At 43.1% G+C, this 129,373-nt stretch overlaps 3 protein-coding genes across 3 annotated transcripts; 1 reads left to right on the forward strand and 2 right to left on the reverse strand.

The window, feature by feature from the left end:
• The first annotated feature begins 6,230 nt into the window (after positions 1–6,230).
• POU2AF3 (POU class 2 homeobox associating factor 3) lies at positions 6,231–18,251 on the forward strand. Its single transcript, XM_065417053.1, has 6 exons — positions 6,231–6,237; positions 7,262–7,327; positions 10,434–10,537; positions 14,530–14,587; positions 16,342–16,571; positions 17,913–18,251. The coding sequence occupies exons 1-6, from the start codon at positions 6,231–6,233 to the stop codon at positions 18,249–18,251; spliced, it is 804 nt and encodes a 267-aa protein (XP_065273125.1).
• Positions 18,252–30,849: 12,598 nt separating this feature from the next.
• On the reverse strand, positions 30,850–48,425 carry LOC135889572 (NF-kappa-B inhibitor delta-like). The gene is made up of 7 exons (XM_065417436.1): positions 48,348–48,425; positions 47,765–47,911; positions 42,764–42,815; positions 41,258–41,427; positions 39,201–39,317; positions 32,030–32,194; positions 30,850–30,921 (listed from the first exon to the last, which is right to left on the reverse strand). The coding sequence occupies exons 1-7, from the start codon at positions 48,423–48,425 to the stop codon at positions 30,850–30,852; spliced, it is 801 nt and encodes a 266-aa protein (XP_065273508.1).
• A 4,067-nt stretch (positions 48,426–52,492) lies between these two features.
• Positions 52,493–95,703, reverse strand: POU2AF1 (POU class 2 homeobox associating factor 1). The gene is made up of 5 exons (XM_065417054.1): positions 95,571–95,703; positions 55,909–56,039; positions 54,767–54,809; positions 54,399–54,670; positions 52,493–52,804 (listed from the first exon to the last, which is right to left on the reverse strand). Exons 1-5 carry the CDS (start codon positions 95,701–95,703, stop codon positions 52,493–52,495), a joined length of 891 nt encoding a protein of 296 aa, XP_065273126.1.
• Positions 95,704–129,373: the final 33,670 nt, after the last annotated feature.

Here is a 129,373-nt window from a genome sequence, read left to right on the forward strand (position 1 = left end):
GAAGGCCCATAATTTTACACCCCAACCCTGTTTTTTTTTCTAATGGCAAGGTCCATTAAACTCAAAATATCCCTTTATTATTATTTGCATTGTGATACCACCTAACAGTCCCACCCAATATCAGAGCCCTGCTACGCTAGGTGCTGTACGAACACATAGTGAGAGATAATCCCTGTCCCAGAGATCTTAAAATCTAGACAAGGGATACAAACGGTGGGAGGAAAAACTAAGCACGGAGGGGAAAGCCTGTTGATTTCACTGGGAGTGAGGCATCTAAATACTGTTGAGGATCTGGGCCAAAATGACATCCCTAAGATCCCACAGCAGGATACAGGCAGAACCAGGAATAGAGCCCAGGTCTCCGTATTGCAGGCCAATGTCCTGTCCACTGGATCATACTACTCTTTTAGCCAAGAAGACACTTCATTACTATTTTTTTTTCTCATGTGATGAAATTCAACAGCCCAGATCTCACAAGCAGCCCTACAACAGCCAGCCAGGAAGGAGTGGGGCAGGGGAGCAACATGCAATGGATAAACAGTTGTAAGGAAACAAATTGTAGTTTCATGCTTCCAAAGAGATTATAGCAACAGAAGTGAAAAAATACATTTTAAAACTGATTACAAAGTACGTCAGCTGTGTCCCTTTAAAAAGCTTTTCAGAACTTTAAACAATGTGTGTTCATGTGTTCACACACCCCAAAGCCCACTATTCGCGCCCTTGCAAAGAGCCCTGTGAGGAGAAAAAGATATGTGCGCACCAGGAGCTCGGTGTGGCCACTAGAGGGAGCTGTTCACACACATATGGAACTAGGCCTGTCCCTTTTGTCTGCACAAAGCACATCCATTATGATGTTTCTAGTTAACTTCTTTGTGTTAGTAGCAATTTTGTTTCCAGAGCCGCTGCTGCTTTCTCCTTTGATGGGGAATGCTCCCTTAGTGTGGCAGCAGGAAAGACACAAAATCTTAGTTTAGGAGACATCGGGCATGGCATCATGGGCTAAATCCTCAGGTCTGTCTGAATTATGCTCAGCACAAGGCCTGAGGAGTGTGGGGGAGACAAGGTGGTTTAAAGTCATATTTGCACCCTCTCCCCTCACCGATTAGATCCTGGGGGCAGCCAGGGGCATCACGGCTGCGCTAATCTCCACCGGCTGGTAACAGCAATCCAAGGTTGTTACACAGTCAGTGGGATCCCAGGAGACAAAGGTACTCCAGCCACACCTTCTCTTGTCCCTACTATGCACTTAATCCAGAGGGGACAGGACCGTCAGGAGGTTGTGTAGAGACTATTTTACCAGCCAGGGATTCCTCTGCAATGGGGGACTATCCAGGTGGCAGCAATGCCAAAGGGTCCAAGATGGAACTGAGGATTTGGCGCACACAATCAGTGACCATTTCAGCGGCTTATTAGAAATCAGTTATGAGCACAGTTATGAGTTCCTCCCATTCTGACTACTCACACATTTCAATCAGGCACTGAGAAATCGTGGCCCCTAAAGGTGTGGAGAGCATTCTCAAGGATTTCTCCAAACCTCCTAAGGGAGGGAGGTCTCGTCCCTGACTGACCACAGGAACAGAGACCTCTCTGCCTTTTACAATTTGCTGCACAACCACAAATGGCTAGTTTAAAAATCCAAAGCCTCTGGTACTGTGTTCCAGTGCTGGGTCAGACCAAAGGTCCATCTAGCCCAGTATCCTGTCTTCTGACAGTGGCCAATGCCAGGTGCTCCAGAGAGAATGAACAGAACAGGGAATCATCAAGTGATCCATCCCCTGTCGCCCATTCCCAGCTTCTGGCAAACAGAGGCTAGGGCCACCATCCCTGCCCACCCTGGCTAATAGCCATTGGGAACTAAAATAAACCCTTAAGGGAGCCCAGCCCCAAGAATGCGGATATTACTCTAATTACTGGGAGCTGTTGGGCACTGCCCTCCTTTAAAATCTGGCCCCAATTACACATGCAGAGCATGTTAGAAAGTGTCCCCAATAATTAGGTATTTTGAAATGCTCAGTAGCTCTGTCAGGTCTCTACTCAAGCTACACATGACAATCCAGAACGCAAACTGGTGACCAATCACCTTCATGCCCAGCAATGCCCCTAATGCATGAGAGTTTATTAGGTACCCCTTTGCAGCCTTTAGGTGCCCCTATGATAATTGGAGCATCTTTCTTGGTACCATTCATTATTTTTAAGATTGGCTTGTTGTCATGGGGGGGGGAAAAAAAAAAAAAGGAAAAGCCACAAATTTAGATGGGGAAAAAAGGGGGTCTTGCTATGTGGAAGAAACTACCCTTTCATTTGCAGTAATCATTTAAACCCGTCTAATAATAAAACTCCAAGTTTTAGAAAAATCTCTGCTTTGGGCCAAGTCTTTCCTCTATGAAATCCCCTCCAAGCTGTGATGATGGTCATTGCCCTTCTCCAGGCAGGTTCTATTTCTGACCTTTCTTTGAGTGAAGGCTTGTTTTTGTACCTCTGTCACACCAATGACTCTGGTATCTGCCCTGTGGGAGTATCCCTTACACCACTTACACATGCATCCGAAGAAGTGGGTATTCACCCACGAAAGCTCATGCTCCAATACGTCTGTTAGTCTATAAGGTGCCACAGGACTCTTTACCACTTACACCAGCATCTGAGGACAGGTTTGGGCCGAGGCCCTGTATGCGGCTGCAGTATTTCTGAAGGCCACCCCTAGCACCAGCGCATATCCTGGCATTGCCTCACCTGGCCTTAGAAAGCCCCTGCTCCCTTCGCAATACCCACTTTTGTGACCCCCGTCCCACTTTGCAGCGCATCACCTGCCCGGGGGGCACCTGGCTGTCTGGGTTCGGCCTGAAGGCGGCGCTCTTTGTTCCAGGGCCAGAAGCTTGCACGTGGCTGGCGAAGTTTTATTTTACAAGCGGCCTTGGGCCTAGCCCGCCCTTCCCCTGTAGCCCAGACGGCAGATGGCCCCAGCCGGGCCAGGTTTCCCTCCCGCTCCTCTAACTTCTCCCCCAGCCCCACTGAGCTGTAACCCTGCAACCGGGCGGGGCCATCTCAAATTCCCTCCTGGAACTTCCTGATGCTCCAGCCCTGTTCAGACCTGTTTGGAACCAAACCCCCGTGTGAACTCCCCGCCCTGCCCCCCCTCCATTGGCCTCCGGGTTCCTTTGGGCTCTTGCCACTTTTCTCCTGGCCGGGCTCCTCTACTCCAGCGAGTCGGGCAGGGAGCACAGCGCCTGCCTCCCCCACCCCCAGTAAACCGGGCTGGGCAGCTGGGTTAACGCGCGGCGGGTTCCCACGAGCCCAGGGTAGGAAGGGGAAGCGGGGCGCAGATTCTGCTCACCCCTCTTGTCACTCACAACCTTTGCAGCCGCTGGGCTCCCGCTGCCTCCGGTGCTGCGGGGCAGAAAGCAAGGCACACCCGGGGTGGGGGGAACGCCCCGCACCGGTAAAGCCCCCAGCTCATGGGGCACGTGGGGGTGGTTTTGCGTCCCTGCCGTGCAATTGACTAGCTCCTACTCCAGCCATTTTATAACCCCCCATAAATATCTCGGTCCATCTCCCGTGCGAGGCAAGCGGACAACAGCCGGGAGCAGCAGCTGGGCCCCTTGCCACGAGCCCTGAGTTGTAAAACCCGGCTAGGTGCCAGGGGGAAGGTGGCCCAGCGCTAGCCAGCTGCAGGGCTTATGCCAACGCTGATTACAAGGCGCCACCCGGAGCGTGGGAAATCGCCAGTGATTTGGCTCGTGGCCACGGAGGGGGCTGGTGGAAACAGGGCAACAAAAGCAGCCTTCGCATCCCGCCAGCACTGAGCTGCCCCTGAAATCTTGTCACCCAGATTTCAGCCGCACGCGTCCCAGCGCCTTCACTTACTAGCAGCCAGGATGTGCCATCAATTCTCACACCCACCACAGCGTCACGGAGGGCAGCCCAGGCTGACCCTGACACACACTGTGGAACTGCCAGTGCCTGCAAGGTACACTCAAGCCGATATATCAGCTCGTCTTGCACCTTAAACTATGTGCCCGTGTTTCAGATCAATACACATTGAACTTCTATGTTGCTAAATCGCTATATTCGCCACCTATTTGGGCTGCAAGGCGAAATAATCAGTATTTGTATTTGATGTAGCGATGTGCTGTTTCAAAGGAATTCAAAATGACACCAAGGTTGCTTTGCATTAGCTGCACCCCTCTTACATGCGTCTGAAAAATCACCCGGTGATGCTACATTAGCAGCAACCACCTTAAATGCTTCGAAAAGAAAAGGAGGTACAGACCCTCTTTTACACTGCTCACTCCATTAAGTTTTAAAAGGATAGTGAGTATTTGATCAGCTGCCCTTTCATGGAAATCAGAGAATAGGAGTGTTTAACAGTGGAAGCCATTCTAAATCTGGACTCAAAAGGCTCAAATCCTCAAAGAAATCAACAGAAGTTAGGAGCCTAAATACCTTTAAGGATCTGGGCCATACAAACTAACACCCAAAACATTTGGTCTTCCTTGCTAGGATAAAGTTCTTTTTTCTTAAGACTCATAAACCAATTACGTATTATTTGATCTTGGCAGCTTTCATGAGCAGTTGCCTACATTTTCCAGTTGCAAAAGGTAAATCTAACTACAGACTTATTGGAGCATTTTCCAAGGTAAACCCCCTTGGAACATAAACAGGATTCTCCCATGCCTCTAGCTATCTACAATGTATATTTCAAGCCAAGTAGAAGCCAATGTCACAGCTGGAGGAAGAGAGATTTCCTAACTTTTAAAACTAAGTCCCATTAGTGGAAATCTGTCCATTTCTGCAGGAGGATTTATACTGGATATGAAAACATATCTAATTCAGGTGGTATCTAGTATTCCTTTAACAAAATACCCACCTTCAAGTTGTGTCTTAAAACAGAGCATGTTGTTGTTTTATTCACCAACAGCGAAATTGGTGAGTGTACATTATGGTGAAAAGCAGATATAAAACATAATTATTAATATGGAGACATTATTAGAGGAGGTCTGTTTTATACTCATAATGAAGTTAGGGGTTTTCTCTCCTGTTATTCTGCTCCAGTATTTGGCCCAACAAAAGTAATCACTTTTTGCATGAAAATGTTTCAGGGCTGGAATAAGGACATTTCTGAGACCACCTCTGTGCCACTCCCTAACACAAATCAAGTATATTTGTTGAACTTAAGAGAAAAAAAAGAGTAACAATAGCTAAATTAAACTGCTGGTAGATGATTAACAGCCTATCCTGCTTTTTGCTTTAAGCAGCTATTCCTGGTGGAGGGTATTAACTGCAGGGCATAGGGAATGTTTACATACAGTGTAAAAAAAATTGGGATTCTATACTGATTTCCAACGTTGGCCAAAAACATGGCAAGCCACCCTTGCTAGAGCTAAATTGGCTGTCCATGCAAGGACAGGTCAATTTGGGGGGAATCTAATCTGAAAGAGGCCACTTTATGGAATAGGTGTGAAGATCATGAACTGGGGAAAATACAAATAAAATCCAACAAAGGGCACAAACTGGGGATGAGGGAGGGGAACAGAATGAAATAAAAGCCCACTTTGGTCAGTGACAGTTACTTTGGTGCCCAAGACAGAGTCTCTATTATGCCACGCCCACCAACTGCCATTTTGCTCCAAAAATCCTCAAATTTACCCTTAAAATGTGAAAAATTGTGCAAAAATCACCCTGCTCCCTTGCAGAACGTCCTTTGCAGCTAGCAAGTGAAATATGAGAGAACTGGAGCCAAGTGTGTGTATCTGAGATGAAAATACTGAGCAGGTTTCGGGGCATCTGTTTTGTTTGTGGAAAGGTGGATAAAATGTTCAAAATGTCCCAAAATCAAGGAGTGGGGAAGGCCGCCCCACCAAATCTTATTCCCCAAGACCCTCTGCTACATGGGGATGTGCTGGGTTTCACAAAAAGATAGCCCATTTTGTTAAGCCTTTGAATATTCAAATTGAAAGTATCGCGCAATCATTGATTGTCAAATCATTGGTTTCTAGAGGTTTTAAATACTTGGCATTAGGGGAGAAAAACTCAAACTTATATCTGTAGGTATAAAACATTAATATTGTTGGTCTCCACCTGGAATTTTCACAGTGGTCTTGGGTATTCTTTTTTTAAATTTTAAAATTATTGTTTTTTTGTTCCCTTTCCCCCCAGCATCTAGGAGCCCAGGTGATTGATTCTTCTGCTGCAACATCAGCTGTTATAAAAGTTGCTTCTTCTTTCAGGTCAGAATGTCCGGTAAGTTCAGTTTAAACCTTTTCTTCATGAATTTGGGGGATGTTTAAATTATCCTCCATTTTTGGTCATTTTACCTTCAAAATGGGGAGGGGGGGAGAGAAAGAAAAAGTTAGTATTTGTATAATGCAAAGTGCAAGCAAATCAGTGTTTTTAAGTGGATAGAAGGGAAACTGATCATATGCAATACACATTATATGTAGAATAATACACACACCCAACGCAAGATACAGGGAAAAAGCAAACGTGATTTGTGCACAGGAATGCAGGGGCTCTAAATAACCATTGTTAAAGTATTTCAGCCTTTTAAAAAATGTTGCTAATCCCTAACGTGCTTTGCAAATTCGGTGCTTTTAGCCAGTGCTCCGGGGAGCGCTCGCGCTCAGGGGCTGCAGATTTCAGGGTTAACCTGCCCAATCGCGGGTGCAATTTAAGACTTCAGGCAACGTAACTCGGCGCTCCCAGGTGATTAGTTGTGGATTTTAATATTCAGGGACGATCTGACCCGAGTGGGACTCGGCAGGCCCAGGACTCCCCTGAGCCAGCCCCCGGGGGAGATACTGCACAGGCAGGGAGAGATCTCCCCTTTAGGGCTGTTGAAAAGGGGAAACGCGCCTCCTACACTAGATCCCCAATTGGGGATCCCCCCCGAAGTGACCTGGTGCCGCGTCCGCTATGACCAGAAGTGGCGCTGCCGGACAGCAAACTCCCCGCGGGCCATGAGGGTGTCTGGTGGGGCGGATTCCCCCCAGCTCCAGCCCCCTCCCCCGCGCAGTCCCCAAGCCCCCTCCCCAGATATCTGCGCCGAGCTCACACTGGCTCTGCGCCCGCCCCGGAGAGGCCAGCAGCTGGGGGGGGGGGTAAACCTGGGGAAACAGCCTCAGATCAACGGGGGCTAATCCTGGGGAGATGGGGGGCAGCCCGGCCCCGGGGGGTCCCAGACTGAGGAGGGGCGGGGGGGCAGCCCTTGTGTTCACTTCCGGCAGGTGTGGGGCCGGGCTCCCGCGCCAGGCTGCGGGGGAATGAGGGGAGCCGGGGTCCGTGCAGGACAGGGCGTGGGGCAGCCAGGCCGGGAATGCTGCGGGGGGCGCACGGGATACGGAGCTGCGAAGGGGCCCCCTCCCGGCCCGGGTGGTGGTGGGCGCAGGGCGCCCGGCGCAAAGGACGCGGAACCGGGCAGCCCGGGGGTGCGCAATGGGGCGGTGAGCCCGCGGGTGCGGGGCCTGCCCCCGTCCCCGATCAGAGCTACTCACAGAGCCGGGCTTTCCCGGCCAAGGTGTGTGTGTGGGGGGGATCCCAGATCCCGAGCGGGGACCCGCCGCCTCCGGAAGGTGCCCGGCTGCGCCACAGCGGCCTCCAGCTCCGCGCCGCGCCCAGGAGCTGCGCACGGAGCCCTGCGCATCCCAGTCCCGGGCTCGAGCTCCCACCCCGGGGCGCCGTGGGCGGCCGCTTGCCGCCCCCCATCTCCCCGGGGCGCCCTGCCTGCGGGGCTCCTTGCGCACCTCACCCCGGCCCCCCGCCTGGGGGAACTTGGGGTCCCTGGGCGACCCCCTGAGCCCGGCCGGGGTGCAGCCACGGGACCCGGCTAGCTTGCCGGAGGTGACCGAGCCAGCCCTTCGGCGGAGGGTGCCTGCAAAGCAGGCCTGTGGGAACCCCCACCCCCTGCCGCCCACGCTGTCACCTGCCTACTCAGCGCTCAGCCTGGCTTGAGGCTCGGACAGGCTCTGCCCCCTCCAGGCAAATGGATGCTGAGGTTTGCCAGGAAGGTTAAGTGAAGCAGGTGCAGACCGCAGGCAGTGTGGAGTGAGGGGTCAGTCCCAGGCTGCTGACCTGGGGACCTGTCACATCTCCACTTAGCCCAAGCAGGACTCTGCCTCTCTGTTGGCCTGACCCAGAGCCTGCTGAAGTGGGTTTTGGCCCAGACCATGTCCCTGGTGCTCTTTGCCACCGGTTGATGCGAATAGTCCCTATCTTTTTAGTTAGACTGGTCAGTGGAAGACCCTGCTCCAGAAAACCTTTGTGCAGGTGGATAATTGTGCTGTCTATGCTGGGAAGATGCAACATCCAAAAACATGGTCACTATCATGATGTTAAATATGTTTTTGACTTTAGTGTGGACAAGGCCAGTCCTGTTAGCTGGTTGGGAGTAACCATGACCAGCTAACATGTTAAACAGGGCAGGCCCCCAACTCTCCTAGCTGCCTTCTTGTTTAGCACATTTCCTAAGATGATACATTTTCCCAGTGTAGATAAGGCTAAGGAGACCGTTTGCATGCATAAATCAAAGCAGGTTTGCTGGATCAGGGCCTAAAATGTCAGCCCTCCTAACAGGAGAGGTTTGGAGCAGAGGGTGCCTGTTAAATGTTTCTCTCCCTCAGATTCAAGGAAACATCCTTTGCAGTTTTCAAAAATAAAATGGAACGAGTGGGATAAATAATCCCCAGAGAGCTGAGTTTGCAGCTCAATAGAACCCCCTCCTCTGGATTCCACACTGATTGGCCTGTAATGAGGGGCAAGGACAGTTAATAGCAGGCACCGCATTAAAGACAATGTGACTGTGTATGGCAGGCTGTCATTAAACAGGCCCGTGGCACTGAGCAGAGACACTGTCTGCACTAGGATAGGGACGGGCTCCACTGTCAATCTAGCACCCCTGGCAGAGCAGGAGTGAAAGGTGGCAAGTGCCAGTGGTGGATCAACGTATACACTCTGCCTATGTCACAGCAAAGGAGAGGCTGAAAGTTGCTGTTAGGGGATCAAACAGGCAATAGATGGGTATGTTATAAATACTTGTGCATAGCTAGGTAATTGCTCCCCATGGGACTGTCTTCCAAGCAAGGACCAGGTAACATTGCAGGGTCTCCAAAGGCAGAATATTAGCTGTGAACCTGATCCTGCAGGCCCTTACTCATAAGTATTCCCATTGCAGGCAATAGGAGTAGGAGCTGGATCCTGCAATCAGATCTGTGTGCAGAGCTTCTGATAGCAGGACTGGGGCCACGTGAATAACCATTTGCAAGATTCAATCCCAGGTTGACAATGTGTCTGTCTGTTTCAGAGAGAAATATACTGAGTGCAAAATGAAGCAATTCTAAAAACTGAACTAAACTGCAATGGGTGTTAAATATTTCTTCCAGCAATAGTGTCAGGGGTGGTTTCTTGTCAATAGGCAAATTCTTAACTACTCCAAATACAAAGTTCTGACTAAGCTAGTGAGTGGCAATTGTTTTTGCTCATTGATGGAGGCCCACATGCATGTCTGAAACAAACTGGAGTTGTAGAGAATGAACTCCTCTCATTAAAGAGAGAAAGAAAACTGGGTCTCACAGAGAGTGATTCTTGAAAGCGCAATCATTTTATTCATAGTATTGGTTAGTCCTATAAAAGAATAATCATCCACATATTTGCATTGTTTTTATTCCTGTTCTTAACATAGAGGATGAACGCAGTGCCCATGTCTGTTTCCTGGACTGAAAACTTCAGGATATTGTAGAGATTCAGATTAATTTGACAGTATGGTCCAGCAGACAAGGCTGGGAATTAGAGTACCTGGGGGTCTATTTTTAGATCTGCTACTGACTTACTATGTGATTTTATGCAAGTTGCTTAGGCCCTGATCCTGCAAACACTTACATACGTGCTTAACTTTGATGGAAATCAGTGGGACTATTCACAATATTAAAAGTTAAGCATGTGTGTAAGCGTTTGCAAGACTGGGGTCTTAATATCTCGCTGCCTTAGTCTTCCCATCAGTAAAGTGGAGATAATTGTACTTGTCTTCCTCTCTAAAGTGTTCTCTGAATTTCAGGTGAAGAGCTAAGTGATATTTATTTCTCCAGCCTTTGTTACTAAGAAAAAAGAAACTCTTAAGGAAGAAGAAAACTTGGTCACAATTATATTTATTATATATTAAGGGTACATTTGCAAATAGTCTACAAAGTGTTAGTAAATGTTACAAGCATATTACAATCATGAAATGGGTATAAGTCATGGTTACAAGGGACCTATGGCATTCTGTAATAACTGACTAATCATTTATTAAAACATCTATTCATAAACTCTTTACAAACTCTTTGTAAATATACCCTTTATATAAAGTGTGACCGAGAACACACTGAATTTACTTTTTAATATTTTAAATATCACCACTCAAGTGCCTGCTTTCCTGTTCTCATCCATGCAATCTTATTTTTAACTCACTCTTTCAGGAAAATCCAAGGTGTATCAAGGTGTTCGAGTAAAGATCACTGTGAAAGAGTTATTACAGCAGAGGAGAGCACGACAAGCAGCAACTGATGCCACTGTAAGGACAAAATACTAGCTTCTTCCATGTTGTAATTTAAGAATAAGAAACTATTTCTCTTAATCTCTCTTCCATCGATTTAATGAACTCAGAGCCATGGGAGCAGACACTGCTGATGCAGGCAAAACTGAGAGCTTGTCTTCAAGGGGAAATTGATCAATTTAGCTATTCCAGAATAACTCCCCCAAGTGGACGGTCTATTCTGGAATAAAAATTACTTTGTTCCGGACTAGTTACTCTGCTCACTTTTATTCCAGAAGACAGTGCCCCTGTCCCCACAAGAGAGTTATTCTGGAATAGCTCAATTATACTGGAACAGCAGCTCTGGAATAATGCTGCTGGTCAATTTCCCCTATGTAGACAAGGCTTGACAGATAGGCCTGCTCAGAATCTCTGTGCAGCAGCAGCAGGGGAAAATGTATGTTCTATCTGACTCAAACAAAACCCCTGTTGCCTGCTTTGAGGACCCTCCCATGTAAAGCTCTGTGTTGTACTAAGGCTCCCAACGTGTTCTCCCCTCCAAGAGGTAGCTCTCAGAGCCCAAAAGAACGTCATTCCTCCCCCCCCAAAAACTCCCTCAAAGGCCTTCCATTGTTCAGTGGCTCCTTCAGTCATCAGTCAGGGGATAAAGGCACTAGCTCTGCACAGCTTCCAGCTTCTGCTGGCCCCTGGGGAGGGTGCACAACCAAATCCTCCCAGGGCTGAATGTGCTGGCATCATACTGCTCCTAACCCCTGCTGGCCTAGGAAGGAGGGTCTTAGCTTGGATCCCCAAGGGCTAGAAGCTAGCTCCAAAACCAGTTGAAATCAATGCGAGTCTTTCCATTGACTTCAATGGACTTTGGATCAGGTCTCAAAAGCAGTGGTTCCATAGAACTCTCAGGCACCGGTGGCCTAAGAGCGAAAGGCCGAGCTCAGCTCTCGCCAGGTGTGCTGGATCCATGCCAAGGAATGAGCTCTGATCCCCAGCGTATTGTTCTGCCACTGCAGCAGCTATTATCCTGTGCAGAGGGAATTTCTCCATGAAATGAATTTTCCCAGGGGGCAAAACTCTAGAGTTTAATTTTCTTTCTTGATATGGAAACTTAAGAATGAAGAAGCTGCCCTGTCAGCAAGAATCTGTAGCCTCTCATTAGAATCAGCTACTGTACCAGGGAGCTGGAGGGGAGCAAATTTGTTACCACTCTTTAAAAAAGGCATGAGGGGTGATCCTGGCAATTAGCAGAGCAGTGCGCCTTACTTCATTATCAAGTGAAAACTAAACGATAATTAAATCTGAAATTACAAAACACGACACAGACACACCAGCCTGGCTTCTGTGAAGGAATATCACAGCTCTGTAATCTGTTGTAATTCTGAACGTGTTAGCAAAACTGTGCCTGCAGGAGATCATCATGTTCATATAATCCTTTCACAAAGTGCCTCACAAGAGATTAGTCACCCTGGGGTGAAAGGCAAAGTGCTGTCAGGGGTTAGAAACTGGCCAGTAGACATGAACAGGGAAAAACGGTCAATTTTCATCATGACCAAAGGTTAACATTGAGTGTCCAATGTTCTGTACCAGGACTGATGTTTATTGATGATCTAGACAAGGGGTGAACAGTGTGGTAGCCAAATTTGTAACTGACATAAAATTAGTTAGGTTATTGAACACTGGAGGTTACAGTGAGGAATTTCACAGGGACCTAGCCAAGCTTGGTGAATGAGCAACGGGCTGGCAGCTGAAGTTCAGTGTTGCCTGATACAGGGTAGTTTCTGGTGCCCTGTTTTAATGTGCATGCATCCCCTACCTTTGTTGTCTCAAGGGGATAATTTTCTCCTTTAACATTTTTCTTTTCAGTTTGTTAAGGCTGGTAACAATGGACATGTCGATTCTTATCTCTTAACCTGTACTAAAAAAACCTCTAGAAGGTGTTTGAAAAATTGGGATTTGTATAATGGGTAATGCAACTTTGTTAATGTTAAAAAACAAAACAAAACAAAGAAAACCCCAGAAGTGTATTTCCTTTTGTCTTGAAAGAAAGTTAGAAAGTGAGTATGAGCAAAGAGCCATTTAAATAGGGCTTGATCCCACTCCCATTTAAATAAATGAAAACACTTCACTGGTGCAGGATCAGGCCCTTAATGCAGGACACACTGGCTGCAATCCAGTAAAGCACTTAGGCATGTGAATAGGCCCACTGTGTGCTTGAAGTTATGCACGTGCTTAAGTGCTTTGCGGAATCAGGGCCTTTAATGCATTTCAGTACAACCAGGCCAAAACCATAACTATTTGGAGAGAAGGAAAGGGGTTCAGGAGACCTATATATTGATGCAGACTTGACACACACAGAACACTCCACTTTTCTTGTAAGTGAGCCCTCTAGCTCAGGCGCCCTGTGTTTTTGCATAAAGAGGTTGGTAAATCATTACTGCTTCCTGGTTCATGACATTACAGCCTGGATGGTTTTCAGATTTAATCTCCCACCTCCTGCTCTCTGCAGCGGTTGATTGCACAAGAAGCTGAGCAGACTGCAACCTGCAACCACAAATAAAGAGGCTTGGTGAATGGAGCCCTCTAGCACTGAAATGCTGCAGTATACTCCTCTCTTAAGTGTAAAGTCACCCCTTCCTTCTTCCTTTATACAATGGCTAAGTACTTACATACGCTATAAATGTTCCAGCTGGGTGTTAAGAGGCTGGACTGAACTAGTCTTAATTTGCTATTCGCTCAATGTTTACACTATGATTGTTCCATCCACTAAGGAGACTCAAAGCCGGTGGTGCAGGAGATTAGCTTTGTGCTTAACAGAATTTATACTGTTATTATTTATTTGCATCATGGGGGCCCTAAGGATCAGTGTCCCATTGTGTTAGGTGCTGTACACACATGTAATGCCAAGCTAGACTAAAGCGTTCTGCAGGACAGAACCTGCAAGTTAACTAAACGCACTCTACTGTTAGTGGTAAGGTTACAGAGGCTACATATTGTGTATGTATAGACAAAACAGAGAATATCAACCTTGCCAACTCTTCCAGAACTGCCAGGATTCAAATAATGTTTTTTTTCCTCCCATAGAGAATAATTACAGTTTAAGTGTTAAATAACTGAGCAAATGTTAGGAAGTTCTTGATAGGGAAACCAGCCACGCTCTAACTCAGGAACATTTTGAATGGAAGAAATGAAGCTCTGGTCAGCATAAGTTAAAACCATCTGATCAGAAGAAGCCCCAGTCTGAATAGCTAGAGTGAAGCCCCATTGAAGGGGATGGCAAACCTCACTTTGTTTTCAGTGCAGCCAGGATTTCACCCATAATGTCTGATGTGATTTTCTAATAGGCTTATTGATTTGTAAGTTTCAGTTCACAAATCCTCAGGGAAAACAACATCATCAGTTTTCTTATAAGTGTTGCAGTATTAGAGCAATCACACCTGTAGATTGCAAAGTGAAGTGTGCAATAGAACAATTCAGTCTGGTGCGCATGTGTGGTGCTACACAGGGTAAGCCACACTTGATTTTTTAGTTGTGTTTTAAACGCGTTAGCTAACACAGTTGTAAATTGTTCCTAGTTGTGTTCCTACTCCTAGAGATTTTTTTCTGTCATGTCCACACTAGGATTTACAATCCTGCTAATTAACAAATGTTAAAACATGACTAAAAATTCAAGTATAGACACACCTATGGTGAATTAACAGTAATGGAACAATGGAATGGAATGCACATCAGAGGAGCTACATATTTAATACTAGAACAATTCAGTGCAATGCACATCTATTGTTATCTGGGTGGCACTCTGGAACAATACAATGTTACACAGATTGAGAGTGCTCCATAAATAACAGAACTGAATGTAATACAGACACAGGTAATAAAAACAACAATCACTAATGTATGCATAAGTAAGTTTGAAAAGTAATTGTGACTCACCTCAATGTTCAGGAAAAAGATCTCCTGTGAGCTTTCAAAGCAGAAACACTTGCATTTGCTATTTTCCTTCTGTTCTGTTTTGTCAGGTTTCCCGAGGCAGCAGTAGTGTCCAGTTTCCAGAATCTGTTTCTTCTCCCTGCACAGGTTGGTACAAAGAGCATCCCCCTTCTCCCCTCCCCCCACCTATTCCTCCAGTCCAAGTCTTTTTAGCCCTCGATGCACGGCTTGAGGCAGGCACTACCATTTAATTAGAACTCCAACCAATCAGAATCTGAAAAGGGCTCACTAAATGCAGATGAGGATGCAGTAAGACAAGCAGGGTACATTTTGCCCTCACTCCAGCAGAAATTTTGTCTTCATATCCATGTAGTTTGCCTTTTCTACTGAGGATCAAGGCTCCAATTAATCGGTAACATTTATTACCAACAGAATAACACTGCCGTGGTGCCTTTATCAAGATTTCTATCTCTTGGTACTGCCTTTATCTGATTGTCAGATGGGACCAGAACGTCTTAAAGCATTACTTGTCTTTGCTGATCATTTAGCTTCCAGCAGAGTCAGTTACTCTCTCTCTTTCCCCTCCTCTCCCTGTAGAGTTCAGAAGGGGTGTCAGTCTTTTCAACAGAGCTGCATAAACAGCTCCTTCCTGGTTGACACCAATATCCAGGAATTGGGAGAAAAAAATATTAGTTTGGACTTTTCAGATCTTTGATTCTCTAGATGTTGGTAGCTAAGAGATCCAGAAAGTTTCCCCTTTCATTTGTAAATGTGTGCATGTATACATTGCGTGGACAAGGAAATGCTTAAATAATGAATATTTGGGGTTTAAATTTGCTTATGTTAATATAGAAACTTGAGACGCACATAACCTTTTTCAGGTTGATAAATCTCTCTCTCTTTTGGGTGCATGTTTTTTGCCCCACTGTCCAGTTAAACACTTTGCTCCCAGTCCTGCAAACACTTACGCATGAGAGTAATGTTACACATGCTAGCAATCCCATTGAGATCAACAGGACTACCTGCATGGGTAAGTGTTTGCAAGATCAGGGCTTCGTTATTAACTGTGTTTGCGAACAGATGAATTTAGCATGAAATGCAGTCAAGTCTAGAGGGCCAAATTCTTATTTACACCGCTCTGGTAACTGATGCCCAGTACCAGAGTACTGTGGTGCAAAGAGGCCTTGGTGTAAGTGAAAATCTGGCCCTTGAGCCTTTTCGACTCCTGCCCTCTTCCAAACGACACCAATTGAACCTAGCTCTGTCTCATCTACATACTTGCTAAATTTTTCAGAAGTAATGTAGGGACATGGTCTCTCTGCTGAGTGTTTTGCCTCTGGCCTTGCTTATGAAGACGAGAAGCTATTTTTTATTCTAATGGAGACGTGCATCCCTGGAACATGGAGTTTAGCAGAGGCTAAAGGCAAAACCCAACTGTTAAAATAGCAGCACCACACCCCTGCATTACATGCTCTCAGGATTGCTTTGGATTTACTTTCAGAGTCAGGCTGGGATTTTCAAAGGAGTCTAAGGGAGTTGGATCCCACAATTTTCAAAAGCACTATGTGACTTAGAGCCTAAGTCCCTATGGGAAACCAAGGGGACTTAAGCTCCCTAGTCATTCAGGCACTTCTGAAAAATTCCCCCCCAGCCCCTATTGACTTTCAATGGGAACTAGGCACCTAACTCATATAGAACCCTTTGGAAATCTCAGTCTAAACTTGAAGGGCCTTTCTCCATGTCTAGACTCACTGTGTTTCATGGGACTAGTTGCCGTGCAAGATGCTGCTCAGCACAGACAAGGCTATCACAGTCTGACCCAAAGGAAACATGCAACTAGCCTGGCCTCCCTTTGTAAGCACAAGTATTGAACAATCTCTTATCTCCTTTTTTCCTCCTAGCACCTTATTTTGATGCAGAACCTATCTCTTCTGCCCCCAACTATTTCCAGCCACGGCAGTTTCCAAATTGCATTTCCTGTGAAGAAAACCCAAGTTATTTGGAGCAACTTGTTGATACCTATCTTCAGACAGAGCCGCCCATGGACCCATCCCTGAGTGCTCTACAGACGTCTACCTACTATAACCCAGACACCTTCCAGTCAACCCCTCTCTGTTTTAACCAGAGCCTGGTAAGTTGGTTGCGTTCTTTACCGAGCTGGACTGGTGGTGTCTGTAGTTATAGCTTGCACCACCTTGAGAGAAATCACCTAAGCATGTCCAGCAAGGAAATCAAGAAGGGAAACGAAATGGGCAAAATAAAAATCCCCACTTCCTGAGGCTCTGGGCCAGTTTTGAAGACTTAACGGTTTCATGAGCATGATTCATTTCCAACAATTCCACAGCTGGAGGGGAGAGTCTGGGATTCTATGTATAATTGGGGCTCTCTCATGCCCTCTCCCACAGGAGGAGAGGATATCAGGAACCAGTTGATCCTGAACTGAGGTTGCAGAATTGAGGAGTGTCACTTCCAATACACTGTTCTCCCCTACCTGTATTCCATGGAACGTCTTTAGGGACGGGCCAGGAAACAACCCCAATCCACCCCCATGGATCCTAAGGGTTAAATTAATGCCACTGACATGTTCATGCTTAGCAAGCTAGGAACAGCCAGACCAGGTCAGACCATTGCTCCACCTGGTCCAGTATCCTGTTCTGATAGCTCCCGAGGTAGGTGCAAGAACCCCTGAAGTGGTCAATAATGGAATAACCTGCCCACTACAAAGTTCCTTCCTGATCCTCCTCAGGCAAAGGTTGGCTTATGCCATGAAGCAGGAGGGTTTAAAACTGCATGTAACTAGCAGTTTAGAAAACAGCTACGTTTATAACATGTCATTTAGTGACCTGCGTTCTACAGGCTCATGGCAGGAGATTTAAAGGACCAACACCAAACGTAGAGTGCAGTGTTCTCAAATATTCCAGTTAGTCATCAGAAAAAATTGTGGCAAGGCCAGTTACCCCAATCATGTCTTGGTAGGACTTGCTATTCTACACAAACGAGTATAGAACAGAACTTGGGCACAGCAGCCCCTGTTCAGGGCTATCATCTGGCGCATCTGGGACTTTTCTCTAGCATGCTCCCTTGTTGAGCACTAAGGCACCGATCCTGCAGTGACTTGTATCCAGATGGACCCTCTGTCAGCACAGAAATTCACCGAAGTCACTGGGACTCGGGGTGGGTGCAGAGGTCCTTCTGCACAGAGCTCACTGCGGGATCAGGGCAGTGCTTCCAGAAGAACCACACACACATTCTGACATCTTGATGAGTTCACAGCCGCTTTGTGAAGCCCATTGATTTCAAAACTCCGGCACTATCAATGGACCAGGGTAACTCCAGAATGGGGTGTGATGTGGTTGTGCATTCAGGGCCTTGTAATTACAGGTGTATTTTTTCTGGTCTGTGTAATTATTTGAATGCCCATTATTACTGACTTCATTTAACACCACATTTTCTTTTCTCTCCATTTTTATAGGTTCCTGGATCTCCTGCCTCGTCTGACCTGTCCAGCCCATTAGACTATAGCTACTCCCCACCTCAGCTGCCTCCTTTTCCTCCACTGAACTACAGCCCTCTTTCTCCTCTAGACACCACGAACTACGGCTATCCTCTAGAGGAGTGCTCACATCCGCAGTACAGCTGCTCCCCCTCGGCCTGTTACTGCTCATCCTGTGCCTCAGAGCACTTGGATACATTCAGAATATCAGAGTATTTCCCCTACCCAAGTGCAGACTGTATGGACTGTCCTGGCACCGTGACAATGGCAGATGACTTCTTTAGAAGGGATAGAAACTACGACATCTGCTACAGTTAATGGAGATGATGGTTTTATATATATGTACATACGTACAGGTATCCAAATCAGCTAACTGCCTATGAACTATGCAAAACATCATTGTCTAACACAAAGTTCAGTTTACTCTACACTACTTAGCCTGGTATGCTCCAGGTGTTAATTTAGTCCTCCTGGGTAACAATATTTTAAGACTCACCGCATTGCTACAGTTGTCCTTCTGTCTTGTATTTCATAAAAAAAAACAACAAACAAAAAAACAAACTAGCTTTCAGTGAATGCTTCACTAAACAAGTTTTTGTTATTACAAATAAATAATTTTATACAGATTCCTGGAGCACATTCCTTCCTGTTAAGTTTATAAAAGATTCTTTAGGTTATTCTGAGGAAATCTGATTTTTTTCCAGACACTGGGGGGGAGGGGTGTCGCTTCTGCTATAATCAAAGGTCTTGCTCTTGCAAATACATATTTATGTGAGTAAAGTGGGGCCTTTGCACATGAAGTCAATGGGCCTCCTGGGGTTTGAAAAGTTACTCAGTTGTGTAAGTGATTGCAGGATCAGAGCCAAAGTTTTCTTTTCCAATCCATTTCTTATATTTCCCATCTGCTGTGAAGGGTGAGACGATTAGTGAATAAACATCTGCTGTCCTTTTCACGGTACCTCTGTCACATGTCAGAATATACATGCATCCTTCCAACACTGAAGTACTCTCCTCCCAGTCTCACCAACTGTCATTGAAACAATTGTTCACTCCCCTTGGTCAGACTAATCAAAGACAGAACTTTTCCCAGGTGGTTGCTTTTATCTTAGCTACACCACAAGCAAAACGTTAGATTTTCTGCACCATTGAAAAATCATGGAATCTCTAACTATCACAATGGGGCTGGGCTCTCGGAAGGAGACATCCACCAGGAATCCTTACCACACAAAGGACACGTCTTCACTACCCGCCGGATCGGCAGGTAGCGATCAATCTATTGGGGATCGATTTATCGCGTCTAGTGTAGACGTGATAAAATCGATCCCCGATCGCTCTGTCGTCGACTCCGGAACTCCACCGCAGCGAGAGGCAGAAGTGGAGTTGACGGGGGAGCGGCAGCGGTCAACTCGCCGCCGTCCTCACAGCCAGGTATGTCGACCTAAAATACGCAACTTCAGCTACGCTATTCGCGTAGCTGAAGTTGCGTATCTTAGGTCGACACCCCCTCCTCCCCCCCGTAGTGTAGACCTAGCCAAAGTTAGTGCTCTTTCACCTTTGCGTAGAGGAAAACGTTTGGCTGGAATTTTCAAAACGAGCCTAAGGGAGTTTTATTGCAGGGTGCATCTACCCTGCAAGTGAAGGTGCAGTTGTGGAATGGGCAGGCATACCAGGGCTAGCTTTAATCTAGTTAGTCTAGTCCAGGTAACAATAGTGAAGACACGGTAGAGTGAACTAGCAACATTTCATCTTAGATCTATACTATACATTGGAGCAACACCTGGCGTTTGGGATTTGGACTGCACTAGGAGAAATGGGGACAGATTCTCAGCTGGTGTAAATCAGCAAATTGACTTCAAGAGATGTTGCATGCAGACCCTACCTCTCTGTCTGAATTCACTGGAGCCATGTTGATTTACACCTGAGGAGCTGGCCCATGGTGTTTTAACAAACTATAGGCTCCCTACCTCACCGTAGAAATGAAATCTCCTTAGGACAATGCATCTTCCTGAAACATCACAGGCTGCTCAGAACCATTCTTCTCTTTAAAGACGCAACAAAAAAGCAGCGCTTCAATGATGATTTAATCCATCCAAGTGCCAGGGTTTTAAATGAGAAAATTCTCACGTGGGAAGCCTCATTACCCCTATGTTCACACCACCTCAGCTCTTTCCTAGCCAGTGTCCTCGTGCTCTTTTGATAGAGTAGAAGGAGTAAGATTCACATTCAATTAATCCTCCAGCCACAAGTAGAATTTAGAAAGGAATAAGTATTTCCCCAAATGAAACCCAAACAACAACAACAAACCAATCTCCATGGACCATTCAACTACATCTTCTCAGGTAAGAAAAAACATGAGTACCAAGTATAACTCCCCACCCCAGGTTCAAGTTTAGCCCTCTTCTAAACCCAGCATCTTTTCCTTCACAAGCTGTGTATATTACCTCTTCTCCATCCATTCTATTTTCTGTAGCGCTATCAAATTCACGGTCCATTTTGGTCAATTTCACAGTCATAGGATTTTTAAAATCCTAAATTTCACGATTTCAGCGATTTAAATCTGAAATTTCACAGGGTTGTAATTGTAGGGCACTGACCCAAAAAGGAGTCATGTGGTGCTGCTGCTGGTGAGGCCCGGCCTTCAGAGCTGAGTGCCTGGCCAACAGCTGCTGCTCTCCGGCTGCCCAGCTACTACTTTACAGAAGTAAAGGTCGCAAGACCATGACCCCCCCTAAAATAACCTTGCGATCCCCCTGCAACTCCTTTCTCGGTCAGGACCCTCAATTTGAGAAACGCTGGTCTCCCCCATGAAATCTGTATAGTATAGGGGAAAAGCACACAAAAGACCAGATTTCACAGGGAGGGGGAGGCCAGATTTCACGGTCCATGATGCGTTTTTCATGGCCATGAATTTGGTAGGGCCCTACTTATCTCAAAGTCTGCCTGTTGTTCAGTCATCATCATCCCACTTCCCTTCTCTTCCATTTCCTTCCTTTGACCCTGCTCTCCTATGAATTCAATCTCCATTCACCTTGCAGCCTCCAGTTCACTCTGTAGGGTCTAATTCCACTCACTGGCTTACCTTCATTGAAGGGCAGGGGTCTTCAAGCGACCCATTCACTGGATGTTGATAGAACCCTCTCTTTGTGACTGGGGTGACAATTGCATGGAGCATAATGAATCACACAACAATAGGAGTCTGTAAGCATCAGAAGGCTAAGGGTGAGATTTTCCAACAGGAACATGGACCATCCTCAGGCTTTGTAAGTTGGGATAGCTCAATTGAGTGAAGTGAACTGACTCCAGTTTCCACCAGCTGAGGCTCCGGACCCATTTGTAGAACATCTGATTCTTCTGAAATTGCTGCCCCTCTCCCCCAAACTCAGTTCCTTGCATAGCAGGGAAGTGACGGCACATGCTGAAAGCCTCCTGCTGGGTCAACCTGTCCACTGCCTAATTCCTCCTTCCCTCCCACATCTCCATCCAGGGCATCTCCCCACTTTGAACCCCCTTCTGCATCAAATCCTCATTCTTGCCCTCCAGATTCTACCCCCTGCTTTTTTCTCATCTCCTGCCACTCTCACTCTGCTAGTCCCACTTTCCTTCATTTCCACTGGCTCTTTCTCCCAGACTGCTCCCTCCACCACCTGCCTGAAATATCCTGCCTGGCCCTGTTCATCACATAACTTGTCTCTCTATTGACAAATCCTGCTTTTCCCCCAGTCTCACGCTCTGTTTGATGATGTACGAGCACAATGCTAGTGAATAAATAGAACACTTACATGTTATATACATACATATAACAATATGATTACTAATATCATATATATCATTTAAAACAAGCCCATTCCCAATCTCTCACCACCCATCCTGCCCTGTGCCTTGTCATCACTCCCTGCATCATATCATGTCATATATAACCACCCAGCTCTCATACGCCCCATGGCAGGAACTGCGTCTGTCTTCTCTATAAAGAGACCCACACACACCTATCGCATTAGACACAAATGTTTAACAATATCACAATAATACATCATGAAACTGTATCAGTATTTGTGATGCAAGTCTGCTGGGGTGGTGGGTAGAGGGGGCTGGCACGGAAGCTGGCTCTGCCTGCTTTTCGCCACAGGACATTTGTCTGCTGATCAGCTATGGCCAGAATCCATCCCCCTCACACTGGCTGAGTGGTGCCCCAGGGACAGAGAACAAACTAGAATCTGGTCCAGGATATCAAAGTCAGGGTTCCTGTAGTAACAGTATTCCAGCCATATTCATCACACAGGTGTATATATTTAGCTCTTTATGCAGTAAAGCAGAATTCTAAGTGTGCCCCGGGAAGGGGGGTGAGCTGCAGAACCCGTAACCGAGAATTTCTTGCTGTTTGCATTCTCAGCCTTACCGCAGGGGTGCTCTGAATACATAGTAGATGAAACAGAGAGAGATTGCCTGCTGGCTCAGTAAAACAATGACCTCTGCTGGCAAAGGCTCCAGTACTCAGTTAACAATGCCATTTGAAACAAGGACCTGCACTGGGATTGTCAGAGGCATTTCAGAGAGCATTATATCTGTCTTTCACAGATGGGGAACTGAGCCCCAGAAACATTAAGGCACTGATTAGATATGTGCTTCATTTTAAGAGCTGAGACCTGAATCCTGATCTCCTTGGTCCAGCATAGCCGTGACCATCATTTCTCCCAAATAGTTGCTCAGCATGACAACGTCCTTCCCAAACATCTGGGTTACAGTGAGTATTTAGTGTCATTGTTAACAGAAAAAACCCCCAAGAGCTGTTTCCTATATCTGTTAAAATGTCATTAGAAAGCTTGTGGCTACTTGTGCTGTATCTGCAGAGCTTTTGCCAAGTCCCGACATGAAGACATAATACTCGGTGTCATATTTGAAGGATGCTATTTGTCAGAGAAAGCAAATATGCATTGCTGCTTGTGTTCCTGGTCACCATGTACTGAGATTCTTTCTGAACCCAAAGGAATGGGGATGTACTGTACACAGTTGAGTTACCGACAAACTTTACTAGAGCTCGCCTTAATTAAACCAGTTGAGATCCTACACTCATCATGTAGCTCCTTTTTCCTCAGTCCCAGCTGAGGCCTCCAGGGGCTCACCTGTATAACAGTAATACTTGTAAGTGAATACAACAACTACAGAAACCCATATTTATTCAACTGGCTCCCATTATTAACAAGCCATAACTTTAATAGTGCTTCCTTCTGGACGCTTTAACTTTGAATTTTAATTTAAAAGCTTATGGTTGAGCATTCCCCATGAAGTTTTTTTTAAAATGCAAAGTTGGAAGGTGCCTGTGTACCCTCGGATTGCTTGCGTGATTACAGATAGCAACAGAGATAGTAGTTTTCAGAGTTGTCTTTTTTCTTCATGCTAAAAAAAACCACGCCAGCATTATTATTTCTTCATCTCCTAAAACCTACTGAATCAACTACCGTGGGTTGAAAAATTTTCAACAAAGCTTTTTTCTAATAAAAAAATGCTGTTCATGAAATGGAATTGTTTGCTGATCAGCCATAGAATACGCTGTCTACAGACTTTTCACAACCTATGGCGGGCATGTTTTCCTTTCCTGGGGACTGGAATAGATTGATTTGATACTGCTCGGATTTGCAGCTAGGTAAAGTTATATAGCGATAACCAAGATTCTAATACAGTGGAAAGATGTCCTTTCTGCTGGCTGGTTTACCCAATGCAGCAGCAACTTTTCCAAACCTTGGCTTTAAAAATTTGGCAATTTAGGCTAAAATCTACCACTCTGTCTGTGCAGATTTTTATCCTGTGCCCATCACTGCATTACTTGAGCACCTGATTATATGTTTGCAGTTCCTGGCCCCACACACTTGTTCATGGAAATCTGTCAGATTTGGTTACATGTAATAGAGGCTTGTAGAAATTAATAGTTTTAAGAGCTAAAGGATGAACTGAGATTGTCAAATCCAACACAGGACATAGATGCTCAATTCCCATTAAAATTAATAGGAATAAGATGACCAAATCCGCTGCTCAGTTTTGAAAGTGTTAGCCTGAATTTGTGAGGACTAATCAAACAGTCTTTATTATATCCAATAAAATAATGCACAAAAACATGAAAGGAAAATGTAAAAATGCAGAGACTCTGAGTCATCTTCCTGGAATGAGATTAATAATTACCCACAACTTGTAATTAACATACTTCAAGTCAAGTATCAGATGAACAGTGCCTGCTAGGAAATCAGCGTCTGTATTTCAGTGCTAAGGTGTGACAGGTGTGCTGAGGCACAACACATTTTCTAGGTTTAGCAGTAGGCATATGGCCCAGGGCTACACACTGCCAAAATATTGCATGTTTATTATATGGGGGAATATATCTCCTATCTGATTGCAGTTACATGGAATTTAAATAAAGATTAAATACTTTTTCTCAGCTAAGGATTGGCTGTGTGCAGCAGGTAAATTATGTTTCTTTGGTTATTCTATAAACAATGATTATACACTACACTTTACGAGTGCCGCTTTACACTTGCGTGGCAGTCAGTGAAATTATTCTTAGCAATAAGCTCTAAACTTAGTAAACATTTGTAGGATCAAGAGCCCATTGTTATTAATTCACAGGCATTTGTTATTTGTATTACATCCATGCCTAGAGGTCCCAGTGGAGATCAGGGCGATGTACTGTACAAGCACCTGGTAAGGGGCAGTCTCTGCCCTTAAGAGCTCACAGTCTAAGTAAGGAAGACAGACAAAGGGAGTAGTTTCCCCATTTTACAGATGAGGAATTGAGTCATGGGGGCTTGCCCACAGTACAGAGCTTTGCTGGTATAGGTATGCTAGCGCTCCTCCGTGGAGACTTGGCATAAGACAACAGAAGAAGTTCTTCCTACTAAAAATCCCCATTTTTTATTTCCGGTCAATTGAAACATTTTGTTTCAACGAAATCAAAGTCATTCATTCCAATTTCTACTTATTTTACATTATATCCAATTTTTAAAAATTGAAATGAAAGGTCATTGTGAAACAGGAAAACAAAAGGTGTTCCATTCCAAAACGGACCTTAGCAAAGCGCTTTTTTCAATTGCTCTTTCAAAATGAACTTCTGCTGAAATCAACATATTTCCCCAAAGTATTTAGCTTCCAACAGATTGGCACTGTCCAACAGAAAAACCAGAAAGGGTGCCTTAACACTCATTCTAAGGCAGTGGTTCTCAACTTTTCCAGACTAGTGGACCCCTTTCAGGAGTCTGATTTGTCTTATGTACCCCCAAGTTTCACCTCACTTAAAAACTACTTGCTTACAAAATCAGACCTAAAAACAGAAACAAGTGTCACAGCATACTAGTACTGAAAAATTGCTGACTTTATCATTTTTACCATATAATTATAAAAAATAAATCAATTGGAATATAAATGTTGTACTTACATTTCAGTGTATGGTATAAACAAGTCATTGTCTGTATGAAATTTTAGTTTGTACCGATTTTGCTACTGCTTTTTATGTAGCCTGGTGTAAAACTAGGCAAATATCTAGGTGCGTTGATGTACCGCCTGGAAGACCTCCGCATACCCCCAGGGGTACATGTACCCCTGGCTGAGAACCACTGCTCTAGGGCACCCTTATGCTGCCCAAGTGATATAAACGGGGCTTAATGGAAATGAGAATCAGGCCCTGGATAAATACCTTCCAATGGGTGGAATTCCTCCCTTGTGCAGGGAGTTGGCCTGAGGCCCAGGCATTACTGCAGCCAGGGTTTGACAGCCAGAGAGGCAAGGGGCCCAGTGCTGATTCCTGCTGCTTTGCACCTTGTGCAAAGTGAATGCACAGGGGTATAATCACTACTACCCTTTGCATAGCTGTAAACAACTGTACAAGATAGAGGGCAGCAGGGAACCAGGCCCTAGGTGACCATTAATGGTGTATTATACTTTTTAGGTCTGACTGTCATTTTCACTAGTGCCCTTTTACTTTGCTCTGCCAGCATTGCAGGCCCTTGAAGTGGGTGGAAATTGCAAATAATGTTCACTTTAAGGTCCACTTACCCTCACCAGGTTGGGTCTCAGCTCTCCACACACTGGAGATGTGCTAGAGATGCAGCTGAGCCCGCCAGACAAGTGACAAACAAAACAATCCCTTCTGGGATAGCAACAGGGCAACTAAAAATGTCCCAACAAACAAAAGGTCCTTCTGCCATTCAGGGGTTTCTTCAGCCCACCCTCAGGGCCCTGTTCCCAGCCCCTTCCTGGGTTACCTTAGAGAGTCTTCTGGCTCTGGGACAGAGCATTCAGCCCCCAGGCTGGCTCCCCTGGAATACTGTTCATAGCCCCTTCTGGGCTCTGTTCCTTGCATCCTTCCCCACGCTGGTATGAAGCGCCAGGCCCCTGAAGAATTGGGCCCCTGAAGCACCCAGCCTCCTACAGCTCAGGGCCTGCCCGCTCCTTGTGTTCCACTCCATTCCACTCCAGACCACCCAGCCTCCTGCAGACTCTAGCTCAGAGCCTTCCGCGGGTACGTTCCCATACACTGTGGTCCCAGCTCCCAGACTGAGCTCTCAGTCCTTTTATAAGTTGCAGATGCCCATTAAGCTGTCACCTGACCCTCCTTAGTCCTGTTCCTCAGGCTGGGAAATAGCTAATTAATTATGGCACAGGGGTGGCTGATCTCATCTCTCCTTAAAGGAGCCAGTCACCCTATGACGGGTGTAAAGAGGCCTTAGCGTAACAGAGAATTATAGATCCATAGACTAAAAGGCCAAAAGGGACCATTGTGATCATCTAGTCTGACTCCTGTATAACACAGGCCAGAGAACTGCCCCACAATAATTCCTAGAGTTGATCTTTTAGAAAAAAAACATCTGCTTGTAAGTTAGGGAGAAGGATTCCAGAGTAGTGTGAAGGGGAAAGTTAGCCCCACAGCTAGTCAGGGTTCCACAGGGATGTGCTCTGCTCTCCCGCCCTCAGAGTTTCAAGAGCCACAGGGTGTGCAGGTTCACCCCTCCCTGCTCCCGGAGGGGGCCTATGGAGGAAGAATGATGTGCATCTCTCCAAGATCAATGTGGCAGAGCTGTTGGAGTGGAACGTGGTGTTGGAGCCCAGATGAACGCCAGAGGCTTGGCAATCACAGGCCATGTTTCTGTGCCTGTCCTTTACAAATTCAGGGCTCAGAACTGACACCATTTTTTTTTGTTGTTGTCTTTCATAGACCTTTTGAATAATGCCATCAGTCATGTGTTTCTGCAATTTTGTCTATTATTTTTTAGTCCAAGCCTAGGACAGCAAACATGTTACAGACTTTTGTTTGTGTTTTGGGTTGTTATGTTTCCAGGTCCTCATTCATTTCAGATGATACATTCAGTGCAAGTAAAAACTTGCTGATTATTGACCCACCGATGGACTGTCTATTAACATCAGAAAGAAATGACAAAAGGAGACAATTTATCAGAGGTTGCTCCTGGGCTTTTTCAACAATAAGGAATGCAGGCCTTTTTTTTTTTTTTTTTGTGGGGTTTTTTTCCCAAATTTGTTTAAAGGAAAACACTTTGGGCCAGGTCCTCAGTTGATATAAACTGACAAAGCACCACTGGAGTTGCACTGATTTGCATCAGCTGAGGATTTGGCCAATGTTTATATAATAAATACATATTATCTAGTTTGCATATAAAATTGATATTTTATTTTAAGATAACTCCCTTCTTATAAGAAATTGAGACTCAAGCCATTAACAAACCTAATGTCTGGACCCCAGTTTCTAACTGCAAGGTGCAGATTTAGGTAAGACAAAACCTCGTAAATTATGGCTTTCCGCTAATGTCCTGGCTGTTTAATCCATCAAATAATAGTTCTTTGCTTTCAACTACAGACCATTTGGAGATTTTCCATAGTGCCAATTCTCCATGCCTTTGTTTAATGATAACATTGCCTTTTGAGTAACAACCTATGCTAAGTCAAAGGTAGGAAAGGATAAACCTGGACATATACAGAGGGCCAAATTCTACCATCCTTTCTCACAGTGTGGAGTGCCTTAGTGCTTGAACAACTGCATTGAAATCAACAGGAACCTCTTGCAGAATAAGGTACTACTCAATGAGTGAAATTCAGCCCTGTGCAGTCAGCAGAAGCCTATGCACTAGTACATAAGTCCTATTTTGAGGGCATAGGAGGGACTTAAATGGTGCACAAGTGTGGTGCTGGTTCTCTGCACAGGGGTCATTTTCACCCTAGAAAATGGGGAGCTAATAATTTATACACTCATTAATTCAAGAATGGTTTATTCCATGTATTGTATGATGGCATCCAATTCATGGCACAAATAAGAATTTCCACATAAAAATCTGCATGAGTGGTTACATTAAAGTGTATTAAATGCTCAGTGTTATTCACAGATTTCTGATGGTAGCAAGTTAAACAACTGCATTTATTTATTTATTTGCATTTACACATGTGTCACCTATTGAACATTCACACATGCATGCAGTCATTCCCACACTGGAGTTTCTTACAGCATAGTTTCAAAATGAGAGGGCATGTGCTTTGGCTGATTTGTGCCTGAATGTATGCAAATATATGCAAATATACAAGCGACTCTTTTTTTTGGTCAGAGAATGTTGGCAGGTATGTAGACGTGATGCAAGTGAAAGGAGGTAACCAAGAGGTAGGGAGGGAAAGGTTTGAGGAAGGCTAAGAGTTACAGCAATCTGTAATTACAATACCTATAGCAGTGTTTCTGAAGAGCTTTAGTCTAAACCTGCTAAACATTTGGCTAAACGTTCTTTTTCAAAACTCCTAAGTAACTTATGAGCCTAAGTCTCAGTGCAAATCACTAGTGATTCCCAATATAATAGCATCATTCAAGAGGGACACACTGAGCGCTAATGTTCAAAAAGCGAAGGCTGAAAGAGTCACTTTCAGAGACGCATGCTCCAATAGCTAAGCTGCTGGGACTTAGGCTCCTAAGTCATGTAGATGCTGCAAAAAAACGAAAATAAAAAAACTAAAATAAAATTATCCTTTACCTTTCTGTTTACGCTTGTTAAAAATTCATTTGTGCTACAATAAGAAGATAGCGAGGTACAATCAAAATGCTTTCTAGTCAACTTATTAAATATCATTAATGAAAATGACCATCTGTGATACTGATTGTCAGAATGTCACCTTTACTCCCCCTCATTTCTATCGACTCACGAGAGACATTATTTTCAGTCTACGATTGCATAGCAACCCACAAATCTTTTCATAGAAAGAATCTAATACTATACACATTCCGCTAAGAATGTTACTATGAATATTCTCCATTCATGCTTTGGGCCTTATTCCTGCAATGAATGCCACTGTGCCCACAGTGGAAGCCCACAGTGAATGGGCAGACTGGGGCTTCCCTACATTCTGTTGATTCCCCAATGCCATGTTGGTCCTTTGGGACCATTGGCAACCCCCAGACTGCTCTAAATTACACCATGGGACTGGAATAACACAGAGTGATCTGAGGATTTGAGAGAGTACAGAGATGAGCTCACGCCACCTTTTCACCCTCCTCCAGGATCTATGCCCTGTGCTCCTTGGCTGCAGCTGAGATGGATCTAGCTTCTTGTATTTTAATGCTTTCAGGACCATAATTCCTGCTATGATTGACAGTGTTGTATAGATTATTCTGACCAGAAATATTGAATGAGCATCCTGAATGTTGGTCACTATTCTGGGTAATTTCCTCGGTTAATTTTAACACATTTTAAATGAAATAGATGCCTGAAAACAAAATCCAACAGGCCTTTCTTCTTCAGACTTTTGATTTTCTGGGTTACTTTTAGCATCAGTTGGGGCACATGACTGACAGTCTAGGTTTGATGCTGATGATTTTGCCATTGTGATTAATCTAACTAAACTAATTAAGCAGATTAGATAACATGTCCCCATGTTCGCCAGTAATCATTACCTGTCTTCTGTAGGACAAAGTGATTTCCTGCACTCTTAACTGCATGATTAGAGCTGCAAAATCCCATTCGTCATTGCACATACTGTAGGAGGATAATCCTAAGAGAAGAGAAGAACTCAAATGATCAGCCGGGTCTGTTATTTTTATATACAGGAACTGTTGCTAAATTAAGTTTTCTGAATGCTAAATGGAATATGTGGGTTAGATTCTCAGCCGGTGTAAATTAGTGCAGCTGTATTGACTTCAGTGGAGTTATGCTGACCTACACCAGCTGAGGATCTGGTCCTGTATTTTTATCCTCGTGAGCATTTGTTTTCCCCTCTTACAGTCAGAAGCATGATATCCAAGCTTTCAAGTGTGGCTACTTCAATATTCTCATGCAAAATACTGAAGAACAGAATTGATAGTAGCTTCATGGACAAGAGGAATTTTCTCTTTAGAGGTCTTCGGTTCAGACGTACTGTTGGTCACACAGGTGAACTATGACAATGCCATAGACTCATAGACTTTAAGGCCTGAAGGGACCATCATGATCATCTAGTCTGACCTCCTGCACATGGCAGGCCACAGAACCTCACCCACCCACTCCTGTAATAGACCCCTAACCTCTGGCTGAGTCTCGGAAGTCCTCAAATCGTGACTTAAAGACTTCAAGTTACAGAAAATCCACCATTTAAACTAGTTTAAACCTGCAAATGACTCGTACGATGGTGAGCGCAACTTAGTGGCTACTGCACATTTGCACCATACAGTTCATTACTGAAGCCTTTGGTTTTTCATAGATTTTAAGGCCAGAAGGGGCAGTTAGAATCTGACCTCCTACATAACAAAGGCCACAGAATTTCACCCAGTAATCCTTGTAATTGAGCCCAACAACTTGTGGCAAAACTTTTAGAAAGTCGTTCAGTCTTGATTTAAAGACTTCAAGTTTTTCTGAAAGGAGGTGCCTTATCAGGAAACCAAGGCAAAACCCTGTCTGAACTGGCAGGTGATCTAGGATCTGGCGTTTCGACGGCAGGTAACAAATGCTGACGTGACTCTCCCTTTCTTCAGCAAATGCCTGACCTGCCAACAAATATAAAGACTTAAAATATAAAATATAAAGACTGTTTACGTCATGTAAAATTGTGGATGGATGCGTACATGGCGGATGTATATGATCCCATTGTCAATTAGAATGTGCTCCAGTAACCTTTTCACACATGAAGGCACTGTAACTTAATCTTCTGTCAGTATTTGTTTTCATAACACAAGAGTTATGTGCTGACAGTTCTCTATGATCTCCAGAGCATCCATTAATACTTCTGTTATGCTCCTTGGCTATGGAATTGCCAAAGTAGGCATATGTCCTTTGTGTAGGCATATGCACTCCACCCATGGTACAGTGGAGACCCAAATTCGCTGTAACAGAGGAGAGCCTATCTGGCATAATAGTTAGCCCTATTCACTTGGGAATGGTGACCAAGGCTTTCTTCACCTGATACAGCTGCAGGGGGAACTGTGCGTGTGTGTGAGAGAGGGGATGGCCTCTGGGATGACCCTCATTGGCTTCAATAGGCCATGGATTAGGTCCTAACTGTGGGAAGCCACTGTAGCAAGACTAGTTCTTCTTTACTCCAGCTAGGAACAACCACAACACTGGAGTTGGAAATTCTTCTTTACTCTTTATGGAGCAGTGACAATTTCTTTCCTCCTCCCCTGTTTAGATAGAACAGAGGAGGAGGGGGACGGGATAATCCCTTTGAAATACTGTATTTAGGCCAAGATTTTCAAAAGAGACTAGTGATTTTCAGTGCCCAACTTGACAAAGGAGCCTGATTTTCAGAGGGTGGTTGCTCAGCATTTACTGAAAATCAGGGCTCTTTAAAAGGTCTCAAGTTGAACCCCTGAAGATGGAAGTACCCCAAATCAACAGTCACTTTTGAAAATCTGGGCCTTAATGCCTAGCTGATGGATGGTAATTGCTGGGGATCTGGAGGGTTAGCACAGCGGACACTCCACTATGAATGGAATGAAAGTCCATTGTTTCAGAGCCTTTCAATCGGGGAATTTCAGTAGCAAAATTTCACTATAACCGAATTCTTTCTTTCTATCAAGGTACATGATGTCTATGTTTAATAGGCAGTTATAAAGTAATAAGAGTTACAAAGTATAAACTGTATGTAATGTTTACCCGATCGCCAGCCTTTCCTGACTGTGCCATGTGAATTGCCTGGTCGTTGTCTAAGTTTCGGATGCTTGGGTCTGCCCCATGGTCCAGGAGCAATTTGATAATTTCTTCCTGATTTTTGTCCTGATAAAGAGCAGCTGCCATGTGCAAAGCTGTGTTACCATGAGCCTAGCACAATGAAAACAAAACAAAACACCTTACAGTCCATTGTTCAATTGTACCTTTCAGTTCCCCGCAAAAATATTTTCAGTTTTAAAAAGGTACCCAAAAAATGGAAAACCGTTAATTAAAGAAATAAAGAAATAAGAAAAAGAAATTAATGGAGATATCCCATCTCCTAGAACTGGAAGGGACCTTGAAAGGTCATCGAGTCCAGCCCCCTGCCTTCACAAGCAGGACCAAGTACTGATTTTGCCCCAGATCCCCAAGTGGCCCCCTCAAGGATTGAACTCACAACCCTGGGTTTAGTAGGCCAATGCTCAAACCACTGAAGAGGCCAGAAAATATTGGTTACCTGAGGGTATCCCCATATCTTGTTAGGTGGCAGGGGCCAGATGAGCTGTTTGCAAAAAGAGAAGGGCGTAGTCCATACAGGGCCGGCTCCAGGCACCAGCTTAACAAGCAGGTGCTTGGGGCGGCCAAGGGAGAGGGGCGGCACCTGCGGCAATTCGGGGGCGGCAGGTCCCTCACTCCCTCTAGGAGCGAAGGACCTGCCGCTGAACTGTCGCTGTCGATCGCGGCTTTTTTTTTTTTTTTTTTCAATTGCCGCCGCCGATCGCGATCGCGGCTTTTTTTTTTTTTTTTTTTTTTTGTGCTTGGGGCGGCAGAAATGCTGGAGCCGGCCCTGAGTCCATATAAAGTGCCTTGTAGAAGGAAGTTGAAGGGCTAAAGAAAAGTCACTTATCAAAAAACTAACTTTACACAGAGAAAGTAAAATCTGGCGCCACATGGATGCACTACACACAGTTGTGCGATGGCATGCGTCCATTCACGTAGGGCATCAGAGCTGAAAATGATGGGCCTGATTCTCATTTGCAGTAACGGCTCTTTACACTGCTCTGACATGCACATTAAGGCCTCCGCCAGAAGAGTGTAAACGGGCCTTAGTGGAAATGAGGATCAGGAACAATATTTAATGGATTATATTTGGAGCTAAAAGACATTGATTTCCTGGCCACTGGGCCTTTCCTGTTTCAAAAAAAGCAAGTCTCAGCCACCTCGCCTGTTACTGCTAGAGCGCTTCCAAGTTCCAGATCACTGGGTAAGTGTCCTCAGTGGAACTTACTGCAAAACACTCAGATTAGAAGTGATCCACCTGGAAAGTGGCCAGTTTTTGAAGGGTTACTGCTGTCCATGTATCTCTATGTAATATTAAGACTATATGCTAGGACTGTATATATAATGGGGCTCAGGTACTGGAGCAGGTGAAAGAAATCACACCTGTCATTGGCCCCAACTCTGGAAAGCATCCTATTCAGGACAGCATGTAAGCGTGTGCTTAATTTTAAGCATGTGCGTAAGTGCCATGAAAAGCAATGGGCTTTAAGAACACGCTTAAGTGCTTTCTTGGGTCCTTCTACATAAGCATTCTTAAAAATGAAAAAAAAAAAAAATGTAATTCCTTGCCAGGTCGGTAGGTGGCCTGAGACTGAGTTCTGTAACCGGAGAGGACAGGACAGGACAAAAGCTGTAATGCTGCACAGGCAGAAGAGTCAATAGAATTGATGACGAAGGACTAATAAAAGAAATCTAGACGGCAAGGGATTAATTTATTAAAGATTCTATGATACTAATAATATATTTAACCAGCCCCATAACTTTTATTTTTCAAATCATCATGTATTCATCACAGATGGTGCTCTGTTGAGTTTGTATGATCATTTCCCCTGCTGTGGTTCTAATTCATTTCCCTCTGTTCTATTTATTAACTGATGAAATAACAAATACTACTACTTAGCTATTACACACTGATATGCAGTTGCAGTTATTTTATGAGCTCAGTTGGAAAGGGGATGACACTGAAAGGTACGGGACACAAATGCTAACCAATGTTAGAAGGAGTGGCTAGTAATTTTTTTTCCACGTGCACCACTGATGCAGAAGATACTCTGAAACACACCTCTAAATAGCAAACAAATATGAATTCTTAAAAGCTTTTCTTAGGGATACAAGTTATTTTTACAAGTTCTGAATCAGCAAATCTGTTATGTCAACTTTACCATCCTATAAAACAAAATGACTGTTACTTAGCTATTTATATGGCTTTTCAAGAAAAAATGAAGCACCTGTGTTTATATGCTGTATCTTTGACAACAGTCTTGAGGCAGAAACATTGGTATCTTCAGAAACCAAGCATTAAGCTAGGCAAATAAGACTCTTAACTTTATAAAGCCTGAGCTGTCATTAAAGCCTTTGCATTTGCTGTAATGGAAGTTGGATTAGGGACACTATAGGCTAAATGATGCCTATAGTGGGACAAGGGATAGAGAACACAAGAAGCCTTCTCTCCTATTGCACAGAGGCATGATCTTATGGCTTAATGGAGGGAGCATTACTATTCACTTCAATGCATGCAGGATCAGACCTTTGGTGCACAAGAGACTGGTGACTCTAGTGCCCGCTGTGGCACTAGATTACACACACAGGGTGGGGTGGCTGGGGAGAAGACAGGGTCATGCCGTGCAATACTCCCTACCCCTTTGCATTAGCCAGAGGAGCAGAGCTGCTGTACAGAGCAACAATTTGCTGCACCTTGTAACAAGGTGCACCAGTAATTTCTGCCATGTGCTCTCCCCCAGCCTTGCCAGAGGTATTATGCCCGTCTCGCCAGCACTCCTACTGGGGAGTACTTCAGGGCTGCACCCTCGAGGCACAGTGAGCTCATCATCTCATCCTCCTCCAAACTGTGCTGAGGTTCAGTATTTGCTGCATACTCGGCCCTGGGATGGAGTTCAGGGTCTCCAAGCCCCTCTGCACTTTCGAGAACTCCTCCAAGATTCCAGGGAAACTGTTAATGTTACTGACTTTGTATTGGGCAGATCACTGAATTTCCACACTGTAGCAAGTAAAGAGTCAGACCCATCGAGGCAGGAGATCATCGAAAGTGGCAGCTTTCACTCAGATTTTACTCAATATCCCAGTGAAGCTGGCATTTGCATACATAGGCATGATCTTGAATCATAGCCAGGATCCCAACAAACAAAGCAACCAAGTTAAAAACTTGCCAGTGCACTTCTTCCCTGATCCAAGATCCACTTGCTAGGCCTCTGAATCCCATCTATCTACCCACCTACTCCCTCACCTCCCCATCCATCCATCCATCCATCCATCCATCCATCCATCCATCCATTCATGTCTTATAAGGTTAAGACAGAGCCCATTAAAGTCAGTAGAAACATTCCCACTTCTTTCACTGAGCTTTGGATCTGGCCTCTGGCCTATAGTATCTGAGTATTCCCTTAAGAAGCCTTGCCCCGGATCTCACTGGCTAGTAAATATTGCAAGGATATTTCTTTTAGTAAACTGCTAAACATAAATGGAAGAAAGTCAGACAGGAATCTTATGGGACTCTCTAGACTCTCACTTGGGTGCTTTAGAAAGAGCATGGAAGGCCTTGACTGCACCGGGGGCCAAGGCCGATGCAGTTGTGAAGAAATAAGAGCAGAAGCTGAACAGCGTGCAGAAACTTAAAAGAAATTAGAGCAAACTGAGGGCCAGGTGTGGGCTCAAATTCTTCACATTCTTTAACTACAGGAAAGACAAGAGGACAACGATTTAATCTTTTTTTTTTGTTGGAAATAATGGTTATCAGAGACACAGCAGTGCAGCTGAAGACTCCAGATGATCCTATCAACGTACAAAGAGCCTACAGGATTATTATCAGGAGACAGTGTCAGATACCAGAACCCCATGGACAAGTTATTGCCTGTGCAATGAGTCCTAAGAGATAAAGGGAGAATGATGCAAAAAAGACCAGGGTGTTTCAAAAAATTAAGGGTAAGGAGAGAGACTGTTCTTTACAGATCTTTGTCCCGCCACACAGAGCAAAAGGCACATGCCATTCCCCGTCAAACAGAACTTTATAAGACAAAACGTGCAAGTGTCACTTGTGCATCCACAAAACTGAGCGCCGGGTTAATTGAACTGAATAACATCTTCTTTCATGCTGAATCCTTTGGAGAACAGTTAAGTAAACTAGACAAGGACATGCGTTTGACAAAGAGGGTATTCACCAATGAAAGCTTATGCTCCAATACGTCTGTTAGTCTATAAGGTGCCACAGGACTCTTTGTTGCTTTTTATAGACAAGGAGAATTCCTCAATAAGGCCACATTAAAAAGTCAGAGGCTGACATGATGGTAGGAAGCCACACTTCAGAGTACTCAACATATGGCAGTGAGTTTCTGCTGTTGGATCTGTGTGTTTATAAGCCCAGATCCTCAGCTGGGGTAAATGGAGCTACATAATATTTAACTGTACAGCTTTCTCCCAGTCTCTGTATCAAACCATGTTCATTTCTGGACATTAGATGAATAACTCCCTTCCCCCCTTTCTTCAGAGCTGATGACAAGTGCTGAAAATGTACATTGAGTCTAAACAAATCTACCACTAGTGGTGATGATTTGGTGTTAGGAGTTGTCCCAGATGTCACTCTGTGGGGAGAAATGTTGTAAGACGAAGTTCAGCTGGATTGCTAATATGCTTGCTGGATGTGAAACATAATAAATAAGAAGGTTTTTTAAAAAAGGCTGAGACAGCCTGAACAGATTGAGTCAGATCGTTGGCTGGCATAAATGGGCGTAGCTGTACTGAAGCCTACAGAACGGCACCCGTTTACACCAGCTGAGGATCTACTATTATGTCTAGCTGCTAGGCAAGCCATTATGAGTAAAAACTCCAGGAAATATGTCCAGGGGATGGTCTCTAGTAAAGTATAAATGTCATGAAGTTCATTCACAATAACCATTGCCCAGAGCCTGGGTTAACTGGCCTAGGCTCAGGGAGCTCACATTAGTGTAGATGTTGCCACTTGAGCCGGTGCCCCGGCTCTGAGACCCTCCCAGGTCACCAGGTTTCAGAGCCCAGACTCTAGCCCAAGCAGGAACGTCTACGCTGCTATTTTTAGTTCTGTAGTGTGAACCTGAGACAACTGACCCAGGCTCTGACTCACTGCCGTGGGTGGTTTGGTTTTTTTGCCGTGCAGACATCCTCTTAGAGGCTTGGCAACAGAGCAAGCTGTACTAGGCTGATTTCCTTGTATTTCTCCTGAAATGCAACTTTGGGTCACTGCTTTCATCGGCTGCTGTATGTCACTTCTTTATCTCCCCTTATGGTTTCCAGGAACTGGAAATGTGCGGTAAAATATTTACATTCTCCAAGCTCAAAGTTACAGCTAGTTGTCACCATGAACAACTTCACTGCTCTGTGGCAAAATAGACACATGGTTCTGAGACTTGCTTCAAGGGTGTAAATAATTTGGAGAGAAAACGATTGTGCTGGTGGTCCTTGGAATGAGCCCTAAGCAGCAGGGGTGTTTCCAAGAGTCTGTCTCCATACTGTGGATGGCACAGGTGATGGGGGAGACACGCAGACTGAAACGCGCTGCATTATACTGCTGACCCACGGCACCGCACTGGGCATTGGAACAGCACAATGCATCATTTCAGGCCTCTTTGCTCAACTTGCGACATGATTCAATAATAATCTTCATCCTCACTGAGTAATCACTTTTCTTGCCCTTCCCCTTCCTTCCCAACCCCTTCTCTGCTTATCTCCCTAACTGCTTGTGTCAGTTACTCACGGCGTGGGCAAAGATTCATGTTTGAACACTACTACAGGTACTCTCAATGCAGTATAGATTTGATGCTCCATGTCGAATGTAAGGCCCAGATTTTTAAAGGTATTTTGGCATTGCAGTACTCAGCACTGCAATGCCTAAAAAATGTGGAAGCCTAAATCTCATTTTCAAAGGGGATTTAGGCACTGAGAGCCTAAATCCCATTGACTGTCTATGGGATGGTGGCTCCTAAGGGGCTAAATCCTTTTGGAAAATGAGATTTAGGCTCCTAAATACTTAGGCATTGCAACACCTAGCGCCACGACACCTAAATACCTTTAAAAATTCGGGCCGAAGCTTTCTGGGGCAGGGATTGCCATTTTATTATGTGTGTGTAGGGCATCTAGCACAATGGGGCACTGATCCCCAATGCAAAACATTCCTGAATACAATCCATGCAGCCAGTACTCGATCCTCCTTCAAATCCCTCTTTAAGGCTTACCTCTGCTGTGATGCTCACAAAAGCCTGCCTACTGTTTATGCCTAAGAAGGTGACAAGCTACAATTGTCCCTCTTCCCCTTCCTTCTTTTTCTACTTCCTTACTTCTACTAACGCCCCTGTTCCTGACACCCTACCTTACTCCCAATTTAAAAAAAATAAAATAAAAGATGCAACAAAACACGTAGCTAACAAAGCAGTGGCACTTCCTCCCCATCTTCCTCTGCTTGTATGTTCTATCCTCATCCCCAGACCCGTCACCTGTTTGTATGTTATAGCCTCATCCTCATACCATTCATCTGTTTTGTGTCTTCTAGGCCCTGACTCTGAAAGTACTGAGGAATATGCTTAACATTCACCACATGGGTAAATGCCCTTGACTTCAATGGAATTTAAGCATGTGCTTAAAATTAGGCATGTGCTTAAAATTAGGCATGTGCTTAAATGCTTGTCTGACTAGGGCTGCTTTTCCTGAATCAGAGCCTTAGACTGTAAGCAGGGAATATCTCTCATCTTTGTTGATACAGCTCCTAGTACAAGGGGATTCCAAACCCAATCCGGGTGTGTGAGTGTTACAACAGCAATACAAATGATGTTATTTTATTCATGGTCAAAATGTAAAGCTCCGTACTCTGTTTCTCGCATTAGCTTCCTGCATAATGCCTTCTAGAAAATATTACCTGCGATATGTTTTATAAATGGAAACAGGATACACAGGTTCAAGGTAGCTTTGAAAAGTTGCACAGTCCATTGACTTCCTGTGTTTAGTTTGGATAGTTTGCCATATCTGCATGCAAAAATCTTTTCCTGTGAAATCCAATTGTTATATTGCTTTCCAATTGAACACCCCATGTGTTATGGTTCATGCAAATTAGGCACCAGCGCCAGCCCTAACTCACCTTACTGTTGACAAAGTCCTCAGACATGAAAGCATTTAGTTCTAAGAAGTACTTGAGCAGGGAGATGTTCCCATCCTGTACCGTGTAATGAAGTACTGTCTTGTTGCTTTTAACATCCTGTTAGAAAAACAACAACAAAGCGTTTGCAAAAGAGCTTAGCATGTTATGTAAGTACGCTGGAGAAGACTAAAGGCTAGCTGCTCAACTGGTGTAAATCAGCACTGACTTCCGGAGAATTACGCTGATACAGGATTTGGTCCTGAACATGCAACAATAAAATAATTGTAGAATAAATTATCTGAAAGCCCCTAAATTCTCAGCCAGTATGCCACTGGCCAACATTTCATGATCATGTAGTTGAAAAAGGATGAGGCTCCATATTTATTTCACTTGGTAATATAGTGCCAACACATCTCTGCTTTAATCTCTGTGATATGAATTTAATACGGCCATCCCATTCAGCTTATATATACAAAAAAGGCCTTCCACAAAAGGGTCCCGTAAGAATTACCTCTGTTACCCTGTAATAAGCCTTGTGTATCATGGGAGGAGGAGATGAATGCAGAGAGGAAACTTGAGGGACTGGGGAATCTCTCTCTCTCTAATAAATAATACAAATGATAATAATACCTATTTTTTATATATTAATTGAAATAGGGTTTATGTGAGGTTTAAGTGATGCAAAGACCTTGTGTTGGACCTTTGCACAGGAGTGAATTTTACTCTGCTTTGAGATTGTGAAAAGGAAGATGTAGAAGTTTAATCAATAAAATAATAATAATAGAAGAAGAATGCAGCCTTCCCAAGTGTGCCTTTTGCCATAGACTAATCTGGTTAGGAATACTTTGTTTATGAAATACTGCACATGAAATAGCTGCATCACACACTGCATCACTCACTATGAAATCCGTGATACCGACTTGATTGGAAAAGTCCATTTTATTGCAATTACATCTCAACTTGTTGGTGACAGGGCATCTTACAACCATCTCCGTCTGCCCCACTTCTATTGCTATTTTTTAAAGTTTTCAATGTGTGAACTCGAGTTTGTTGAAAAACAGGTTGTTGGCTCTGCAACCGTTTTGTTCCAGAATTTTTTCACTGAAATTTTTCAGCCAGCTTTTGCAGGAACATAATGTATAGAGTTTAACAACGGACAGAAATGTTACATTCTAGAACCGGACTCCCGTTTTGGAGACATCCATCGGATTCCCTAGTGCTGCTGCTACATTATAGTGTGTGACAGGGCGCATGTGCCCCGCACTGGTACTGCGAGGGTTAGCTCTACTCTCTGGGCCAAGGAGGCCCTGTCCCTGCGGCCCCTCTGGGCATGCTCCGGCTGGAGACCAGATATAAAAGGGAGCACCTTGGCTCATTCAGGGTGGACCGCTGAAGAGGGAGGACACATGTTGGAGCTCCAGCCTGGGAACCGTGGAAGCCCCAGATGGTGGAAGCCTGGGACGCTGAGACTCCGGAGGACGCCCAAGGAGTGTCAGAGCTGCTGGGAGCCGCATTGACCGAAGAGCCGAGAGACCCCGGGGATGCTGCATCAGGAACAAGGTAGGAAGTAGCTCAGGGGGACTAGTTATTGCACTGTGTGGGGTCAGCGTGTTTCAGGTGGATTCCCCACTGACGGGCATACTTGCCACTGACAGGGCCCCGAGCTGGAACCCAGTGGAGCAGGGAGGACCTGGGTCCCCCTACCTGGGCGTCACACTCCCCCCAGGTGGCGGCCCTCTCCCCTAACCGGCAGTCAGGCCAAACAGTCCTACTGAAGAGGGCCATTATACAGTCTCTGGCCATTGGACCATGAAGCCCTGCTGAACAGGGCAGCCCTATTGACTCTGGCTGCTAGGCCACACAGCCCTGAGAGAGGGCAACCATATTGACTTTTACCTCTAGGCCAAGCTATTCCAAGACAAGGGATGGTTGTATAGACTCAGCCATGGGACCATCATTACCCCCATCCCGTTCCAAGAAGAGACAGGGCGCACTTGCTCCGCGACACGGTGTAATCAGTAATTCAACCACAGAAAGCAACAATGTTCACTCCTTACTCGGCTGTGGATGGAGGCTCCCATCTGCACCAGAAGGTGGATACATGATAGCACCTCCTCACTCTGGTACTGAAGTTCTTTTCTCTGTTCCTCGGTTAGTGTAAGGTGACATTGCTGCTCTCGGAACAGGGAATTATGGGACAGAACAGCACAGTGAAGTGGAGTATGGCCTAAAAAAAAGGGAAATAAGGTTAAAATGGTTTCAATAAAGAGTTGATTTAAATAAAGGGTAAAATAAATAAATAAGACATCTTTGGCTCCTTTCACCCTGAGTGACTTCACAGTTATGACAAAAGTGGTTTCATGAGAGACACAGGTCTCACATATATAGTCTGAGGTGCCCCAAAGACACACAGGCCTCAAGGGAGAGGGAAATCACAGAATGGGTCTCTAACACAGATTTTAAATGCTAGTTTCACCGGTAGCCAAAGTGAATCTTTACATATTGAGAAGAGTTAACTCCCTAAGTTGTTCTGGGAGAGCAGGTGGGTGAGGTAGTATCCCGGCTACAACAACACTGCAAACAACAATGTAAGTTGTTCTGTTAAGTCAGGGCTCCCTCTTTTGTCTGTTTCATCTATGTGCAGCATCTTCTCTTAAACCTAGATTGTGAGCTCTGGACGTTTATACAGCGCCTAGCACATGGGGGTCTTGATCTGTGACTGGGGCCTTTTGGCATTACCGTTGTACAAAAATCAATCAATCAATCAATCAATCAATCAATCATCATCATCATCAGTCATTTGCACTAGCTCTGAATCTTTGCCTCATTTTCAGCTCTTTTTCCAACAGTTCCCTCTATTCTGAGAGAATTCCAGGAATATTATCGTGTACAATTAACTCAAAGTAATGAATGGCAAATTGCTTGGGAATACATGAGACGTGATTAGAGACCATAAACCTTAGAACCCATTATATTATATATTATACAGGACTTTGTTATCCATTATGGTCCCAGTTCAGGAAAACTTCCCTATTCAGGCAGGGGACATAAGCATGTGCTTATCTTGAAGCTTATGTTTAAGTATGATTGAATTCTATAGCTTAAGTTCTTTCCTGAAACAGAGCCTATGACGCCAACACTCTCCTTGATATCCTTGCACACCCAAAACTCATTGAATTCAAATATCTGGGCCCCAAATATCCATTATAATTATTATTTGCTGTGTTGTTGTAGCCGTGTTGGTCCCAGGAACTTCGAGACACAAGGTGGGTGAGGTAAAAGCTTTTTTTTGACCAGCCTCTGTTGGTGAGAGAGACAAGCTTTCAAGCTTACACAGAGCTCTTCTTCAGGTCAGAAGCATTTGAGCTTGTCTTTTTCTGACATGAAGAAGAGCTTTGTGTAAGCCTGAAAGCTTCGCTCTTTCACCAACAGTGGTTGGTCCAGTACAAAATATTACCTCACCCGCCTCGTCTCTCCATTATAATTATTATTCATTATTATAATGCCACCATAAAAATCTGCAAAACCAAAATGTGAAGGAGTTAAAACTGAAACTATCTTACCTTCAAAATCCTTCATTTCTAAATCGTACGGGAAACCTAGTGACATAATAACCTAGAGTTGACAAAAGCACAGGAGAATTTAAATTCAACAGAACGCTGTTTAAAGCAAAAACCAGTCAAAGCATCCATAAACATTTGTAACATTCCCAGAGCCGACTGACTGGCAAGAATTTCTGTTGATGGCAGAATACAGATGAATCCAATTATAGGTTCATGCACTTAGCCTCCGTATTGGAGTTAGTGATTGTTTCAAACCTGTCAATTATTTTGTCCCAACTGTAAAACTATGGGTGGCCATTTATTTCATCTTGTCTGGGAATGTTTTCAAGTATTAAAGGTGGCAGCAGGAGGAGAAATAACAGTATTATGCACTTTTTCGCTTTCTTTATGACGGCTAGAGAAGGCCTATTTTTTTTTGTGCAGGATAAGGGATTTTTTTCCTGCTTGTTTTTTAATTGGTAATATCAGGAATGTTAAATCTTACCTGTTTTTGCTGGATGTCTAGTTGGAGGATACAGAATTGTGAATTGGGAATTTTCTCAATCCTTAACTGAAGGGATACGGCAGGGGCTGAATCATTAACAAACAGGTTTTTTCCTTTTGTCGCATATAGGGTGTTTGTTTTTAAAAATATGTTTAATTCAAATAACTTTAGAGAGTAATAATTATAATAATAATCTGTACATCAGTAGCAACTAAAAGCTACAGGCAGAGATCAGGGACCCTTTCATGCTTAGCGCTGTATGTATGCATAATGGGCTTAATCTTCAGGAAGAGAGATTTAGGTTAGATATTAGGAAAAGCTTTCTCACTATAAGGGTAGTTAAGCTCTGGAACTGGCTTCCAAGAGAGGTTGGGGAATCCCCATCACTGGAGCTTGTTAAGAACAGGTTGGACAAACGCCTGTCAGGGATGGTTTAGGTTTACCTGGCCCTGACACAATGCAGGTCCCTTGCAGCCTCACATTTCTATGATTCTATGATAACAGAAAGAAAGTCCTTCCCCCAAAAGGCTTACAGAATAAAGGTCACTACTGGGCATGACTGAGAGGCCAGTCACAATCACAAATCAGCTGGGTAAATGTCGTTTCCCCTCGGATATTGATGATATCACAATCCTACTGGATCATAGAATTTACCAGGAAAAACAGAGGGAAAAGATTGAATTTCTAATGTAAAAAACATGTAGAACACTTTTGCTCCCTTTAATAATAGCCAAGCTTACAGACCTTCTTTATCCATCATAAAGAAGCAAAGAAGAGCATCAACCCATTTTTCCCCTTTGCCGGTTACCTTAACCATCACTTGAACTTTGGTCATTGATGTACTGAACTGTACTGCACACTGTACTGTATATGAGAGATTCAGAGGCACTGGGCTCTGATATTGAACATGCCTGCTAGAGCAAAAGGCAGGATAACTATTGAGCTGTGAATCCTATCCAGAAAGGCTGCACAAAGTCTATCTATGTGGGTCTGTCTATACCAGGGTTCAAACTCAGGCTCAACTCCCCTTCCATCAACACACAAATCGTGTTGACCCAGGTTCCCAGGACTCCATGGGGGTGGAGGAACCGAGCCTCAGTCAAGCTGGGATCCTGTTGCTTTGCAGTGTAGATGCAGCTCCATGGGATTCATGCTCCAGGAGCCTGCCAAAAGTATTCCACCATACTGAAGGGCTGGCCTTCTTTGTCCTCTGGACACTTACGTTTTGTGGACAATCAAGGTTTCCTGCATTGCATCACGAACTAAGGGCTAGAGCGACCAGATTTGGGGAGCGCACTAGGAAGTCTGGGATATGGGTGGTTGGATTTGGGCCTGCATAATGCAGTGTAGACGCCGGAGTCCCAGGTTGTGTCACTAAAGTCCCACTTAAACCCTTAGAACAGGTCTTAATATTAATTCTGTTGAGTTCTATTTTAACAGCTATAAATTTTAGTCAGTGCATCTATGTCAATGATGGTCAAGTACTTCAGCCAACTTTCTTTAGCGCACTCTGCACTGGGTTAACAAACAATATAAACTCAGGCCTTTTAACCCTTCCTGTAATGTGAACGCATGTGTATTTAGAACTATCTTAGAAACATATAAATAACAAGCTGTCTCCACATATTATCACTTACAGCATAACTTCATTTCCTAAAGATCTGTTGACATTGGCAATGCTCATGTTGTAAAATTTTCATGTGTAGCAATATGGCAGGCTGAAGCAAACATGCCTGCTTGTAATATCTGGGGCAGTATGCAAATGAAACTAATAAAAGCAGTTAAGAATTTCTATGGAAATGAGCATTGTTTGGATTTAATGCAGAGTGCAACATTTGAAAACATTCAGCTCTTTTTCCCCCAGATAGGGTGATATAAAGTGATGCTTCATACAGGCTCTTCATCTAAAATACTAGAAAGTATAACATTTCCCCTACTTTTGTTGAATAACCTAATTTCCCCATAGCATAGCATCTTAGCTGAGATTTTCAAATATAAATACATGTACTGTGATGACTCATTCAGAACCCTTAATACTTAACATACAGGCATGAGACACTAAGTCTTTGATTGAATTTGGCCCCAATTTCAGAGACACCTGGAATCAGTGCCAACTTTACATAACGTGAATGTGATTTATCCAGATAAAATATTGACACATGACTCTGAGTTTCCTCCTTATTAATCTCAGTTCATTAAGGGGGAGAAGAAAAGTTCAGAATTAAACCTTAAAAATTCAAGGATTTGCCTACACACATTGGGGAGCCTGAATATATTTTGCAGCACTTATTTTAAGTGAAAAAGATGCATTTCCATGAAAAAGGGTTCCGTCGGTTTTACAAGTGCCCCACAAACATTCCCTTCAGCCGAATCCTCCCAGTCAGATTCAGCACTTTATGAGCCTGAGTGAAAAGAATGTTGTCTTAAGCACTCTGTAAGTTACATATTAACTTCCCATTTATGAATTAACTTAGGGCTGTGTATAAGGCATGGTTAACCAGTGCTGGAATTCAAACGGCCAGAACTAAGGTGATCTTGCAACATTCTTTCATTTACAATGCAGCGCCATCATTAGAGGAACTGCCCTACCTTAATCCTATCATTGTGGGTGCCAGAACTTTGTCAGGGAAGCTGCCTACAGTGTCTGCTGGTATGAATAGAAAGCGAGGTAAAGGTTTCTTTAAAGTTTATTAGCAACCAATGATCTACTAAAGGGCCAGATTCCAATACACTCACCCACGTTGGGAAGTATCTTGCTCTGTGAGAAATCCTGTTCAAGTCAATAGGATTTCTGGCAGAATAAAGCTAGGGTGACCATATTTCCCAAAAGGAAAACGGGACACTCCCAGCCACTTGCCCGAGTCCCCTTCCCCCGTGTGAGGCTATTGTCAGTCGGAACACTGTTGCCTGCTGGAAAACTGCCCCCTTCCCCCCTGCGTGAGGCTGTTGCCTGCTAGAACACTGCCTCCCCCCTCTCCCCACCCCCTCGTGCAGGGCTGACATCTCTGCTTGCCTCCCCCCTGCACATTCTTCCTCAGTGCACCCAACTTTTTTGACAAAAGTGGGCATTTGTCCCTTATGCTCTTGCCAACCGATCGAGTCAGCAAGAGCAAACGGAACAAATGCCCACTTCTGCACACACACACACACACAAAAGAGTCAGGCCAGCTGGGACAGGGCTTAAAAAAGGGACTGTCCCGGCCAAAATGGAATATATGTTCACCCTAAATAAAGCACTATTCAGTGTGAGAAAGTGTATCAGAATCTGGCCATACAACCAGGCAGGCAGAAACGCACAGGAAAGAATGGCTCGGCAGGTGGCCCACCAAGTTTACTGCTATCGTTAACAGAAGAGACATTCAACGGCACAAAGGGCAGTCAGGTGTCATTGACTTTCAGTAAGAATTGGAGCAAGGGAGCTGATCAATCTGATGGCAATGAAGCTATGACAATTTACGCCAGCTGAGGGTCTGCCATGAATGCCGACTTCCTCTTTGTGCCTTTGAAAAGCCACATCAATAGCTCTTGTCTCTATTTATCATTTAAAAAATAGATCTGCTTTTGCAAACTGTGTAGGGAGCTAGTCTACGTATCCAGGGACCAAATTCTGCTCTCATTCACAATGATATAAATCTGGAGTAACTCCGCTGATTTCAGTGGTGTTACTCCAGATTTACACCTGTGTAAATGAAAGCGTAATTTGACCTGATGTGCTCCTATCATTGTTACCTTCTCCCTCCCTGTGACTCCTTCTGTTTGCTACACCCACTTGTTCCATGATGTCTCTTCAGATTGCAAACTCTTCAGGGCAGGAGCTTTCTCTTAGTGTGTTTGTACAGTGCCTAGCACAATAAGGCTCAGGTCTGACTGGAGCCCCGGGCACTACTGCAATGCAAATAACAAACAATAACAACAATAATATGCCTAGATTTCCTCTACCAGGTTTGGAGCTAGCATCCACAACACGAGTAGCAAGATAGTGACATGATACAGCCATCTCCTTTGAAGTGAAGGGCTGACATATTAGGTGCAAGTGGCAAAAAAGACTCCTAATAAAGGACTGGAAAGAATGAAATCAAGCCAAAAGCTTTTTACTTAAGGATATATTTACTTCTGAGATGTTCATTTTAGAAACACATCTTGTTACATTCACGGCATACAAACAGAGAAATTAGATAAAAACAAAATACTCTTTCTGGAAGGTTGCAGTGTAACACTATTTCTTACAATCCAGAACCTTCACAAGATGAGAACCAAAAACAGAGAGAGACGATGCAGGCTGCTCCATAAGGCACAGAGGCACAACTCACACAGCTTGCTCTAGACTGGCTCTTTGCAGACTGACTGCTGCTAGGCTCAGATTGCATATTTCGTTACAGAGCCCCTTAGCCTGCAAGCAGGACCAGGAAACCCCTGAGAACTGAAATTTTAGCATGGTTTTCAGTACACCATCCCAATACTGTGATTTCTTTGCACTTCTATATTGCTTGCAATTAAAATAAGGAAGCTGTTCCTACCTGAATGACTTGTGCGTATCCATATGTTGCCGCGAGATGTAAAGCAGATTGCCCTTTATCGTCCACAGCATTGACATCAGCCCCTGTCAGTATCAAATCATAGACTATGGCTGGTTGTCTGGCAGCTACAGCAACCAACAGGGGAGTCTGAAAATAGCAGCAAAACAAATACAATACAAGACTCCAGCAACAGTGAAACTAATAAAAAAGAAAATGCTGTGGAGGGGGGAGAAGGACTCCGTGCAGGACCCATGGGATGACTGAGCCCTCACGTTGCCCAAGGATGCTCCTGATAGAAAGGCATGGAGCTCTTGTCATTGGCAGTGTTATGAGAAACACAGTGCTCCCTTCTGAGCATAGACAGAGACAGAAACATGCCTGGATAAGGCCCTTTCATGAAACAGTGAAATAAATCCTGTACTTGTCCCCAGGATGAAATTCACCCTTGTTCCGAAGGCTTATGACTCATGTATGGGAGATGTGTTTTTCAGTGGGAATGAAGTGATGCTCATGATGAGTGCTGGCACAGAGGTGAATTAAATGCTGCAATTCTGGTTTGAGCAGGGTACAGTGTCTGCATTACCTTTCCTCTGTGCTCCTTGGCATCTAGTCTTCGCAGCTCTCTCATACGCTCTGCGGCTGCCAGTGTGTATTCCCTCATACCTTTAGCTGCATAAATATGTAGAATTCTAAGACAGTAAATAAAGACACTGATCATTGCCTATCCATGAATCATCCTGAAGATTAATTAACAGTTTTACAGCACAGCACTATCTGGTCTGTGGTTTTATACTGTGAGTGCTGGACTCTATAGTAAGGGCATATGGTGTGCACCGAGGAGCCATTTAAAGGTCTGATCTTGAAAACAGACATAGTGCTTGCTACTATGAGTTAAACCTATTGATTTCAATAGCGTGCAGTTTTACTCAATTCTTGCATAGCCTAGTTACAGGCTTTCTTTCAGATGAATGCACTCTACCGGGACTGAGATTCACCCCGTGCACTGGGCAGTTCTTAAGCCCTTCTTAATAGAACGACAATGTTATACTTGCAGTGGTCCAGTAATATTACAGTATTACATTATCCCATGTATATGCAGTGGACACATGGGTAATACCTGTGCATCAAAAGTAATAAAGATCCTCTTTTAAATGATTTCATCTCTAGGATAAATCCAGAATTTCTTGTCAAGGTGGTTCTACATGTTTTTCAAAGCTAGTGGCTTGAAGGAAAGAATGTTATGTTGATTCTATTAAATCCACAGGACAATCAAGTTATAAAATAACAGCAGAAATATTCCTTACAGATTAGGGTTCGTTGGAGCTGAGGTCTCTAATGATGGGGGAAATTCTACACCGAGGTGCACTTACTTCTGCAGTTTGGATGAAATTCCCCTCTGAAGAGGGCTAGCACAAACCTATGCATCACTTAAGTCCCACCCATTTCAACCCTGCTTTGAGGTCTTCAAGTGGGATTTAAGCTGTACATAATTTTGTGCTGGCCCTGTGTGCAGGGGGGAATTTTACCCTGTAAGCATTAGTACTGTGATGTCAGTCAGCTGGGCATCCTTCTCCTTATTGTTCTATATTTTTCATTTAGAATAATATAATGATGAACGAATGCTTGTTTTCTTAGACAACTCTGTTCTGTCCAAAGTAATTGCCACAAATTTATTGCCTCAGGGCCACAGTCTGCACTCTAGAAAACATGTACAATGTTAACTGGGCATTTGATTTCCAGCCAGCCTCGGTATTAAGTGCAGCCCCACTCACCCTGGCCTTCTGTCTAGATTATTTCTGCCAAAATAAGGACAAATGTGCATGAAATGAAGCTTTGTGGGATCTGGGCCACGTTAGGCAGTATATAAGCTAGAGCAGGTGGACCACACACCCGGACATAAAGAGAAAAAAACATAAAAGGTGCTGACACATGAATTAACAGTCACAATACCTAGATGGGTTAGAGTTCCTGTTAGCTTGGCCACATTAATAAAAAAACATACATCTGCTTTCTGAAATGCTGATGCACAGCTGTGGAAACAGTCAAACAAACCAGCATCCAAAGTGCATGCAGATAGGTAGGAGCAAATTCTCTGCTGATATAAGTGGATACAGGTCCTCTGACTTCTGGCACTTCAGCCATTTATACCAGCAGAGAATTTGGTCCAGAGAGCATGATCATGGATATCTTTACTGGGAGGTGATGTGATCTACTAGATATGGCACCGCACTGAGAGTCAGGAGATCTCAGTTCTATTCCTGGCTCTGCCACTGACCTGATCTGTGACCTTGGCCAAGTCACTCTGTCTTGTCTACTCAGACTGTAAGCTCTTCAGGGTAGGGATTGTCTCCTAGCATGTGTTTGTGCAGTGTCTAGCACAATGTGTCCCCACTCTCAATTGAAGCCTCTCTAGGCCCTACTGTAACACAAATAAATAACAACATGATCACAGGACCAGTTGCATAAGTAAGGACTACTTGAGTGAGGAAGGTTTTGAGCCCATATTTGGCTCACAAGAGTCTCTTTTAGCATACATTAAATCAACACAAAGCCATGTAATTAATCGCTGGTTATAGTCTCGTAACCGTACTATCAAACTAATATTATTGCTTTCCAAGCCAGTATGTTTATATTGTGTCAAATGCCATGGGATACCTCTCTGAGTATGAAAAAAACACTCTAGGCATATGAAAGTTACTGTAGATCTTTATTGAACATTGTTTTTTTTTTTAATCTAACAGAACAACCCAGAAAGAAATCCATAGACATCACATCATCACTTTATATACAACTGGGAGATTTTACATACAGTGAAATGAAAAAAAAAGTTTCAAATAAATCTTGGCAAACACGGGCCTGATTCACAACTGCACCACTCCACTGTTACGCTGGTATCACTATATTACCAGCATAAAACTGGAGTAACACAGTGGTAGATCAAGCCTCATCTAATTAATTTCTTTGCTGGGTTTTTCTGCAAATTTAAGCCACTAATACCAGTAAGCCTAAGCTACTGCAGTTTTCAGACAATTTTATGATCATTTGCATGATCTGTTGTTTAAACCCTTTAGATTTGTCAATAGTGAAACCTGCTTTGAAAGTCTTAGAGTCTTAGAGACACTGGACCCGATTTTGCAGTCCTTACTCAGGCAAAAACTGTAAAGTTATTTGGAATATTGCCTGGGTAGAAGGAGGAGGAGTGGGCACCAAGTAGTTAACCAATGCAAGGTAACAACCCTTTGAATAAATTCATTCCAAAAATACTTCTAAATGCTATAGTCATCTAAGGCTCCTGGGCTTTATGAAGCAGAAAAACCCAGAGAAATTGTGTTCATCATCTAGGAGTCCCTTGTGCATTAAGAAAACAGTTAACAAATGTTAAAAATGGATATGTCCTCACGCAAATACCTTTGTCTGTGGCATGATGCCATGGAACACCAGTAGTGATATTTACAATAGCTTTAGAGGGGGCAGATGCTATTCATTTTCCAGTGAATAAAAACAAAATGCAATAATGATGCTGCATATGCCTGTGACTCTAAAAGACTGGAATACAGAGGAACTTTCAATGTTGATAAGGTACGTTAAAGGTCTCTAATTTGACATGGCCTGTCTCCAATTTTAGGATTGTAAACTGAACTAAGGCCCAAGAACAAGAGAATGAATGACGGTGCTGCCAGTATTGCCACACACCCATCTGAATTTTGGAAGGCCCAGTCTTCTCAATGATCTCCTGACATAGGGCCATATCTTGCAATCCCATTGGGACCAGGTTCTGTCTCAGTGCAATACACAACATCATGCAGCAGCCATAAAATATGACTCTACCAGTTTTAAAGGGGAACATTTCACATACTGAATGCTGAAAATGCATCAGTCCAATTGCCCCTCTCACTGAGCTACAGACATGAGGACAAATCTGTACATTTTGCAAGAATGATCAGTAAAATGAAATTAAGAAGCAACTGTACAATTCTTTGCCTAAGTAATTTTGTGTTCCTCTGTAGCTGGTGACCTCTTTTCACACTAGCACATATCTCACCAGTTCTGTTTATATTACTGGTCTTCAGACTGGCTAACAATTGGTGCTACCAAAGGAATAAAAATATTCATAATCATACAATGAAATTTTTCAACGGTGTTATCAATCAAAGGACCATCTCATTTCAGGCCCCACACTTAAGCTGGCCTTTTTCAAAAAGATTTATTAAGCACAGGTATTGGGGTAGTTTCCTCTACCTGAACAAAGCAAAGATATAGCTGTGTGACCGTTACACATAGCTCAAGAAAATATGGCTTGTAAAGTAAACCCTCTAAGATGCCCTTAAGATACGTGTATCCAAATGCTACAGTCAGACACTACAGGGTTAGCAAATATGTTACTAAAAACCATGTCAGTTTGAGCCCATGTTCCACATATGAGGGTGAAATTTACTCCTTGCAGAGGTCCAGCACAAGAACCATGCACTGCAATATTTCCACTAGGAAGGAGTCACTAAAAGTGACTTTAGCCGTACATGAGTCTCATGCTAGTCCTGTGCACACAGGTAAATTTCACCCTGAGTGCAAATCTCATATTCAGGGAACATTAGTGGTGGTTGACAACAAAAAATCTTAGGAAAATAAATAGCCCAAACCTGTTTTTCTTGTACACTCAAAACGCTCGTTGATTTCACTTGGAGTTTTGGGTGAACAAGAAATGTAGGACCAGGCCCCATATACATTACTTTAAAGCCCTTCAACAGAGAGAGTGTGATTTAAAACATACGTATCATTGTCTTCATCTTCTAGAAGCAGCTTTTCAATGGGCAGAGTGCTGATCACTCTTCTTGCATCCTCGAGTTCCTGTGGGGCTGGCTCTGGAATTGAAATGGGAAGTGGAACGAACTGTGGCCCAGGAAGCGAGGATGAAGCCGGCTGATACTGCAGGGTAGATGCTGGTAATGCAGAAATGGGCTGAGCCCATGGGAAATAGGTAAGAGGGGACTGCTGGTCTGTCACCTCCAGCTGCGGCACAACAGCTGGAGTGGTGCTTCTTGGCTGTTAAGTACAAAGATATCAGAATAAGGATACTCACTATCACAGTTAAAACATCTTTTCCTGGCTCCATAAAGTTTCATGTTCAATAAGAAAATTTTCACCAGCTCACCAGAAAGAAGGATGCAACTTGGTTAAAACTTGGTTTAACTTGGTTAAAACCCCAGCTGCCAGCAAGCCAGCAAATGCAATCTCAAAGTTTTACTCGTACATATCACATTCCCGTCACCTTTCCGGTCTCCCTCCTGCCTCCACTTTTGTAAGCATGCAAGGCATCCTTTCAAGATTATTATAAATTGTATTTGGACCTGCTATCATAGAATCATAGAATATCAGGGTTGGAAGGGACCTCAGGAGGTCATCTAGTCCAACCCCCTGCTCAAAGCAGGACCAATCCCCAATTAAATCATTCCAGCCAGGGCTTTGTCAAGCCTCATCTGTGGCTCTCTGATAATGTTTCAACACAGATGGAATGTGTCAGGGTAAGCTGACATGATGCTGAACATGTCCTTGTCTACATTGACCACCAGTCACTCATGGTCAGCATCATGTCAGCTAAGTCAAGATCATGTTTAAACATCATAAGATTTCCCAGTGAAAACAAGTTCCCTGGAAGCCTTATTTAAAAAACCCCAAACCACACCCTTACTGAAAAAACTGTATTGAAATAAACTCAGAAACAGCATCTGAAACACTCAGATTCTCAAGTGCAGTTTTGTCCTAGCTGTTTGTCCAAACAACAGAGCCTATTGTATATTTGATATCTGATATTCTGTGCATCTAGACAGAAGATTATAATTTATGATCCACTCTAATTGAAACTTCATGAGCACCATGAATCAAAGCTGTAGGATTCCTTGTTAAGTTGGAGCTGATGGCAACATGACTTTATTACTCTGCATTATTTTTCCTTAGCTGCAGACAATACTCTCCTAAGATAAAATCTGCCCATTGGCCTGATCCAGCTCTCACTGAAGTCTATGGCAGTCTTACCACTGACTTCAATGGGAGCTGGAGAAGGTCTCATGAGAACAATGCAGAATGGTTCATGAGTTAATTAGGTAGTGAGTGCTGGAGGGTTTGAGAGAGCATGGAACAGGCAAGCTTTGTTAAGAAGATTGGATTCACTCCGACTTCAAAATAGTCAAATCTTTTAATCCCTCTCAAACTACAATAATTCTCAGAACAATCCCCCTAACTTCCAGGCCCAGGCAGAGAATAAATCAGGCCATCACATTAGACAGTTAGGTTACTAACAGGAATTTGTAGCTCACGTAGAAAACCATACGAGAGACTCACACCAAGAAGAGACAGTTGCATGACCATTATAGAGAGGGCCTCTAAGGCATGTTTCTCTACTCAATCTCACTTCTCAGGACTGTTCTCCTTGCATATGCAATTATGGCAGAGGAAACTACTTCTGATTTTTCAGCATCACTTGTATAACTTTTTACTGCGGACATCATCCTTGACAATATAATGTGAGGCAGGGATGTCAAGCAATACATAGTATAAAGATAAATTTAGATAAATGTGGCTTCTCATAGCGCCTACTGGAAAGCAGATTTGCCTTCATTTCTAGGTATCTTTAGCTTACCGCAAAATTGGTGATCAGCGGCTGGGATGCGTAAGTCAGAACTGAAGAGGGTCCAACAAGTGTATAACTGGGACACATAGGCTGAACATACATGTCTGCTGTGTATGGACAGCTGACTGCTTCATGTGACATATAATCTGGGTAAGTTGTCCACTGGGTTAAGGGCTGTAGGGTAGCAGGAGAAGGCTGAGAGAGCCAACCAGAACATAATGCCCCTTCGTCGGTAACTGGCAATGAAGAGGCAGTAACATCCATATCAATGCAAGGCTGGCCTGCAAAACAAGAAGAGAATTGTACCAAATGTCAGCCAAAGCATGGGCTGAAACCAAGCTGACGAACAAATGAAAATAAATGTTTGGAAGCATTACCAATTGGTGAATAGGACGGAAGTGGCTGATGGGGCAAAACAACCTAGAGAACAAAGAAGAATATTCAGATATCAGTTATTCCTGAAAGATTTAAACTCAGCATATCTTGAGAAACTCTTGCTCAGAGCAGAAGTAGCAATAAATATATTATCATCCATTGCCTCTTAGATGAAGGTACCATGTGCCTGTGTTATACCGGTATGAGAGCAGTTATTGAAAACTATTTCAGGGTGAAATTCACCCCTCTGCAGTGGGTCAGCACAAGATCCATGCTCCACTGAAGCTTAAGTGGGATTTAAATGATACATGAGACCTTGTGTGGCTCCACTGCTCAGAGTGAATTTCATTGTTAGTGAAGATACAGTCAAACTGCTTCCCTCCAGGAGTTTAAATACCAGAATAAATGGATCTAGCCTAAGTATAGGAAATGAGGGGCCAGAGAGCTTTTTTGGACAGCTTCGGTAGCTTTTAAGGTTGCTTTGCATGTTTTGTCTGGAACAGTATATACACAACAGGTCACCTGTATAACAGAGTGTTTTCAGCACACTACAAAATAGGAAATTAGACTCCAGGGGGAAATAGCTCCGCAAAGTTTTAGTGGATTTTTAAGAATTAGACATTTCTGTATCTCAGATGATACAAAGTACATCTGCATAAGGCAACTATCCTGAATCCTGTGACTTATTTTGCTGATTTTGGTATTTTAAGCTTGGGTTTTCAAAGAATCCTAAAGGAGATAGGTGCTCAAATCCCACTGAAACCCAATGGGAGTTGGACACCTAACTCTCTCCTTTGATAACTTCAGCATTGCTGAGTTTCATGGTCTTGAATGAGCCGATTATGCTAGTGTAACCTGCTGTCTTGATAAATGAGCACTAGAAAGATACGTGATCTAAGCACTGGACTGGGCACCACTCTACTGAGTTTTAGTCCTGGTTCTGAAACTGAACTCATTTGTGGCCTTGAGCAAGTCACTTAACTTCTCTGCCTCCTTTTGTTCCTGTCTAAGGGCTTGATTCTGCAAGGTACTGAGTTCTTTCAACTTCCATTAAAATCGATGGGAGCACATGATGGAGACGGGCTGGGTGCCTATTCAGTCAGAAAGGAAGAGCTTTCCTCAGGCATTCTGTGTTTTTTCTTACCGTTGTCGCTGCAGCTGCATTAACACTATGAATGATGTTCCCACGTTTCCTCTTCAGTAGCTCCTTCACCGGTTCTTTGACACGGACACCTTGATAGGGTCGTGGCTGCTGCTGATGCTCTGAAGCAGAAGCTGAGAAATATATTTTGGTGACATTTATTTTCCTTCACCCCTATACCAGTGCAAGGCCATAATCGCCATCTAGGAAAATCCTTTCTTTGCAGATTGCCCTGTCAATATGACTCTCTTTGCCTCCTAGAACAGGTTCTCCTGCGCTCAGAGTTAATGCTGCTCCTTGATACTAGAAAGGTGCAGTCTGCCTCCAGACTTGTGTTCCTTATGTATCATACATGTCACGCTGGCAATGCACTCATTCTCCAGCAACTCATGGAACAGAAGCCCTGGGATTGCGCCTCAGCAAGGTAATCTGCATAGCATCAGGGCAAGCTAAAATGAAATGAGCAGGTCTGCATGCAGAACTCCCATTTGGCTACAATCACCTGCAGAAATGCCACAGGATTGGGCCCAATATTTGTACATTTTAAAGAAAATTCTTTTAAAAATATATGTATGAAAAACATGGGCAGAATACTGCAGACTTGGCAGTAAAGTCAGACCCAGCTATTACCCCCTCACCCCCCAAAACAAAACCTCCATCCCCTTGCCCCAAGACTAGGATTGTTAGTAATCTGAGCCGTCTGGTGTGTTACATCAGATTCAGCGTATAGTAAACGGATTCTATTAAATAAATAAACTGTGATATCAGTCCACTCATATTTAAAGCCTGTGAGGACATGGTTACTCATGAAAAATGACCACCATTATATAGTAGAATATGCCCTACCTTAAATATCAACAATTGTTGCAGAATTATGCTGTGTTCATTAAGGGCCTGGATATTAGCAGAACTCTGGCACGGTTTCTTTTTCATATATATAGGCACACACATATAAACCAACAATGAGAAAGTACCAACAGAGTTCTAGGCATTTTACAGACAGGTCTGAAGACAAGGCCCCTGCCCTGAAGAGTTTACAGTCTGAGTAGATAAAATACAAACACAGGAATGGAATGGAAGTAACAAAAAGCTGTGATTCATAAAATGATCTATAAATCTCATGTAATTCATTTCACTGACTTCAATGAGCTTTGGACTGGGCCCTTAACTATGATCTACTTTTCTCATAATCTGAAATATTGGTTTCTTCAGGTACCTAGTGGGTACAGCATGCAAAAGATGGTTTATTTTACTGGGCCTGCTGCTCCTCTCACTTGCATTATTCTTACACAGGTTTAATCCCATTGACTGCAAGGGGGCTATTTCAGAGAAAGTGCGAGAGAGGAATCAGGCCCACTTTGTTCAACTCTGAAAAAGATTTGGGTATCATGGTGGATAACCACTGAACAGGATCTCCCACTGTAAGACTGTGGCCAAAAGGGCTAATGCGATCCTGGGATGCATAAACAGGGGAATCTCAAACAAGAGTTAAAAGGTTATTTTACCTCTGTATTTGGCACTGGCGCAAGTGCCGCTGGAATGCTATGTCCTGGTCTGGTGCCCAACATTGAAGAAGCATGAGAAATTGGAGAAAGCTCAGAGAAGAGCCATGGGAATGATTAAAAGATTAGAAAACCTGCCTTATAGTAATAGACTCAAGGAGATCTATCTATTTAGTTTAACAAAGAGAAGGTTAAGGGTGACTTGATTACAAAGTACCCACACAGGGAACAAGTCTTTAATAATGGGCTCTTCAATGTACCAGAGAAAGGTATAACATGATCCAATGGCTGGAAACTCAAGCTAGAAAAATTTAGATTGGAAATAAAAGGTGTACATTTTTAATGGTGAGAATAATTAACCATTGGAACAATTTGCCTAGGGTTGTGGTATATTCTCCATGACTGACCATTTTTAGATCAAGATTGGATGTTTTTCTGAAAGATATGGAATTATGCTGGGGAAGTTCTATGGCCTATGTTATACAGGAGGTCAGATGATTATTATTATTAATTTGGGGGGGAGGGATAGCTCAGTGGTTTGAGCATTGGCCTGCTAAACCCAAGGTTGTGAGTTCAATCCTTGAGGGGGCCACTTGGGGATCTGGGGCAAAATCAGTACTTGGTCCTGCTAGTGAAGGCAGGGGGCTGGACTCAATGACCTTTCAAGGTCCCTTCCAGTTCTAGGAGATGGGATATCTCCATTAATTATTATTATTATAGATGATCATAATGGTCCTTTCTGGCCTTAGAATCTATGAATCTATGAAAATATATAATAGGCATAATCTGTATGATTCCAGGAATGTCACTCTGTGTCACTCTGAAGTCTAGAACAGGGGTTTTCAAACTGTGGGTCAGGACCCCAAAGTGGGTCGTGACCCCATTTTAATGGGGCCGCCACGGCTGGTGTTAGACTTGCTGGGTTCTAGGGCCGAAGCCCGAGCCCCACCACGCAGGGCCAAAGCTTCAGCCCTGGGCAGGTGGGCTAAGGTTACATGCGCCCTGCCCAGGGCAGAAGCCCTGGGGCAGCTTTGCCTCCCCCCCAACCCGAGGCGGTGGGGTTTGGGTGGGCTCAGGCTTCAGTCCCCCCTCCTGGGGTCGTGTAGTAATTTTTGTTGTCAGAAGAGGATCACAGTGCCATGAAGTTGAGAATCGCTGGCCTGGAACATCTGTTGAGTCACTGTGAAGCAATGGAAAGAGCTACAGGCATGATAAAGAATTCTTTTTGTTCAGAATATCACCAGGTTGGATCATCCCTGGGTTTCACAGTCTGTTTCTTTCCACTTTTTTAAGTTCTCAGCCATTTTGACTTTATGAATTACACCCATGCGGTGAACAGCTATAGGAAGGCATGTAGCTATGCCATACCAAGAGCCACAAGTCACTGTAATAACAGAATGAACACAGGCATTCACTACTCTCCCTCTGCAGCTAATTTACATGCACAATTTCATTGACTGTATGAAGGAGACTGCACAGATGGTGGATTATTTGGCCCAACTGTTTTACCCGTGCGCTCAGCTGTTGTTCGCACAAATCAACACAAATCTTTCAGCACCCCCCCCAGACACAAATCAACACAACCAACACACACAGTATCCCCAAACCCACATAGCCCTTCCCAGCAGCACACACCCCTCATTCACCACCCACACAAATCCATACAACTCTCCCAGCACAACACAACCATCTGCACCATATCCCCCCAAATCACTCTGAACCTAGAACGACTGTTGAGACAGTGTGAAGTGATGGAAATAACTACAAGTATGGTTGAGATCTCTTTTGATTTAGAATATCACGAGGTTCAGTCATCACTGGGATTTTGCAAATTTTTAAGTTTGCAGCTGTTTTCAGCTTTTTACATCCATGACTTTACAAATTAGATGGCTTTCAGCTACTAGTATCCTATTATATATCTAATTTATATCTATATAATCTATATCTATCTATTAGATATACAATAAAATTCCTATTATATATATATAATATACACATATAGCCTATATAGTTCTATATATAGATATAGCCAAAATATAGAATAGGAATATGTTATATCTATTGTTGCATATACACTGCAAACATAGGCCCCAATTCAGGAAAGCATCCCAGTTCAGAAACACATTTAAACAAATTCTTCAGTTGAAGCATATGCTTAAGTGCTATCCTGCATCGGGGCCACATTCAGTTCTAAATCACGTTTTGTGTATTGCCTTCCAAGGAGGTTTAAAAATTGGTTAGCAGGCGTGTGAGATATGGCAGCTAACTGGTTCCACAATTCATTTACTTTAACAGTGTTTTTCTTTTGACCATTCCCGCTTCTCAAGACACGCCTTCGATTTTTCTTGCTTTGTGGCCAATTATCATAGTGACAGATCCCAGGGCTTAAGCCAATAAGCGGCTAAGATCCACTTTGAAAAGCAAAGCTAGCAGCCAGCTAAAATGCCTATCATAAAAGTCTTGTGACATTTTGAGTCAGAGGGAAGTATAATACTTCAGTAGCTGATATTATTGAGCCTTATCTTACATGAAGTATCCGGGGCAATTAGTGGCAGAAGGAGACTGTGGTGTATCATAGCTCAGAAAGCTCTAATCGTTATAAAACCATTGATATCAACACTTTAGCTGCCCAACTTGCACTGAACTTTGATTTGTAAATATGCCAGCTGATAAAGTCCCATTTCTAAAGAATCTGGCTGGCCCTTCTATTTATTAAGTATAACTAAATAGTTCTTGAAACCATATCAAATATTGAATTTAAAATATAATTAAACTTATTTAGAGATACAACAAGTTCTTCATATGATAAAACAAAACATTCATTATACTTCTGTTCATCTCTTCTATATACAAATGGATATACTATTTGGACATTTTAATTCATTTGTGTGTGTTAGAGAATTTTAAAATATAGATCTACTCTAGACCAGCAGAGTCAATGTCTACATAGGCTATTCATCATTCTTACGTTTTTAAGACATTAAAATGGTTCAGCGGTTACAGACGTTTGAAATGTTTTTAATACGTTTCCTCCCCCCCACACACACACACACATTGAGATGATCAAGGTGATGCTGAGATATTCATTGTAAATGAAGTTCTCCCCATCTAGAGGGCCAGCAAGAGATCTCTGTACTACTTAAACCCTGAAAATAAGGCTTAAATGGGGACTTAAATAATGTATAAGCCTTGTGTAGGTCCTCATCCAGAAAACTACATTAGTGGATCCCATCCTCAGGTGTCCTAGTGAATCTATGCACGATTTACTTTCTTGAAAATTGCTGTAATTGGATAGTTGTATCAAGAGTGTCTAGCTATTAGTTGCTTGCAAGTAAAAAAAAACAATAGATGGGGAAAACCTGATTTGCTCTAAGGTCTGACATCCCTTAAAAGATAATATCACATCATAAACCCTGTTAAAATACAGTTATATTTTTGCTTAACCAAAATAAATAACATATTTTAATTTATATTTCTCTTAACCCTTTGCTTCCTTTGGAGACCATGTTGTGACTAAGTATGTGTTCCACTATATGGGTATGGGTATGGGTCCAGGGTCAGATTCTCAGCTCAAGTTCTGAAGCTCCATTGAATTCAAAGGAATTATACCAATTTACAGCTGCTAAGAATCTGGTGCCTCTAATAAATTTAACTGTATTTCCCCTATTAGTTCTAAGGAGAATCAGAAAAGCCCAGATTCTAGCCGGTGTAAATTGCTGTAGCTGCACTGACTTGAATGGATCCACTGTATTGTAACAAATCTTGCAAAGCTTGACAACAAGGTAATGCATATTATGGATCCATGGCAGGTGCTTTTAAATTTCAAAATGTAGCAACTTTTCCAATTATTTAGCTTTTGTAAAGCTACCTAAATAAAGGCATTGCAAGTTAATGCCAAGCAATTTTTTTTAAACATCTACGCTTGTTATAGAAACATATTTAAGCCTTACTCATGTCTCTTCTTTTACCCTCCTGTAAGTTATTAATGTCTTACCTTTTTTTTAAGGAAATCTAATCCAACTGTTGCATTTCAGTGTGAATCTTAATTGCCTAGTTATAAACCACTTAATCATGGAATGCTGAAAGGCCCTTACAAATAGTGGTGGTACCAGACACGACTATAAACATGTGTTTAAAATGTTCTCGTCATTCTTAGCTGGAGACTAATTCTGATCTCTCATTTACATCAGAGAACCTGACTCTAACAAAGAAGAGAGTCCTGGCCCCTGACAACTGAGGCTAGGTCTACACTACAGGGGGGGGTCGACCTAAGATACGCAACTTCAGCTACGTGAATAGTGTAGCTGAAGTGGCGTATTTTAGGTCGACTTACCTGGCTGTGAGGACGGCGGCGAGTCGACCGCTGCCGCGCTGCCGTCGACTCCGCTTCCGCCTCTTGCCGCGGTGGATTTCCGGAGTCAACGGAAGAGCCATCGGGGATCGATTTTATCGCGTCTTCACTAGACGCGATAAGTCGATCCCCAATAGATCGATTGCTACCCGCCGATTCGGCGGGTAGTGAAGACGTGCCCTGAGGAATCAGTAGCTATAACCTGAAGAACTATCTGACTATTAAACAATATATTTGAAATTAAGAGCATTAAAATAGCACTTTCTGTTTTCTATAGTTCATTTACATACAAAATGATATTATTTTGTACTTTAATTAATTTTAATTACAGGCCAGACTCTGCTACCACTATTCATGCTGGGTGAAATCCCGGCTCCATTGAAGTCAGTGGGAGTGTCATGGATTTCAGTTGAGCCAGTATTTCACTCCTTGAGTAGACGAGTACCTTATTCCTTGAGTAAGTGCATTGATTTCAATGGGCCTACTTGCAAAGTAGGTTAATACTCAGCTTGAGTAAGAGTGGCACTATCTGACCCCAATCTTTTTGGGGTTTTTGGGGGGGTGAGGTGGAAGGGGGAAGACGACGTTTACAGTAAAAGCTGATAAATATACCTATTCACAGTTTCCTGTGTCAGCAACCAAAAACCTGAAAAAATATAACAAAGTCTGCAGAACATATTTCAGTTCCCCCAGAGCTGAAACAAAAATAATGTTAGTGCAGCTGCTTTTCCACTAGTCAAGTGTATACCATGTCTGATCTTTATAGACGTACCCACAGAAAAATGACTTTCTGCTTTGGTGCACAGTTCATTGTAGAGCAAAAGAATCTGATCATTACAAATTAAAAGTGACATGAGGAATAATGACATTCCCCAAATTCAGGTAAGTTCCTGATTCAAACAAACGTAGGCACTTCATTCTTCACCTTCTGGTGCAAGGTTTATCTTAAAACAAATGTTCCCCATTGTACAGTGTTCAGACAAAGCAGCATTTTAGTTGGTTGCTCATGACATGTGCTGTAAATGAACAAAGACACACATGAACAAATTCTTTTAAAACAAATAAAAATACTTCACTAAAGTGGCAACAAGATGAGGGCAAACAATGAGCCAGATTCACTATGTGTTCCAGCTGCTTTGCACGACTCCTGTAATGAAAACAGCCATAAATCCGGCTTATACAGGCACTGAAGCCAGGTTTGCAGCTGCTTTGTGTGGTCAGAGCAGTGCAAACCAGCTATGGTCAATCCAGAGCCAAGCAAAATCAATGGGAACTTTTCCATGTCTGAACAGCTTTGCAAGATTTCTGAATGTAAATATATTTCAGTTCATTGCAATTCTCCATAACCTATTCTTACACCAGCTACTATGAAGCTACTATGTGTTGTATATCAGGGCTCCTTTCATCAAAGTTATTACTCATGATTTTGTTGAACATTTTAATGCTGACAAACACCCAACACACACACACACAGGCACACACACACACACACAAATCCCAGGGTTCTGGGCTGTCACTCAAAATGATTGACTGTTACTTCAGGCTCAGCTTAGGAGAACATTTACCAAACTCACTAACCCTGCTGGATCTTTGCACAGACTGACAATAGAAAACAATGATAATACTGTTTTACTACAGATTGCTGAAGAATCTTCCCAGACTGGTTTCCAAAAGAATAACAATTGAGCCCCTTGAAGTCAGTGCAAAGATTCACATTGACTTCAATGGACTTTAGATCAGGTTCTTATTGCAGACTAATATGAGCTCATAGTTACAGGTAACATATTTATCTCTTCTCTACCTATTCCTCTCCTTTTTTTGGACTTATGTTTGGGGGGAATCAGATCTGCCTTCTAAGTAGAGCCCAATCTGGCTCTAGTGTGAGTCTTGGCACTGAAGTCAGTAGGACTCTTGCCAATGAGTTCATTCGGATCAGGATCATGGGGTTACAGGAGCTCAGAGAACATACTGTGCAAGACAGCTTGGCAAAGAAGGGAGAAATGCTGAGCAGATTAATAGCTCAAGCGGTGATATTGTAAAATTCTGGGCTTCAGTTCCTTTGGCTCCCTGTGCTTTGGAATATTTATCTCAGGTATGTCCATAGCTCCTAGCACCACATTATCGAAGTGCTGAATAAGAGGTCATAAAACTTGCCTTTGAATAAGAGCCAAGTTAACTCTGCAGTGAAGACATATCCGACGATTTGTCTATGCCATAGTACCAGCAAGAGTTTTTCTGTGCAGTCAGTTCTGCTTCTTAACAATCTACATATGCTAAATGCTCACATGCATATTGGTGCTTTGAAACCAGCACTGAGAACTTGATTTTTTAAATGATTTTTTCTTAAGAATTAAAACAAAACTCATTTTCCAGCATCCTGTCTCTAATCAGTCCCGAGCTGTGAAGGCAATTAATGACAAACAGCTGCATAAAAATCGCAAAGGTCAAAAAGCATGAAAAGTTTTAGCTCTCTGAATTTCAGACTAATATTACTGCCCTGCACACACACTACTCAGTACAATTTCCCATCAAGCCAATTTCCACTTTGAAATATACTGCATGCCTGACTGACTGCAACAGCAAATGACACACTTCTCACAGTTTCAGAAGATTTAGTGTTTCTTTACTCACACTCTGGCATATGACAAGCTTATCAATTTATCAAAGCAACCGGTGTAAATATTTTTCTTCTTTCCTGTTGCCTCTCCAATATAATCAAAAAACTACAGAGAAATACAATGGCAATCTTTTCTTATTTGCAGTAATACAGAAGAGCAAACAATAACTGAATAACCAAAAATTCCAGGCTTTCAAGTAACAGGCTAGTCTGAGTTTTTGGCTTGAATCTTGAAAACTGCATTGCACAAGGCAGGCTGCTGACACCTATATTCTACACTGTGAACTTTAATTTTTTAAAAGAAATCACGCTTAGCCTTGGATACACAACTTTTATGCTCTGTCTGCAATCACAATCTGCTTACAGTAATATAACGATGCCTCTTTAGCAGTATTTAAGTAATGGGGTAAATACTGTATATTGTATATAATGGGGTAAACAAGTAACACACTTGTTCATGTCCACACTTTATGTTGGTTTTGGATATTGAATCCTTTAACATATTTTTAAAAATACTATTAATTATTCAAACTAGTAATACTGTTTTTGTATATGTTGCTGCTTTGGGTTTAGTATACTTTTAACTATAGCGCAGTATTTCTCTCAGAGTTGAAATTTCCCCCCCTGAGTTATCGATATTTTGTTTTGCAATGTATCTACTTTAACAAAAGGCCATACTGTTCCAGTGGAACTCAGGGAAAAGACTTTTACACTGATAAAAATATCTCTCCAAAAAGTTAAACAGCTAGGCAGGTGACCCTTTTTACAGAGCTTTATTTAATCAACTCCTCTTGTATTTAAATAAAGTCTTCCTAACCCTCCACAATTACTGACCAATAAGGAGCTGGTGTTTAAGGCACTGGACTTGGATTCTTGAGAGCCAGCTTCAAATCCCAGCTGTGCTACAAACGGCTTGTGTGATGCTGAGCAAGTCAACAAAGGCCAGCTTTTCAAAAGATATTTACATGACTAAAGATGCAGATAGGTGATTAGTGAGATTTTCAAAGGTATCAAAGCAGGTTAGGCACCTAAAGCCCATTGGTTTCACTAGGTGCCTACCTGCATCTTTAGACCCATTTGAATGCACATAAAATAATAATAAATGGAACATCAGCTAAAGAGATGTTAAATTCCATTAGGTCCTCTCCACAATGTAGCTGTCAGCCTGGGCGTGTGATGGTCTGCATCAGGACGAGGATTCCCTTGCGGTGACGGGAAAATATCACCCCTCTGGTGAACCCCTAGCCAATTAGCCCAGTTTCTACCAAGATGCACTTTTGGGGGCAAAAATTCTATGGCCCGTCCTCATTCTCCTGTCTTCTTGGTCAGTGGGTCTGTGGTGTTACTGGAACCCCAGAAATGCAGTAATCTTTACAAGCTGCAAGAGGCAATAGGGAGAACAGGCATCCTCGCAGGGCCACTCAGGAGGGAGTTTAGTGAGTTAAACTCCCCTCCCTTCTCCTCTCAGGGGTTTCATGAGTGTCTTCTTCTGCCTCACGATCTGCCAGGAATATTCAGGAGTTGGGAACTAATAAGCACCCTGCACTCTTTGCTCCCAGAATCAGAGCGGATCAGGGTTTACTCCTTTGAGACTGCTATAGTAGGACTATGCAGGGTATCTAGCCAGTGTCAAGTTCTTTACACAGCTCCAAGCCAGATTCTTCAAAGGAAGGTGTAAACCCTCATGCTGTGCTGAGCTGATGGGAGATTTTCTGACTGCCCTCAGCAAACAACATCCGGCTCCTTCGTTGATGCGCTACTAGATAACAGATAACAGGCAGGAATATCCCCACTGCATTGTACTGACCGACAGAACTGTGTGATGTCATCTGATAAATCATGAAATCACTCAGAAGATAACTCATCTGTGCTACATTTGATTATCAATTGATTTATGGTCCCGTCAATGGGTTTTCTGTCCAAATTGGACATTTCTGCTTCTCATGGAATGCTGGGATAATGTGACTATCACAGCTGCAGCTCTGCGTGTTGCAGCCTGTCTGCAGGAGTCAACAAGCAACACTTTCTGTGCACCTGACACATTCTAGCTTTCCCATGAAGCATTACCATTATTTTTGTAAGTAATGCTGACAATGAGAGCTGGATAGAAGTGGATTATACCATGGACTGTTTGCCACATTATGGGCGGATACTTCAATAAAAATGTACTTAAATGCAAAGTGCTAAGCAAACATCTGGGCAGAGTGTTTGCTCTACAATCAAAAAATCTTGAGCGAGAGCGAAGGAACCAGAGTGCTGGTTCATTGCACAGTATAAGGAAACGAACTTTGGAGACTTCTGAGCATAATTAGCACTCTAAATCAACAGACCAAACATCTGACCTACCTTAAAAGCAACAGTGTACTTATGGACAGTTTTTGGTTGGATCTCATTCTGATCTCTTTGGTGTAAATCAGGAGTAACTAGTGAAGTTGATGGAGTTATATTAGTGTAAATCCAGTGTAAGTGATACCAGAATCATGACCAATCATAGAAATGTTGGGCTGGAAGGGACCTCAAGAAGTCATCAAACCCAGACCCCTGTGCTGTGGCAGGACCAAGTAAACCTAGACCATGCCTGACACGTGTTTGTCCAACTTGTTTTTAAAAGCTTCTGATGATGGGGACTCCATGACCTCCCCTGGAAGCCTGTTCCAGAACTTAGCTACCCTTAGAGTTAGAAAGTTTTTCCTAATATCCAGGGCCGGCTCTGGCTTTTTTGCCACCCCAGGCAAAAAAGCCTCCCGCCGCGCCCCCCCCCCCCCCCCAGGGGAGGGCGGCGAGCCCCGCCGGGGAGAGCGGAGCCCCGGCGGCCAGAGTGCCAGGGGGAGGGCGGCGAGCCCCGCCGGGGCTCCGCTCTCCCCGGCGGCCAGAGGCTGCGCCGGGAGGAGGGCGGCGAGCCCCGCCGGGGCTCCGCTCTCCCCGGCGGCCAGAGGCTGCGCCGGGAGGAGGGTGGCAAGCCCCGCCGGGGCTCCGCTCTCCCCAGGGGCCAGAGCGCCGGGGGGAGGGCGGAGAGCCCCGCCGGGGCTCCGCTCTCCCCGGCGGTCAGAGGCAGCGCCGGGGGGAGGGCGGCGAGCCCCGCCGGGGCTCCGCTCTCCCCGGCGGCCAGAGGCAGCGCCGGGGGGAGGGCGGCGAGCCCGGCCGGGGCTCCGCTCTCCCCGGCGGCCAGAGGCAGCGCCAGGGGGAGGGCGGCGAGCCCGGCCGGGGCTCCGCTCTCCCCGGTGGCCAGAGGCAGCGCCGGGGGGAGGGCGGCGAGCCCGGCCGGGGCTCCGCTCTCCCCGGCGGCGAGCCCAGTCGCCGCTCCCCTCCAGGTGCCGCCCCAAGCACCAGCTTGGTGGGCTGGTGCCTGGAGCCGGCCCTGCTAATATCTAACCTAAATCTCCCTTGCTGCAGATTTAGCCCATTGCGTCTTGTCTTACCTTCAGTGGACATGGAGAACAATTGATCACCATAGTCTTTATAACAGCCTTTAACATATTTGAAAACTGTTATCAGGTCCCCCCTCAGTCTTCTTTTTTTTCAACACTCAACATGTCCAGTTTTTTTAATCTTTTCTCATACGTCAGGTTTTCTGAACCTTTTATCATTTTTGTTGCTCTCCTTTGGACTCTCTCCAATTTGTCCACATCTTTCCTCAAGTCTGGTGCCCAGAATTGGACACAGTACTCCAGCTGGGGCCTCCCCAGTGCCGAGCAGAGTGGGACAATTACCTCCTGTGTTTAACACTACTGTTAATAAACCCCAGAACCATATTAGCCTTTTTATGTAGCTACAGCACAATGATAACTCTTATTCAGTTTGTGGTCCACTATAACCCCCAGATCCTTTTCAGCGGTACTACCACCTAGCCAGCTATTCCCCATTTTGTAGTTGTGCATTTGACTTTTCCTTCCTAAGTGAAGTACGTTACACTTGTCTTTATTGAATTTCATCTTGTTGAATTCAGACCAATTCTCCAAATTTTCAAAGTCATTTTGAATTTTTAACCTGTCCTCCAAAGTGCTTGCAACCCATCCCAGCTTGGTGTCATCTGCAATATCTTGGTTTTTTTGTTGTTATTTTAATGAAGTGATTACAGGCACCATGAAGATTGGTAAGAACTAAATTTGGTCTATTCAAGATGGGCCTTGGATTCTAGAGGGTGTACATATCACTGTTTCCTATCTGCTCCGGTCTGCTGCAGTCTAGTGAACATGCTGAATACTCTAATTTGCAAGAATCCTGCATGGTGATTACATTTAACTTGGATACAAGGAAGATGATGCAGACTAACAAAAGTAATCTTAACTTTTCTTTTACACGGATAGAGTCTGAGGCGACAGAAAACTCTGAAGAGATTTGGGATGCAATTTGTAGAGCTTGTTGAAGAGGTCTGCTGTTGTAATGGCTGCAGAAGGCAGCTACATCATGCATGAGGATATAAAAGGTCTAAGCCAATGCATGTTGAAGTCAATGGGAATTGGTAAAAAATAAGTCCAATTTTTCAGAACATTGGAGCTGATCTTACAGATGGAGGAACTGAAATACACTGATGGGAAGAGATTTACCCATAGGTCTCACCCTCCCAACCTAATCCCTAGCTACAGCCCATAATATTGTTTCTATTTTAGTAAAACAAGCTTTCCATTTAATCTCAGATGTGGTCATTCATAGAGCCTGACACCTGGTTTGTGAAGCACTGATGTGCTTGATTCTTGTGCTATCCGCCTTTCCCAGAGCGGTGTTACCAAAACTAAGACTCACAAGGTGCAACACATTTTAGTTTCAGCTTTCAGTATCATTATTTGATACTTTCAGAAAGGGTGCTAAAAACCTCACATCTGTTGTGGTGTGCAGCAAGGGCTTTACATGATTTAAAAGCCATTTTGGTGGAGGCAAGATTGTCAAAGCGGCAAAGTGGAGTCGGGCATACAGTCAACAGTACTTAAGTGACTTAGTAGCCTAAGCAGTCAGTGGAACATAGTGTCTTAAGTCACATAGGTGCTTTTGAAATTCTTAACTTGGGTGCATAAATACCATTTCATTTCACTTGGAGTCGGATGCCTAATTTTCTCAGGCATCTTTGAAAATCTCACCCTTAAATCAAAGAAGTTATTTGAGATGGTCAAAAAATGTCATCAACATTTCAAATGTTTGAAAAATGTCAACCAGCTCTATAAGCTATTCACACAGAAATCAATTGCATGAAAGGCATGTTCATTTGGTCATAAAAATCATAGATCATTTCAAATGCATGTGGCAAAATGGTATTTGGTGCTGCGTTTTTAGAAACTTGCACTTGCCATTAATAAACAAAAAATAGTTGCAATGAGGGCTGGATTCCATTAAATAAAACCCTTCAAAGATGTGGGAAGCCCGTAGCAGTCATTTATCTTCTGCCATGGGCGGGGGCATGGGCTAGGGTCTGACTTTCATACTAAAATGCACTGCTTAAAGAGTCTTTGCAGGACTGATGCATTGAGGTCCCAATCCTGAAAAGATTTTTTTCCCATGCAGAGTGCAGTGACATCAAGGAAACTACTCCCAGGGCACAAACTTCAGCACATGCATAAGTCTTTGGAGGATCAGGGTTTGACTGTAAGCTGTTTTGGGCAAGGTTAATCATTTTCTATATGTTTGTACTGTGCCTAGCAGGAAGGACTCCTGACTGGATTGAGGCATCTCTCTCTGGTGCTACTGTGATATAAATAGTAATAATGAGCAAATTCCCTCCAATCAGGCTATGAGCATTCAAATCTGATGACTTGTGTCATTCTTGCAGTCTCTTCTAATCTAATCATACTATTCTAATGGTGCTTCCTGTTATCTTGAAGATCTTTCCAATCTAAACTGAGTCTTCCCACCTTCCCTGTAAAACCCTGGGGTAGTTGTGCAGAATTCTGTTTGAGTTTTTTTCCACCCTGGTATATAGAATCATAAAACCATAAGTGGTGTGGAGAAAGTGAATAAGGAAAAGTTATTTACTTGTTCCCATAATATAAGAACTAGGGGCCACCAAATGAAATTAATGGGCAGCAGGTTTAAAACAAATAAAAGGAAGTTCTTCTTCACTCAGCGCACAGTCAACTTGTGGAACTCCTTGCCTGAGGAGGTTGTGAAGGCTAGGACTATAACAGGGTTTAAAAGAGAACTGGATAAATTCATGGAGGTTAAGTCCACTAATGACTATTAGCCAGGATGGGTAAGGAATGGTGTCCCTAGCCTCTGTTGTCAGAGGGTGGTGATGGACGGCAGGGGCATCTGGCATTGGCCACTGTTGGTAGACAGGATACTGGGCTGGATGGACCTTTGGTCTGACCCAGTACAGCCATTCTTATGTTCTTACAGGCTGAGCAAACATTTATGTCTCTGACCTAAACATACTAAGTGACATTTCAGCACAATGCCTTTCACCTGGCTTGCAAATCCAACTTGACAGTACTCTCCATTCAGGCGACCTCTTAGGACAGCTTTAATACAAAAAAGGCTGAGTCACCCCATTTAGTGACATCCATTTGTAACTCTTTGCAGTCAGCTTTTGACTTAACTATCGTGTTCATTTATGTGTCTGATAATTCTGTTCTTTACCATAGTTTCAACCAATTTGCCAGATACTGAAGTTAGGCTTACCAGCCTATAATTTCCAGGATCACCTCTGGATCCCCCTTTTTAAAAATCAGTGTTACATTAGGTCTCCACCTGTCATCCAATACAAGGGTGATTTAAGCAATAGGTTACATACCACAGTTAGTAGTTCTGCAATTTCATGATTCCTTCAGAACTTTTGGGTGAATACTGTCTGATCCTGGTGACATATTACTGTTTAATTTATCAATTTGTTCCAAAACCCCTCTACTGCCACCTCAATCTGGAACAGTTCCTCAAATTTGTCAGCTAAAAAGAAAAGCTTAGGTGTGGGAATCTCCCTCATATCCTCTGCACTGAAGTCTGATGCAAAGAATTCATTTAACTTCTCTGCAATGGCCTGGTCTTCCTTGAGAGCTCCTTTAGCACCTTGATCATCCAGTGGCCTCACGGATCATTTGGCAGGCTTCCTGCTTCTGATGTCCTTTAAAAAATTGTTAGTTTGTGTGTCTTTAGATAGTTGCTCTTCAAATTCTTTCTTTGCCTGCCTTATTATCTTTTTACACTTGATTTGCCAGAGTTTATGTTCCTTTCTATTTTTCTCAGTAGGATTTGACTTCCAATTTTTAAAGGATGCTTTCTTGCTTCTAACTGCTTCATTTACTCTGCTGTTTAGCCCTGGTGGCATTTTTTTGATTCTTTGACTTTTTTTTTTATTTGGGGTAAATAGTTTGAGCCTCTATTATGGTGTTTTCAAATAGTCTCCAAGCAGTTAGCAGGCATTTCACCCTTGTGACTATTCCTTTTAGTTTCCATTTAACATAGCTTCCTCATTTTTGTGTCATTCCCCTTTTTGAAATTAAATGCCCCTGTGGTGGATTTATCTGGCATTTTCCCCCTACAAGGATGTTAAAATGTATTACACTATGGTTGCTATTACCAAGCAGGTCAGCTATATTCGCCTCTTGGATCAGATCCTGTGTATCACTTAGGACTAAATCAATAATTGCCTCTCCCCTTGTGGATTTCAGGACAAGCTGCTCTAATAACCAGTTATTTATGGTGTCTAGAAATTTTATCTCTGCATCCCTTCCTAAGGTGACATATAGCCAGGTCTCCAGAGTGCCAATCTAGTGCTATAACACTAGATCATCCTTCTTCTCAACACAGGAAGCTAAAGCAATTAGCTATTTATCACACTGACTTAGGGGAAAAGGCAGGTTTAAGAGTGTTGTAATGGTTTTAATATCTAGAAAGTATTTATTTAGATTTAAATAAAAATAAAAAATGACACCTAAGGTCTAGCACCCTAACATGTAATTAAGCATATAATAAAACCTCAGGACCAAAAATAATAATTTCAAACACGAACTCAACCAGTCAGCCACCTACAAAAATCTCCTTGTCGCCCCTTCATTGTTCTAAGACATATACCCTCAACTCTGCCCCAAAACCTTCTTGAACAGATGTCAAACAGAACTACAATATCTCCACTGCCCACTCTTTACCTGGTGTAAAAATCCTCTCCACTGAGGAAGCCAGTCAAGGCAGTTGCTGAATCTCATGATATGTTTTGAAATGTCCAATAAGAATTGCTATAACAGATTATTGCATTGAGAACTGGACGGGTGCCCTGTGGATGAAGTGACAGGAAGGTATTGCACAAGAGTTGCAGTGTTTTGAAATGGGATCCATATAGTCACATTGTGGGGACAACCAACCCCTAGTACTGCAGCCTGGTCACTCACAACATAGGCCTGTAATTCCTATTAATCTTTAAAGAAGCTGTGTATGTATTAAGGGAAGAACACACCCTAGCAATATTCAGTATGACTATCGTTCTAACTCTACCAAGGACAACAAACTTTGCTCATGTGTCTCTGTCCTTGCAGCTGAAATCTAAAATTCACAGATTTCTTAGCTACTAGATTACATTTTACTCTGATCTTGCTGCAATTCGTTTTAGATTGCTGATTCTATATAATATGCACTACTGATTCTGAAAAGAGAAAAAGATAATGAGAAGAAAAATGTTACTATAGTGCTACCACAGTCTACTTTCTGTCATGTTGCAATACAAACTCAAAGTACATGAAAAAAAATAGCTGGAGCTTCTTGCTATTTGATTCTGCAATCCATAATATAACTTTGAAAATCCACATTTTTACCTAAAGGAAAAAATGACTATGCAATTCTCAAACAAAACAAACAAACAAAGGAAAAATATTTAAATCTGTTACAAAGAAAATATGATTAACTGTTGATTATCTCAGAATAATAGGTACAGATAAAACTGATCTTTGTCTACTCTTTGATCTCTAACATAATGGAAAAGAAGGTTCATCTTTGTTCCATGTTAGTCAACTCACTGGAAAATATTTAAGAAATTAACCCTTTCCACTCAGGTATGTTGTGCTGTAGGTTAAGTGAATAGTGTAGTGAAAGGTAAAGGATGTTACTATGGTTGCAAAAACAAACATCATCTATAGAAATATGCCTGGAGACAATAAAAGAATTAAAAGAAACGGTACAAATTTCTACGTGTATTAGAGAAAGAACTAAACTATTTGAGGAACGATGGGCCAAATAGAACAAAATGATTTAAAAACCCCATGGATATAACAATATGTATACATATGCTAACTTACAGCTCATACGTCCTCAGCTCTGCTCTGTTCCTTATCTTTTATATCTGTCACTCTCTCTTTGAATACTTATGTAAGAGGTTAACTCCTACAGTCAACAATTATGTTTATCTTTAATAAAAAGTTAGTAACTAAAGGCCAGATCCTCAACTGGTGTAAATCAGCATTGCTCCATTGGAATGCCAATAGCGCCATTTGCAATGGAGTTCTGCTGCTTTATACTTGCTGAGGATATGACCCTAAACACATCACTCATAAGCTGAGATGTGAAGGAAGTTGAAATACTCCTTTGACTGCCCAATATCACTTTGGTAAAAGTCGTGTCCACATAAAGTCAGATACAAAAATAAGATTTATAGTAGCCTTCATTTTTAAAAATGAAAACTCTGGCAAGTAACCACTATAACCTTTGACATAATACCTTGCATCCTGTTACTGTTTTTATGAATCAGTCTGCCATTTGATTCAAAGTGATTAATGCCAACAAAGCAGTGATGTTGTCTTGTGTTAATATCCATGCTGGAAAATTAGCATCACACATTTAGTACTTGTCTCTCCTAAACCAGGCACCTCTCAGTACATGGGTATAGTAAAATCTCCCATGCTATTCTAATACTGACTTAGAGCTATTATTCAGGTGATCTTCATATATCTACTGTAGTTATGAAAAACAAAGGCAATCAGAACTCACTTACATTTTTGCCAGTGCATATTCTGTGGCAGAACGGAGTCTTTTCTCTTTGAAGAAGATAGTGTGGCTTTTTAATCGCTAACTGTGTTTTACTCCTTTACAAGTGATGTGATAACTGGCTGTCAGAATGTTTCCTTCAGCTTTTTAAAAGCCCTAAGTTCCCGCTGAGCAACGTGATGTCATCACATCCTCCAACCACAAATACTTTATATTTTCCTTTGCTATGTTTTGTTCTTTGCCACATTATGCAGTTTCTCCAAGGCTAGAGTGCGCTGGAAGATATTATGCATAAAAGACACGTTAGATCACCTAAACATTTTTTAAACAAACATTAAGGTCCGGAACCTATAGTCAATAGGAGTTTTGCCTGAGCGAGGTCTGCAAGACTGACCCATAAGATTCTAAAGCAGAAACACCACAAGCATCTTTTAATATGTTTTTTTGATCTGTTGTGTTTAGAGGAGCATATGTATGGCCAGACTTCAGCTGGTCTAAATCTGCATGGCTCCATTGACTTCAACAGAGCTGCACTGGTTTACACCAGAGGAGGATCTGGCCCTTTAGTGCTCAACTGTTTTAAAATACAAGCCTGAGCTCAGTGTTTTCTCCTGCCTTCCGAGAATCAACTCCCTGGGGTCACTAAATCTGAACTCATGAGGAAACACCTGTAAACACTTCAAGCCTCATTAAACGACGACATCCTTCATTTAAAAAAGAAACCCTGTTTTTTCTGTTTTGTTTTTGTTGAAATACATCATTTCCTATGAAAAAAGAGATGGCCACAGAAATGAGTTCCTGATGACCCTAAGTGAGTTGGGGTCCTGACATCTAGTCTGGGGCCCAATCCTGGAATGTGATGCATGAGCTCAATGGAATTAGGAAGCTGGGCACCTCACAGAATCAGGACCCTATTTTGTACCATTTTACAAGTGTAGAATTGGTTTTAAATTTAACAAGAAAAGAGGATTAAATCACATGCAGATTATAAGTTAATATATGTCTATCTCTTTAAAACATTTTCTCTAAGACCTCTCAGTATTAAAAAAAATAAAGAATATCTGCTTAATGCAGAAGTAGGATCCACCTCATCTGCTGTCTCCAAGAGTCCTGATGGTATTCTTTAGCCACATTTTGCATAGCTATATTAGTGTTCACTAGCAATCATGCAGTGTAATATCCTCTTTACTGTTAATGCTTAGTAACAGTAGGCATTCAGTTAGCTAACACTGCATAGATAGACATGTAAGATAGGGCCTGGTCCAAAGCTCATTGAAGTCAATGAAAAACAACGAGGAGGACTTGTGGCACCTTAGAGACTAACAAATTTATTTGGGCATAAGCTTTCGTGGGCTAAAACCCACTTCATCAGATGTATGTAGTGGAAAATACAGTAGGCAGATATATATACACAGTACATGAAAAGATGGGAGTCTTTCTCTAAATTTCAATGGGGTTTTGATTAGGCCCATAGTAAGAAAAATTCCCACTCTCTGTTATGTTTCTGTTACCAAAAAAAGTAGGCAATTTCCCCCTTCAACTAATGGAATTTTGTAGATCATTGTAACAGCACTTAACTCTGTAATTTGCATCAAAATATATGTTGACAACAACAGTAACCACTTTTTTAACAAGTCAGGCAATTTCAAAACGTGGGCCAGATTGTTCCCGCACGAGCCAACAGGAGTTCTGTTTAATACCCGATGGTATAATATGGTCTCAAGAAGTTGCGAGGCGAAGCCAGCTGCAGTTTTGCTTGAGTAAGGAACCAGTCTGAACAACAGTAAAAAAAAATCAGAGTACGGTACTTTAAGAAACATATTCTTGACCAGTCCCTCTAAAGAAATTGCATTCTGATATTGTATTACTGCTTTAAATGTCATGGTAAATAAAGGTCATATGCAGGTCCCTTTCAAGGAGCATATACGGCCCAAATTTTCAAAAGTATGCACTTAAGATGTCCATGCACATTTGCACACACCCAAGTTATTCATGCAAAATCTATTGTGCATGACTGATTCTGAGATTTGCACAGTCTTATGTGCCTATGCAACTTGCACAAGTATATTGGATAGTACATATGTGCAAATTATATATATTATGTACATACACAAAGTTCATACATAGATACAGATACAGATATCATCTAATTATAAAATCTCATTGAACTAAATCACCCAAAATTAAATGTTTTAAAAACATCTTTCTATCAATACTTTAAATATCTGAAATTGTACAGTTAAAGCCTTGTTGTAGTAAATATCTAAAATGAGGAAGTTGCAAAGGGCATGTTATCCACAGATAAAAACAGCCCAAACTATTTTGGTGTTTGATAGTCAGTCATCCATTTCCATGTTTTAACACACAGTTATAAGATAAGCCTTTGGTGTATTACCAAAGAGCCACTCCTCAAAACACAGCTTCACACATTTTAACAGAGAATTTATTTTAGTTTGATGGAAAAATACATTACAAAGCAAAATAAAGAGTCTGCCAATTTACTGCTCTTAATAATTATAGCTTTGTTTCATGTTGAATATTTTACCCAGTGTTTGATATAGAGTGGGCTTGGATAAGGACTAGTTAACTGACCAGATAAAATTAAAGTAATACAGATTGCATGAGCGAAGCAACCAGAAAATATGGCAAAGGTTACATCTTCCGCTTTAACGGAAAACATGGGCCTACTGTTACCTATTCACGTTCACAGCAGCAATGACCCAGAAGGCAGGGTCATTTCTTTTGGATGCACACCTTGTTCTCTTGAGCCATGCCTTTGTCTGCTCAAGTTAAGACTACTGCAATGAGCTCCACATGGAGCCACACCTTAAAATCACCCAAAAAATTAAAGTTGGTGGCTCACTTGCAAAGTGGAGTTTCTCATTCTGCTGATGGGTACCGCTTTGAGTCACATATCCAGAGACTGAAAGGTTTACAAGCAACACAGTATTTAGATATTATAGCCCAAAGCAGCCCAAACAATAATCAAATGCATATATTAGATTAATAATGTATCATATACAGGGCCGGCGCAACCCATTAGGCGACCTAGGCGGTCGCCTAGGGCACTACAATTTGGGGGGCGGCAACCGCGGCGGTATTTCGGCGGCGGGACCTTCCGCTGCCTCTGTGGGGGGTGGCATTTCGGGGCGGGACCTTCCGCCACCTAGGGCGGCAGAAAAGCTGGCGGCGCTCCTGATCATATACAGTGCAAGAATACCACTTTCCAATGGGCTGAGAATTGCATTCTTCCACATATTTAATTGCTCAGTGCACACCAACAACCTGTCACAGGCTTGCAATCAGCTCCACCTGGGCAGTTCCTTGCACCTGTTCAGAGCCTTTTTTACTTCAGTGGGGCTCTGCATGGGCCCAGGGATACAACTACACAGATCTGATATGCCTCAGCTTCAAAGATCCCAGCCAAAGGTGTACAGAGGGAGTACCTGAGTGCACAGAGAATGCGATGGTGCAGGGGAATAACGGGGAGAGAAGAAGGATGTACACCCACTGTCTGGAAGCTCCATTTGCCAAGACACAAAGTCTTTGATATGACCAGGACTCCAATATTCCATTGCTAGGTCTGTGGACAACACAAGAACAATGTCAGTGCTTTGCCAAAATTAGTTCTGAATGGCTGGGCTGCGATCCCATAAAACTTCATACAGTATCCCCAATTCTAAAATTACCACTATGCCAATGATTTTAAAATAAATTTAAAAAAAAAATCATATAAGCAAGATAAAATGACTTGACAGGAGGAAGCTGTGCAGTGATCTCAGACCAAAACACATCAGGAAATATGTACCCATAGCCTAGACTCCTGCTAGACTGCTACTGCAACAGGTGCCAAGAAGAGAGAAAAACAAGAGGAACCAAAATACCAGAGCTGTACATACTGTGCCAGTGCAGTATACAGCAAAACAGCCATGTGAAAATGTTGGCTAGCCAAACATTATAGAAACACAGGGATATGCTATGTTCAGCTTTTGTTCTGCCCTTTGAACCTGAGCATTATTCCAAAGATGATGAAGAAGTAAATGCAAAATCATGCTTTAATTATTGTCGTATTCCCTGGAAGACAGCTGAGTTCATTAATCCATTTCTGAAAGAAAATTGCCAGTGTTTTTGAGAGATGTCCAGGTTTTTTAAATCATGTCAGTGTTAGCACTCTAACCCGGAAGTACTATGCAAAGAGTATGAATGCAAAAATAGTAGTTTAAGATTTCAGAAAATCTTGTGGGCTAAAAAACACAAACAGCTGCCTCCTAGGGTATGATAACTAATTTAATAAAGGAATACCTACTTATTAGGTTGGGTGAGAATTTTAAGGACTGCTACACTTATAAAAGGTCATTTCACATAATTCTTTTCGTCAGTCATATGGGAAGATTGAAGAAATGACAAATTGAGCCTACTTCAAAAAAAAAATAAATGCAGAAATCTGATTGAACAATAATAGGCATTTCAGATGGCATATTCTATTATTTATGTGTCTATTATTTCTATTACCGTAGCACCTATATGCTTTGTACATAATACCGTAAGAGACAACCCAGGCTCCAGAGAGCTTGTAATCAAAATAGACTGCATCCATTTAATAGAAGCGGAATCAAAGCACAGAGAAATGAAGCACAGAGAAATGAAGCAAACCCAGATTTCTGGAATCCCAGACCAGAGCCACCAGGCAATCCTCCCTCTCAGTCACCTTCTGCAGGTGTATGCATAGTCACTAGAGCCAATGGAGCCTCACAGACAGGTGAAGGGAAATCTGGTTCACCGGTAGCCAAGAGCTATTGTGAGTATACAAAGGTGGGCGAACAGTTTAAAGAGGTGAACTGGACAGTTCTCTACACGTCTTATTTCACACACGGCCCAGCAAAATCTAAGGCAGGCCCTGACTAGGATTCCTGCATTACAAGGTGGAGACAACGCAGTAGCCAGAATCGTAGCGTGAAGGGCACAACGTAGCAGCCCCTCCTGTCTCTTATAGTTAATTTGGTTCACGGTATTTGCACTGTGCAGAAAGAATGATTTCCCAAACAGGAGCTATCAACCTTCCAAAATTGCTCTTGTCCTGGAAACAAAGCAAAGGTCTAATTCCTGCAGGAACACGATCAAACCATTGTTCCGAGCAATCTGAAACACAAGGCTGGCTGTCAGGCAGTTTAAAGTGCTAAGTGACTTTTCATGCTACATTAAGTGACAGTTTAACAGATAATGCTGGCAAGTTCCCAAACATTTGTACAATCATTTAAAGCAAAATATTACTTAAAACAAAAATCTAAAATGAAATCGTCCTGTTTCAGCAGAAGCCTGGGACTGGGAAAGTTAATACGGTGCATGAGTCAAGGTAGGAGCCAGATCATCACATCCAATTAGATACATTTGCTGTGCAGGGAGACAGAGACTTGTTCTGAGAGCGTTGTAATAAATCTCATGATGACTGTCCGGATAATGCCAGAATTTACTGTGTGCTGAACTCCATGCCTGCTATGAGAAATGTGAGAGGGTGACAAAAGCAAATGTCATGGTACGCTTGCCAGAAAGGGGACCTAGACGTGGCAGGAAAAGCCTCACATACCACCCAACCTGCATACAGCAGAAAGAAAAAGAAGACCAAATTCTGCAGCCCATATTTAGCCAATATTCCCATTGTTTCCTTGGAAGATTTGCCTGCAGAGGGACCAGTTGAGGATTGCAGAATTTAGCTAAGAAAGAATAAAAAACTGCCAGCCCTCCCCCACTCCCTATTTTTTCTTCTTCTAATATTATCTAGAGGCCCCAACTACAACCAAGGCCAACTGCACTGGGCACTGCACAAACACACAGTAAAAGACAGCCCCTTCCCCAAAGAGTTCACATTCTACATGGGCAAGACAGACAAAGGAAATATTATTATCCCCATTTTAAGATGGGAAACGGAGGCACGGGGAAATTAGGTGACTTACTCAAGGTCACACAAGAAAGCTGTAGCAGTTAGGAACTGTAGCCTGATCTCTGGAGTCCCAGTCCAGTGCTTTAACCACAAAGTCACCCCTTCTTTTCCTGCCTATGATTTATATCATATTCTGTCCTGTCTTGCCTTTTTACATCTATGATGCATTTTAGCACACAGCTTGTGTGAAAAACTCTATAAAGACCTATAGTATTGTACAACGTTTCATTCATCCATTGTACTCTCTGAAACAATCAGTTCTGATTCACACTCCAGCTTTCATGACTAACAAATGACGCATGCAACGTCTATGTCTATTCAGCTCCAGGGTCCAGATCCTCAGCTGGTGTAAATTAACATAGTTCTACTGACTTCAATGGATTTACACCAGTTGAGGATCTGAGCCCAGAAGTTTAGGGCGTATCAGCTCCAATGTTGCTGCATACCAGCCCACGTGGAGAGTGCCACTTTGGAGTTCTTTGCACTGCAGACCCATTTTATATTGAGAGAAGGGGGCTCTTGCCCATACAATTTAGGATGAGATTACTCATTGGTGAGCTTATGCTCACACAAGGAACCTTGCCTTTACTAATAAGCCCCCTAGGGCAAGGAGACCTGTCACAACTCCATTAGCCCCCTTATACTGGATAACATGAAACACTGCAGGGCTGCCACACCAACCAGCTTGAGATGAGACTATTTCCCAGCACCTGTGAAAGCTTCCCATGCAGGGGGTCTGAGGTAGAAAAAGTTGGCAAAGCAACTTTGTGCTCGGAGACAATTTTGTCTTGTGCCATTACACACCCACACGCTGAAATGAGAGTTTCCCATGAAGGTGAAAGCAGATGCTGAGGCAGGGATTCCATGACTGAACCACACCCTCTCGTGTGTCACTCTGCAGAGGAACAAGAAATTACACAGTGCTCACGCTTATTTCCTAAGCCTCTGAAGCCGTGAAGCAATGCACCATTCGGGGTTCATTTGTACCTGGATATTTCTGGATGCTGGGACAAGGAAAAGTTACACACTCTGTGTGGCGATCCTGCTCCACTCGGTAAAATACTGCAGAATAGTGTTCGCAAGTGTTCAGTCAAATCTCTACTGCTGTTCTATTCAGCCACCTACATGCCCTTTTGATCGATGCTGCTCACAAACATCAGTTTGAACAGGTTACTGTTGGTATGAATATTTAGTGAAGAGCAGTTCTCTTCAGATGAGTACCTTTGTTATTCGCTCCCTAAACGTTTCTGTCATTGTGTCGGAGGAGCTGAAACAACAACATTTAACTTATGTGACCAATCACACATACGCCTTATTGATTTGCACAATTTGTGAACAACTGACAGAATGAAAATTGTTCGTCCAAACTATCCGGTGAGAAATTACAAAAAACACCCACCCACAAATTGGCAGAAATCAGGATCAGATCGTGAATGATTCAAGAACAAAAAACAGGGCTAAATTTGTAATTAATATTAATCACAATGAATCATTTGATTAGCTCTGGAAGGCTATGGGATGAAGCAGGAAGAGTTGTGGGACTTTCTTGCAGAAACTGTTGTAAAGCAAGATGCATTACAATTAGAAATGTTCATGCAAGGTTACCCCTAGAGTCTTTCAAGTGAGTTTGCTTTTGCCATGGTACATGCAGAAAAGCCACAGTAGTGAAACAGAGAAATCAGTCCCCCTTTGGTACAATTATCAAGGAAAAGCAACTCTTCAGGCTATGGCTACACTAGAGAGCTTACAGCGGTGTACTAGAGAGGTCTCAGGTTGATTTAATTAATCCACCCCCAACGAGCGGCAGCAGCTATGTCGGTGAGAGAATCTCTCCTGCCCCTGTCCACACCGGTGCTTAGGTCGGTGTAACTTACGTCACTCAGTGGAGTAGCTGTTGTCATATGTTTTTAATAGATGTGGATTGTTTTTGCAGCATACAAGTAGAACAGTTAAGACATGAAAGTAAGAGGAGTATATGTAACATGAAAACAAAGTGGTTTTCATCCAAAATTCATCCTCCTGTTCACATGAATTTTGAGTGAAAACCACTTTGTGAAAAATACCTCATAGGGCTGGATGCAGGCTAAGGAAAGTCCCAGAGTGGTGTTTCGTTAATAACACATGAACCGATGTGCAACTGGTACAGTGGAAACAACCCACATTAATGAAGAATTAACCATGTATACACAAGTTACATTCATCCAAGAAACATGCCTGAGCTGTCACTATAGCTGTGTGAACCAGGCATGTACACAGTACCTTTTCACATTCATAGACATGCCCATCCTGGATACCAATGCTGAATTATGTTAGATCAGGTTTAAATAGGAAATACAGTAACCGGCACTTCTCCAAATTAAAACTTTTTGAGTAGGTACCTGATGTTCTGCTAACAGTAAATGCTATGGTTTGTTCTTCCAGATACCACCCATGTTTCTTAGAGGGCAGTTTCTTACTTGCTCAGAATTAACATGTATCTTGTCATGGCTACTATAAGGAATGTCTCAGAACACAAGCTGCTGCCCCTAGGGAATTACAGACAGAATCACAAGAACCTAGCATTTCTCTTGAGATGATGCATACTGAGAACTCTGTCCCTGGTTGCATGTAAAGAGCAACTCAGCTGCTTCCAAGACATCCTGAGGACAGAGACCCTGTGAAATCAGAGCTCCGCAGCTGGGCAAGAGTGTATATGAGACAGAAGAGAGAGGGTCAGGGGCTGGGTGGGGTAGCGTGTGAAGTGTCATGGAGGATCCACCAGAAAGTTAACACTGATTAAGGCTGTATGAACTTTTCCATGGTTCCCCCTATATACCTTGGAGCCAATCATTAAGGTAGGGTTGGCTCTGAAGTCCTCGGAGGCTTGTAACCCAGACACAAGGGAGGAGGCAGGGGTGTCCATGTGAACAGCTTAGTCACATGCAGATCTTGGCTGAACCACTGATTAAGCAGCCACTCAGTGCCTTATTTAAAATGAATGAAACCCCGAGGAGGGGTTGCAGCTACTCTTTTCTCATCCTTGTGCAACAACACCCCTTGCTGGGTCATCCACAGGGACTGAGCCTTGGAGCTCTGTATCTAAAAGCTGAGCCGCTGTTGGGAGCAGGTTATCCCGTAACTGCCTTCTGCAGGATCTGTTGCATCTCCTCTGAAGCAACTGGTGCTGGCCACTGTGAGAGACTAGATGGACCCGGGTCTGGATCATCCGATATAGCAATTCCTGTGTTACCATTAACAATGTCCCCACTAACAATGAGTTTAAATTAAAAGCCCAGATTAAATGCACTACATCTGTGGGTGAATCTGGAACAGAACTGTAGAAATCCTTGAGGTCAAAATATTGGTAGCAAAAAGGACATAAAGTATTCTGAAATTGACATAGCTCTAATTATGTTTTTCTTCCTACCTAGGATAAATAATCACAGTTAGTAGAGTCCTGCACGGATACAAAATTTGTATCTGCATCCGATCTGCGATCCGCAAACGTGGTCCGCGGATAGCCACAGATCAGCAGGGCTCTAACAGTTCAATTCATCTCTGTAAAACTTAAATCTTTTTTCTAGCAGTGTTTTACACCCTTTAATTGAAATTCTCTGTGCAGTCCATTTTTTATTAATATGATACAAAACATTATTTTTACCCATTCAGCAAAGGGACATTGTTGGCATAAAAAAATAATCAGTGGGCAGAAAAGCTTCAGAGTGCCAATTTTTCTGCAGTTATTGTTGCGAGTACAATATAGGACCTGCACCATAAAAGAAACGAAATAGAAATGACCATAAAAATTGTCTATTTTAAAAGTGGTTGCATTTAGCGGAAATGTTACAATTTCAGTTGTCTTTTGGAAATTAGGGCCTGATCCAAAGCCCACTGAAGTAAAAAAAAAAAAAGGGGGGGGGGGAATTCCTAGGCCTCAATTTAGTTTTAGTACATGCCTGGTTTTAAACATACAAGTGATCCCATTGATTTAAGTGGCACTACTCACATGCTTAAAGTTAGGCAGGTGCTTAAGTTCCTTGCTGAATCGAGGCCCTAGTACTGATTTAGGGTCTGATGCTGTACCATTGACATCAATGAAGGTTTGTCCATTGACTTCAATGGAAGTAGCATTAGGCCCTTAATGACAATGATGGAGAATATTCATTTAGCAAGGTTCAGTGAAGCACTGGCACAAGAAATGTTCAAGAGCACAGCAGAGCAGAGGGAAAAGCCATATTTAAACACAAACTTCTACAGTTAATGTTTACAAACATATTATTATACGTCTTTCTATTTTCCTAGATGAAGCTGCCACCTGCTGGTCTCCTTCCACAGCCCCATTAACATGCTCTGGGTTTGAATAGTCATATTATTAAAAATAGACTGGACAAAGCACATAGGGGAACATTTTCAAAGGCACAAATGGGGGTAAATGGACTACATAACCTAGAAAATCTTTTCCATCTCTAACTACTATGATCTTCTGCTTCAAGACATTGTGACTGTTTGATAATAAAATGTACGTAGGCAAAGGCTCAGGTACCAGTAAGGCAGTCACGCACAAGAGCAAAGCAGGAGAATGCCAAGTTAAAAGTGAAGCCACTTGCTGCCCTGGTGTTTGGAACTCAGAATTCAGTATGTCACTACATGTGTTGCTATCTAAGCAAATTGTGATGAAAGAGGTTAGGATGGTATAAACCTTAACATTGCATTTCCCATGGCTGTCATTTAACATACCTTTGAGGATACAGATTTCCTTGTTTTCTTTTTTCTTAAATGATCGTTTAAAAAAGACTAAAAACCTACTCATTGGTGGATGGAGTCTCACTGTCTCCAGGTCTACCATGGATAAAATAATTTACCATAGGAAAGATACTTTCACTAGACTCCTTGTCTATGTCCAATGTAACCATGATCCAAGAGATTTGGTACTCTGGCTGCAGATTTAGTTTCCCCTCGGGTAATCGCAGGGTACATGACTAGAACCTAGCTGCATTGTACCCTGATGATATTTGCTTGGCCTTAAGGGATTGTGACTTACGGAAGATTGAAGAGATCTGAACAGTGATACGGCTGCCATGGGTGACAACTGCAAGAAAAGGAAACTGATACCAAGGCCTTGTCTACACTACGAGAGTACTTCGATTTTAGTTAATTCGACTATGTGGAATCGATATTACAAAGTCGAACGTGTGTGTCCACACTAAGGACAGTAATTCGACTTTGTGAGACTTGGTGAGTCCACACTAACGGGGCAAGCGTCGACATTGGAAGCGGTGCACTGTGGGCAGCTATCCCACAGTTCCCGCAGTCCCCGCTGCCCATTGGAATTCTGGGTCGAGCCCCAAATGCCTTCCGGGTAAAAAAATGTGTCGAGGGTGCTTTTGGGCGCCTGTCGTCATCCGTCCGTCACTCCCGCCCTCCCTCCCTCCCTCCCTGAAAGCGCCGGCGGGAAATCAGTTCGCGCGCTTTTCTGATTACTGACAGTGCGGACGCCACAGCAGTGCGAGCATGGATCCCGCTGCGACCATCGCTGCAGTTGTGGCAGTTCTCAACGCCTCGCAGCTTCTCATCCACCTGTACCAGAGGCAGCTGCAGATAAATCATGAGAGGAGGCTACGGCACCACCGTGACGGCATGAAGTCGGACACTAGCTCCGACCTCTCAGAGAACATGAGACCCAGCGCCCAGGACATCTCGCGGTCACTGGGTCTTGTGGATACTGTTGAACGGCGATTCTGGGCCCGTGAAACAAGCACGGAATGGTGGGACCGCATAGTGCTGCAGGTCTGGGATGAATCCCAGTGGCTGCGCAACTTTCGCATGCGGAAGGGGACTTTCCTAGAACTGTGTGAGTTGCTGTCCCCTGCCCTGAAGCGAAAGGACACCCGGATGCGGGCAGCCCTGACTGTCCAGAAGCGAGTTGCCATAGCCCTCTGGAAGCTCGCAACGCCAGACAGCTACCGGTCCGTCGCTAACCACTTTGGTGTGGGCAAGTCTACCGTGGGGGTTGCTGTCATGCAAGTAGCCAAGGCAATCGTCAAGCTACTGCTATCTAAGGTAGTGACCTTGGGAAACGTGGAGCTCATCATAGATGGCTTTGCCGAGATGGGATTCCCAAACTGCGGTGGGGCTATAGATGGGACTCACATCCCTATCCTGGGACCGGACCACCAGGCCAGCCAGTACATCAACCGAAAGGGATACTTTTCCATGGTGCTGCAAGCACTGGTGGACCATCGGGGACGTTTTACTAATATCAACGTTGGATGGCCTGGCAAGGTTCATGACGCTCGGGTTTTCAGGAACTCTGGTCTGTTTAGACGGCTGCAGGAAGGTCTTTACTTCCCGGACCACAAAGTAACTGTTGGGGATGTGGAGATGCCTACAGTCATCCTCGGGGACCCTGCATACCCGCTAATGCCCTGGCTCATGAAGCCCTACACTGGCGCACTGGACTCAGGGAAAGAACTATTCAACTACCGGCTCAGCAAGTGCAGAATGGTGGTGGAGTGTGCTTTTGGCCGTCTCAAGGGGAGATGGAGAAGCCTACTCACTCGCTGTGATCTCAGCGAGACCAATATCCCCATTGTGATAGCTGCTTGCTGTGTGCTCCACAATTTGTGTGAGAGCAAGGGGGAGACCTTTATGGCGGGGTGGGAGGTTGAGGCAAATAGCCTGGCTTCTGATTACGCCCAGCCAGACAGCCGGGCGATTAGAAGATCCCAGCGGGACGCGCTGTGCATCAGGGAGGCTTTGAAAGCCAGGTTCCTGACTGAGCAGGGTCTCCAGTGACTGTTTACTTTGTGGACACAGATGCTGAACCTGCCCCCGTTTCTTTACCCAGTTACTGTTGACTATCCTTCCAAGTTACATACCCCCTTCCCCACCTTCCCAACAAATAAAATCTGTTCCGTTTTGTTAATGAACAAGGTTCTCTTTCTTACTGTTTTCGCGGGAATGTTTTAAACCGGGGACGCAGACTGTGGCGGGGGGCGGGTTTAGTGTTCTGATGCAAATGATGCTTCTAAACTCCGGGAATGACAGGCTCCGCAGTGCTGGATTGGTTGTTTCAACGCAGCCTGCCAGCAGTCCTGGGCGGGACTGCGTGTATGTGTCGGCCAAGTGACTTTCTGGCAGGGGGCGGAGGGTAACAGACCCCCTGCTGCGTGGCTCTGTGATCCAGGATAAGGACCGCGGCAGAAGATCTCTAACTGCCCTCCCCCGCCACAAAGTCACAGATCAACCCCCTCGCACCCCAGAACATGAAAACCGCCTCCCAGACTGACCAGGGTAACTGGTGACTGCACTGTGTATGTGTCCTGATGCTGGACCTGCCCCCGCCTCTGTAGCCTGCTACAGGTGACTGTCCTGTCCAAGTAACAAACCCCTTCCCCCCCTTCAGACAGAATCCCCTCTAAAAGTCACTCTCGGAAACAGTACTTAACAGAAACAGATGTTTTATTATGAACCGCACATGAAAAGGGGGGGGAGGAAACTTGGACGTGGGCTAGTGTGAGATGGGTAGGAAAGGACTTTTCAAACTTTGTGGAACGAGAGCCTTCCAGTGCTGCAGCAGTGTGCAGGGGCCGACTGAAAGTTTTAACGGCCCTTGCCGCCCCTCCTTCTTTGTACTTTTGGTGAGGGGGGTGTGGGACTTGGTGGCGGGGGAGGGCGGTTAGAGATAGACAGCAGCAGGGCTCTGTCCTCCTGCCTCCGGTCTTGCAGAACATCCACTAGGCGCCGGAGCGTCTCCGTTTGCTCCCTCATTAGTCCAAGCAGGGTTTGAGTAGCCTGCTGGTCCTCCTGGCGCCACCTCTCCTCCCGTTCCATGACTGCTCTGTGCATTTGTGACAAGTTCTCCCTCCACTGTGTCGTCTGGGCTGCCTGCTCTCGTGAGCACTCCATAAGTTCATAAAACATGTCTTCCCGCGTCTTTCTCTTCCTTCTCCTAATCTGCGCTAGCCTCTGGGAGTGTGATGCCAGGCTGGGTTGGGAGACAGTCGCAGATGTGTCTGTGGGAATGGGAGAAAGGGAGTGAATTCCTGAGACAGATAAATGAAGTTGCTAACAAAGAACATAGTCTTTCTCTGTGAACAACACCATGCACTGGACCTTTCACATGCGCACTCAGGACAAGGTCGAATTTTCGGCCCTCGCCTTCAGTGCCTGGGGTCTTGCAGTTGCGATCAGAGAAGCATTGCAGGACACCTCTACTTCTGTTGCAGGAAAGCATGGTAAGCCGTAGACTTGTGGCAGCTTGAAAATGTAATAGTAGCACTGGGCTCCTTTCGCACTGAATGCAAGGCCACTCTCTGCTGGCAGCAATCAGGGAAGCATGAGCTCTGCCCCTGTCCCACCACCTCGCGGCTGTCCCCGGGAAAGCTCCCTGTATGCTGCCCCTCTGCCGCCTCCACCGCGTGGCTGCAAAGCAGTCCCAATACTAAAATTCCCCTCCCTAATTTAAAGCAGGGCGTCATGTGTGATATTACTCTCATGAGGATCTCGGAGACCGAGAGGGGAAGGATGCTTCGGGAGACCATGCAGAGGCCAGGGCCGTATGCCGCCATGCTGTGCCGTGCCATGATCCCGGACTACCTAATGGACTCATGGCGTGGGAACGTGTGTTACCATGGTGGACCGAACAAGATCGCCCTGCCGCGGAACCTGATGCGCATGCTTGAGCGGTACCTCCAGGAGAGCTATGCCGAGCTATCCCAGGAGGACTCTCTGTCCATTCCCGGGCACATTGACCGTCTTTTCCTTTAATTGCAGCATAAGGGACTACAGAGTGGAGCGTCCTGTGGTGGCCTAATCATGAATATCCGGACATTATTTGATTTTCTATACATAGTTAGGACTAAATAGTTGACTAAGCCAAATAAATCATGAACACCAAATTGCTAATATAGTTAATATTCCTGTTTTGTTATAAATAAAAGTTTCTATGTTTAAATGAGTGAATGAAAAGCCCATTCTTAACAATATAAATATTCCAGTTATGTTAAAATTAAATGTTTAGATGTTTAAAGCACTCACTGCTTGATCCTTCCCCTGATTCGGTGTCCGGGGTAAGGGCTGTGGACGGTTGGTAGGGGATCTCGGTAAGGGTGATGAAGAGCTCCTGGCTGTCGGGGAAATCAGCGGTGCAAGCGCTGTCGACTGCCTCGTCCTCCTCATCTCCTTCCTCATCTTCCCCGTCAGCTAACATTTCCGACGAGGAACCGGCCGTGGACAATATCCCATCCTCGGAGTCCACGGTCACTGGTGGGGTAGTGGTGGCGGCCGCACCTAGGATGGAATGCAGTGCCTCGTAGAAACGTGATGTGTGGGGCTGGGATCCAGAGCGTCGGTTTCCCTCTTTGGTTTTTTGGTAGCCTTGTCTCAGCTCCTTGATTTTCACGCGGCACTGCGTTGCATCCCGGCTGTATCCTCTCTCTGCCATGGCTTTAGAGATCTTCTCGTAGATCTTTGCATTCCTTCTTTTGGAGTGCAGCTCTGAAAGCACGGACTCATCGCCCCACACAGCGATGAGATCCAAGACTTCCCGATCAGTCCATGCTGGGGCCCTCTTTCTATTAGATTGCACAGCCATCTCTGCTGGAGAGCTCTGCATCGTTGCCAGTGCTGCTGAGCTCTCCACGCTGTCCAAACAGAAAATGAGATTCAAACTGCCCAGACAGGAAAAGGAATTCAAATTTTCCCGGGGCTTTTCCTGTGTGGCTGGTCAGAGCATCCGAGCTCGAAGTGCTGTCCAGAGCGTCAACAGAGTGGTGCACTGTGGGATAGCTCCCGGAGCTATTACCGTCGATTTCCATCCACACCTAGCCTAATTCGATATTGCCATTTCGAATTTAGCGCTACTCCTCTCGTTTTCGAGGAGTACAGAAGTCGAATTTAAAAGAGCTCTATGTCGAACTAAATAGCTTCGTGGTGTGGACGGGTGCAGGGTTAATTCGATGTAACGGCGCTAAATTCGATATAAACTCCTAGTGTAGACCAGGCCCAAGTGTATCAAAGACCATGTCAACATGCTTTCACTTATACCATGCTCAGAGCCAACTTCAGCTTAATGTTTTATTGAATGGTCAAGCTGTTGTATATACACCACTAGAGTTGTTCCCCAGGGCATAGGAAACTTTAGAAACAGGAAAAGGCCTTTCAGCCCAGCAAGTTTCTTGAACTCATGTATACTCTGTTTCAATTACTTTCACTAATCATTTATATTCCAGATGTTGAGCACACATTACATGAAGTAGTTCTGCTTAAAGACCTGGTCTCGAAAAGTTTTGAGCACTCTCAATTCCTATTGCTCAGTCCTTTATAGGATCAAGCTCTAGGTTCCCTTTTTACTCAATATGTTAAGAGGATGCACTGACCGATCTGGTGAAAAACAATTAACATAGGTTTAAGGCACATTAGTCCAGTAAGCTGCACTGAGTTCCCATTTCTATCAGTCTATTGTATTTCTCTTCTGCTGAATGTACTATTTCAGGTTGGCATAAGAATGTAATGCAGAGTGGACTCTGCTCTTGCCATCTGAGGGTCCAGCTGTTTATCTTTGGAGAGATTATTGGTTTGTTTCCTGCTCCTAACCACACCTGGATTCTTCTTTGTCCTTCTTTCCCTCTCCTAAATTGTTTATTTAAAAAAAAATGCTGTGCATTCAAGTGGCAGCAACCAGAACTGCAGCCCAAAGCCACACCTGCCTGGCAGAGCTGACTACACTGTCAGCCCTGGAAAATGACTCACAGGGAAGGGCAGGTGTTTGTGGGATCATGTTCACTGAGAGACTTAGGACGGGTCCCACAAGCACTCATCCATGTTCTAGCTGAGAGGACATTGCCCTATAGCTATGTATCTTCACTCAAGTTCGTCAGTTGCTCCATCCAGTGTGACCTTTCTTATATATCATTGAAAACTCATATAGTGCCCCTTCTAAAGAAATATAAGCAAGATACCACAAAGTCAGTGAAACATCACCTGGCTTCTAGGCGTGTCACAGTCACTGCCAGTTCTCAAATCCCTGTTTAATCCCTCGGATCCTGGTTGCTCACTGATTTCTTAATGCCAATCTGCACTTACACTGCCCCCTACAGGCCCCTTCCCTGGTTTCACACAAATCTTTACAGTTTCTCTTCCAAAATTCTCTTTGATTTGATATAATCTTCATCACAGTGACTAGCTGGCAGCAGTCACTCCATAGCATCATTGTACGTTTCGAGCTCCACATTCTTTGTGGGGCATGATTGGGGGGTGCAGCCAAGAGACATAGTACCTTATGGTACCCAGTAACTTGTGGGATCTCAGACAGTAGGTGGTTGTGTGTAGGCACAGCCAGGGCACTGCTGGCAGTATGTCATTCAGATGACCATGCTGCCACTGTCACGGGGCTGAAGCTCCATGGAGAAGCAAGCACGTGGTGCATTTGTCCTGCGATCTGCACAGCTCAACCCATCTACTCCCACTGATCTCTGACCTCCTGTTGCATGCCACCATCTGTTTCACATAAGCAAGGAGAGGATTCAATCTTTATCTACTGCACAGAAGCCACTGGCTTTCTTCTCTCTACATTTTTGACTTGAAGGAGCTAGTATAGCCTCATATTTCCTGAGCTGCAAACGGCTTATCCTAAAATTAAATAAAGACTAAGAGCCTGAGTACACAGCTGTCAGGATAATTAGTGACTGATCTCTACTGAAAAAATTACACTTTAATTAGCTGCAGCTGTCATAAGTTCCTACCAGTGTACAGTATCCCTTAAGGCAATTATTGAGCAGATCAACAGCAAGTCTTAGGTCAAAGGATATACATTACTATTACAATAGCACTAAGACAGCTTTTGCAATCTCACACAGACAGCTCCTGTATGAGGACAGCGCAATGATACCAAGATAGCTCATGATGTTGGATTGTTGATACAGAATGTGGTAGTAGAGGGGTACATCTATATCAGCCAATGGAAATCTATGACCAAGATCCAACATAAATATGACAGCTTCCCCTTTCTTTTAGTAACTTCTTATTCAGGAAGCTTAGGATGGAACAGAATCATTAAGGGCCAAAAATTCTTCCTTCAGCTGCATTTAGCATGGCCCCTATTGATTTCAGTGAGAGCCATACAAGTGCAACCAAGAGAACCTAACCCTTTGGCTAAAAACAGAGTGGGAAGCAAAGCCATTCTAGGAATTTGTTACATACCAGAACAAAAGGGGAAAGAGGATAAAGCGAAGGACCTCTGAGAAGGGAAGGACCATTGACCGGTCCCAGGATAACGTAAGGAACAGAGGGCAGTCAGATATAAATAGTATTTAAGTGGGATTTCAATGGTGTCTTGTACTGGCCTTCAGCAGATGGGTGAATTTCACCCCAGTAGCAATAAGCCACTCCAGTAAGTGTGTTGTTTGGCTATCAGCGCGCTTCCCAAATGGTTACAGGCACTCATTTAGCCTTTTGGCCTCAGTGTCTCACAACACGCAGGAGGCATAAGAGAACAGCCCGTTAGAGCACCAAACCATGGCTTGCTGCAAAGAACAACATCTACTTTGCACAGAAAAAGGCTTTTTACAAGTAAATGATCTTTTTACAAGTGGAAACAGGGTTCGCAATTGTTAAGAATCAGGCTCTTCTATGGAAAACGCAGATTTGTAGTTCATAACCCCCCCAGGCATTCTCGTTAGTCTCCCTGCCTTTGCCAACCTTGCTGCAGGGGAAAACAATGAGCCCTATTGCTCTGAATTAGGCACTGAAACCATGGAACAACTTCAAAAAATTAACTTAGAGACATTCTCTTTTGTTTTCCAAAATCCTGTACAGGATACTGTACATCCGGTAAGGATTTAGAGTAATCCATTTTACAAGGAAGCTAAGAAAAGAACAGGTATAGATGAATGTTGATATAAAAACAGTTGCCCATTCTGCCTGAAACATCTTCAAGTTGATTACATTCTGCTCTCAGTTAAACCAATGCATCTCCAGGCCCATTATGTTTATGATACTCTGCTATAAGGGATGATTTGAGAAAATACTTCTTGATCTGCATTTTTAGAAATATATCTAACTTTAAACTTTTTATTTAACCCTGATAAATATTGAAATTAAAAGTATATCATGTGTATAAAAGACCTTCCAGTATGAATTATGTATGTAATAGACAGGCAGGGATTAAAGGAAACATTTGTATATAAAGATGATGGTTTGTATCAGCATTTGAATCACATAGTAGATATAGCATGTGCTGCTACTATATTTCAAAACTATTTTACTTTTAATAATCCTAATTGAAATGGATATTCCTAGTTTCTACGGTTTTTAAAACAGGATTCCTTAATCTTAGATTACATTCCTCTCATGATGTAGGGAGGGGATCTATTTACAGCTATGATATACTGTTTGGGATGAAATTTGCCCCTGTGAAGACGGCCTTCCCAAGACATATATTAAGCCCTTTGCACAGAGGTGAATTGCATGCTTAGTTCATAGAATTGAGTATAACATTTAGGATCAGCTATTAATTCAGAAGATGTTTACAGTTCATTATTAGGGGTTATGTTCAGGTGTTTCTGCATTTGTCTTAATTCTGACTATATTCCACAGAGTATATGGGAGACCTGAGTTTGATATTTATCAAAAAAATTCTGAATTAAATGTTGTAATTATAGGATCTCTGACATTTAACATATAGAACTGCTTTGGGGCTATCTGTATGACAGTCATGTCAGTGTTAAGAGAGTAAGTGGACTTTTTAAACACATTCAGCAGTATTTATTTTCAAGGGGATTTTGCTTTTGATCAACAGGGATGTTCTCAGTTGAAAAGTACTGTTGACATCTAACTATTTATACTTCCTTGTACATGGCATACTTTCAGACCCTCTCACATCACAATATAGTGAGATAAGCGTATATTTTTTACTCTCGCTTCACAGAATTTATTTGATAAATATTGTCAGTTCCCTGGAAAGTTAGGGGTTTTCCTTTTGTGGGAATCAGTTGCAAGAAACTGTCTGATCTTTTCTTTTCCTGAGTGGATTCCTTATTGTGTAATATTTTCATTGTAAGAACTGCAGGTGCATAGACTGCCTTTATATTATTATGCCTGAGGATTATGGTGCTAATGCCAATTAAGTAACTTCATGACTTTTATATATGACATTCTTTTAGTTTCCTATACATTTACCTGTCAATGGCTTTGCATACTTTGCCTTTTTAGATTAATGTGTTTCCTTGCATTATTCCACATTATGCCATTTTAACGAGCGTCAGAACAATATTTAAAGTGTGCCATGCAAAGGCTGCATGGACCAACAGTCCTCATGTTGCAGCAACTAGTCTGGCTCTCAAAAATAATTTAATTTTAGTTCTCTTTGGGGCAGGGACTGTCATTTAACACAGATTTCTACAGCACCTTAGCACCCTGGGGTTCTGACCTAGTTGAGGCCTCTAAACGCTATAATAAATAATCATCATAACCATTTCATTTTGTAGTCATTATTGTAGAATAACTACTACATTATCAGTACTATTATTCAAATACTGACCTTCAATATTTAGGTCATTAGGCAAATTCCTGAAGCCAATATTCAGTCCTTACTCATGGGACAATCTGGAACTACCCCCTGGATATATGGGTAACAGGTGTATCTACTGTTATGATACAATAAATGATTGTCACTATAGATGTGGCACAAAGCAATTGACTTAAATTGCAGCAAGAATGATTTAGGTTGGATATTAGGAAAAACTTCCTAACTGTCAGGGTAGTTAAGCATTGGAATAAATTGCCTAGGGAGGTTGTGGAATATCCATCATTGGAGATTTTTAAGAGCAGATTAGACAAACAGCTGTCAGGGATGGTCTAAATAATACTTAGTCCTGCCATGAGTGCAGGGGACTGGACCAGATGCCTCTTGAGGTCCTTTCCAGTCCTACGATTCTATGTCATCTAAAATTCACATCCTTTTTTATGGTAAAAGCCCCAGCATGAGATATGGAGAGTGCAGGTGCGATGGTAAAATGGATATTCTTCTTTCTATACTTAATTTTTTCCATTGTTGAAGAGAAAATTTAATGATAAGGAAGAATACACAAGGTGTATTTCAGTGTGAGTTCACTACAGAAGGCTTCAAGATACAAGCCAATATTTTACAAAAGTGATTAGTGATGTCCAGTGCCCAACTCAAGATATCTCAAAGGGACATTATTCCAAGAGAAAGGGTGCGCCACACTTTCCAAAAAATCAGGCTCCTTCAAGGTAACTTAAGGTAGGCACCCAAAAATCACTAGGCACCCTGTCTCGTTGGAGAAAACATACTTAAAACAAGAAAGATGACCCGGGCTCAGGCGTGATGCTGGAAGGCGTGATGCTCTGGTAGCCAGTGACCAGGTATTTCATAGGCTGCATGACTTGTCTGAATGCACTTCTCCTGTGGTTCATTATCCTGGCTGCTCTTTACCCAGTTAGTAACGGACTGCTGCAAAAATCTTTTCTGATTAGCCAATGAAGAGATGTTCATGTTGGCGTCAGAACAGCTCTTTTCTTCCAGCCACAAAAGGCAGAATCAATCCTTTTCGCTAGACTGAAGGGGCTTTTATGGAAAGCTAGGAAGGAGAGTGATGCAGTTCTCAATATTTCCCAATTTTTAAGCCCCCAAACTATGTAATGTGTAGCATTATAATGTACATTACAATGTGCTGCATTTCTATGTAATATATAGCAGAGCTGTCTTTGCTGCATGAACTATAATGTGGGCCGGCTCTACCATTTTTGCCACCCCAAGCAAAAAAAAAAAAAGCCGCTCGGACTGTGCTGCCCCAAGAACGGACCGAATGCTGCCCCTTAGCATGTGCTGCCCCAGGCACGTGCTTCCTCCGCTGGTGCCTGGAGCCGGCCCTGACTACAATAAAGAAATGAAGAAATGTAACCTTAAAAAAATAAATTTGAATTCATTAAACCCCCCAGTGGTTCGATTCCCAAAATAATAAGCATAACATAGAAGTGTCCAAAAGACCTGATTGCATGGAAGTGAGCCAAGCAGTGAATGCATTAGCATTTTGATGTTGATTTCCAGCCAGAGGCACTGGATTATCTGGTAATAACCATGGCATTACAAGCAAAGATATCCCATGCAAAAAAAAAAAAAAAAATACAACAAACCAACTAGCTTTGCTGGAAATGGCAAGGCGGAGAAAGGACTGAGAAATTAGAAAATGCAAAGTTAAGGTTGAAAGCGCAACCTTAGCTCTGCTCCATTGTGTCTCTGACTTAAAACATGGTCTGTTTTATATTGTTGTACATTACGTGTCAATGAATACAATATATAATATGCACTGGAATTTATTATACAACTTTAAATACAGTAAGTTATACTACAGTCTATATAGTCTTTGGTACTTAGGATAAAAGTGTATCAAATCTATGTTTTAAGTCTCAATGGTCCAAGTTTATTTTTTCCCTTGAACTACATAGAAGTCAAAAGTGATTGAAAAGATTTTCTTGATACTTTAAAAAAGTCACATCTGGGCAGAGCTCAAGCATGGAAAATTTCAAGCTACAGGACAATTTCTGAGAAAGGTATCAACAAATGAAAATAGAAAAGTTTATAAACAGAAGTTGCATTTCAACCTCAGTGATTGCAGGAGCTCCTACAATGCCAATGTCACAGGGCAGCACCTGCCTGGAGCACCCTCCAGCAGCAGGCCACACCACAACAGGCACACCTGACTCAGTTTCCCCTGTCTCCGGTAAATCTCTGCTCGTTTATTCTCTAATCCATCAACATAGTTTATTACCAGAATATAGTTCAAAGCAATCCATAATAAGAGTTGCAAACATATAATCCATTTCTTGCCCCACTGCAGTCATTAACATCACTAAACATCTCATCCCACAATACCCTATATATCACACATCGGTGCCTTCAACCACTCCCGGACTCTGTCAGTCCTGCCCTGTCCCTGTACCAGGTCAGCCACACCAATGCTTCCAAATAGAGCACAACCCCGTTCTTCCCAGGGAGACTCCTCACAGCCTCTCTGCTGGGGAACCTCCTTGCCAGGTAAACATCCCTCATTCCCCCTGGCCTCCCGTGGTTCCTCTGGCTCCAGCTCTCTAACCCTGGAGACTTCAGCGGTGAGGATCCTCTGCTGCTTCCCTGCCTTCATCCCATTAAGGCCCTTGGCTCTGGCTTGGAATCTGCAGGCATTTCCCCAAGCTGCTCCTCCTCCCCACAGCCATCTTGCCCTGGGGTTTTTCTGACTTGGGGATGCCAGCTAGCAAACCCCTCTTGCAGTTCTCCTGCCATCTACCAGACCCCACGCATACTATCTCTAGCAGCTCTCACCGCCCTCCTCCTCACTGCCAGGCAGCTCTCACTCACCTTTTCCTGTCTAGCTCTGATTCACTAGGTCTATCTCTCTGACTGGCTTTCCCCCTGATCCTTTATAACCCCCAGGTGCTGCCCCACTTTCTGAATTGGCCTCATGGGAGCAACTCCTCTGGCACAGGGCAGCTGGACCTACTTCATTTAGTGGGGCCAGGCACCCTATGACAGCAGATATTCTTGTAACCAGCACAGCCTTATGGCTGAGACTTGCAACACTAAGGGATTTGGACACCCACTTTCCATTACAATTAATCAGGATTGTACATTCAAATCCCCTATGCAGTTTTGAAAATCTCAGCCTAAGTGTTGATGAGAAAACATAGATACAACATTCTAAAGTAGACATTTGACCATTTTCCCCCTTTGTTAAATTTCCTTCTCTCTTTCCCAGCCACTACTTGGTTTTGCACCCAATGGAAATGAATCGTATACTATGTTATTCCACATAAAGTGGCTTTTTGTAATAAGATTTGTCTGCTCTTGACAGTGGAAAGCCTCTGATCAGAGGAACTATAGTATTACCAGAGGTATTGATTCTGCAATGACACCAAGACTCCAGCTAGGCTTCAGCACTCATTTGCAGCTGCCAGTATCACTGGCTGATCAGATTTAACAGAATCTCAGAAACTAGAGATGGAAAAGACATTAGGATTCAGCTGGTCAGTCTCCAGAGGACTAAGGCAGGACCATTTTCCTGCAGGACATTTTCTACCAGTACAGAAAGGAAGACTTGAAAAAAGTACTGGCATTAATCATGAGACTATAGATTTCTAAAAATTCCTTTGTAATTCCATATGGAATTGCACCCAGCACCCAGTAACATTAACTGGAGATGGGTATGCAAACTACATGCATCTCAGTGAGAATATAACCTGGATTGTTAGTTCATACCTTTGGAGAATCAGATAACAGCTGTAATAAATCATATACTATAACTACTCTGTGGTGGGAGAGGAATGGTCCTGAGGAGGCAGACTTACTCTTCTAAGGTCAGAATGGGTGCAATTCACCCCTGTGCAGAGGGCCGGCCCAAACCCTGCGTACCACTTAAATCTGATTTAAGCCCTCACTCATTCAGTGAGTATAGTTGTTACCATCTAACAGGAGTTTGATGTTGTGTGTGAAATAAGGTGTTGGTGATGTCAAGCCACATCAAATGGCAGGCTGACTGAGCCATATTTGACTCCGGAGCACTTTCACTTCCTCCAGCCCCCGCCACCTCCACATGGAATTGCTGTGTCACCCCATAGTGTTGTTGGTTTTGCTTTTCCGGCATTGGATAATAAACAGGTATTTTTCATGAAAATTCACCCGTCTAGGCCAAGGTAAAGTTTCACTGTCACCACAACACCAGGGGCTCACCTGGCACACAGCTTCTGTCTCATTAATTCCCCGTTGAGTCATATCACAGAACTGGTGCGTGTTCTCCACGTAGACTTTGTTTGTAACTGAAATAGTAATAATTTGAAAGATCTAAAACTGAACATTAAAGAGTCCGTTGTGTTTTTTAAGATTAGACCAAGCCAGGTGATTTCCAAAGAAAGAATTTTAAGTTGCTCTTATGTTTACAGAAGGGCAGAATTTCCATATTGGGCAGCACCCAGCACAGTTTGGATTACACATTAAACAATGGCATAATAATTTATGCTTTACCAATAGCAGGTAATGAGGGCTCAGAGCCTAGGTTCTCTTAGAGTTCAAGTCTGCTGCAAAAATGTAAATGTAAAAATACCAAATGGAGGTCCATAAGGCTCGATGACTAACCCAACATGTTCATCTATATATCACAGCTCTGAATAAAGTGTCACTGTTGCTAAAGAGAAAGCTACAGAAAGCATTCAGCTGATAAATCATAAATTTTCTGTGCTTGTCTTCTTCTTGCGTAACCTGGTCCTCAGGACTGCAATAATGCACCGAGACTGAGGGCTAGAATCCTCCTTAACAGTCTACGCTCCCGTTGCAACACCACACACGCCCCCACTGCAAGCCAAGAGGTTCTTTGGAATTCTGTGCCCAACACTAAATTTTGCACATACACAACAGGCTAAATTCTGTGCTGGTGGAAATGGGGAAAACCCCACTGAGATTGATGGAGCTCTGCCCATTTACACCAGAACAGAATTTGATCTAATATCACCCTCCAATGCCTCAACATTATGCCAGGGCACAGCACATACTATCAGATTTAAACTGTAGGTATCTCAGACTCCCATGGCATTTTCCATAATGCTTTTTGACTTGATATCAGCTGAGGAACACAGATGAAACAAAACCAGCCTTTACCAGACCTTCATGGCTCCATCTAACGTTTTTCAGTGTGGCAAAGAATCTCAGCTGTCTGCACTGCAGATAAGGGGAGATATTCAGACTGAGCCTGCACTACAGAGAAGAGGACACACACTCTTGTTTGCATTTTCATTAGGGGGACAGACTCCTCCGTCCTCCCCTTTCAGTGACAGAGACAGAGAGAAACAGAAAACATTTAAAGTGTGCCAGCATTACCAGGGGTAAGTACTAGAGATAGGGCCAGCCTGGAACCCAGGATCTGAACCATACAAAATCTGGGACAGTTTGGATTTAGATCTGAACAGCATGGCTCAGGCCCACCTGTCTTATGATCCTAATTAGTCTGCATCGATCCTGAACAATGAAAAAGATCAGATCTACATCTAAAGTTGGTGGCTCTAACCCATCCGTAGCATGCACCAAAGCTTTACATAGGGTAGGGGAAGGGGTAGAACAAACGATCCAGCAACATCTGTAATTCAGCAGGGAGCAGTAATGCATTACCCCACAGAAAGAAAGTTTAAGAGACGTGTATAGATGTGCACACAAGTGGGAACCCACATATCAGAAACAGGAAGGCAACCTGGTATTTTTGGACTGCAGCAGTGCCAGAAATTTTTCCTGCTTATCAGTGATGACTATCATTTTGATTCATTTTTTCCAACTTCCTTAATATGTTAAGATTATATACAATGACCTAAAAGTCAAAACGTAATGAATAAAATAAAGTTGAAAGGTTTCAACATTATCTATATGAAACATTGACAAATTTCCCATTGAAAACTTTGTCAAAATAGACTCATTCGTGTGAGGCATTTAGATTTAGATGAAAAAACTGTTCCACTGAAAATTTTTCAATATTAAGCAATACTAAAGCCCATTTTGTTTGATATGAAACATTTAGTTTTGATTTCAAGCATTTTTTGTTTCATTTTTTAAAGATAAGATTGAAGGAAATTTCTAAATGAAAAGTCATTTGAAGTAAAAAGACAAAATGTTTCATTTCAAAAATGTCAAAACAAAATGTTCTGAATTTTTGGAATTTTTAAAGATTTTTTTCCAAGCAAAACAATTTAGCAAAATTGACACAAATTCACAAAATGTTTTGGTGTCACTGAATCTGCATTTTTCACTGACACAATTGTGATTGAAAAAGTTTCACCAGCTATAGTTAAGGGGTCATTCCTGCAAGGGGCTAAACGTTAATCCAATAAGGCACTTAAGTACATGCTTAATTTTAAGCATGCAAATAGTCTCAGTGATGTTAGTGGGACTCTACCTATGTGCATGAAGTTAAGCACATGCTTAAGTGCTTTGCTGGGTTGGTTTTAGTGTCTTGACTGTGGTCAAACAAGGAGTGTAGCTACATGCAGGCTAAGTTATCATACAAATTTAGTTATGCAAAGCCTCTTTATTGGTGTGCATTTTATTCGCATTGTATGATCCAACCAGCAGACTAGATTGTATCTCTAATTACCTTTAACTCTTGGCTACTGGAAGCATATATTGCACTCTACCACTTGTAATGAGCAGAAATGACTGTGTTTTGACCGCTTAGGACGGTCCTCTCAGTTAAGGGGGATATAGATAAGAATATTTCAGAAAAGTAAGAAGGTTTACAAAAAACAGCAAGGGATAGCACCAGACATATGGGTCCTTCTGTGTTCTTCCTGCCAATGATGGAGGGAAAAGCAGCTATAGAGCGCCATCTGTTGTGTATGCCCAAATATCTGCAATTGCTATACAGCAGTGGCTCTCAAACTTTTTTACTGGTGACCCCTTTCACATAGCAAGCCTCTGAATGCGACCCCCCCTTATAAATGAAAAACACTTTTTATATATTTAACACCATTATAAATGCTGGAGGCAAAGTGGGGTTTGGGGTGGAGGTTGACAGCTCGCGAACCCCCCATGTAATAACCCCGTGACCCCGTGAGGGGTCCCGACCCCCAGTTTGAGAACCCCTGCTATAGAGCATCACCTACTAATAAGGCGGGTGTTTTTGTTTTATTCCCTTTTATGCTACATATAGTGTTCAGTAAATTAAATCTGTGGTACTGCTAATACTTGGCACTACAGCTGGACAAAACGTTAATTTAAGGTTGTGTTTTACCAATCTTCCCACCACCATAGCATCTGAGAAGCTTGTGGGTTGATTAGACTGGTATAGCGAGGTTCCTGCTGGACTTCATGGAATCGTATGTTTGTCTCACTTCTCTGGTTATAGAAAGCTCTGCTCTGATTAGGTTTTTGTTTGTGTGTTTGTCTTGGGGGGTGAATATTCTGGCTACTGCAAAAAGGATTTGTTCCAAAATTCTTGAGATTTTCTTTGTTTTTACAAAAATCTACTCATTTTAAAATTTACAGCGCTTCCATGAAAACACAATAAATTCCGTGAAGAAACTCACTGGAAACAAGAGCGTGAAATGAGGCTAGGGCCGACAGGAACAAGACTGGAACTCCTAAATTCTGGTAATTGCCCACCCACTGACTGGCTTTGACTCTTCACCCCTATTTGGAGCTTTAAGGCTAAGATTTTTAAAGATGCCTAAGGGAATTGGAATGCCAGCCCCAGTGATTGTGAGTAGGAGTTGGGCAATTCCAGTGTAAAAATGTTATTTAATTAGGCCTCACTAAACCCCTGCAGTTATCAGTGCAGAGAATTCTGGGTGTGACTAGTAACTAAAGGTGATAGCAGAACACAGGAATGGGAAACACTGAAATTCTTTCACAAGTAGAATCTACGTACGGTAAGTGGGAGGCTGGGCATAGGCTAGAAAAGACAGGATGGACACTAGGATAGTGGTGACACAGTGGTACCAACATCCTCTCTTTGTCCAGACGTACATGTACCCGCCTCCCGACCTGTGCCTCTCCAAGGCTTTTCATAGTTAATCCAGGCCACTTTCAAGAGTTAATTTGATGCTCCTGACTCCAGGGCTACTGGATATGGCAAGTAGGCACGCATACCTCAAAGACAAGAACTTATCTAAAACCTATTCCTCGTGCTTCCTGATTGCCCCTATTATTAGCCTATAAGGCAGGACAGGGCAGGTTTTATGGGGCAGTAACATATTCCCGACTGGTTGAATTTTGTCTAGCCTCACGATGCGCTCAAGGCATAAATGGCCTAATGCAGCACAATCTGTCATGACTTACTGTGGACTTACGTTTGAAATATTTTCTGATCTCGCTGTGCCCCAAAGCTTGCTAATAACAAAATTTGTAAACTGTAACATCCACCACTGCCTCAGCTAGGATCTCCTTGTCCCTCAGTAAAAACACAAACAGTTAAATATTTCAGGACCAACCCACCTCCTCAAGGAGTGAAGCAGGTGAAAACAGCATAGCTTTGTGGGTTATTGCAATGCCAGGCTCTCAATGTCAGATTTTTGACATTTTCCTCTTTATGTGAAATTCACCCCTCCTGAACAAAAGGTCAACACATACCTTGGGCATCACTGTTTGATTCCATCTGAGCCAGACTCTTTGGAATTGTTCCCCACCTTCAGCTTAACTACATTGCTTGAAAAGCCATGTAATCAGTGTGGCCAATGCTCATGATTTTATCATGAGACGTGTGGTATTTGGACATTTTTCTGAAAGCCCCAGCTCCGGGAGTCATGTGATTATGTGAGATTCTAAGCCTACTTTTTTTAAAATGAAAGTTTCTAGCTCTCGTGGTTGCAGAGAAAAGCTTGAAAACATGAAGTGAGTGCATGCTAAAGGGTCAAAAACCAGAAAGCAAATGATAAGAACCCCAAATTTACTATTTGGAAAAGATCTTGTGATTTCTGATACATGATTTTTGAATGTTTGTGGCTGGCAATACTGAATAATGCAAGTGCCTTACTGGGCTTGGAATGAGCCTCTAAAGCCAACTGGAACATTTTCATTAAAATAGATGGGCTTGGAATTTGGCCCTTATTGGTTATTGCAATTCACATTACAACATCATGATCTACTCAGGGGACAGCAGCAGCAGCAGCAGGAAAAATGCTGAAAACCAGTATTCATAAAATCCCCAGGAAGCAGCTCATGGCAGGAGCGTGGCAGCCAGGAACTGAAGCCAGGGGTGAGAGCCAGCATCAGGGTCAAGAGTCAAGCTGACGGACAAGCCAGAGTCAGGGGCCAAGCCAAGGGTCAAAGCTGGAAAGAGTCAGAAATCAGGCCAAGGGTGGATACCAGGTATCAGGGTCCGCGTTGGGATTCCAGGGGGTCGATTGGGAGTGAGAACCCAAGTCAGAGCAAAGGTCAGTACCAGACATTCAGAAGCAAGGCAATCGCAGCTACTAGCCAGGAATCCACACTGTTGCCTGGACACTTCCTGGTACTCTCCATGAGCTTATATAGGCTCAAGGTCAATCAGGGATTGTTATGACCACTGTCAACTTACTCCAGGTGGAACTTCCCATGGTGTGCAACCTCTGCGGATTGGGGATAACAGGGATTAGCTAGGTTAAAGATACCACTGGGTGGGCGTGGTGTTGTCTGCTAGCCCTCTAGGCCTGGATTCAAGTCCCACCAATCCTTACAGCTGGTCCTAGAAACAAAAACTCCCAGGCCACTTTGTCATTTTCACTGGATGCTGGACAGCAAATTTGAACCAAGACATTCAGCATATAAAATAATAAATAAATAATAATAATAATGGGAGGGGCAGGTCTGTGGCCCAGAGAAGTGACCCCTTCCAATCATTCCTGCTCTCTCTTCCCAGAAGCTCATCTGAAATTTCACAGGGCTAATTCTTAGTTATTCTATTCCTGAATTTGGGCAGGGACTCTGGTGTGTGTGCACGCATGTGTGCGTGCAGCTTTAAGTCACCTTTGCATTTTCCCCATTCTGTATTCCCAGGCCCTGCTGTAAGCGAGAGCAACCCCCGCGCTGCTCTAATTTATGTTCTGCGTCCTTATGGCCCTAATGAGGAGCAGAGAAGAGCTGCAGTGCAGCGCATTCTAGTCTCACATCCATTATCCCAAGGGGTCTAACACAGAGCCCTTACACCAGCTCTATACAAAGGCTGGAGAGGCCCTCTGTGCAGGAGGGGGTCTCCAGGATCTGGTTCTGCCCAGTTTAAGACCCCTCTCATGATGCCTGAGCTATATAGTGTAACTGAGAATCAGGTCCACAAAGAAATGTAGTGCAGGGTTTACCAAAGTGCTAAGTGATTTAGGAGCAAAAGTCCCAGTGGAGGTTAAGATCCCGTGAGAGAGGCTTATACCTTCCTCTCCATTAGCATGAAGTACTTTGTCATCGTGCATGCACCCCATCTGCATATTATTTAATAATAATTCACATCACCCCTAGCTGTGAATTAAAGAAGGGCGCTTTTTTTTTCCAAAATAATATTGTTTCACGGCTAATCCACCCTCTGTAACTGTCAAGAGCCACAAGTCTGGCTCTTTGCCAATCATATAACAGTACAGCTGTTGCCAGAGAGAGAGAGACATAAACCGGAGAAGAGGAGCAGGCTGGAAGAGAGCAGAAAAACATGTCTGGTAAGTAAGGAAGGTGGAAGAGGAGGAAGGCGATGAGGCTTGCAGTGGAACCGGTGACAAGCACGCAACCTGTGTACACAGACAACGTGGTCGATGTAGTTAGACCGTGCCACCACCCTTTCCTTCAGGCACATTGGTACCCTCTTGTGTCTCCTCATCCTGGGTGACATACCTCTGTGCAAAGGATGTGGACAAGATATACTAGGCCAGCCCCCACTTAAAGCCTCAAAATAGGGCATAGGAAATGCCAAACCAGGTCAGACCAGTGCCCCTTCTAGTCCGGCGTTCTGTCTCTATCAGTGGCCAATATCACACGCTTCAGAGGGAGGCACAAAAAAACCCTGTAGTGGACAAAATAGGAGATGGGAGAAGTTTCCTCTTAACTTCAAACAGTTAACGGTTGGATTACGGCTTGAACCATGAGTAGGGTTGCCAACCCTCCAGGATTGTCCAGGAGTCTCCAGGATTGAAAAATGATTAGATGAAAGATTGATAGCAGCCTTCAACTACCTGAAGGGGGGTTCCAAAGAGGATGGAGCTCGGCTGTTCTCAGTGGTGACAAATGACAGAACAAGAAGCAATGGTCTCAAGTTGCAGTGGGGGAGGTCTAGGTTGGATATTAGGAAACACTATTTCACTAGGAGGGTGGTGAAGCACTGGAATGGGTTACCTAGGGAGGTGGTGGAATCTCCATCCTTAGAGGTTTTTAAGGTCAGGCTTGACAAAGCCCTGGCTGGGGTGATTTAGTTGGGTTTGGTCCTGCTTTGAGCAGGGGATTGGACTAGATGACTTCCCGAGGTCTCTTCCAACCCTAATATTCTATGACTCTATAAATTTTTAATTAAAGATAATATCATGTGATGAAACCTCCAGGAATTCATCCCACCAAAGCTGGCAACCCTAACCATGAGGGTTAATATCCAAGGTAATGTGACCGTGGACCCATTATCTATATAATTGGCTAATCAGTTTTTGAATTCTGCCATGCTTCTGGGCTCAGTGATATCTTGTGGCAATGAGTTCCAAGAGCTAATTATTCATTGTATAAATAAATAAATAAATAAATAAATCACCTTTCATTCACTGTACATGTATTATCTTTTATTTTCATTGGAAGGCTCCTTGTTCTTGTAGTATAAAAGGGTAAACAGAACACCTTTTTACACTCCCAGTGCCTAATTTTTTTGTTTGTTTCACACACCTCTTCTAACTACCTCCAGGAAACCTGCTTGTTCAGTGTAGCTGTACATACCAGATACATCCTGGGGTCTTGGTCATTCATACAGTTAAAACAGGCATAGTCCAGCAGAAATGAAAGGGTTAATATAAAATATTATTTGTCTCATAGTGATATCTAGCAGCCCCAGCCAAGCTCAAGGCCCCCCTGTTTTGTTGAACACTATACATACAAATAATAAGTCTCTACCTAAATAGATTACAATCCAAATAAACAAGAATGGGAGATAGGAAGCATTGTCCCCATTACTATTCCCATTTTACAGATGGGGAACAGAGACATGGAGTTTAAGCAATATGCCCAATATCACACATGATGGCTGTGACGGAGCCAGGCTATCAATCCACATTTCATGAATCACAGTCCAATGCCTCAACCATAGGACTATTAATGGCAAAAAAGCTTTGTTAACCTAGAGGTAAGATTGCCCAGTGTTAGCTTGTACCCTTCCAGAACGCCAAGTACAGCACAACTCAAACTTCTGAAAACCAGGAAATTTAGAGTTAATGCTCAGAGAGGTGTGAAGTGGCCCATTCATCTCAATGAGATGTTGTCATCGGAAAGAGATTACCGGATGGAGAGGAAAACAGCCTGAAACAATAGCTCTGAGATGTGTGAACTGCTACATTCATGTCAGTGCATGTTCCCTTCCCCCCTCCGCAGTGCAGGAGAGTTTCTGATCTGTGTCAAATATGCCAGTTCTCAACTCCTCACCCCAGTGTCAGCAGTGTGTTCCTGATGCAGTGTTCCGAACATGCTTGTTCTAAGCTCCCCCCCACAGCAGCAGGGCATCCCCAGATCCTGGCTAACTTGGGAGGATAGGGAAAGGGGCTCAGACCCCTCCAGTAAAGCCAACTTCACACCCCCGCCCCCAAACCTGGATCCCAGGAGGGTGGACAGAGAGGGGAAGTCAGACCCCCATGCATAGGCAGATCCTGGCACATACAGGAGATCAAGTGGGGGTTAAGGGACCTCCCAGATCCAAGCACACATGAACGGTTGGGAGAGGCCCCCCCAGATCTTGGCATGCACATTGGGTGCAGGGACTGAGGCTCAGACACCTGAAGGGATAGGGACCCCACATCCCAGCTTGCTGGGGGAAGGAAAGGGGGGTCACACACACAGGAGAGAATGTGGGGCTGACAGGTGCCCCTGCACCTATTCTCCCCCAGTCCCTCTGCCACTCACCCACACCCGAGCCAACTCCTTTCACCTTCCCTACCACCCAGAACCATTTAACCCAACGGGGAAAAAATGGACAGAGCCAGATTTTAGCCATATGCCATCCAACCTTTTCCAAATTTCTCCTCCAGGTGGGGCTCAAAATGGACATTAACTTGGTTATGTTCAAAGGACTACTGCATATCCCCTTGAGCTATCCAACTGGTGTGAAACTCTGAAAGCTAACAAACCTTTTAATTCTTCTGTCCACGCATGCTTGGTATCATCAAGTCTCGAGAATGTGAGGCTTGCAATGTGCCTACTGGAGAAGCAAAATCTTTTTGAACTAACATTTTAATTTGTTTCCCCCCAAAGAGCTGGGGGGTGCCCTTTACTCTGTTGGGGATAAACCTCGGGCACTGGACTCTCTGATGTGATGATCGGAGCCCTGGTTTGATCTCTATCTGTGAGCAAAAAAAGACCACCAGATTCTGTCAACTTTAAGAACAGCTGTTTTTTCCCCAAGGGCTGTACCTCGGGAACCCCTTGGTCAAATGGCTCAGAATCTCGACAATTAACAAACCCTGCACCCCCTCACAAGACATACAAAATTTCAAAGGAATCTGGTTCTAGAGCACTTAGAAGAGTCAAGCTTTAAACAGAAAAGGTTGAGACCAGCTTAGCAATAATCCTTCCTCTCTTAGACCAGCCTTCTCCTCCTGTGCGTTTTTTCTGCAGGATGGGGTGATCTAAATAAAAGAAACTCTATGGACACTATTCACCTTAAAGCACCTTTTGGTGTGGGGACTATGGTGTTCCCTGGAACATGCAGAGTAAATGCTTACAACAGTTTCTAAAGAAAGTGGCTATGACGTGCTGACATTTTAAGGAACAACAGGTTTTGGAAGGAAGCCAGGTAATGGTATCGCATGCGCTTTTGTTTTCAGTTTGTAAACTGAGAGACAGAAGTGCTCTTATTAAGCAACACAATACGGCACAGTCCATCTCGCAGTGTCAAGCCCTTCTCTCCCTGGGAAGAACAAACAAGCCAGCAGATGCAGGTTACAGCTCTGCAGAGTTATTGCTCCTGGTATTAGCGATTGTATCAGCTGCCATTCAGCTTGCTGGAACAAAAACAATTTGTCCCCGGGAAAAGCAATGCGTGCAGAAAGCCACTGCATGCAGCTCCCTTCTTAGTGGGAGACTAAATGCTGCACTGATCCTTTGCTAAAATGATGTTCTCAGTCCAGGTCCCAGTGGAAAAATGTCCACATCACAAAAACCACCATCCAAACTGGCACTTGTTAGGCCCTTGTTTCCAGCCTTAACAAAGATTGAATAGGCCAGATAAACTGCAGTCCCCTCTCACTCCTAGAAGTGATCTCGCCAAGGTAGAGCTGAGGCTCACCCTATATGTCTTCTGTGGCTAGATAGAAAATTTCCATCTGGCCAGTTGCAGTTGTACAGGGAACCATATCCTTTCACCCCAGATCACCTATTCAAATCCAGGTCAGGATGGCAGTGAAAGAAAGTTTGTACCATATGATTGCTATTGCTATCCTAAATTCAATGACTTTGGTTGTTCTCAGCTCTTGAGTTGCATTAGTGAAGCTGGTTTAGAGAAGGACTCTGCGCTGTGCTGGGAATAAACAGATCCCAAGATTGCCAACCTGCCCTTTTCAGAGGCACTACATTTATGCACGCACAAATGGGTTATTATTTATATTACAGTAATGCCTAAAAGCTGCAAATGAGATCAGGGCCCCGTTATGCTAGGCACTGTACATAGACAATGTAAGAGACAGTTCCTGTCCCAAAGAGTTTACTGTCTGGGGTGAATAAAACAGTGTTATTATCCCCATTTTACAGGTAGAGAACTGAGGCACAGACAGATTAAGGGCTGGATTGGCGTTTTGCAATCCAGCCAAAGTAAGGGGCAGCATGCAATTGCACAGCCCCAGGAGCATGGGGGAGTGTGTGTGTGGGGGGGGAGGGGAATCCAATTGTGAATAAGTGTCACAATTCAGTCTCACCTTGCTCCCCCCTTTGGGAAGTAAATTGGACCAGCCCTGTTCCTACCACCGTTTCTTTCCCCCTCCAAGGGGACTGCTAGAACAAGCCTCTGCCCATGGCCCATTCACTTGCACAGGAGCAGTGTAGCAGCACACCAGCTGCTCTCGCCTGGTCCCCTCTCAGGGTATGGACATTTGGGCATCTCAGACAGGGGAATAAAAGGGTCCCCTATGAGCCCTCTCTAACTTGCACAGACACACAGTCAAGCTTATGATGAAGCCTAAATGGCTTGGGGAAGGTCACACAGGAAGCTGACCTGGGAATTAAACTCAAATCTCCTGAATCTCAGCTCTGTGCCTTACCCATAAGATCATCCTTCCTCTTTGTATAATGTTGCCTCTTTCTTTTGTACCCCGTCACACTCCCAACTACAGTGTAGCCTGTCTGCTGAGAGCTGGCAGAATTCTGGGGCCTGGCAAGTTGCCTTCCAGTTGGAGGAGAAATCATTTTTTTGCTATGGAGTCTGGGTTTGCCATTAGTATAACTTGTTTTAGTTACACATAAAACAGTCATAAAACAGAAGGGGTCACAAACAGCATGCAGGCAGTCCCCGCTTCCAGGGATCTCAGGCCAAACACCAATGCCAGTTGTTCCCAGGGATCAACTCTGCCTCAAGAATTGACTTTAGTTAGGCCATGTCTACACTTACAAGCTTACAACGGCACAGCTGTACCGATACTTAACTTGTTCACGCATGAGGAAAAAGAACTTGTACGATTACGTGTAACCACTGGCGGATTTAGAATTAGTGGGGCCCCGTGTGCAGCTTCATTTTTGGGGGCTCCCCTTGGGACCCAGCCAAGAAAAAGAACATTCTCTGTTATACCCTCCCCCCCACTCCCCGTTTTTCATTCTTTTTTTCTTCATCCTCCTCCTATATTATAAGTAATGGGAAGTAAGTGAAAATAAAGTGAGGTACCTTGATTGGAACAGGGGGTTGGGATGCAGGAGGGAGTGTGGGGGGCGGGCTTTGGGAGGAAGTTTGGGTGCTGGGTGCGGGCTCTGGGCTGGGGCTGGGAGTTGGGGTATGGGAGGAGGGGTGAGGGGTGCGGGCTCTGGGAGGAAGTTTGAGTGCGGGCTCTGGGCTGGGGCAGGGGGTTGGGGCCTTGCAGGGGGGTGAGGGCTCTGGGAGGAAGTTTGGGTGCAGGGTGCAGGCTCTGGGCTAGAGTAGGGGGTTGGGGTGCAGGAGGGGGGTAGGGGAGCGGCGCTTACCTTGGGCAGTGTGGCTCTCAAAGCGACCGACACACACACCCCTCCAGCAGCGGTTCCTAGGCGGGGGAGATGGCAGGGGGTCTCCGCGCACTGCTGCCCGCAGGTGCCACCCCTGCAGCTCCCATTGGCCACACTTCCTGGCCAATGGGAGCTACAGAGTCGGCGCTCAGGGCGGGGACAGCGCGTGGAGACACACACACACCCCGGGGCCGCAGGGACATGCCGGCTGCTTCCAGGAGCGAAGCAGACTGGAGGGAGGGAGGCAGAGCGGGCAGGGAGCCATCTTAGCCCTGTTGCTGGCACGTCTCTGCGCGCCCCTTGTGGGGAGGGGTCAGCAGGTCTCCATGCTCTGCCCGGGGTGGGGGCAGCGCGCAGTGCATGGAGGGGTGCACAGAGACATGCCAGCAGCTGGCCGCTTCCAGGAGCGGCGTGGGGCCACCAGCCGCAGCATGCAGGCAGCCTGCCTGCCGGAGCTCTGCTGTGCCGCCAGCTGGGAGTCGTGGGGCAGTTGTCAGAGATTTGTCCTGCATTTTGGGGGCCCCTCTGTTGTTGGGGGCCCCGTGCCACCACACGGTTTGTTTCATGGTAAATCCGCTCCTGCATGTAACAGAGCCATGTAGTAGGAGTGACCCCGTTCCATAACAACAGGGTTTTCTTCTCCTGGGGGGAGGGGGTGTCTGCCAGCACCCAGAGACAGCAGCCTTGTGATTCCGCTTCCTCTTTGTCCATGCACTGCTTTGACCAAGATGGCCAAGCTGCTAACACAGGAGGCATAATAAATAAAGATGCTGGGCTGAAATGATAACTGTTTTTTGGTGAAATTTCAGTGTGGAAGGAGTCATTCTTCTTCTTATTTGCATATAATTATGCACAATACTAGGGGGACAACAAAAGCCACTGTGAATTAAAGAAGATTTCTCAGCTGAGTTAAAAGTTTAATCTGCCGAGCACAAAAGTTTTTCCTTTGCTTTTGATCAATGAAATGTCCAGCTTACGACGCTAAACAAATAGCTGTCCTTTATTTGAGATGAAAAGGCTTCAGTGTCACCTGATGTGTTTATTCCATGTATATTATCTCCGGCACAGGTCTCTGGTTGTTGTGGTTTACTGGGTTACTAATGCACCTGCAGTTTGTGTGATATTGTCTAAGCTTCCAACAGAATTCTTTAAAAGAGGAAAAACAAATCCTGCAAACTGGTAAAGAACAGCAAATAAAAGGAGCTAAAAGATGCATTAAACCCTCCTTTTCTGAAGTATTACAAAGATTATTTAAATATTTGCTTTGAAAGACAGCATAAAGAATTTCTTCCCATTTTACAGGTTAATTGTCAGGGTTTTGCAATGATACTACAAAGAGAAAGCGAGTCATGTCCGATCAAATATTCCCCAGACATTCAACATTGCAAAACAGGCACCACCTTGTATCTAAATGAGACGATAAGATCACTGAGTCTTGCTGATAAATAACTGGCACGATGCCTACCCTAAGAGCACCAGTCTAGCACCAGTCTAGGAATACTGATATACCATACCAACAAAGCGCTCCTAATATGTATGCGGCTTGTACTGGCAAAGTTGTTTGTTGTACCAGTATAGTAAATCTCTCCCCCGACAGAAAAAAGCTATACCAGTAAAAGTGCCGTTTAGCCAGTATAACTGTGTCAAGACTAGGGACTTCTGCCAGCACCACTAGGTCAGTCAAGGATCACAGCCCTTCCCACCCCTGACTGACATAACTGTGTCGGCAGTGTAGATATAGCATAAGTCTAGATGATAAGTTCACTTCAGCCTTGCCTACGCTCAAAAGTTGTACTGCTTTAACTATACCAATATAGAGAGGATGAAGTTATGCCAGTATAAATGTGCTTATACTGGTATAGCTTCCTCCTGTACAGGAAGAAAAATAAGCATTACCGCTATAAGGCACCTTTATACTGAAATAACTGTGTCCCCACTAGAGGTTGTATGGGTATAACTATATCATCTGGAAAACAAAAACACAACCCTAACCAATATATATGGTAAAAAATATGTGTAGATCAGGCCTACATCTTTATTAATTGAAGAGCAGATTCTGCGCCTCTTTTAGAAGTGGGTGCAGTTGAAATCAGTGGATTACTCATGGAGGAAAGCACTAATCAGCCCATAGGGTGAAACTTACCCCTTCCGCAAGGCACCAGCACCAAGCTTAGCCCCTCTGGGACTTAATAGGAGAAAAAGCTATGGGTGTAAGTGGGTGCATAAACCTCATGCTGGAAATGTCACCCTTTGAGGATGGAGTTTAGACTCTAGAGCACAGAACCCACATGAGATGTACAGTTATGTTCCTTAGTTCAGGCCAAAGCTGAAGTTAAGACCGTTAGGACTAACTTCTGCTTTCATTGCTGTAAAAGGGCCAGATTTTCCACTGGCAAGAATCAGCATCCCTCTATTTAAATCAGTGGAGCTATGCTGATTTACAACATCTGAGGATGTTGCCCTAGATTTCATTTATTGCTTAAAGGTTTCATTATTTTTATTTTTATTTGAATTTTATTGGTGTATACAACTAGAGTTGGTCAGGAATTTTCTGACAAAACTGTTTTTCATTGGAAAATGCCAATTTGTCAAACCCGAACCTCTTTTGGAAACATATCAGTTTTGATAAAATTGTTGTCAGGAAGGTTTCTCAGGTCCAGGGAGGGAATTTCTGGTCAAAACCAGAAAGCGAGAGAGATTAATCAGGCAGAAAAAGAACTTGAAGCTGGGTCTCCCATAACTCAGTGCCTCTCCGGCCTCCCCCTCCAGTTTTTTGTAAACAGTTTCAGAAGGTCTTGGTTTCATCCCAATGCAGAATAGGAAAACAAAATTGAAACCTCAAACATTTTCACTGAAAGGATAAACCATTTATGCCCAGTTCTATGTACAACTGACGATTTAAAAAGTGCATTGGAAAAAAAGGACTGAAAGGACTGAAAAATAATCATGATACTTCAAGAGGGTCATACTCCTACGGAGAATTACAGATGGTAAGCCTCTCTCTGCTTTGCACAGGTGTGCACCAGATTTTTGGTGCCCCTTCTGCTTTAAGTTATTGTTATGGAATTATTGGAATGATAACAGAGAGCAAACTGCATATTTATTCTGCAGACCTGCATTTCTTTTACTGGGTAAATATTTAATCATTTCTGTGAACTCCTTGCTCAAGTTAGACTTCAATTAGCCCCTTGACCCTGGATAAAGAGGAGTTAATTCCAAGTAACACCTGTGTTTTTGCATTCTCTCATTTCCCTATACAAACTCGCCTCTGGCGAAGTTAAACACCTTGCTAAACTGCAGCATCTTTAAACTCTGGTCCTCGATGCTCAATTGAGTATTTTTGGAGTATGCTGTACAATCTATTGTAGGTGTACACCACATGCATAATTTGGCTGGCTAGTGTAACTGTTTGGAAGCCAATGCAGCTATGCTGATTTACTCCACTTGAGGATGTGTCTGGACATATTTAACAAGAAGCCCTGTCTTTAGGGGAGATACGTTTAACTTTTTTGGTGAGAATTGTTGTAACCTTTTTCTTAGGGGTATTCCCATCAATTGATTCCTGTTTTCCAATGGAGCACCAATATGATCCTTTGTTTTAGACATCCTTTCTTTGAGTTGCTCGGTTTGTACATTTCTGTAGGTACCTGAAATGCTTAGGAGGATTTAAGCACTTGTTGCTGGAGCTGGGAGATATGCCACTGACGAATGAAAGAAGTGTTTAAAAAGTATGGTTTACATGAAACTAACTGCAGAACAAGGAAGTGGTACTGGAATTTGTTTGGCTGTGCAAATTACAAAGAAGGGTTACATGAAGGTTTATATTTCATGTAGAAGAATCCAGGCCATGCTCTGAATGATTTATGTTAATACAGCATTAACTTATAGTAATAGGGAGATGTTGGCATTTTCATGGGAACAGATTGTTCAGAAAAAAAAATGTGGCAAAAAACCAATCTAAACAATCACCAAGTTAAACTGGTTTGGTCTTAGAGTTTACTCCTCTAAAGGTGACATAACCACTTATCTGTGGATCAAGCAAATTATACGATATGTAGAGAAAAACAATCAAAGTAAACATCTCTTAATATAACCAATAACTATATCTCTGTAAAATATGCCTACTTAAGAGAAACAGTTTCCAAATTTGTCTTATAAATTATATTTCCAGTTGGCACATGTTGCATTGGGTGCAGCTGCACTCCTGGACTCTATCTGAAGAGGGATGTGCACTACATTATAGATCTTGTATTCTACTTGCTGTATGTACTGTGTGTAGGATATTTTCCATAAAAAAAAAAATCTACCATACATAAGAAAGTGTGGCCAAAAAACCTGGTGTAAATTGGGAACTTAAGTAAGTCTGAAAACAGTGGCACCTGGAGGAATGAGTATAGGCTGAGGCATCAGGATCCTGAGTTCTAATCTTGGCTCTGTGATTTACTCCGTTCATAGCCTTTGGCAAGTCACCTCACCTTTTTGTCTGTGTTTCCCCATCTGCAAAATGCAAACAATATTTGCCCACTATCACCCTGGGGGGGAAGGGGGGGGGTTGTGAGGATTAATTAGTTGATGTCTGCACAATACTTTGAATGTGCAAAATACTGTTAAAGTGCTAAATGTTACTATTTCTACCAAATGCTTTATAGACATCGTGCAAAGGCTGTCAGGCTAAGCTGATGATTGTTATATCGTCTTTAGTTTGTGGTTACTGCCTGCTGCTAAGTTCAGCCCTTCTCTTTCCCTACCAAAAAGAGACCCTCATTCTAAAGCAATCACAAGGATAACTGACGAATAAGAATATTGCTTAGCATTTTATATTTTCAAAACACTGTAACTAATTAATAAATCAGAATTGCACACGGGCCTGGTGTTTCTCCACTAACACTGGTCTACAATTTTTGAGAAGTCGTCTGCTTCAGAGATAAAATGTGCTATTTATTATGTATTTTGATGTGCTGAATTCAAATATGACAATTAAAACAACGGATTGGCTACTGTTTCTAAGATATTTAAGTTTTTACATTTTATGTCTATGTATATTGTGTAGATAGTAGAGTTTTAATCATAAATTGTAAACCTAGGTCTTTTCATGTGTTTATGGTTGCTTTACATGATAATATTTCACCTGTCCTGTTTATGTAACACTTTAAAAATCAGCAAAAGGGTTATATAAATAAAATTTATTATGAAACAAAAGGCAAAAAACTATTATGTACATAGTTTAGTCCTATTCAGTGTCTACTCGGCGCTTCTTGGCTTGTCTCTTGTATTCATTAAATGGAGCATCTCTTGTCACTGTCCAGCAATAGTCTGCAAGCATTGATGGGCTCTATTTGCCCTGATAGCATTTCTCCATTGTTGCAATGTCCTGGTGAAATCGCTCGCCGTGCTCGTCGCTCACTGCTCCGCAGTTTGGTGGAAAAAAATCTAGATGAGTGTGCAAAAAATGTATCTTTAGTGACATGTTGCAACCAAGGCTTTTGTATGCCTTGAGGAGGTTTTCCACCAACAACCTGTAGTTGTCTGCCTTGTTGTTTCCGAGAAAATTTATTGCCACTAACTGGAAGGCTTTCCATGCCGTCTTTTCCTTGCCACGCAGTGCATGGTCAAATGCATCATCTCGAAGAAGTTCACAAATCTGAGGACCAACAAAGACACCTTCCTTTATCTTAGCTTCACTTAACCTTGGAAATTTTCCACGGAGGTACTTGAAAGCTGCTTGTGTTTTGTCAATGGCCTTGACAAAGTTCTTCATCAGACCCAGCTTGATGTGTAAGGGTGGTAACAAAATCTTCCTTGATTCAACACGTGGTGGATGCTGAACACTTTTCCTCCCAGGCTCCAATGACTGTCGGAGTGGCCAATCTTTCTTGATGTAGTGGGAATCTCTTGCACGACTATCCCATTCACAGAGAAAACAGCAGTACTTTGTGTATCCAGTCTGCAGACCAAGCAAGAGAGCAACAACCTTCAAATCGCCACAAAGCTGCCACTGATGTTGGTCATAGTTTATGCACCTCAAAAGTTGTTTCATGTTGTCATAGGTTTCCTTCATATGGACTGCATGACCAACTGGAATTGATGGCAAAACATTGCCATTATGCAGTAAAACAGCTTTAAGACTCATCTTCGATGAATCAATGAACAGTCTCCACTCATCTGGATCGTGAACGATGATGAGGGCTGCCATCACACCATCGATGTTGTTGCAGGCTACAAGATCACCTTCCATGAAGAAGAATGGGACAAGATCCTTTTGACGGTCACGGAATATGGAAACCCTAACATCACCTGCCAGGAGATTCCACTGCTGTAGTCTGGAGCCCAACAGCTCTGCCTTACTCTTGGGTAGTTCCAAATCCCTGACAAGGTCATTCAGTTCACCTTGTGTTATGAGGTGTGGTTCAGAGGAGGAGGATGGGAGAAAATGTGGGTCCTGTGACATTGATGGTTCAGGACCAGAAGTTTCATCCTCTTCCTCTTCCTCGTCTGACTCAAGTGAGAATGATTCTGGTGCATCAGGAACCGGCAGTCCTTCTCCGGGGGGTACTGGGCGTATAGCTGATGGAATGTTTGGATAATGCACATTCCACTTTTTCTTCTTTGACACACCTTTCCCAACTGGAGGCACCATGCAGAAGTAACAATTGCTGGTATGATCTGTTGGCTCTCTCCAAATCATTGGCACTGCAAAAGGCATAGATTTCCTTTTCCTGTTCAACCACTGGCCAAGATTTGTTGTGCAAGTGTTGCAGCATATGTGTGGGGCCCACCTCTTGTCCTGATCTCCAATTTTGCAGCCAAAATAAAGGTGATAGGCTTTCTTAACCATAGTGGTTATACTGCGCTTTTGTGATGCAAAAGTCACTTCACCACAAACATAGCAGAAGTTATCTGCACTGTTCACACAAGTACGAGGCATCTCTGCTCACTTTGGCTAAACAGAAATGTGTCCCTTTGCAAAATCAAACACTGACAAATAAGAGAGCACGACACTGTATGATTTCTAGAGCTGATATAGGGCAATTTGTTCAGCAGAGTGATGTAAGCTTCATTATGATTGCATCATCCATGACTTCTAGGAATAACATGATGCAATTCATATCATGTATGACGCAATACCAGCTTCAGATTGCATCATTCATTGTTTTGCCTAAAAAGGAAGTACTGTCCAAACCCAGTCATAGATTTATTCATAGATCCAGTCAAAGATGTATTTTAGTCATTTCTGGTTTAAATTGAGATCCCTTCCCTTTATAACTCACTTATCCTCCGCCATTCCCAAGTCAAGGGTCGTATATACTGACCCAATAGCATATCTTGAAAACTAGAGCCAATCAACAATTTTAAGCATCATTTTCGTTCTCAGTGACCCAGAATTAGTAAAGTTTGATTACATTTATTTCAGAAGCATTTTGGCTGTAGAGCAGTGTAACCCCAGTCCAGCAAAACACTTAAGTACACGTTAAATTCTCAGCAGGTGAGCAGTCCCATTGAAATCAACAGTAGTATTCCCATGCTTAAAGTTAAGCGTGTTTTTAAGTGCCGTAGTGGATTGCAGCCCTAATCAGGAGCCCTTGTAATTTACCCCCTCTTGCCCCACAAAGTCCCTTATACATCCCACCATTGTTGTAACGGTATTATATATTAAATAAATTTGGTCCCTGGTCTTAAAAGTGGGTATGAGCTTTGTTGTTAATGCCCCCATTATAACTGAGCTTTGCATACACAAAACTCTCAGGGATTAGTTTATTCTACTACAAAGGAATTGAATAAGTTTCTCAGCCTTGTTGATTAATAGGGTTTACTTCCTTATTTTTATATAAATACCAGATGTCACAATTACTTATTAAAAAAACACAACCTTGAACAAATAAAGTGGCTTAGTATCCTCCATGAAATCTTATGCAGATGGTTTTCAGGGTAACATAGATATTCATTGTATTACTAAACTGGAATAGTTTGGCCAAGGATGCATCAACGCAGTCTTAATCTCATATGTAATGAGCCTCATCCTCCAGGATAACAGGGCCATTTGTGACTGTGGGAAATCAGAGCATATCCATAACAGATCATCCTATCTAGATTTCAACCAGAACTATATGAAGTTTCTGGCTTTAAATTTTTGGTAAACAGAACAGTACCTCTGTAAAATGGGAATAATGACATTGACCATCTTTATAAAAAGCTTTGAACCTACTAATTATAAGGCACTACATAAGACCTAGGTATTATTATTATTATCTGACTACTAGAATCAGGCTGATTCAGCAGATAAGGCACTGGTTTCTAATCTCAGTTGAGGGACAACTGTAATATAAATAATTACAATAATAGCAGCCGCGGATCTTTTCCTGTGCTGGCAATAAAGATTTTAGTGCATGCTCAGGGTAAGCCTTTTGGTCATATCTTTGAGGAAGTATCGTACACATTTTCAAGGGCTACAGAAAATTACTTTCCCTAATCTCAGTGCAAAAGGGGAGACCTTGAGGAATTGTATCTCAGGGCAGTGTCTTTGAGACACATTGCCTTCTGGTGCTGCTTCTGGGGGCAGCATGCCAAATCGCTGCCCCTTTCTATGGGCTGTGCCTAAAAGTCACAGTCTAGTCAAAATGAGTTTGTTTTCCCCTTTCCTCTATTTTCATAGGCCTAACCCAATGCCCATTAGCTTCAATCGGAGTCTTCCCCCTGACTTAATCAAAAGTAAAATATAAAGTGTGGGAAAAAGTCTATGAAACTTAACCTCAGATTGCAGGCCATTGTTCCCCATGACTTTCATTATATTTGTTCAGGAGAAGAGAGATGGATTTAGGAACTTTAGTTTTTTCCCCTCGCATATTGATTGCTTTAATTATTAACTTTAAATAAGCAAATAGCTAAAAGTTATGTAGCTCAGTTTCAGTTAATAGGAGTGTTATTATTATGTGGTTCACCTTAATATTTTTATTGCATTTATTGGAATTTTATGTACATTTTTAAAGCAAATGTAAGGGTAAATACATGTAGCTGTTCCCATTTGTCAAATGAAAAAATAAATTCTTAATTTCTGTCTCTCTCACACACACACTTGCTCTTTCTCTCTCTCACTCTCTTTCTCTCATTTCGGAGCAATGTCTAAGGTGGGCTTTGTCTGAATTCTCTGCTATGCAATGTGAAGATAAAGTTTTGAAGTCATCAACATTCTCTAGAGGTATTGGAAGCAAGTTTCTGGAGATTCTTTCCATTGGTAGCAGGGAATCAATGAAAGATACAGATATTGGTATACAGAGCCTGTGGGATCTTGCAGCATTTTCTACAGCTGCAGAATCATATACCAGCCATAGGTACAAACATTTAAAATACTATGCTAATTTTCAACTACAAGGACCAAATATCATCAGCTTGGTTTAAGCTACTCTTCAATGGCCTTCCATGTCAACATATAATATTATGGTTTATGCATTGTAGTCATGATCAAAAACCATTGACCTTTGTTAAGTACAGGAGTTCTGCTATAAAGCTTCTATGGCTTCTTAAATATACTTACTTATGCCATTCCCATCTCAATGTTATCTCAACCCAATGAATGGTGCCATGCCAATAGGCCACCATCTATGCAATCCTGTAGTGAATTATCGGCTCTGCTTTGATCTTACTGTGTGCTTGATAAAATGGAATTGGACCTATAGGTTGTCTACTCACATCTGTTAAATTATTCACATACAGAAGTATTTGCAGGACTGGGGCCCAATCAGGATTGTTTCATGTGTATGGCTGACGTTAACAGACAGCTGCATCAGGAAACCATATTGAATATTAAACCACCATAAAAAGGAGTTTATAGTGGTCCCATTTCACCGAAGAACTTATGTCCTGATCCTCAAAGGTATTTAGGACCCTAACTCCCATTGGCTTTAATGGGAGTTAGACACCAAAATATCTTTGAGGATCTACGCCTTAAGTACATCCTTAACTTTAAACTTGTGCATAACTCTCATTGAAAATCACATGCTTAAGTGCTTTGCAGAATCAGGGCTAGAAAGAGCCGACCAAATAGGATAAGTGAGATGAAATACAGCAGAGGGTTACATTATGGCCCTGAATACCTTGTGTACTAATCTCATTTGAGATAAAGCCTCTAGAAATGTGGAGGAAATAGATTATCAGGAATTTTGTAGCCTTCCAGGGCAAGATGAAATGGGAGATAAAGAAAGAATTAAGAAAATGCCAGAAAAAAGTTAATATTACACTTGGTTCCATTCCATTACTTTGGGCCCAATTTTGCCACCTTTACTCATGGAGTAATCCCTTTCTCCACCACGCTTCCTATTGAAATCGCTTGTGGAGCAACTACTATTCAATGCAAGCATAGCAGAATTGTTCCATCTGTCACCCCTGGAACATGAGTTACAAGATGGGAAAGGAATGTTGTAAGAGGGGCTGGAGAATTCAAGCAATTTGATTGGCTGCCAGCCATTCAATCTCACTATAATAACTCCTGATCAGAGTCATTTTTTAATTTATTTTTTTTTAAATCATCAGATAAAATATCTGTTCTAAAGAGGAATTCACAAAATAGCAGGCTTAGTATTTAGCAAGATGTTACGTTTTTATCCCTGAGAAACAGTCACCTACTTAGTAAACAGAGTTTATACACACCCCGTCTGGGCCACCCTGTTATCTTTACTCTTCCGAAGGAAAAGAAAAAGTTCCTTTCTCATCTGAATCTTAATACTCCCTGCAGAACCAGTGTTCCTATTTCAATGTGTCGAAAGTACACACAGTCATTTTATTTCTAATAGGTTTCCTTTGACTGCATTCACAGCACCATCTAGTGATGGATTGCTAGAGTAGGGGCTCTGGAGTTAATATTTTGTTTGATATTTCTCACTTTGATTTCAATGTCTTGGTTTTATTTTAAAAGTCACAGAGGAAAAAGCTAAAAAATGAAACCTGCATGAATCATCAATGAGTTGGTGGGGAGAACATAGCGGGTTATCAGTGTTGACCCTTCCCTGGCTCAGGAGTAACTCCATACTGACATTTTACAGCAGTCTAGTCCAGTGGACTAGGTACTGGGACACTAGGGATCTGTTCCTGTCTCTGCCCTTGTCCTGTTCTGTCACTGTGGATCTCTCTGCACCTCCACCCTTTGTCTTATTTATTTAGATTGCAACCATATGTGGCAAGGATTGTTTTTTTTACTATGTGTACAATGCTTAGAACAATTGGGCTTTGGGGTTCTTGAGTAATAATCTAATTCCCATGAAAGCCAGTGGAGTTTAATTGGGAGATGGAGTGGGTCCCTAGTTGTCCAATCCTGCCTTGAATATATCTCATATTTGATCTTGAATTATTTACCCCTTAACTACATTCATCCACTTGCTGCCACGAAGTAAATTTTCCCACCAACAAATGTTCTTTTAACTTCCTCTCCTGACAATAAGAGAGAGTGAGTTAGTATTCACCCTCCATGGCATCCTGCTTCCAGCTGCCAGGAGAACATAGTTACTTTGTGTTCTTTTCCATGCATCCCAGTGGGTCACATGGAAGACACCAAAATTATTTCATATGTCAATTTATTCTGGCAATGCTTGATTTCTCACTTTTGTAGCAGCACTTGATTCCGCATCTGACAGGTGATTCATTTGAGTGATGAACAATCTGTGGATGTCTGAACACTGTCAGTTTGCAAATATTATATTCAAATGAGCTTTAAACCATTCAACACAAAAAAATTGGTGTTTTTCTTGTGCTCCCTTGTGCATAAGCAAACTCTTATGTAGCAGTTACAGTTTCCTGCAAAGCGGGTCTGAAGGGAACATGGTAATTACAGATTAAAGAAAATATTTATCTGTATATTAATTTTTCTTCTCCTCTACTACTTCATCCATTTGTTCCATTAGTTTCCAGCCCTCATCCTTACTGTGACTCTCAATACGCAGTGCTGTGTGAAGCAACTTAGTTCCCAGGCTTTCATTTTAAAGACACAGGGTGGGTGCCACGAAGTTACTGAGTCTTGGGTTCAGACACCTAAGTACCTGCAAATCCATGGATATAAATTGTGGATCCACACAGGGCTCATCTTGAGTTTTCAGGGTAACATTTCCCGAGGCGCCTATGTTTCTTTCTCTAGGCATCCAGATGCCAGTCTCCCCCTGCCCAAGCCCCAGAGCGATTTACAAACCAGGGGAAGATAGACCTTTGGCCACCTAAATCGTGGATTGGGTCCAGCGTGCTCAGAGGCTGCCGACTGGATCAGGTGCTGTTCAAAATCCAGCCACACAAGGCGGTGGTGCATATCTTATAATTTTTAGCCCAGTGGTTAGAGCAAGGGATGTGGGAGACCCAGTTCAATTCCCCCCTCTCTACCCAAAAGGGAGAAAGGATTTGAACATGTGTTTCTCTCTTCTCAGGAGAGTGCGCTAACCACTGACTTCTCAGATATTCTAATGTGGGGTTCCCCCCACCTCTCCTGTTGAAGCTGTTCCACTGTGAGTAAATAACAAAAGAGTGATTCGAGCAGGGGGACTGTACCTGGGGTCTTCCACTTCCCAGATGGGTGCCCTAACCCATGGCCTACCCAAGTACATATTGTGTTAATATAACAATGGTTCATCAGGGAGAGATTTTATAAATCATGAGGGCCTGCCTAGTTGTTCTGCATATATAAGATAAGTGAGCTGATATCAAGTGCACCAGGTGATCCACAAACACAAGTGATGACCACTCAGAGCAAAGTGGATGGTTCAGGGGACTGGTAATGGGATTTTGGAAAAGCATTCTTGCCTCCAGATTTCCAGTTTCAACCTTGCTCAGGACAGTAACCAGAAAGTACTGGTCAGTTTGTCTCTGTCTAGTTCTTTGCCAGGTGTCTACAACACAAAGCCACCCCCATAAATGGTACTAGTATAGGCAGTCTCCACAGAGCAATAAAGGACCAAATGGATAACCACAAGATGTCTCGGCTTGTGCTGCTGTTGCCAGGAGAACATGCTGAAGCTATTCTGTGGATAGAGGGCTTCCATCAGCACAGAGGTCAACATAGAATCTTTTACCAGCACTAAATTCACTTAATTTTTTGGTAAAGCAAAAAAAATGTTTATCAGTTGTCATCTACCAAATCTGTCTGTCTGTCCATCTATGAGCGTTTCTGAAGCAGCCAGCACCACGGTATGTAGGTGCTGTATCACGGTAAGCAGGCTATTACTTTCCAAAAATCAATCAGCCTAAGCCATATGTTTGACTTAAATTCTTGCAGTAATTGCTATGCTAATCTGACTTTCTAAGAAGCACACACCTATTTTTGCCTGCAAATTTGCAAAACACCTGAGCTGGCTCCCGCTCAATTCTTTCCAGAAAAATATCTCGCCGCCCTGACTGGATCATTCCCAAATACACAGAGAAGTTCTATGTCAGAGCCAGCAACTGAGCCCTTATTCTGTGAGTTCAGTGCCTTAACCATAAGCATTCAGAATAGGGTGACCAGATAGCAAGTGTAAAAAATCGGGACACGGGGTGGGTGGGTGGGGGGGTAACAGGAGCCTATATAAGAAAAAGCCCCCAAAATCGGGACTGTCCCTATAAAATCGGGACATCTGGTCACCCTAATTCAGAATCTTGCCTCTACTATAGCAGGTGGCTCTCTGGATAACATTGATGGTATGTAAGGTGGTAATTTAGGTGTACTAGGAATCCCAAACCTGTCAACTACAAGTAACACCAGAACATGGTGCATTTGACCCTACAAATCCACTTTTAGCTTCCCACAGAAACCAGTTCTACTTTGTCAAACCAGTATCCTGCAGCACCTTTTCTCTGGGAGATTCAGAACACAGACTCTTTGCCTTTGCACCCTACGCTTAGAGTACAGATCCTCTCTCTCTCCTCCCCAGAATATTTTCTTTAACATAAACCAGAGAAGAAAAATATTTGGAGGAAATAGCCAGAAACATAGCTGTACCTAGGGTGACCAGACAGCAAATGTGAAAAATTGTGACGGGGGTGGAGGGTAATAGGAGCTTATATAAGAAAAAGACCCCAAAATCAGGACTGTCCCTATAAAATCGGGACATCTGGTCATCCTAGCTGTACCTTACAAGGTTTGTTTGCATAAAATCCTGAGCCACACAATTTTCACTGGTGGCCTGGAAGAGCAATTATGATTAGTGCCCATAGTAGGTCTCACTGAGTGATCAGTCACAGTTTCAAGGAGTTAAAAATGTTCCTTACCCATCTAGGCAGATGACCAGGCCTGTGAGTTTATACTTTCACATTTAAGTGTGCTAGGATGTCACCAACAGGCATTACCTGTGGAAAATCACTTTTGCAAATCTATAATACAAAGTTGGCTGTATAAGAGTATATCTTCACGGAAAAAAACAAAAAAAAAAGATGTGTTCTTGACTTGGGTTGGCTAACTCGGGTTAAAAAAGCAGTGAAGATGACAATAACTCAATTTTTAACTCAGATTAACAGCTCAAGTGAAAGCCTGTAAGTGACCCTCAGGTTGAACTCAAGCTGCTAAGCCAAGTTGCCATGTCTTCTCTGCTGTTTTAACCGGAGTTAGCTAACTCAAGTTAAGAACGCTCCTTTTCTTTTCTTTTTTTTTTTTGCACTGTACACATACCCTAAATGACCTTTTAATGTATGCAACACAAGTCCAGCTCTCTCTAGTAAACTCTTTGGGTAGAACTAATTTTTACCATACCAGATTCTGTCAGCTCGCTAGAACGGAACAAATACCTAGTGAGCAGATCAGCTCACCTGTGAGATACAGAGAAGAATCTTACCTATCCAGAGGGGGTCGCTGTTGCTTTACAGAAGACACCTATAAGCACTAGCGCATAGGATTCCTCTAGAAGTGGCTATTTTAGGGACATGGCACAATTCAGCTGTGGAGTTCTAACATTCTGCATCATCTACGTTGGCCCAAAGGACCATTTCTTAGTTGCATTTGCCAGAAATACCAAACAATGAACATAAAAAGAAATTTATTTGAGTGAAGACTGCTACTTCGTACAGTTGAATCAGGAAACAAAATGTACCTACAGAGAACGCCACTGATGGCATGGTTAAATGGTTTCTTGATCACATTGACAACACACAATCCCTCAAGATCTCACCGCACACATCAGAAGAGAACAGAGACCTGTTGACTATTAACTGTGGCTGTGCATTCTAGCATGATGATAAAAGTTAACAGAATTCCACATGGGTCTGGGAACCAGCTTTAATTATTATGATCTGAAAGAGTAAGCAAACAGAGAGCTGGCGAAGTTTGCTGATGAACTAAGTTGTTTCAGTTAATAACTATGGAGGATTATGATTCAAAGGGTATTGCAACTAGCCTAAAAGTCCAAACATCACACACTGTACATGCTGAGGGGCTCTGAACAGAGGGAAAATATTTAGGAATCGCCATGGATTGTCAGTAAATACGTTTCAATAGCAGTTAAGGAAACAAAAAATATGTTTGGGTGTATTACAACAGAGATCATATGGAAAATACTATGAAAGACAGTTACACCATCATTAGGTTTACTAAGTCCAGTTTTGTTGACCTCACATTTAACTGTAAATTTGAAAATATTTTGTACTTCTACAGTGACTTCCACCTAAGGATCTCAAAGCATTTCACAAGCACTAATGCATTTAGCCTTGCAGCACCCTTGTGAGCTAGGTAGGTATTACCATCCCCATTTTGCAGATGGGAAAATGGAGAAGGGAAACATGCCCAAGATTATTCAGAAAGCCTGTGCCAGAACTGAGAATACAAACTGAGGTCTCCTAACTCTCATTTGTGTGCCTAGCCATAAAACTATCCTACCTCCCTAGAGAAGGACAGCAAAGATGATTAGAGATACAGGAGAGACCTTGAAAACTAGGATAATTCAACCTGCAAAGGGGATGTGTTAAATATGGCTCAAATGAGACATTTAAAACTGAGGAAGATGCAATACAGTGAAAACTGACTTCAACGTCTTTCGATTTTGTCATCCAAAGGCAAGACAGGTACAGGAGAGGTTACTAGATTAAATTAACAGCAGGCAAAGCTATAACAGGTGAAAATACTTCTTTACTAAGCCTATGATGAGCCTACAGCGTTCAAAGCCTCAGGAAGGCAGAGTCAGATACTGAAGATGGAGTTTTAAAAGGGCCTGAATCATTTTATGATTAACAATATTTGCAGTGTTACATACAAACAAAGGGGTTATTCTGAGAGACAAAACAGAATTGTTTGCCCCATGTGCAGCACTGAACTACTGGTGAATATATTTTGCCTTTCTCTGAAGCATTAGGTGTTGGCCACTGCCAGAACAGACCCCAGACGGGATCACCCTACGGTCTGTCCTGGTGTAGCAAATCGGATATTCTTGCTTGCTATGACAATATGAGCCTGACACTGGATAGTTACAACCCAGCGCTGATGCAAAATCTGGGGTAGGGTAGAATATGCATAGCTATAATAAAAGCATTTTAGACTTCTACTGGCATGCAAACTGTGGGAAATGGGATCCCCAAGCTTGCATTATGACTCTGCTCACTAGGGGGAAGTATTGTACAGTATCTTTCTGGTGTACTCAACATACGTCCCCAGATTTGGCATAAACCCTGGGCTGTGACTACTATCCGGTGTCAGGCTCATATTATTGCATCCATCCACTGTTGCATCCATCTCATACTATGAATCCACAAATGACATGCAGCAGCCTGAAACATGAGATGTGATCATTGTTCAGTGAGTAACCTGTTAATTCGTAAACATCTATTTGATTAAAAATTTAGTCACACAGCATGAAATGCACCTCTGTGCAGAGAACCAGAAGAAGGCCTATGCACAACTTATGTCATAATTAAGTCCTGAGAGCATAAGTGGAGGACAGGTCTTCTGCTGGCTATCTTCACTGGGGCAAATTTCACCCACAGTCTAAATGAAGAAGAATCTTATTAAGAAATCTTCACAATAGGAGCATTTCATACTCAGCTGGATTAATTCTTGGCAAAGCAACAAAATTTACAGGGGGGAAAATCCCTTGGAAAGTCCAGCAAATGCCATAAATGTGGGTGTATGCAGTAGGGAAACTTGTACCAACAAGGAGCGAAGGAAGTTACAAAAAATTTACCTTGCATTAAATAAGATAAGGCAACTGCACCCTTCATCAACATACCCCAAAAATTCACATGGAGAGAAGTTCTCTATGCAAACAACCATGAAATGTATTTCAGAGGAAAGATCTGAATTACAGTTATCCATGTTGAGACTCCTGCTGGTGAAGTCATTATCTGTGTACATTTAAAAACAAAACCCTACCAAAACAAAACACTACACTGCACACCTCCTGAGTATAGGATGAAAGAGAGATGTCAGTCATGTTGTTTAATGCACTCAGATACTATGTTGAGGAGGGCAGTATAAGAATCTATATAGAATAGAATCTGAAACACAGATAGTGATGGAAGGGGCCTGAAATTAGAGAATGGAAACTGGTATCTACCTGGCTCTGATATTGGTTTAATCAGCAGAGTACGTTTTCTGTTATTCTTTTTTGTTTCATTATTTTTTAAAAAGAAGATTTAATAAAATAATAAATAATAATAACAACAACAATAATAATAATAAATAAAAACCCTAACACACTAAAAAAGCCAAGATTTTCATAAGTGACTAGTAGTTCTGAGAGCCTCAATTTTTGAGTGCTCAACTTGAGACTTCTTATAAAGGACCATAATTTTCAGAGAGTGGGTGCTTTGCACTTTCTGAAAATCAGGTCCCTTTATAAGGTGTCTCCAGCTAGGCTCCCAAAAGAGAGGCACTAAACATCATTAGTCACTGGAAAATGTCTTGACCCAAAATTCTTCCTCTGAACTTTAAACCAGCATTGAAGCAAAGAAAAGAAACCAGTTCAGAAACTCCAGCAGCAGGCTGTGAAGGCCACATGCTGCTCTTGGTTACACCCATTCTATCCAAGTGCAAACAGTGTAATCACAAATAATGAAGTTGCTGCGGTTGCCCAGGTGTCGCTGACTGACTGTCTCTCCATCAGCAGTAGGTTCAGCAATGTCCTTTTGGTGAAAGGCCAGACCCTGAGCTGGTATAAATTGGCATAGCTCTACTGTATTTTGCAAAGATGGATCAAACTTCTTTCTGATGAGAGAAGTTCCTTTCTCTGGGAAATTTCTTCTAAGCAAAAGGGGTGCAGCCTTCCATGAAATGTGTGGTGTGAATGGCATCCAATCAATGGCATCTGAAAGGCAGGAGATGCTGGAGCATAATCAAGTGACTCACCTTTTCCTGCAAGTCCTTTTGCCGAAATTCCTTCCCCATACTTTA

Source organism: Emys orbicularis, chromosome 15 (genome assembly GCF_028017835.1).
Source record: "Emys orbicularis isolate rEmyOrb1 chromosome 15, rEmyOrb1.hap1, whole genome shotgun sequence".
NCBI classification, from domain to species: domain Eukaryota; kingdom Metazoa; phylum Chordata; order Testudines; family Emydidae; genus Emys; species Emys orbicularis.

Bases quoted from the DNA above. Each gene is read 5' to 3' on its own strand.
- POU2AF1 (XM_065417054.1), bottom strand. From the start codon at position 95,703: ATGAACATCTCTTCATTGGCTAATCAGAAAAGATTTTTGCAGCAGTCC. The intron at 54,810-55,908 runs GTAAGAAAAAAC...TTTGTTCTCTAG, and splicing joins ATGCAGCTGCAGCGACAACG to GTTGTTTTGCCCCATCAGCC. The intron at 54,671-54,766 runs GTAATGCTTCCA...CTTGTTTTGCAG, and splicing joins TCCGTCCTATTCACCAATTG to GCCAGCCTTGCATTGATATG.
- LOC135889572 (XM_065417436.1), bottom strand. From the start codon at position 48,425: ATGAGGGAATACACACTGGCAGCCGCAGAGCGTATGAGAGAGCTGCGA. The intron at 41,428-42,763 runs GTAAGATAGTTT...CCTTTTTTTTAG, and splicing joins AGAAATGAAGGATTTTGAAG to GCCATACTCCACTTCACTGT. The intron at 39,318-41,257 runs GTAAGGAGTGAA...TTTTTCTAACAG, and splicing joins GAGCCTCCATCCACAGCCGA to GATGTTAAAAGCAACAAGAC.
- POU2AF3 (XM_065417053.1), top strand. The intron at 7,328-10,433 runs GGGATACGGAGC...ATTTTTAACTCA, and splicing joins GAATGCTGCGGGGGGCGCAC to CTCTTTCAGGAAAATCCAAG. The intron at 10,538-14,529 runs GTAAGGACAAAA...CTGTTTTGTCAG, and splicing joins AAGCAGCAACTGATGCCACT to GTTTCCCGAGGCAGCAGTAG.